This window comes from Tripterygium wilfordii, chromosome 1, assembly GCF_013401445.1.
Source record: "Tripterygium wilfordii isolate XIE 37 chromosome 1, ASM1340144v1, whole genome shotgun sequence".
NCBI lineage: Eukaryota > Viridiplantae > Streptophyta > Magnoliopsida > Celastrales > Celastraceae > Tripterygium > Tripterygium wilfordii.
In genome coordinates, this window is record NC_052232.1 from 8,035,039 (window position 1) to 8,142,882 (window position 107,844).

A 107,844-nucleotide genomic window follows, 5' to 3' on the forward strand; every position below is an offset into this window, starting at 1 on the left:
ATAAAGTTGTGCGAATCAATATGGGTTGGCCCAAAGTGGATAAAGAATTACTAATGTAGAAAGACAGACTGTTACAGTAATAATTTGCTCTCCTAACCGCAGGTTAGCAAAAAGTGACTTATAAATGGAGTGCCTTTACACAACTATGTTTGCAGCATAGAAGAGTTAAGAGCACAAATCTGTGTGAAGGTTTAGATCTTAAAAGCTAGAAGAAGCTGACACATAAGCGAGGCATGAACTTGAGTTTTTCATTTTAAATTTTAGTTTGGGCTGGCCTAGGATTGTGGTCGGGCTTAGGTAGAGCCTCTCTCCCTAATTCGACTCAAAACCCAGTCGAGCGTGCCAATGCAGCCCCCGTATCAAACCATATGGATAGAATATATTAGTTGTCAAACTGTTAGCATCTTCTGCGTCTGGGCAGGAGATTAGTCAGTTCTAGCGCTTGGGGATTGGATTTATGATAAGTAATCCTAACCCGTACAGTTCATTTGTTGGGTTTGGTATACCTAGCCCACAAATGTCGGGGGAGTGTTAACGTAGATAAATAATTAATTTCAGGTCCAAGTTAGAATCTCTGTGTATTCTTTTCTGTTTAGTTTTTGTTATCCAACGTAGACTAGTGGAGTCGTACTCGTTCGAGTCCAGCAATGTCTGACAATGTCCGTTTTAGTGTCTGTGTTTTTTTAATTTGTTATTGTTTTTTTAATCCTCTAAGTTATATTCCATCTTTATGTTAACCTTGAGTGCTCAATTTATTGGATAACTTAATACAATCACATCTATGACCTTTTCTAAAAAAAAAAGAGAGGTCGAGTCAACTACTGGCAAGATTGAGTTGGACATTTTTTTACCATGACATCTATTAAGAGGACCTTATCTCCAGTGCGTAGAGGTGCAAATTATAAGTCACCTTTTACTCCAACCAGCAAAAAACTGATGCTCTGAAATTACCACTTGCATAACTGGTATAGTAATCTGAATGTTATATTAATAACAAGTTTTAGCATAAATAGCTAATCAATCTAATGTGATTTCAGGACCCAAAAAATATTACATACCCTAACAGGACTCAAATGAAAACAAAAGAGGGTCAAACACAACCCAAAATCTCCCCTACAAAACTCTTCTGCAGCAGGCTGGAATTGGATGCTACTAAGGATATTCTTTTTAGTGCTTCGCAATTCCTTCCTTATTGTCATTGCTAAATCACGGACTCTGAATGAATATGAAGCAAAAGTGTAATCTGGTACGTATTTTATGAAGATGCCCCTGCAGCAGCGCGTTTATCATAGTCACCTTGTTCTTCTTTGGCAAACTCTTCAATCAATTCCCGTTGTCTTGGGGTCAAATTCCTGTACCAAAATTCTCCCACCGTCAAATCATTTTGTTATCATATTCTTGCAGCAACATCATTAACCAATCTAGCCAAAATATAGGTGAAAACAACAGTAACATATTCTTAAAAACCAAATGCAAAAGAAACACGGCCCTAATTTTAATGATCCCATGCCCTGCAAAAGTATAATTCCGCAAGATTTATGCTGAAAAGAAACTAAAATTAGTAGTAAAACAATCTACTGAAAAAGAAACTTACGTTGGAATGTTGACAGTGAAGTGCACATATTGATCACCAAATGAATAGGATTTGCGACTTTTTATCCCTGGAAAAACATGCCAGAGAAAATTTTCTTTAGGTGCTTCGGAACATAAGACTGTGAACCTGTACTCAGATAAAATCTATGATCTGCGAGCCTGTACTCAAATAAAATCACTATAGAACTATCACCTTTACCAGACAACACAGAATAGCCTCTAGAACATTTTATATCTTTTAACACCCAAGGGATAAAATCAATTTTAGAAGAAAACAAAATTACGACAGAAGTAGACACATTGCAACTAATGTCTGAGATTCCATAAATGGGTGGCCGTTTGACCATAGCCAAAAAGCTAGCTTCCATCTTGAAGTTCAAAAGTAAGAAAAATGAAATCTTCTTACCTCTAGTTTGTTCTAATTTCAAAAGGAATGTAAATACTTGTTTCCAATATCCAAGGAGTTCAGGGATAAACTGGAAAAAAAAAAAAAAAAACATTTCTATACATGCTAGCACTTGTTGCAGGGGTACACCTACTAAGTAGATAGCTATATATCATTACCTCCAACCACTAGCATAGGGAATACTAAGGACCTAGCTACAAACAGGGACATTTGGACAGGGTACAACTATCTCCAGCTCCAGAATCACTCAACCAAATGCGTTATTTAAAAAAAAAATAGAAATAACTAGAAGCAAAAACCACACAGCTAATATGCAAGGAACTTAGAGAGCCAACCAAATGACTGGTAATTTACCTACTAGTCCCTTCGTATATAGTAAAAAAGACAAATAAGCCCAACAGTCCTTAACAATACAAAGGTTTTAGAGAGCAATAAACAATAATAATACTGAGTAGTTTGACAGGAGAAGGAAATGACTGGTCATCTATCTCTTTTGACACAACTTTAATTGGTATGGAATCAAGAGAATAACATAATTTCTTTCCAACTTTTTGTCTTTTTTCAGCTTGTTCTTTCACTCTTTGGGGACTTTTCATGTCTTTTAGTATCTGAAGAAATTGTGCTAAAACGGAACCGAAATGACTTGAACTAGTGTACTATATAGGTACATGAGAATGAGTTAATAGGAGTGTAATGGTGGAAAGAATTCCCTTGACACCCTTTACAGCCCCCTCATTCCTTCATCCCACCCAAAGAAAAAAAAAATTTCCCCAGTCCGAGGATAAACATTACAACAGTGAGAAGTTACTAGAAGTATGTAAATATTTTTAAGGGAGTCAAAAGTTGTGCTAGAACCATATCATTCCATTCTCCTCAAAAGAAATTGTACCTTATGCAAAATTAACAAAAGCAGATCCAATAAGAATGTTAATACTAATGCAACTTCACACCTTTTTTCTTAAGGACCACCTTTTGACCAGGTTGGGTGCCAGCACGGACCTGCAAAAAGGAAAATGATGACTATCAAACCATGGAAAAAAGATTTTCCAGAAGAACTAACAAATATCAGATTTCATCATCTTTGGAAATTAATCATACATCAGGATTTCAACAAACCTTAAGTACAACATCTCCTGTCAGTGTTGGGACCTGGATAGTTCCCCCTAGGATTGCCTGTAAAATAATAGTCATGAGAGAGCTTTTACAACATGAAACTTCTGAATGCTATGATATAAAAGATTCATTTTTGGGCGGGGTTGGCTGAGGAAGGGGGGGGGGGGGGGTTTGGGGGTAGGAGATGAAAAAAAAAGGCGATACAACAAACAAATTCGGTTATGCTATTTTAAATAGCTTCTTCTTTTTTTTCCAACAGAAACAAACAGAGATTATCTATTTTTAACACAGTGATTCATAAAATGGATCTTTATATAACCAAAAAATCCAAGGGATATGTAAAAAGACTGTTTAAAACCACTGCACTAAGGATAAGAACCTTGTGCTACGCATAGAACACATATCAGAGAACCCACCTGAGTGATGTTTAAAACAGCATCCACATGAATATTGGAATCTTCTCTACGGAAAACAGGGTCTTCTCTGACCTGGAGGGGAAAAAACAGTGACGGCAGATTATAAGTAAATTAAAGAAAAGCACTTTTAAATTGTATAACTATATAAGTAAGAAGGATAAGCAATTACCTTGATGGTGACATAAAGATCACCAGGTTGATTCCCATCAGGATCTGCCCCTCCACTTCTATAAACTCTCATGGTCTCATTGTCATCCACGCCTGCAGACATGTAAATTCAGAAGTCAAGCACCAACAGCAGCAGCAAACTCTAGAATTAAAACAAAAGGAATATAAGAAAAATGCATTGAAAACTATGACTAATAGCTAAAGTCTAAAACACAAGGAATTCAGTAAAACATATGACCCTGGAGAAATTGAAGGTGATTCAGTACCCAAATGTAATATAGCAAATTCATTCAAGAATACATTTGGTTTTACATGAAGCAATAAGGAAAGTAGTGAAACTTGCAATATCATAATATTTATTTACTAATTTCAACTTAAAAAGAGTTCAGATACCTAAATTTCAGTTTTTTATAAGATCCCCCCCCCCCCCAAAACAAAATGAATCATATAGATTCTGAGTCTCATAAATTTTCTCTCGTGGGAAAAGAAGAAAAGAAGCACTGCATATTTGCATGTACCTTGTTGCCTCGAAACTTCCCTTAAAATCCCACATCTTTAACATGCAAAATCTGTGTTAAATTATAAATCCCAGCTTCTATGCAGCCCATAACCAGAGTATCACCAAACAGCAGAAGATAATAAAACAAACACAAAAAAGACACTTGCATATTGAGCACATAACAAGAACGTGCAGAAAATAAAACCCAAAAAAAAAAATTTAAAAGAAACACAATCAGTAAGACATCTACATTCATATGAGATGACTGCATGGGACATTCAGACAAGAGGGACTGTTGTGCATCGAGGCAAAACGGGGTTCATGATGCATTTATGAGTACACGGAGAATGAAAATGAGAATATAAAACGAGAGTATAATGTTGTAAATGACAATGAGGATATACTTTTAACATGAAAAACTTAACAAAAGTATTAACTCACAGATTTTAAGCTTGGAATCTACAGAAAGTACCTGGCATAATGTCCAATTTGACCGATTTTGATCCTTTAATAACCTTACCTCCATTGCAAGATTTGCAAACGCTCTGAGAACAACAACATGAGGAATTAGTTGGAAACATCAAAAAGACTGAAAGGCATATAGGTACATACATACATATACATATAGTAAATCGTGGAGATTCAATTGGAAACGTTGACAGGCAGAGAAGATAAGAATTTTCCAAAGGGAATGCTTCATCTATATAGAAAAGAAAAGAAAGCATCCAAATTCTTTTATACCGATACAGTTTGCCCAATTCCACCACACTGAGGACAGGTGCTCTGAATACTGAAAATACCCTTCTGCGAAAATATCTGTAAACCCAGGCAAATACGTGGTGAACTAGCTTGAAAGATAAATGTTTCAAACGCAAATAAAAATCTACTAGACTTGTGCATAAATCCCTGTAAGACTTACAGTGCCAGAGCCTTTACAGCGTCGACACCTTTCAGGTTTGACACCTGGAGGAACACCTTCTCCACCTACAAAAACAACATAAAACTTACATCAAATACCTTCCCATCATATATTCATAAAAAACAGAACCTCAACCAAGGGTTTATAATATGCAACTAAAGAAGGCCTCAGTTGATTAAGATAGTCTAGTGATATCCAAGTGAAGAGGGTAAGTAAACATACCACAAGCTGAACATGGCACATCAGTTTTAAAATTGATGGTCTTCGTACATCCCTGAACAGCTTCCATGAAGGATATCTCAATGGCAACCTACATGCGAAAATTCAAAAAAAATCATTTACAAGGTTGTTCAATTATAAAGCGTAAAAGAATTCCAATAATGAAGCAAAATTATGGAAACCTTGGCATCTTGGCCACCGAGCTTCTGTTTGAACATATTGCCGAACATCTGTCCCCATCAAAGGAAGCAAAGCATCACAGACAAAAAATATGAGATCAGTTTTCATGGTGGACTTGGATTCTGTGAAGAAATTTTAAAATATGAAAAGAAAAAATAAGTGCACTAGAGAAATTGTTCCACTAAAAACTTTAACATCAACCTATAAGCATTATATGAAATCAAGTGTGTCAATATTCCCGGCTTGGTTCGCGGGAATGAAGGCGAAAGGAAGGGAAGAGACATGGAAAACTTATAATTACTTGTTGCAAAACCAAATTTACCCTTTTTTTGTTCACTCTTACCTTCATGAGAACCATATTGTTTTTTTCTTTAAATAAAAAGAACTTTTTCGAAGCCACCAATAGGATGCCGCTCTGAATTACAAGGCAGAGAGCTAAAACAGACACAATGTTTTTCGCCTCCAAAAGTTTCAAACTTTCAATTATTTTTAAACCAATATTTAAAATTATATCTACAAGCAACCTCTGTATATAGTCATAAACTCAAATAGAAGTACACTAGATCCCTAAGATAAATTTCCATCCACTAAAATTTGGCTTGCTATTTGAGCAATCTTACTCTAAACTGAGTTCTAGACAATGTCGAGTCTCATATTCAGAATAAAGGTAGAAGTAAAAAACTCTCGTGCGCAAAGCTCCTATTTGAGCAATCTTACTCTAAACTGAGTTCTAGACAATGTCGAGTCTCATATTCAGAATAAAGGTAGAAGTAAAAAACTCTCGTGCGCAAAGCTCCCACAGCAGGTGGGGACAAGTAGGATGTACGCAGACCTTCCCCACATAATATGTGGAGAGGTTGTTTCCAAGAATTGAACCTATGACATCTAGGTTGCACCCGTGCAACTCTACCACTGAGCCACATATTTGCTTGCTCAAAATACTCAAGAAAAAAGTCTTTGAAAATAAAGAAACAGATTTGAATGAATTCAATTAAAAACAGTAGTCATCAGTCAGGCAGAAACCAAAATTGATAGAACTAAACAAACGAAAGATACTAGAGGATCATTACATCATCCATTCTGAAGAACTCATCGAATGGATTATGAAATCCCTGACCAGGAAAACCACCGTTGCCATCTTGTTGTTCAAATGCATCATGGCCAACCTACAGACAATGACATCATGAGAGGTGGGAGGAAAAATGCGGAACATATAGAATAATAGTTCTTGTAGTATCTTAACCACTAAAAAATGGTAAGTTGACATGATTAAACTTCTTTTCAGTCAATCTGCCTAAACTTCTAGCCATGCAACTATTGAGGGAATCATAGTTCGAAATGAACTAGAATGCTAGTATTGATCTCGTTCATTAAACTCCACAGTTTTGCATTGCTTTTCAACAAGAAACGATTCCATGAAGCAACTCAAAGACAAACTATGATTAAATTCAAACAGCAACAATCAAGAAAATAAATAAATAAAACTTCTGCTAATCTTTCTTGAGAGTTTAGGTGGCCAACCACATGCTATTTGGGATAAAAGTTTTTATGAATTATGATGATGATAATGAGTAAATTGTGTAAATAAATAAAACTCCAAGTTTCAGAGTTTAAAACATACAGTATTGAAGGTCAATTCTCACCGTCAGTATTACCAAGAGATACTTTGGCACAAACAAAAATATTAAAAAATAAATAAATAAACCCAATGCTTCTACATTACTCCCATTTTATTTTATTTTTTTGGGTGGGGGATGGGAAATCTTCTACAAGGTTTCAAAGTTACATATTTTTCATTAACGTGCATGAGCATACACGCATGATACTCCACCAATTCAAGAGAGGAAAGTATATCACCATGAGAGTAGAAGAAATATCAGCTCATGCTATGAACATCACAGCAATGTTATCCATTATAGAACTTCCATTGTTTCACTTGAGACAGATTTGTAGATGCACCAAGGGTGCACGAAAAGGAACAAAGTTCCTTATATGCACCAAATGTACATAAGGAAAAAAAGAGAGAGAGACTGCTGTCTCAAGGTTTATTCCCCTATTCAACTTGATAGTAACAATACCAATACACTAATACTAAAATATATTTCCACTGTACCAAGTAACCAAAAAAAAAACGTAAAAATGAAATTAACAAAACTATATAACTGAAACAAATTAAATTAGCACCTGATCATATTGTGCACGCTTTTCTTCATCTTTCAAAACCTAGAAAAGAAACTCCTCCTTTAGTAGACTGTGTTGATTTGCAAATAAAGCACTTATTATGGCAAAGAAAGGTCACCTCGTATGCCTTTGATACTTCTTGAAACTTCTTTTCAGCTTCCGGGTCCTCTTTATTCGTATCTGGATGCAGCTTCTTTGCAAGCTAGATTATCATGTAACCAAAAAAATTGAAAGTGGCAAATAAGAAGCTAAGATAAATTCCCCACTTGAATTTTAGGCACAGCAAATCCAGAAAATGAGAAAAGTATAAAAGTAAAATATGTGCCCATCCACACTCAACATTATTAGAAGAGTCGCATAATCTTCCTTTGGATATGCAAATTATGAAAGAGAAAGATAAGAAAGAAGCCTACCCCATAATAAGCTTTCTTTATTTCAGAAGCAGTTGCATTCTTGCTTACACCTAGTGTATCATAATAATCCTTCACAGACACATACGCTGAACCAAAGAAATTAAGAAAAGAGGGTAAAAATGTTACAAAACCAGTAAACATATTTCATATGGTATCAATCAAAACAGCAACACAAATTAAAAAAAAAAATTAATGTCAGAAGAAAATTGGTGATAAATAATGAGAAAACCAGGCTCGAATTGTTATGACATAAACAACTTCCGCAAAAATCTTCCAAGGAATTCTACCATTTTACATTTCATTCCTAGTTTCAAACTATCAAGTGAAAATAATTAATAGGACAAGACATCTCCACTGGACCATTATAATAAGAAAATCAGAATAAGAAAAACATGAAATACATACCAGTGCCATGAATTGACCTTGTTTGGCCCCAACTTCCATTCAGAGCTACAAATGCAATCCAGTTTTTATTGCTCACTGCATTTCCATTCAACCAATTCAACCCATAAACAAGCACGAAACAGAAAGGATTATTACTTAGGCAAGAAGCGAAGAAGCCAATGCAAGAAGCGAACTAGCATATTGTAAACAAAGAAGATATATGATTAATCAAAGATACCATTTGTGGGAATGTAATTCCCAATAACCCGGACTGGATTATGGATTCCGGAACTGAAACTCCTATATCCCCCTCTTAACACGCCCTTACATATCTGCAATAAAAAATGAAGAAATTATCAGAAAAAGCACATTTCAGGATGTAATCAAGAAAAATCACACCAACAGAACCCAAATATTACAATCAATAATCAAAATCTTCCGAGAGAGGGTAAATATCGTACAGAATTCCGGGATTCTTCAAGAAGGTTCCTAGAGAGAGAGCGACGAGCGAGGCAGCGAAAAAACCAAGCGCCATTAGAGCGAACCATTTCGGGGTTTCTCTCCCTCTCTCTGCCTTGGAATTATACGAGGATTTCGTTCGCCTACTTAAATATTTTCGAAATACAGTTTCAAATTTCGGGATTTTGGTTGATTGGCGTTGCTGTCTGAAAAGCTTGGGGCTAAACCCTAGAGAAACCCTAATTCGAGCATCCGAACCGAAGGTTCTAGTAGAGAAAGAGAGGTGGAGGCAGCATTTTTATTCTTTTTTATTTTTATTGTTCAATTTTAATTGGTTTGAGTTTTATGCGACATTTGCCCAATCTTATTGGATCAAACTATTTTTTATTTTTATTAAAAAAATCTTCTTCTTTTTTTCGAAAACTCAAAATATCTCTGACAATTTATTCCATAATCAATCATAACAATATTACGTTATCTAATTAGATTGAATTTCATTATTATGTTGCTTAATTACATTGATTTTCGTTTTTGTTATTACCTTGTCTAATTAGAATTGATGATTTTCGTCAAGGATATATAACATTATCATTTTCTTTTTGTTAACTGTGAACAGACCAAAGTGTTTGTATGTCATCCATAGAACTAGGACATGAAAGGGCCCAAGGGCTAAGAAGTAAAGTGTATACTGCCAATCGTGACCCATGAAAGCATATTGCTTGACCAGAATATTCCAAACTCTTGGGACAATTTTTTCCAACCGCTTCCTTTGTCAACTTACACATATCTTCAGTAAGGACTCAGGACTAACTAATGCCATGCAACATAAACTTTGAAATTTGAAAAGAAATTAAACTTTTAAAAAATAATAATAATAATAGTTTTATCTCTAGTACTTTCTAGCCAAAAAAAAAAAAAAGAACAGTCTTTTGCTTAAATTCCAACTTTAAATAAAGTTCTATGCTTGCCCTCCATTTTTTCCTTCCTAATTAATCTCTGGTTTGCTACTTAGTTCACAGGCAGCTTCTCCATCAAAGCATTCCTTCCTTCACCAAAGCAACTCAGGCCCCAGCAGAGGGAACCTTAAACTGTTCTCTCCTTCTATTTTCTGTGCCTTCCTGAGTACAACTTAATTCTTTGCTTCAAATTTGAGTTTCAGGTTTCTTGTCTCATGATCTTATTATGCTCAAAGATGGTGAAGGGGCTGTTAGTCCATTTATAGAAGTTGATTTCCAAAACCAAAACTGTACCCAAGAACCCAGCTAAACCCTCTAAAGCAATTGTAGAAGCACCCTTGAATTAAAGTTTTACTGTTGCCGTGGTTGAAAGTTCTGTTGATACTGCTGAAGAGCCAAAGAAGGAGATCAAGGACGACCCTGCCAAAGTAAAAGTTGTGACGACCCAACAGATATACAAGCACGAACTTCTGCACCATCCAGGAATATCAATGGAGAAACAATCACCAGGCATCCCATTCAGTGATGATGATGATGAGAATCCTTTGGCGAGCAGGGGGGTCAAGGACAAAAGCACCCATGACGAACTAGACCCCATAAGTATTATGATGTCTTCGGGCTTTAGTATGATTGGCGAGACGCGTGTAAAAGGTGTTGTCCAAGGTGCCAACCTTCCCTGTGACACCCTTCCCTACGACGGCCTTCCAGGTGACGACCTTCTTGACAACGACCTTCTCGACGATGGTTTTCCAGGCAACGACCTTCTTGACACCGACCTTCTCGACGATGGCCTTCCGGGCAACGACCTTCTAGGCGACAGTCTCTCGGGTGACAACCTTCCTGGAGACAGCCTTTTGGACGACGACCTTCCTGGCAACGGCCTCCCGAATGACGACCTTCCCAACGACGGCCTTCCTGGAGACTACCTTCCTGGTGACGACCTTCCCAATGATGGCCTTCCGAATGATGACCTTCCTGGCGACGGCCTTCCAGACGATGACCTTCCAGGAGCCACACTCTCATGAGCTAATCTTCAACCTGAATGGCTTCCCAAATGAATGAGTAATTAGTTAAGGTTGTATAATGTCTTTTACGCTTTTAGGATAGTATATATAAGCATCACTGGGTAGATTTAGGGATATCTAGAAAATAGCATTGAGAAGTGGCCCTATAGCCAAGAAAAACCCAAAAAAGTGGATTCGAAACTTCAAGTGTTCTCGTTTGACTTTCTTGTACTAGGCTTGAACCCTAATCAAAGTTCATGCTTAGATTTCGGTGGTTCATTGAATTCTTTCTTTGAACTACTTGGGCTAGTGAGGGACCCAAACTAAGGTTCTAACCTAGAGATTTTTTTACGGGGCATTTGGTTGCTAATCCAATGAGAATGTGATGCAAGTGTGAGATGAACATTACCATATTTGATATGAAATGAAGAATGAGTGTTAGAATTTTAATTGTACAATTTCCATATTATCCAATTTTTTTTACATAAAAATAAAAATAGATTAATTTAATGGTTGTGATATAATAGTCTTTTGAGTATCAAAACTCATTCTCCTTTGTGAAAATTAGTCAATCTCACCATTTTGGTGAGCTTGGCTAACCTTCATAAGGAGGGAATGAGGGTGGGATGAGTTTAGGATTACACCTCCCAAACTCAACAAAACAAGAGAATGAGTGGCTCTCATCCTCTACTGGCTTCATTCCCCTTTAAAACGCCAACCAAATGCCCCATTAGGGCTTAATTTTGTAAGGTTGCTTTTATCAAATCTATCCTTATTTTCGTGGTTGTTCGCATTTGGAGTGTTTGGTGGTACTTTTGTGTTGTTTGATTTGGGCTTGGTGTTGGATCTGGGAATTGGGTCCTCATCAGAAGACTATTATTTGAAGGATACAAGTACTCAGCTTGGCGAGCGATGGCCAAATGGAGGAGCATATGGAGGAAGAGGATGGATGAGTGGAGAAAGATTCAACAGCACATAATCATATGACCTTGTGGAGCATATGGTCTATCTATTTGTGAGGGTGGTGAAAGCTAAGGATCTTCCCCCAAGCTCCATTACTGGAAGTTGTTATCCTTATGTGGAAGAAAGCTGGGAAACTGCAAGGGAAGAACAAAACATTTTTAGAAGAAAATGAACCCGGAATGGAATCAAGTCACTGCTTCCTCCAAAGATAGAGTGCAGTCATCAGTTCTTGAAGTTTTTCACGAGGACAAAGAAATGGTGGGCAGAGATGATTACCTTGAAAGAGTAGTCTTTGACTTGAATGAGATTCCAACAAGAGTTCCACCTGACAGCCCCTGGCTCCTCAGTGGTACAGACTAGAAGATCGGCGAAGGGAAGCAACCAGCCTGTTCATAGATTTCTGTCTTTGTGCAGCTGTTGTGCTCTGTGAAACCCCGTCAAGAGAGTGGCGGCTCTGGTCTCGGGTTTGTACTATTTGCGGCATCCCACGTTGCAAGCTACCTTCAGTGCCCAGCAATTTCTTCAAGAGGTGGCCTGCTCAAACCGACAACCTACTACATAATGCTAGTACGTCTGTTCATCGTTGCCTGTTCCTTTTGGGCAAGTCTAGAAGCTGTTCCACTCAGTATCTCCTTGTTAATTCTCCTCTTTTTCAGCGATGTCTCCCTGTAGCCATCCATGTGCGAGTTCACAAGGTTCTCTTTCGGTTCTTACAATTCTTAACACCACTACTACCGAGTTTGGACTGAAGGTTGACCTTGGCACACTGATAGAATCACTCCACAATATCAGAGCCACTAATTCAACCCACCAAGACAATGATTTGGGAGAAACAAAAATCCATTTGCATTAGCATTGTCTCAAAATGTCATATAGCTGTTCATAACAAATAAAACCGGAATAGTACATCAACTAAGACAAAGTTCAAGCAAAACCCAAAAAAAATGTAGCAAAAGAAACAACCCTAATTCTTGGCAAGCCTTGATCTAGAAGACGAGCTCGTGAGGTTTCATGCCTGCCTTGAGAGAGAACCTGGCAGCCAAATAAGTCTTCAAGTCTGGAACTCCTTCAACTGCTTTGATCAATGGTGTGTCCACAGCCTTTTGATCGTCCTTCTTCTCCTGAGGGAGCTCATTTTTGTCCTGCAATTTGCATCGTAGGTTAATAAAAAGTCTCCGATGAGAGAAAAACAACCAAAAAATGCAAACATATTTTACAACTGAAAAAAGTGAATTATCAGCTGAAACTGACCTCTTTCTCTGCCTCAAAGAACTCGCCTTCTCCCTTCTTCTTCTTCTCTGTAGCTTTTTTGGCAAAGTACTTGTCATCGAATTTATCCAAGTTGACTCCAGAAATATCAACCTTGGTGGAAGTCCCAATTACATAAGCTTGATTGACACGCCTTAAGGGAACACCATTGACCTTAAACGGTCCTATTGCACAAGTAAAATTGATTTTCAAGTCATTGAAATATTTGGCGAGAGAGCACTATATAAAAAAGAATTCCCCAACAGCCAAAGAGACTTATGTGATAAATTCTAAATACTCAGAATCAGCAACAGATAGCTGTTATCCAGAAGAACTATCAGCCCCTTTTGTTTTTTTCTAGGAAGTCTCATTTCCAGCTATTAACACAAACTCCACCCAATCTCAAGTTTAGTATAGAACCACCAATAATAGAATGATCAAATCTACAACCCAATAATATTTCGAAAAACATCTTAACTGGTTAAGAGCCTCGTCAGGTCCAAGAAAGCAATTGAGGACACATAGCCTCAATAGCATTGCAGAGTATTAACAAACATTTCACAAAAACTTTTGACACTCGTGAAACTATATAACAAACATTGCACAGTATTAACAAACATTTCAGAGCATAAAATCTAAGCATCAGTAGAGCAAGACAATTGAAGGAAACAAACAACCAGCTGCACGAAGCAACTACAGAGACACCATCTTGACACAGAAGAATATGCTACACATGATGTGAGACTCAAATACACAGCAAGTACGAAGAAATAAATGAACAAAAGGAGAGCTCTCATACACACCAGAGATGAGAAGCAACCCAGATGGCAGCTGCTTTAGGAACACCACTCGCTTGCCCTTGAACCTACCAGCAAGGATGACAAGAACGGTACCTGGGGTGATGCTGGACCTACAGAGCAACAAAATAATGAAATAAGATAAGAGACAGGATAACATTACAAGCAATGAGAAAATATCATAGAGATAAACGAACCAAATTAACTAGACAGATGGTTACAATATTCTCGTCACAAACTGTGAACAAGTAATTTGACACACCCCAAGAGAACAGCTACGAATTTATTACTTGAACACAGAATGAGACAGAGAAATCAAAACTAAATAAACTATGAAAACTGAGTAAGCATTGATAAAACCACTAATGTACCACGAATAGATCCATGCTCTTACATTACATTTGCACACTGAGGTACATATATCAACAGTTTCTCAGCAGTATAATTGTATAAAGACAACTATATTTGTAAAATTCTAAAAACCCACATAAGGGCAACCCCATATACTCCTTTAGGTTTAAACACCTCCGTATACATAAACAAAGAACTTATCTTCCAATAATCAGTAGCACAAAAACACAAAAGAATAAATCTGAAAACTACCAAATCAGATACCTGAGCTTAGTGATTCTTGGCTTGTGCTTGTTAACAAGCGGTTTCTTTACATCATCGGCAGGGTAGAACTTGGGCGCTTTTTCTGGAGCGGCGGCAGCCTTAGGCTTTGGGTCATGGTGTGGGAATTTGCCGCCGTTTTTAGCCTTGATTGCCCAGAGACCACGTTTGTGATACATCTGAGATCTGGAGTACTTACCAATACCCCTAATGAGGTCGGGGTTTCTGGATGTATGAGGCTTTCTCTGCTTAGGCGCCATTGTCGAATCCCCTCTGCTCTCTCAGTTGCGCAAATGGGGAGACTCACCTAAAAAACCTAATTTGTTTGCTGTATATATATTGCACACAAACCCTAAAACCTTGAAAACACTATATTCTCGGGTATGGGGCCTATGGGCCAATTTTAAGGGTCCAATGGACATTAGCTGGGCCAATCTGGGCTTTGTTTTAGGAATTATAATTATCATGCCCAAATCAAAATCTCATAAATTAAATTCCAAAAAAAAAAAGAGAAAATATGTTCTTCTAAAATAAAATATGGTGCATTAATTTCTTTGTAAGAAGCAATAATATGCATATCTTACGGAAATTTATTTTCCAAATAATATCTTAAAATTGAGAGAACCACGAGTAACTCAGACGACACTAATATGTAATCCAAAATGATATGTGTCCATAATTTTAGTATCCATAAGTGTCCATAATCTAGGTGGCATAAGGAGAAGTGTGAGGGACCATTTTGTACTAGATCGTCCCCCACACTTCTCCTCATGCCACCTAGATTATGGACACTTATGGACATCAAAATTAGGGACATGTAGTGTTTCCGGTATGTAATATCTCATAAAAATATTGAGTTCGAGGTTCTCATCCTCTTTCCCCGTATTCAAATAATATCTTAAAATTAAAAGGAGAGAAAGACATTTTAAGATCTACATTTTGTTTTCCTTTTCATGATAATTTTTATTGAAAAAAGGGTTACACCCCCTGGACAGATCCCTTATGCACTAGAGAGTAAAGCGGATTCACTAGAGGGTAAATGTCGACTGGGCATTCATGTAACCAAACTCTTTTCACTCTTTCCTCAAAACTAAGTGAAATAAATAAACAGTATTAAAAAGAAAGGGAAAAAAAAGCTAGAATCATGATCCAGTCTTCTTCATTAAAAGATCTATCTATCTAGAAAGATAAGTGTCTTGACATAAACATCATCTGATTGAGCTTTGTCTCCAAATACTCTATCTGTCCATCTAATGCAACTGAGTCTACAATGAATTCAAAGATAGACAGGTCTGGATGTCAATACAAAACATAACACAGAGAAGCAAATTAAAGCTTGAAATTTTACAGCTAAAAAGGATTGGATGGCATTATGCTTGATGTGAAGTTCACATTGTCTGAAAACACTAGGTATTGTAGCATCAGCAATACTATGCCTTGTTTACACGTATTCGCTGCCCCTCCAGTAACTGCAATGAGCAAGAAGAATCAAAGAATCAGCATTTTCTCCATAAATAAATCTTTCAGGCAAGAATCATAAAAGATTTATCATATATTCTTTTTTCTGATATTTGATTAATGGGCAATACTAAGAATATCACTGAAAATTGTTAGATAAGTGAAGACTGCCCACATCCCATAATCCTGTTTTATGGACTAATGCACCAAACCATTCAATAATTTTTCTAAAGTACATATACATGTAGTTAGAGTTAGGCCAAATCAACTATTGTGAATTTGGATGACGATTTTTCTCACCATACAAACAGATACTCTTCCATAGATAGTTGTAAACTGTAATGCTCTAAAGAAAAATTCAGATCACACAAAATTAAAGAAAAAACTAAATGAATGTCACAGTCCATCCTGTACTTTTCTTTTATGTATGTGTGCAGCCATGTGTGTGTGTGCGTTTTTATAAGTTCATTGAATATTTACCAAAATGAAGAGGGATCACTCCCTATAAATTGTTGGCTTCAGCTAACACAAACTCCCGCAACAAATAAACAAAAGCAATGGAACATCAATGCAAATTTCAAGAATAGCCATTGGAGTATACGTATATAGCAGAAAAACATGCGGAAAGTCATATATACAAGTTTCAAGTTTAAGTCCCCATTTTAAAATAGCATCAAAGAACTTACAGAATTGTTAAAAGACGAAATAGCAGCTTCTGCATCCTCCTCTGACGAAAATGTAATGAAACCAAACCGACTGGATTTTGAGGTGCCTGGAATCCGCTGAACCTTTGCGCTAAGAACATTTCCCTTCTCAGAAAAAAACTTTGTAAGAGAATCTGTGGTTACTGTCTTTGCAAGATTTCCCACGTAAACTTTGTGGGGGCTGTCAATGAACTGGGATTCCTCTTCTTTTAGTAGAGGTTTCGTTAAAGGTTTCTCTGTGATGTTTACTTTGATCTCACGTCCTCCAATTTGCTGCGAAAAAAGAAAACTAAATTACTTGCTCCAATAAATTGCCAAACAACAATGCAAACCAGTGAGCATTGGCTAGCATATAATACTGGCATGAAGACCACATGCTGTAAACCACTGATATTATGCCTCACTGTAATACTATTAATGTGGAAGATAACCAGAGCTTACTGTGCCATTTAATTTCTCAGTTGCTGCATTTGCATCCTCAACGGTTTTCATTGTAACAAATGCAAATCGGCGACTCTTCCCAGTGTACTTGTCATACATCACCTATAAAAGAGAATTGAAAGAAGATTATCCCAAATTTCCCAAGCGGGCCTGTATAACAGGATTATACATCAGTGAAAATTTTGATCTATCATTCCCCCTTTCCTTACTTATCAAGAAACCTCATATTGAATTGCCCGATAAGAGATGAAATCAAGGTTTCAATGTGCCAGAACTTCACTGTAAAGGTGAAAGGCATTTTTAAAGAATTTATGGAATGGTTTTAATTTAGGTATTTATCAAATTGCAAATGTTATGCTATTTTCTTAATCTATCTCACACTTGTGTGTGGATGATTATAATTCCAGTGCTCAAGATTTCAGTATTTGGAGTTAAAAAATCAATAAGTTAGTTAAAGATTTTCGAGTTTACCTAGTAATCGAAAATAAAGGCTGCTTTTTCTATTAACTAGTCAAACAAAAAGTAGATTGGTATTTCCATTTTGTTATACTCAGATGCTCAAATTTTGTGTTAAACTCAAACAGATTGCACGCAGTTGGGGACGATGTCGGAACCGAACAAGGTTGAAAAGGAACAATATAACAATTTAGGATGCTACCTTGACGGATCTTGTGGGTAAGATTACAAGCAATAACAATGAATGACCATTCTTAGTTTTTGCTGTGCATCAACAAAAGTAAAATAACAATGCAAAACCAATAACTTCCAAACATTAGGTACATTGAACTCAAGAAACCCACCATATCACATGTTAAATCCTCTGATACATAAGCCTGAAAATCTCTTCTTTTTTAATTTTACAATTACAACAAACCTTCAACCTTTGCAAAGATTCAATACAGGAGTATAAACACTTTCGCTCCTAAATTAACCAATCTTTCATTCACACCATGCTACACCAAATGCAGTTTTCAAACTCTCAGAAAAACAACCTCAACTAAAAAACCAGAAAATTTAGAATTAATCATGTAACATACCTCAGTTTTTTCTAGAGCACCGTGTTCTGCGACAATCTTAGAGAGTTCGTCATTGTTCACAGTCCGCGGTAAGTTGCCAACGTAGAGCCTCCTTGCCGCCACAGATTCTGGGTCTTGTGTCTCCACCGGAGTCTCCTCAGCAACAGCAAGGAGCCTGCCACAGCTTCGGCGGTTGAAACTAAAACCTATGGACGTGGATTTAGCGTCCGCAGAGTATCTCGTCGTTAATTTGAGGAATTGGAAAGTGGGTTTTGATGGGACTGTGAAACGGGGGTTTGGGTTTGCTGAAAATGATAATGGTGGGGTTGGAGATAACATCGTCGCCATTATTTTCACGAGAGAGAGTGAAGAAGCAGAGAAGTTTAGAGGGGGATTGGTTTTTCTCATTATCCGGTTTGTGGGTATTCTTTATTCATCTAGCAAAACGTACAAACATGTGCCGTTTTGGTGGGCTTATCTGTAAATGGCAATACCCGAAAAGTCCAACCCCAACTCATTCCTTCTTCTTCTTCTTCTTCAGTTCTCCCTCCTCTCCGGCTCTCCCTTTCTCGTTCTCTGCGACCCACACTGTAAATAAAACCGTAATCCATGCTCAGTTCAAAGCCACCTCCTTTATGCGTGTCTCATGGCTTTCCATTCATTTTCAGAACTTCAATCGCAGTCCACTCAAGAGGATTAAAGGTTTGTCATTTGAAGAATACAAGACAGGTATGTTATCGTCGTCTTCATTTGGGCCGTTTGTGATTCATAAGTATCGCACGATTTGGTAACTTTTCGAATGCTCTTCATAACTGGCGAGACGAGAATGATCTCGTACGAATTTCACACTTTCACGGTAGGCACGAAATCAAGGGTTTCCGGTGTATGCCTGTGTATTTGATTGAGATACCAAAGTGTTTCCTTATTCAAATGTTGCGGATCAATGGTTATATTGATGGGCAGATATTGTGGATATGAACAGAAATTGTTTGTGCACTGCAAAGTTTTGTTTTCATAGTCTGAGATACATGCTTTGGTTATGACAGTCAGCTTAAGAATTGAAATGAAAAGAAATTTAGAACTTATCTAAGTATTGCCATTCACATTACCTTATGCGATTTGGGTATTCGTCATAATCACAGCTATCAAAGTATCAATATACACTACTTATCATTATCAACCTAAAAAGTAAGGGGAAAATAACAAGAGGAAATAGGGTGCTTGAAATATAAGTTGTACTTCATTCTTCCTAGTTGGTGTATGTTAGTCTCCTATGAGTTTTATCTTTGACATCAATGTAAACAAATAGGCATTCTTGGGACTCAGGCTTCAGTTCATTCTACTTGCAGTTTGGGATTGAGCAGCTTTCAAAAGTTCGGCTGCCAGCATCAAGGACCATCCTCTGTGCTAGTAAGTATCCTAGAAAACATCTCTATGACAAGAAACAAGAGCCTAATCCCCAGAATGTGGATCTTCCGCCCATTTTACCCAAGAAAAAGAAGAAACCCTTTCCAGTTCCCATAAAGCAGATTCTACGGACTGGAAGGGCAGAAAAGAAGCGGGCACTAATGGGTATAGAAAAAAGTCTTGAGCCTCCAAAGAATGGATTACTTGTTCCTGGTTTGGTTCCTGTTGCATATGAAGTACTAGATGCCTGGAAAGTCTTGATTAAAGGCATTGCACAGCTCTTGCATGTTATTCCTGTGCGTGGATGTAGGTAAGTTGTAATTGTATTCATTTCGTTATTTGGAGTTCTAGTAAAATTTAGTAATTTACTATTTTGAAAGGTTCTCCTGGATTTTTAAGCATTATAGTTTTACTCCTACAGTGAGTGCTCAGAAGTTCATGTGGCTCATACTGGTCATCAGATTAAGGATTGCCTCGGCCAAACCAGCAGGAATCGACATAGCTTCCACTCATGGGTGACGGGTTCCATTAACGATATACTTATTCCCATTGAGTCATATCATCTGTATGACCCATTTGGGCAGCGCATCATGCATGAAACTCGGTTCGAATATGACAGGATTCCAGCAATTGTAGAGCTATGCATTCAAGCCGGTGTCGAGATTCCGGAATATCCTTCCCGAAGGAGAACGCTTCCCGTTCGAATGATTGGAAAGAAAGTGATTGACAGAGGTGGACTTGTGGAGGAGCCTAGAACATGGCGGTCGGGAGGTTCATCCGCCATTCTTGATTTTGATACCTATGAAGCTTGTAGGCGGTTCCCACCTGTTCCATTGGCAGATTTACCTAGGCTTGCACAGGAAACAATTGATGCATATGAGGCTGTAAGACAAGGTGTGACTACTTTAATGAAAAAACACACCGTGAAAGCTTGCGGGTATTGTTCAGAAGTTCATGTGGGACCTTGGGGTCACAACGTGAAGCTTTGTGGTGCATTCAAGCACCAATGGAGGGATGGGAAACATGGTTGGCAGGACGCTACCGTGGATGAAGTCTTTCCTTCAAATTACGTGTGGCATGTCAAAGACCCGAAAGGGCCTCCACTGAAAAGTGCACTGAAGCGATTTTATGGTAAGGCTCCGGCTGTTGTTGAATTGTGCGTGCAAGCCGGTGCACAAGTCCCTGAGAAATACAAGCCCATGATGAGGCTTGACATTGTGGTTCCTGAAAGTGATGAGGCACAACTAGTTGCTTAACAGTAGGGCTTACCAGTTATCACCATAGTAAATGCTCCGCTTTGTTGCTTAACCTTGCGAGGTCTGTGGATCTCTTCTCAACTAATTATATTGATACAGTTTGTTCAGAGCTGCCAAAGAAGTAAGTGTCTTTTTAAACACACTGATTATGTTAACTAACTATAACCGGCCTGGATTTTCCTTTTCAAATGACTGTCCTTATACACTTACTTTGTAATTTAGTATGTATAATCTGAATTCTCTGGTGGTTCAAGTTTTAGCTCAACTTTCTATCTTCGTTTGCTTTAATCCGAGATTATGCTATATGTGTAACACAGTGCCTATGGAAAATTGAGGGCAATGACCAACTGTTGGCGAAAGGGAAGCTTCAAGATGACTGCTACGGTCGAAAAAAGCTATGAGTCATGCCAAGACTTTCTGAAGGTCTGCATTGTCTCTTCCCCTGCAGCTTATTACTTACACAATGTACTTAGCAGCAGCCATTGTTGTAAACTCAAGATTAGTAATGCCGAGATAAAACATTTCCTTGTACTTAATCTTGTTATGGGCGCCAAAAGAACATATGAAAGAGAGAATGATTCACTAACTCGCTCTACCAAGTTTTTTTTTTTTTTTTGAGTACAAGTACAAATATAATATACGACAAACCACCAGATCAAGTCTATGAAAGTACAGGTGTTAATAGGTCTCACGCAGGAGGTACAAATCAAGTCCACGCAGGGGCAGACTAAGCCCACACACCTCCTTATAAATATTCGGAGGAGGTGAGATTAGAACCCATGACCTTAGTCAGGGACATGCAAAGTCATTGTCACTCAATCAATGACTCATTTGCGCTCTATCAAGATTTTTATCTGTGGATTCCCTCTCTCCTTTCATATTCATTGAAGCTGTAGAGTGTGGATATTAATCAGCTTCTGTTTTTTTTTTTTTTTTACAGAATAATTGTCCTGTAATAAAGGTTCAACTGCTAGATTACTTTAGAGATCTCGTAACATTGAAGACATAATGGGCTCAGTTGTGTAATGTTGGTTACTTGAGTTTATCAACTCAAAATGTTTGGGAATAGATTTTCAATGTTAAAATCCAATGTGAGATTGCTCTTAGATTCATAATCCGACATTACATGGAGGATATTAACAACGATGTGGTTTATAAGAAAAACTCAAGCTTCTCAATTAACAAATGTATTTTTAGGGCTCGAGAGTCCAAAAGAACAAAGCGCTCTCTTAAAATTTTTAATTATTAACCACATTCTTATTAATATTAGATATTAAACTATGCCTAGTTTTTTAGAAAAGAAATATACTCGATCAAATATACACAAGTTAACAAATGAAACGTGAAAAATTAAAACAATGAAAAACAAGTTAGCATTGGATAATGTATCCCTAGAATTATTTATAGGCGTGAAAATAGTCGGTTTTTGATATAAATTTAATCAATCGTTCAATTGGTTCTTTAAAAAAATATATAATTTTTTTTTGAAAATAACCGATTGATTTAGTTATTCGAATTAATTTTTAATAGTCCTAATTATTTACACACACATTAGTAATTTGAAATTTCATCATATAATTAGAACATTGTAGTGTAGGATTTGTCTATAATTTATTTGATATTAATAATTTGAATTTCGATTTATGAACAAATTATTGTTTGGAGCATAATAAATCCTTTTTTTTAGAAAAAATCTATACATAATTATTATTATTTTTTAAACAAAAGAAAAAGAAAACAAATGGCATCCACCGTAAATATCGTCCACTATGACGCCCATTTATGTGAAATGGGAGAAGAACGGGCCAAAAGTTTCACTGTTTGGCGCTTCTTCTCGTTTCCCGCGCCTCTTCCTTCCCTTGCCAATCTTCCGATACACGACTCCTCCTCAATCTGTCTCTGCTGAATCATCTCCCTCCGTTTCTTTCTTCTCTCTAATTTATATAATTTAAGCAGTAATTCGAAGTACAGCAGGGGCAGGAATGTTCTATTCACAAACCTTTTTGGGCCGAAAGGGGCCGCTGGCGACGGTTTGGTGTGCGGCGCACGTGCAGCACCGTCTCAAGAAGTCCCATTATACCTCCACCGATATTAGCTCCACCGTCGGTATGTCCTTCTCCACTTAATTTTTGGGGAATTTCTGTTATTGTTCTATGTTTTTAAAGGTTTCGTCTTTGCTCATATGTTTCTTTGTCCACCAATCGCAGTTTTGATTATTATGGTTTTTGGTTAGTTCTTCTAACGGGGATCAATTGGGTTTCTTTTTGGACAAAAAAGACATATTCTTGCTATTTTTTCTTTAAGTTTGGGTTGTTGTCCTGCAAGGTTTGTCTTGGGTATGGATTCTGGGGTTTTAGGTTGTATCTGAAGAAGAGCCCAAGTAAAAAGGATTTAACTTTTTTATATTATTAAAGCATTTTTTTTTTGAAAACAACATGTATATGATTGAGTTGTAGGACTTTGATTGATTGTTTTTCTTCAAAATATGCCGCAATTAATCTACGTTGTACACTGTCCAGCTTGATACTGTCTATATCTGTGTGTGATGGTGATTGGGGAACTGTGTAATAGGTTAAGGTAATGTTAAGCTGAAAGTTCTTATATTTGTCTAGTCCATGTTCACTTCAATTTGCTTTTATTTATGTTGAAACACTAAGACAGAAATTGAAGTAATTTTTAAAGGTGTAGATTCCTTCTAGCAACTAAAATTTTGTATGCATAGTGATAAAGATGTGAAAGCACAATAAATTGTTAAAAATGTTCTCAAACTACATAATGTACTACTTGTAGAGAGTGTGTGCTGGTGGAGATAATGCTGTTCTACAATGATATAGAAGGTTCTCAAGAAGGACACGACTTTCATATGTTAAAACGTGCTACTGTAGTTACAATGAGATCTTTGTTTTTTGCTGCTTTTTGTATAAAAAGGAGTTAGTTGATGCCATTGTTTTGGATGGTTGTTTTATAAATATACGAGTAAGTAAAAGGAAATGATACCAGTGTGTGCTGGGGTTGGCCAATGGTGGTATTGGACATTATCTACGTCTGCTCCTTCTCTGTGTGCTGGCAATGTAAAGCCATTGTCTAGCACTAGTATTATTTTGGTGATTGTTCTCATCTTCAACAATGTCTTCATCTGCAGATAATCATATGCAATTAAGCATACAATTTCCATAGTGATAATTGATTGACCATATTTGTTTGAATGTATATTTTAGATAAAATCATGTTCCCGGAAGTCCCTATCGCGCTGAGAATGTCTGGTCACCTTCTTTTTGGTGTTGTTCGCATATATTCAAAGAAAGTTGATTACCTTTACCAGGACTGCAATGTAATTGTGAGTGCGTTGAGAAAGGCCTTCTCTTCCATAGACGTTAATTTGCCAGAGGATGCAAGGCAGGCACCCATTCAGTCCATCACCTTGCCAGATACCTTTGATCTTGATTGTGTGAATTTGGATGATGACATACTTACTGAGGGGTAACCGATACAATTAAACTTGCTACATGCGTTCCACTTCTGAATTTTTTGGTTGAAACCTGAATTTTATTCTCAGGTATCCGGACAGTCATATTAAGAGTCAGGAGGACATCACTCTTATGGATCAAATTCCTGCTGGAATAAATCCTTATATTGTTATTTCTTTTGACGAGGTTATTCTTTGTTAATATTCAATGTCTAAATTTTAACTTCTTTTTCATTTGTTCTTTTCTTACATGTTATTGGATTTGCATCACCAAGTATAACTTCTTGTTCCTTGCAGGATATGATGATGGATGCAACATTTCCGGAAGAGGGTCATACAGGCATTGGCACAACGGAGGGGTATCCAGAAATACGTCCCATTGTGATTTCACATTTTTTTGATTTGAGGATTCTGTATGACTTTTGTTCTCTTTGCATTAACAGGCCCACTTTTTCTCCAGTGAATGGTAGTATGGGATTTCAAGATCTAGATCCAAGGAATCTTTCTAAGGAACATAGCGCTACTCAGGATGTTCAAGACCCTGGTCCAATCAATCAGACTGAAATTCTTAATGCAAGGGTTATTGGTGATGGTTCTCCTCAAAATTTTCCTGATATTGAAGTCCTGCGTGATACTGTCCACAGTTTCGATGGAGAAAGCCTACCTCAAATGTATGCAGACGAAGGAAATGTAGTGGCCATGGAAAACAGATCTTCAGGTGATATCAGAAATGAAAATGAAACTCTCTCTCCAATTATGCATGATATGATACCTTCAAGAGGGCAGTCTTTACCATCTCAGCAGTGTTCGGAACCAACTACATCTGCTGCTTCCCTGCAGGCTCCTGAGATTTTTGAAGCTCACGTTTCAGTTGGTGGGTAATAGCTATGCTTCATTTTGGCTATGCAAGAGTAACCAAGGCCCAATTTCGTCTTCATTAAATTTTGTTTTGTTTTGTGTGTTTTAGGAAACATGCCTGTTGATTTTGCCATTCGATCAACTCCACCTGCTCGACAGCCGCAGCTGAGGCGGAGGAAAAGAAAATTTTTCTTTGATGAGACCATAGTGTTGTCAAATAGGTATTTCAGTCGTATGGTTTATGTGGGGGTATTGTTTGTCATGGTTCCACCTTTTGATGCTGAAAATTACATTGCAGGTTCTTGAAGAAGACGCTTGAAGACTCCAGTGATCTGTTACGGAAGAAGCGGGAAAGCCCTTGCTCTGCTTTGGATATATGGAAGAAGAAGAATATATTGAGAAAAGAAGAAGTTTTCAATGATCCTTTAGTTACTGGTGAGTAAGTATGCCTTTTAAAGATTTTATATAGCTATTGTCTCTTTATGACTGAATCCATAACAACATCTTGTGCCTCTTATTGCATTGTAGGGTTGTGCACAGATATATGCAATATTTTCAGCAAGGAAAATTTTTCTTCGAGGCCCCATTTGCTGCTTGAGGAGGAGACCATCCCAGAGCCTAGTGTCCCAAACTCTCCTGCTCGTGGAGCTGAAGCTACAACAGAGCCAAGGGTTGTGCTATCTGCTGGGCTCGTGACTGAAGCTACCCGAGACCGAGAACCTAGTCCTCCTTTCGTCCCAGAGATGGATAGGGATATTGAGCTTATGCGAGATTTTGATGGCCACATTGGTGGAGACGACCTATTTCCTAAGGATGCATATGTGCCATTTCCTTTTAGAAACGTTGACTCCACTCCCACCCCTTCAAACAATTCGGGATTGGAATCGATGCCCCTGGCCGAAACAATTCCTAGGAGTGGAATGCCTCCCACACCAAGTGTAGCTGCATCCACTGGAAATTATGGCTCCGAGCCTGAAACACCAAGGACATTCGTGGTGGAGGGTCTGGGTGTGGAGAGCACAGGGCTTTCAGATATTCCTGAAACAATGAATTCTGCAGAAGCCAATGTAAGCTCTTACAAAATTAATACACACCTATTTTCACAGTTTACAGCCAGACTATTGATCAGTGTAATCGTCTCAGTTTGACTACAACACAACAAAGCTTTTTATTCCAACCACCTTATCTGCTATGCAAACCCTATTTCACCAAGTAGGCCCCCCTGCTTTAGTTACAATTAGAATCTATTTGCTACTTTATCCTTTTGCATGCTGCCTCATGTTGATTGTGCATGCTCTCGTACTTTTCATAATTCATCTTATATTTCACCTAATTGACATTGAGGTTATCAATTGCATACATTGATGCACTTTATATCTGATTGTTGTATTGTTTTTGGCTTTTATCTTCCTATGCATGCACATATTTTGGACACTGAGTTATCACTTTATCATAAGCTTGAATTACCCAAGGCACAGGACACTTTTATCAGGTTTTTGTCTTCCCTTGTGGTTTGAACTAGTTGAAGACTATATTAGATTCTGATCAATCAACTGCGTTGTTTTAGGAACTTTATTTTCTGGAAGCCGACTACAATATACCACCAGGTAAGCTGCGTTGTGATTGTGGATGCAAGTCTCTTATTCCCTTTCATGAGATTAGAAAGAGATCGAATCTATGATCTTTTGATTCTCTTCATATTCTTACTGTATGCTTGATAATATATTTATGCCTGTGGCAGGGTCCCAAGAAACTCAATTGGGGGATGATTTATTACCGAGGACAAGGTAAATTCTGTCTTCGACACTCTTTAGTAAAATGTAGTAAATTTGCCTTTAGAGTGATCTTTCATTATCTCCAGGGCCAGTTCACCTTTTCTACGTCAGTTCACCTTTTCTACGTTGTTGATGACATGCAGGGCTGTGTTTCAATACCTGGAAAGACATTCACCTAGTAATCCGATGTTGGAAGACACCCCTGGGGATCTCAGTCTGAACAAGATTTTAGAAGGAAGAACCCGAAAGTTGTGTGCTCGAATGTTTTATGAAACGTTGGTAAGCGTTTAAGAGTTTCCATGCCACTATCCTGTTCATGATTTTGGTTCACTTTTTGAATGAACTCAGTCACATGAATTAGCTTGGATGAATATATCATCTTTTCATATTATGAGATTGCTTATGGTTCTTAAATCAAATGCATGTTACGATTCTGGTTTGCTGTTACAAATGAAATTTCTGGTTATATACACACTTTTTGGTGGTCAAATCCAGGTCTTGAAAAATAAGCAAGTTGTTGATGTATTGCAAGAAGAACCTTATGGTGACATTACTTTGACATTAAAATCACCACCGAAGACTGATCCGTGAGATTGCTTATCCGAAAAGTTCTGTACAGTTCTTGTATATATAGGTAAGGATGTAAGTGTAACTATTGAGCATTCAGTCAAAACTCTTACTTAAGCATCTTGTAATTTCCCTTACTTAGCTTTTCATGACCAGTTACAGACCTTCTGTAACCAACTTAGATTGTAGATACCAACTAATTTCTCTTGATTATGATGATTGCATGCGTGTTTTATGTCGGGCTAAATCACTTCTTTTGTCTTCTTTTTTCACAGTTATTTATCTTGGAAGGGGATACATGATGTGAGAGGCAATTGGGTTTGTTCAGTACTTCAGCTAGAGATCTGCTGCTAAAGATGGTGGTCTGAAGCCACTGTAATTTTGGGTTGTTAGAGGTGATATTAATGCTCCATTTGTTTAACGGAAAATCAGCTTTTTAAAAATATTTTCCTCATTTTATGACGCTTGAATAAGAAAAATAAAGATCATAGTCAACTGAAAATTTTATTTAGTCCAAATGTTTTAAATGAAAAACTTTTCAGATTTCTCAGGATGCCAAGCAAATGCTACATATTATGCAGATGATGGTATTGAATTTGAGGTCACTCATCATGCACTTTATATGGACCTTTTGACATCGGTATATACTTATACATCTTGGAGAATGGGAGTTTGGGGTCACATTTTGTACTGAATCATGCAAGGTGTGCTTCATGAGTTCATAGTCTTGAAGACGACCTTTGGCAGCATTGTTCTCCCAACGTATCAGTGTTGGAACTCCAGTGAGCTTGAACCTTGAGTCTGATCTCCAAGAGTGCTGCGGATTTCTCCAGGTTGGCCTGTCCAACGCAAGCTCGGACAAGTGCCACATCATCTACGGATGTTTCGAGCTTCTTGTATATAACAGGCTCAGCCCTCACACAATCTGTAACCAAAAAAGACGAAATAAAATGTGAATTACAAACCTGGAAGTTCACAGAAAATTGCTTTCAAGTGTCAACCCATGGTGTGATCATAATAAGACCAATTCTTGCAGCAGTATTTATGAGTATACAAGAAGAAAATATCAATTGAAGGAATAGTTAAAAACCAAATGCTAATTTCACAAGCTAAATTTAGCCTTTAGGACAATGGAAAATTTGAACACTACCCACAAATATATCTTGAATACATCAACACATCAAAGCAGTGTTGTTTTCAGTTTACTGCTGCCAACTAGCTACCAAAACTTTCATCTTTGGATCAATTAACAGACTGAAGCAAACCCTTCAAAAACTAATTGTAAGATATTAACCATAGCAGAAAAGGAATGGAAAATTGTTCTAAACAACAACTCAAACATGACTTGTAAGATTTAAAATCACACACCTCTCACTCGCCCATAATCTTCTTGTTTCAGTTCTATCTGCTTCTGAGCTTCTCATTTTTGTTTCGTCTCTCTGTACGGCTACATCCAGCACGATTTTGGACATCTCTCGTGTGAAGCACTATTCTCTAATCCAACCTAACTTCGTTTGTACTGACTTTCAGTCACTAGTATCTTCAAACTCGAAGTGATGACCTCTTAGGAGGAGAGGGTAAATGACCTTACCCCTTATGAGATACATTTAAAACTACGATTTCTGTTGGATTTCTGTTTTAGTGATTTTAGTGGTTTTGTTGTTGTATTAAATAATTCAAATGAGCACAGAGGCATGGAGCATTCAAATAAATCTAACTGCTGCACATATGATTGCAGTCAACAGGCAACTGATTGCATTGCATCAGTTCTATAGACTCCCATATCCTACTACCATATGTTAGATAGACAAGAAATCAATGTGCATTCTCCCTGACCACTGACCAGCTCTGGCGACTTGATATTGGAAGCTTTGCCTGCAGAACTCATTAGAAGGCATGAAATGAACGGGTAACAATCGACAACTACTTCAGATACTCATATTCAGACACTGAGTTCTATCAGCTTAATATAAGTGCAGGGATTTTTTTTTGATTAAATTAGCTCATTTTGCATGGTCAAAGATCAATATTAGAGTAATTCAAACAACAAATAAAAGCTTGTTCATGGAGCTAAAGAGTCACAGCAGTATGCCTTACAAAGAGCCGGCAACACTTGTATTGATCATCAATGGTATTGCATTATTTATATAGAATTTACATGTATGGATTTCAGACTCGGAGATGTAGTACAAAGAATGATATTCTGTATCCCAAAAAAAGGGCCTTAAAAGGAAAAATATCCCATAAAGAATCAAAGAATGCTAGAACTTATGTGGTGTTCTGCTTGTATATAAATTGCAAGGAGGCTTGCAGATAGAGGAGCATACTCACCATACTGAGCCTTCAAAATGGCAGTCCAAAGAGACATCACCAGGGCTCATTGTTGTCGAGTTGTTCAAAAATGCTCAGGTTTCCTGAAACTAAGGAATATCAATTGTTCTGATGTGGCAATCTCTTTCGATGTCATCATTGCGGTGCAAACACTTCAGAATTCAATCACAAGACAGAATGACTGCGTGAATTGTTGCACATACATTCTGGGACTGGGTACTTTGTAACATCCCTTCCAGCTTTGCTAGTCCTAAGTTCTAGCTGCCCCAAGGACTCACGGTGTAAGTCCTTTATGATCGTGTTAAACTGGTCCTCGGGGAGAGAAGTATTCAGGAAATGATGGAGCATCTGTCTTTTGTTTGGGGTTATATACTTTTTGTGCCCTGCATAGGCTCTCTGTCCCTGTAGAGCCAGCAAAAAATGTTTTGAGTTTCGAGCATTTGCAGCAGAGAGAGAGGAAAAAGAGGAAAGAGGAAACCGGGGAAAAAAAAGAGGATTGTCTTAGCTTGTCAAGCATTATCTCATACTTGTAAACCTCTACTAATAACTAAAAGAATTGCACAGCAGACACTTCCTTGATAACAATAGTAAAGTATTGACAGGTGAATATAACATTACCTGAAGTGCATGGCCCATATTTCCCCCATGAGATGGCATGAAAACATTGCTGTTCTCGGAAACTATATAATCAATGGCAGCCATAGAGGAAGCGCTGTTTGCAAAAGGTTCGAGTTCACCAGGCAAAGCAATACCTTCTTTATTGTAAAAATGAGGGAATGCCTTGGTTAATGGTTGTAAAGCTTCTTTGCCACCCAATGGTTGCCCTCCAGCCCAGTATATTCTCGCATTTTTTGGAGCTCCTAGAGCTTTAAGGAGCCTGAATCACGAAACAAAGTGATCAGTCCGTTACAAGTAATATATCGGAGAAGCATAGGCATCTAAGCCAGCAATTGCAAGATAAATATTCAGAGTGAATTCGCATATCTTTGATGTTTATTCTTACCTGGTTACTTCCAATGCATTCAAGGGGCAGAGACCAGCAAGCTTCCTGTCATGGTAGGTCATATTCGATCTTGCAGTTAGGAGCTCAGGCCGTTGTTTCCTCTCATCGTTTATCATCTCATCATACTTGTCACCCAAACCAGGAAGGCAACCAGTCCTCACCCACACATCTTTCTCCATCCGTAAGTGAAGAGCAAGGTACGGTCCTTTACTATGCATTCTCTCTGCAAGCTTGTTGCCAAGCTCCAAGATTTTGGGAGCAAATCTCAATGCATGAAAAGCAACCTAATGCAAAACAAAGCAGAAATTAGAATCTACTATATTTACAACTTCACAATAATTCAGAACATAAAAATTAGACCAAAATCTCAGATGCAAAAAAATGTAGGAGATTCACGCACTCTTTACAATATGTCAGATATTAGTTCGACACTCTTTAGAAAAAAGACTGGAGACAATTTGGAAGTAATAATGCAACACTAGAAATTATTCACTTGCAGGACAAAAAAAAAAAACCGCAAAGGGGCAGCTAGATTGCACAGAAAATTTCTAGTATGAGTATATCAATTCGAAAAGGACCAACAACTTTCCAAAAAAAAATCTAACTTCCACATTTTGGAAGACAGAGTCCATTGATATGGCTAACATGAAATTAGAAACCAAAATGATAAATATATGAAGAAAATGAGAAATTAACATCGCCAATACCTTGCATCGTAGCTTTTGAAGATCCGAAGGGAGGTCTGTAGAGAGCCTCGAGTCCAGACCTCGTAAGAGCAGAACACCTTCCCTGTTAAGCTGCAATGCCAAAAATAGACACAATTAATGCCATTGCTCCGCTTGGCATCAACTGTATCAATTCTTCTTGAAGTAGCCAAGTTTGGGTAACTTCCATATAATGAGGAAATAAACATATTAACATGAAGTCCAAAAATGACAATTGGTTGCTTTAAGAATCAGATCCACCATGAATTGGTCATTAGTTTTGAGATAGTAAATTCCACATATAACTAAATATTCCATTCAAACAAAACATCCCATAACAAATTGAAACTTTACTTACGATATTCTAGGCAATTAATCAGACATATAGCACTAAAATTGTGGATATCGACACAATTAGGTAAGACATTGCAAAGATACTTTCTTCAGAGGTTGATATCCTAATGTAGTCTGCATTTCTACATACAAGCAGCAACTAAAAACAAGCCAAAGCAGCTATCTATAGAACAAGTTGAGCACCATGTCTTACCCGCTTAAGATAACGAGCACGAATCCATTGAGGGGAGACATGAAGTGGAGTGCGTTTCTCCTCGACTGGCCGTGTCATTATATATGTAGAAGGCAACGATGAAACTATCCGCACATCATTGGTCAGAACTCTCTTAAAGTGCTCCAAATCAAATATATCAGAAAATTCACTGCAACCACCAAATAAGCAGAAGAAAGAATATTCAATCTTCTGGGGAATGCACTCAAGAATAACCGTACAGATGTCTAACAAACAGAATAAACATACACATCTGCTAAGTCACATAGCATAAACTCATTAAAACAGTGGAATCCAGTACCAATTCACAGCGAAATTTGATTGACGAAGGGAATTGTAAATCAGAAAGTAATCTTTGAACAGAAAGAGGCAAATGGTAGCCGCATCTTCCGTTACCTTTCATCGCCCCAAACGACATTGACTTGCAAGATGGGAACAACCAATGCAGCACCAAGGATCCTAGCAATGACCACGGCATCAACAATCTGATTCCTCTGCTGATTCATTCCTCCAGAAACCACCACCAGTAGATACTTTCTCCTGTCCTTGACAATCCCTTGACTATCTCTCCTATACTCCCTACTGAAATCCAAGCAAGGCTTGTACCCCATCCCATCTGGCTGCCTCCAAAACTCACTCGCTTCATCCTTACCTGACTTTTCCGCATACCTATTTGAGATCAAAGATTTTGAATCACTCTTTCCACTGTCTGGGGCAATACCCACCTCTGATTTCGCAAACCCATTGGAGGTCAAAAACTCCTCTTTCTCACCGTGTTCTGCCCGTGGCTTTGAGTACCCATTTGAATTTGAGACTTGTGATTGGGTTGTGAAACATGGGTATGGAGAAAAAGGGATCAAAGGATCAAGCTTGATCCCACACCTTAGCATACCAAAAAGACCAAAGAAAAAGAGGGTAAAGAACCAAAGTCTTGGGCTTTTGTACGACCCGATGCCAAAAAACTTGTTGTTGCCATTCTTTGATGACTTCTTTGGTGATTCAAGGAGAGATTGAAGGGAAGAAGATGTCAAAGAGTTGATTATCTGAGATGGGACTGAGATATAAGATTGCTGCTTCTTGTATTTCGCCATTATTACTAAATTACTAATTTTTCTTCTTGAGAAAGCTAGAGCTTGTCTTTCACTTTGGATTCTTTTGCTGAAGTTTGAAAGAGAGAGAGAGTATGATATTTAAGTGAAACACGGAGAGAGACAGAGATTAACAGGCGGCGGGAATGCAATTTCTGAGGTCTCGACTCTCCATACGCGTTTATTCAGTGGGAGCGACTTCTTAGTTATTTACCACTCTCCGTCAATGGCTTTGCTTTATTTAAATTCTTTTATTGAAAATAAAAGACAAAAACAAAATTCATATCAGAGTCCATGTGACGTGCCGCCATTGCGCAGTGAGTTCCCCAGACAGGCTGTGCGAATAATTTTCTTGCCAACTGGACTCCACTCATTATCCACGCTGGCACTTTTTCCACATGGCATAAAACGACCTCTCGTCATTTGCCATGTTGACTTATCAGCTTTTGGTGTGCAAGGGGGTCCATCGGAGTCCTCTGTCCGAGGAATGATGCCACGTATGACAAATGTCCAAATCCACTTTCTTGTTCCTTCCCTTGTATGCTACTTCTCCAATTGGAAGCAAAAATCAAAAATCAATTACAGTATTATTGACATGTGGAATAATTCAAGTCTTAGTTTATTAAGGCAGGGTGATCGGATTGGGATAGGGCTGGGGCCATTATGAAGAGTGACTTGTAAACTTGAAACACCCATTGCCCATACAAAAATGTTTTATTGGGTATGTTCCACCAAACAAATTTTTTTTACACTCGAATATGTTATTCACCCGAAAAATTGAGTGGGCATAAATTTCTGAACGCCAAAATAGTTTACACCACGTTGGCAACAAATAAGATTGGGCTAAAGCCTATGAGGGAAGAGGCCTGAAAGAGGGACAAGTCCAAGAACCAAGATTTCACAAAGAAATATTTAAGTTGATTTGAACTCCCGACCTCGGACACTGTATGCATTAAATCTAGAAAGATAACTAACTAAGCTATCGCCGAAAACATTATGTAGAACATTATTAGTTTAATTGGTATTATGAGAATGATGTGTTTTGCTAGTTTTAATTGGGTGTTTCATCAATAAATTGCTTGAAAATGATCAAAATGGATTTTTTTTTAGTGACAAAAAGTAAGGTTTTCAATTATAATTGTAGTTGACTAGTGAGTCCCAACTACAACTACAGCACTCAACTTGGATTTTTTTTCTATATAAAAATTGTATTTACTAATAAAAATTAATAATTTAATTGTTACATAAAAGGTTAAATTAGATTGCATAATTTGAGGCCATCTAAAATATTTTTAGCTGTCTTAAAATTAATGCACGTTATGAAGGCTTTAATCACTATCAAACCCATCTTAACAACTTCATAATTATATATATGTATGTATACACATATAATGTCATATGTATGTATACATATGACATTATGATCTCTTAGGTGCTATTAGTAGGCCATCTCTTAGCCATTACTTGACGTTCATGTCAATCCGAAGACTAATTATTGCTATCTATGTGCAAATAATGCAAGTTGTAATGTGATTCATTTTTTGGCATCATATTAAGTATGATAGTGTGTAAAACCTAACTTTTCACCATATTACCCTTTTGAACATTTGATTTATGAGTTTAAATTTGGGTTGTCAAGTTTGCATATACAGAAATTTCCCACCAGAACATAAAGACAATAATTTATTAAAGCTAACAAGTATTTGCAAATATATATTAATATATATACAATAGAGGAACTAGGGTAGTTAACAATGTCAACAGCTGGGCGATAGCTTGGTTTCTGATGTCGGGAGTTTGAAATCAATTGGGATATTTCTCAGAGGTTCCCTGGTTCCGTGAGCCTTGCAACCCACTTCTAGAGGGCTTCGGCCACCTTATATGCACGGGTTTTGGCTTGATCTAAAGCTTCAATCATTGTAGAGAGGACCGTGACGGTGAAGCCTGAGTTTAAAATGACCCATGGATCACAAAGTGGCCATTGGACGGGGACCTTCCCGGTTAATAAAAAAAGCAGTTAACCTTGTCACATTGAGGAGTTGAAAAATATAAACGAAGAAGGAAACAGAGAGTATATATGACGAATTGATTAATTAACAAAAGGAAAATGCTACATCCTAAAATGTCACCCCAAAATATTCCTAAATTTATATGACATTAAAATAGTCATTGATTAAAAACACATTTATACGGACAGACTTAACATCCAACACCTTACATTAATGGGGAGTTTCGAGCATTTTCCTTTACAAAATGATTTGATGTTAATGCAATTGTCAAATACAAATAACATAAGATAAAACCATATATATACATATATATATAAAAAAAAATACATGCATTTTTTAAAACATGTATATATAATTTTACCGTTAGAGTTTCAGCCTCTCACATGCTGATCCAACTAAATTATAGATTTCGCTTATGATTTTTTCTTTAAAAAAAAGAGTTTCATTTAATGTTTTTACCGTTAAGGGAGATTTAGTAATGCGATAGTTGCAAGTTGCAACCGTTAGTTCTGTCACTAATTACATTAAAAAAAAAATCATTTTGGAGATCTAGATTATATTAATCTAAAACATCTAATAATTAATTGAGTGTCTGACTAAAATTATTGAAAGATAGAACTAATAGGTTTCTTGGTACCAAAAATAACTCAGCATGCGTGCTCCTTGGAGTTGGACAGCCAACTGAGTTTAAATTCGGGCCAGACTAGACATGCGCAAACTTGCCCAATATATTAGTTAGGCGGTGACCCAGCGCAAATCACTTGCATGAAAATATATGCGTCAATTAAAAATCGAACTCCCAATCTCTGCCGTTTCTTTACGTCCTAAATTTAAAGAGATAACCAGTAATTATAGGCTATCGTGAAGGTTTAGAATTAGCAAGTCATGTTACATTATACACACACACAGAGGACCAAAAAAAAAAAAGGGATTGTATCGAATTTGTTGGACAATGTGTGTGTGTGTGTAGATTTGAGAGCTAGGTTTTGTTTTGAGTAATGCCAATGATGAGACAGGTATAGCTGGAAATGTTTGAGCTGGACGTATAATTAAGTTGAGCACCATGAACATGCGAGTGGGTCATCAATTGTTCAACATTTTGCATACACATGGGAAGACCCATGTATAGTAACAAGTACAATACCTTTTGAGAGATTATTTTTAGCCAATTGAAAATTGATAAAGGATATATGTAAAAAAAAGATCGATAAAGACAACAAAGGCCCATGCAATGTTTGTGTCATGTGAGTTATTGTCTGAATCCCATGTGCATTAATTAACTTGTGTCCTCTCAAAATCAATTACGTTAAATTTTGGTAGTTTTTGATCCCTTCAAGTCAAGCAATCCTGTCCTGTCTCTTTGGCTCTTTCAATGTTTTGAGCAACTTGTTTATTTCCCAAAAAAATGTATTTTTTGCATTATTTGTGAAAAAAAAAAAAAAACATCTGGGTCTTGCTTCATATGTCATGAAATCTACATATAAGTGTGTTTAAACACAAATACAGTACTACAAATTAGAATTTTAATGGGATTCCTAAAATTAGCATTTTTTTTTAAATTTTTTGTGGGAAATTAAGACTTTTTCACTCAAGATATATACCATGATACTGTGTTTTGTGTACATTCACAGTCATTATAATTGTTCAGAAAAAGAGAAAGTGACCTCTCTCTCTCTCTCGATGAAATGATCTAGTAATCTAAGCTAAGTAACTTCTCATAATCATTAGCTACTTATGTATATCTAATGGAGGGTGGTCGGTTATGATTAAAGTGGCTTATATCATCACAAGAAAACCATATATAGTAGCTCTCTTCAAACTTAAATGGTAAGATACTTCACACACATACACACAAAGCTAATAGTTGTGATGCATATATATATATAATAATTAGCATGAATAGTGTGATGACTTGGGAGGTTCTGACTTATGAGTTTGATTTTTACTGTGAGCAATATTTTTATGGCCATGCACTAAGTTTTGACATAACTTATCTTGTCGTCAAATGAAAAATTTCTACGTGTGTAGGCTTGATGGTCCACGTTTAGACTCATATCGGATATCTAAAATGCCTCAAATTAAACATCCCATGCATGTTATTTGCTCTTCCTGGGCTCATCATCAATCACCAGCCATGTGTTGGTTGTATGATGAATACCCGCCCACGGATGGGGCCCAATTCTAACATCATAAGTTTGGGTCTAACTCTCTATTGAAAACTCAAGTGACAATAGGAGGTTTGTCATCCCTTATAAGTTAGACTCCAAATCCACCATCTTCCGACAATCCTCATCCTCCTCTTTGGTTGAACGACTTTTTTTTTTTTTTATGCCTTTTTCCTCTTTGGTTGAACGACTTTTTTTTTTTTTATGCCTTTTTCTCTTTTGCAACCCATCCACAATGGATTTGGCCTATTGTCTGCTAACCCAACTCGACAAGGGATGGGCTCTGGGATAGGCCCGCCTTCGATAGTATCAATCCAAGGGCCTGAACGCAGGCAAGTGCACTCTCAATGAAAGCACCAATGATGAGGGCCCATCATTGTATCAAATCTACCTCCCTTATAAGGTAGACTCCAAATCTACCTCCTTCCGATGTGGGATTCTCATCATTGTATCAAGACATGCACATTTTGTTGGAAATTCTAGTATGCAATTCACCCTATTTTGTCTAATTTGTTAATGAGGGCCCATGGGCCATGACGTTTTAGGTTCTTATCCATCTTTTCTAGGCCCAATATCAGGTCCAGGACATGTGACCAAGATGGGCCCATACAGCCAGCTGGCTGGCCGTCAAATCGACTAATCAAGAGTCTCGAGGGAGATTCGAAAACGATATTGGGCTTCACCTTCTTTTTTTGTGTTATTGCCGATTGGACTACTTAAGTTGGTTTGCAGAACTGACCCAATTCTTTACCGGCCCATTTAGGCCCATAATTGCGTTAAAAATAAAAATGAAAAATGACATATTAATACCACTTTTAAAATTATTAGACATCTAGGTTCACTCCAAAAAATTTATCCTTCAAAGGTCCATTTTTATTTTTTATAATATTTAAATCATTTCAATTTTATATAATTATTTTTTACCTTTTTTTTAAAGAGGATTAGATGTAATATGATTTCTCTCAAACAAACGATTCTCATCCACTTGAAAATGAGTTTAAAAGTTTAGAATTCTTCTTTCTAATGGATGATGTCCCCTGTGCATGCCTTTTCTGCTATGCTTTCCCCGATCCACCTTCTTCCTCGGGCGCCCAGCCCAATCAAAAAATGAATGAAAAGAAGAAAGCTACTTGACTAATGAAATCAAGCCCACTTGCGTCAGTAAGATTAATTACATTATTATTAAGGAATGGCTTTACTAGCGCCACTTGCCCCTCTTTTCCTACATTACTTTCTTTATATATTACATCTCTCTCTTATCTCACTACATCTTCTCTCTCTACTGCATCTCTCTCTCATCACAACAACTTTCTCTCTCATATTGCATCTCTCTCTTTACTACATCTTTCTCTCTCTCATCTCTTTTCATGGCTATCATTTTGGTCCAAATATGACTGGACATTATGCTTCTCTATGAGGGGAGTCAAATGGTGATGGTGGTGTTACGAATTATCGTCGAAATCGATAAGATCTGAAGTTTTTTCCAAATAGTAACATTGACCGATCAATGTTGCTGTTTTGAAATAGTAACACTGGCCAATCAATGTTACTATTTTGAAATAGTAACATTGACATATCAATGTTACTGTTTTAAAATGGCCATATTCGGTGGCCATTTTGGACTGTACTTGGTTGGGCATTGTGTGCTTCAATGAGGAGAGTCCAACTGTGATGGTGGTATGGCCAATCACCATCAAAATGGGCTGGATCTGAAGTTTTTTTAAAATAGTAACACTGGCCGACCAATGTTACTGTTTTGAAATAGTAACATTAACCGACCAATGTTACTATTCTAAAACGCCTTATCCAATGGCCCTTTTGGGTTGTACTTGGTTAGGCATTGTGCGTCTCAGTGAAGAGAGTCCAACGGTAGTGATGGTGTAGCGAATCGTCACCAAAATCGACCGGATCTCAGGCTATAAAACCGTGCCAAGTATAAATCCATTTAATAAAGCATGCAGACATCATAATTCATGCATAGAAAATTCCAAACTGAAGAGAGACACAAGAAGAACCACTTTGGTTCACATTATACCTTTGTTGTTGGCACTTGGTAGTGGTGGACTGTTTTTTCTCGATCACACGTGTAAACTTCTGTCTATGTGGGTTTAATGGAGCATATGCAGATATATGTATTGGTGTACGTGTCTTAGTCTGGTACTAATGATGGGGGTGTTTTTGATGATTATTATGATTAATAGTGAAGAAAAGTGAGGTTAAAAGGTCCTGTTAAAAGGAAATATTAAAGTTAAGTGGAAAGATTTAATAGCAATGGTTCAATAAAATTGCTTTCGTGAGGCATTTTGTGTTGTGAATGTGTGGGAGAGGATGAACATCGATTAATTTTGTAAAAAGATGGGGGAGAGAGAGAGAAGAGGAGAAGTATAGGTGTTGTTGGAGAAAAAAGATAAGGATAAGAAAGTAATTAGCATGTTAATGATATTTTAGAGGGATAAAATTTTTTACACTGGACTTAAGTGTCCAAAAGTTTCATCAATGGTACCGGTCTGGAATTTTCCCAAATAAAAACACTCCTTCTAAGAGCGTTTGCAGGGTAGCAAGTTGACAGGACCAACTCTTACAAAATACAAGAGGTCCTAGATTCAACTCTCACGTCCAACAAATCTCTTTGTACCCACCTCCATGAGTCGAAGACCCTGTAATTGTTTGATTCATGTGAGCATGGGGACTCATGTGTCCGAGGTTTCTCATATAGGATGACGTCCAATGTAATCGTGTCTTGGATGAGTTTCTAGTTAAAAAATATATTATATTTCCAAGTGAAAATGGAATGACGGGAGTGTCTTATTAAACAATACAACATACTAACATAGTATAGCAAGACAAAAATATCATCATCTACTCAATCTCTCTCAAGTTACATAGATTCTGAAGTTTATTGTCTAAGAAACTGGCTAAGCCAATAAGCAGAGTCTTTAGGGTATCTCTTCAAATTATTCTTGTGATCAACAAAAGTGAGCCCAGAACGAACTGAATAACCAGCTTCGTATGCAAAATCATCCAAAAACGACCACGTATGGTACCCTTTCACATTCGCACCATCCCTGCCCACCAAAATCAAACAACATTAATTAATTAATTTAATCACCTCTTAATTAATCATAACATTATTGTTAAACTATGAGGATTACATTAATAATTACTTACTTAATTGCTTTTAAAAGGTATGATAGATGGTCATGGTGATATTTTATTCTCAAAGTATCATTCAGAGCTTGTTGAATTGGCCATGAACCACTATCTCCCATTCCTGCATGCCCACATTCAGAATATCCAAATTAAATTTAATTAAATTTAATGATGTTAATTAAGAAACCATAAATTAAATTAATAATTAATAACAAATTGTTTAATTCAGTAATTACCATTCTCAGAGATGTAAATTGGAGGGTTTTTGTAATTTTTCTTAATATATAGCAGAAGGTTCCTGAACCCCTTTGGGTAGTTGTACAACCAGATCATAGAAGTCTGCAAAAAAATCAATTAAAAATTGAAATTAACTATAATTATCAATCCATGTTTGACTAATTAATTATTTCTGATTTATAATTAGGGAGAAAGATAGAGAAAGAGCTTACTGGTGTGCCAATAGGAACTCCATTCTTGTCAACTGTGGCAAAACAATTAAACATGAACAATTTATAATAATAACCATAAATTAACTCAAACTTAATTTAGATTAACAATTAATTAAGGAAAATATATAATTAAACTTACAACTGAAGGCCAATTGTCTATCTGAAGTGAAGCTGGTGTTGACAGGGTTCAACGGAACATATTGCAGATAATTAGTCGTGAAGTAATTGAGACCAAGAAAATCAAATGATCCCTTAACCAACTTTGATTCAGCTTCTGTAAATTTCGGCAGTCGATCTCCGGCGATCGATCGGATACTTTTCGGATAATCACCATACACAACTGGATGCCCAAACCTACGCCAAATTTTGTTAATTAATTACATTTTAGTGTAAAATGTAACATGTTTATAAAAAAAAGTACGGGATCCATCTAACACCATTCATGCACAGACCCTATTACGTGTGGGGGCTATACTTACGCTAAATGAATGATGTTAAATGGATACCGCACTTTTAAATGGATCCCACACTTGAGAATTCTCCATTAAATATGTGTACTTACCATCCAAAGAAGTAATCTAGTCCTCTAGAGGCAGCTTCAATGTCTGATAAAGTATTATTTTTTGGTACAAACCAGTGAGAAAGAATTGTGATTCCAATTTGCCCCTTTTGAGTAGCCTGAAATTGTATCAATTTTAATTAAAAAAATTAATGAAAGTCAAAAAAATTCGTCACAAGCTTCTGAAATATTGAAATTAACCTGGTATTTCTGCTTGTACAATTTCACTGCGGCAGCATGAGAAAGAAGAAGATGATGGCCAGCAATGTAAGGTTCGGTGGCAGAGTTTCCGGTAGAGCAATTTGCGATGTAGCTAGAACATCGACCAGGTGCAAAGCTGCCATCCGCGTAACCATGGTAACTAAATCCAGTTGGGTCATGAACGGTAATCCATTTCTTGACCCGATCGCCGAATGTTTTGAAGCAAAAATCCGCGTAATTTTCAAAATCTTTCCTATAACACATCCGTCAAATTAGATTAAGATTTTGTTTATAATCATCACCAGTCTAGAAATGTTGATTTGTGTTAATTACTTACACAATGTTAGGGCTCAGGAGTCCATCATACTCATCTTCAAGTGCTTGTGGTGTGTCAAAGTAGAGTAAGATAACAAAGGGCTTTATTCCTGCTCATGTTATTAACACATACATACATTCCAAATTAATGCTAAATGAACCCAAATTAAATGCAAATTGAGTTGGGTAAGAGGAGAGAGAGAGTTAGGGATTGAGTACCATTGGCTAGGAGTTCATCAATTAGGTCATTGTAGAATTTCACACCAAGTGGGTTTACTCCTCCACTTATCTTCCCCTCTAAAAATGATCATTCAAAAAATACCAAAAACCAAACTTAATTACCTTTTAATTATGATTAATAAAAGTATAATTTACATATTAAATTAAAAATATTGGTCTTTACTAGGTAATACTCTGGACCAAGAAATGGAGAATTTGAAGGAGTCGACTCCAATTTTCTTCAATAATTTTACATCCTCCTGCAAAAAATATTTCTCAATCATATAATTATTTTTCTATTTTTGTAAATTATGAATTATATTGTGTTGTTAAATACCAAAATTGGTGTACCTTGTAGTGATGATAAAAACCAGCACCCACATCTCCAGTGCTTCGATCCATAACTTTACCTACAATATATAATAATAATAATGATGTCAGATTTCCACATTTAAAATAAAAAAAAATTGATTGTGAAAAATTCAAATATATATTTTTGGGAAATTGAGAAAAATTGGTTGTCAAAAAAATTGGGAAAAAAACAGAACAAATACTACTTGTTCGTTAAGTATTGGCCATCACTTTATCCAGGATAACCTTTGACTTGGGGACAAAAATTATTGGCCCTCAGTTATCCGATAAGATTCTATCCTTAATTACCAGCCAATTCATAATTATGGTGCTATATCAATGATGATTCGAACATGAGAATCAAGAGTAACTAAGATACACTCATGTATGTGATATATCATAGAAATCTCGAGTTTGAGCCTTTACATCTCCTTCCCCTTCAATCAATAATAATAATAATAATAATTTGAACATAACTACATGACCCACAAATAATTATAAATTTCTTTTGATAAAAAAATTGATAAATTTAATAATACAACAAATTTATTTTTTTCCCAAAAGGGTTTAAGGTCACCTCATTCTATAATAACAAATATTACATCTAGCGTCATGTCAGCAATCTAGGAATATGCAAACTTTAGTAGAGGAATTATGAAACCGAAGAACAAACACCGAGATGTACCCGAATAATACAACCAATTTTACTAAGGCAAAGAAACAATTTCCTAAATGACTATTTTTGTGTTTGTTTTTTTTAGGCAAAAACGAGAACGATAGGGAGAGATTAGAGATAGACCTGGGTATTTCCTAACATAAGTGTCACAAATGCTTGGTCCCCTTCCATCTTCATATGCTGCTCCTTCCGACTAATCATTACAAAAAAATTGAAATAAATAAGTAAATGAATTTATATATACGCACATATATGTGTATATATATATATAGGTGTGTGATTCCATTGGCTTAGCTTATTGTATGTTTAATTGAAATTAAAGATGCAAGCTTACCGATGAAGCGGAGATTCCGGTGCCGAAACTGAATCCTGCCGGGAAACTACTGCGGCCGATGGGCTTTGTTCCGGCGGTGCAAACCACCATGCTTAATATTATGGCGACAAGGCATATTTGGAAGGAACCTAATTGAATCGCCATAACTTACTTTACTTTCTTTCACTTCCTGTTCTCGCTTCTCATCACTCATCACACCCAGCCCACCTCTCTCTCTGCGTGTGTGTATATATATATAATATATAATATATATAATAGTCTCATGTAGTGGGAGAATAAAATAAGATTATAAAAATACTATATATTATATCATATTCAGTGTTGAACTTTGAATTGATCGATAGGACATGGAAAATAAAAGCTTCATTGTCTGCCTCATCTTATCTTTGGAGATGGCTAATTATTAATAGTCAACATGAATAAATACAGAAAAAAACGATAGTCAAGACGAAAGGCCACATGCATAGATTTGGAATAGTATACCTAAAATACATAAATGTTTTTTTTTATAAGCCTAAAATACAATCATAGCTAAAGATACACCGAATCCAAAGGACGATCATAGCTAAAGATACACCGAATCCAAATGACGGATAAGGGCATAGAGCCCTGCGGTAGAAGTTACTGCAATGGTCAATTGGCCATCACACACGTCCAATATATTTATAAAATTCAAAAAATTAGATGTTCGTGATTAAAACTGCAATGACTTTACTACAGGACCTTAATCCGCCCATTCAAGAATAATATGACTTGATGTAAGGGCAGATCTTTTATTGGTATTTGATATGTAGGAGTATTGGATATGAGACTCTCTCTAAAAACCTAAACCTCTCAGCTCTCATCTTCAACAATAGTATAGAAGAAGGAGAGACCCGACTCTTCTCCTCCTCCCCACCCATTCCCCCTCCTCTCATGGGTTAAAATTGTCCATTCTTTATCTAGATTTGTTTTTCTTTTATCTTTTATGTTTGTGTGTTGAACAAAGATTTTGCAGGGTTTATCTTCTTCTTGCTCTAGATCTCCTCTATCTATCGCATATTCTTTCATCATTGATGTTTCTGGTGTCCTCCAGTGACATATACTTGGTTTCTAGTAATGAGATTCTCATAACTGATGGAGATTGACCTCTTTTGTTGAAGGGGAAACCAAGATCCTTGATATAGATCCAAGATGTAATTTATGCGTTGTTTTTTTTATTCCGCCTTTGTAACCTGGTGTAAACCAGTGGAGTACAGAATCGTTCGACGATTGTTTGACGATGTCCGGTTGTAATACGGTATCATTCAGGAGTGTCCGAGATGGTTGTCTTTGTGTTTTTCTTGATTTTTTAGTACCGGCCTCAATTATTTAATTTATTAGGTAATTTAATACAATAAGCTATATAACTTTTTGACAAAAATATACATAAAAACAATAGGTTTGATTTTGATATGATTAATGCTCAAGTGCTAATAGAGTTATTATTATTTTATGCTTGTGAAAATATTATATTTAATTTAATACGACAAGTCAACAAAGTTTACTATATTCCAACGCGCTGGGAACTGATCAGTAAAGTCACTGTCTTCAAATTGTCCGAATATGTGCAAAAGACAAAGCAGAATTCTAGAACATGAATACTATTCAGTGAACCAGAAGGCTATATAGCCGCCATTGTTGCCCAAGCTTTTAAGACAAGTTGAGGCCTTAATTGTTTTGAGTTCAATTTTTTTTTATAAAAAAAAACATAAATGTGTGTAGTATTAAACCTAACGAATCCAACGACTTTTTTTTATTCGAAATAAAAGTTGAATTCAACATGAAAAATGTATAACAACTATAGACCGTCAAATATAAACTCAAAACATTTAATATTTCGATCCCGATGAATTTGATTTTCGTTTGAAAAAAAATATCGTTGGATTCGTTAGATCATATATTACAATATTATTTATAATTTTTTTTTACTTATTTAAGATTTGAATACAAAACCAAATAAAATAAAATAGACACAATGAGCAATGATGTTGAAATTAATAAAATTAACATTTCTCGTTTCCCACGAAAAGAAGTTTCAATATTTCTTGGTTTTGATGTCAGCGCTGTTGAATTAATCACAATAGCTTTACATACTTGATATTCTCCAATCTTTTGGGTTTTTTACTTTTAAATACACAATTGATTGTGGCTATTAGAATTCCACGTCGAAAAGATATGTAGATATAATATTTTTTATAAGAACAAGCCCTCCACATTTTACTAACTATATATTTTCTTAGGCTTAGTGAATTGGGCTTAACCCACTTGCTGAATTTTAGAGGAATAAATTAATAAGAATAATATGATGTATCCACGATAATCCAAATCCGAAAAAGGATTTGAAATTATTTTCAAAGTTTGGACATTATATTTGTTGAAAGTAGCTAGGGGGTAGACTAAGAATAAAAGAATTTATGGATGTTAGTTGGAGAAGTTTCCATGGCCCATTTCTTCTTAATCCACCATGGCCCACACCAATAAAAATAAATTAATATTGACAATAGTCAAATTTTAGGGTTTAAAATATATAATCATCAACTTGAAGGTTGTTGACACTTGAAATCTTAAGTCTTATCTAATCAAGTCTGGTCCAAAGCAAAGGCCTCATAACTTAATGAGCCTAGGCTCCAGCCCGCCTGAATACAAAATGGCCCGACACCGCTCACTTTGGCCCATATATTGCTCATCACTTAGTGCCTTTTGGCCCACTTTATTTATCTTGCTCTTGTTAAGGAAATGTTTAATTGAAAATTATAACTATATTATCAAATGAATTAATAAAAACGGTGAATAAATGTTACTTTTGATCACTGAGAGATAACCATGTTACAACTTACAACTTTGTCACTTAATCATAAGAAAAACTGACCGTGGATCGATTCAGTAAACCAGTGATCAATTTGCAACGTTTAAAACGTAAGTGAATGCCTACATGTCAATGACCATAAATAACATTTACTTCAAATGTTGGGATGCCATGAGCCCACAAACCCATTTCGTAATTCCTGCATTTTATTTAGAAACCGGATAATAGGGCTGTTATATCGTTGTACAAGTGGCAGTCACCTATTGGAAGGATATGTAACTTATGAAATCTGTCTAGATTTTTGACACCAATCGTGTGTATTTGAATGCAAGAGATGATGATGAGTGGTGGAGAGAGTGCCAGGTGGAACCAATAACCTACAAAATATCAAGAGCCAATAAGAATTCACATATTGATTGTCTAAGATAAGGACATCTTCTTCTACAACCCATATATATAAACCAAGCCCATTAAGCCCAATCACAGACAACACAAATTCCCACCTTCACTTGCTCTTTAACGCTTGTTTTCAGCCACCCAAAATCATGGCAGCCTCAACAATGGCTCTCTCCTCTCCTTCCTTCGTCGGAAAGGCAGTCCAGCTCGGCCCCTCTTTGCCAGAGCTCTTCGGCAATGGCCGTGTTTCCATGAGGAAAACCACCACCAAAAAGCCTGGCTCATCAGGAAGCCCATGGTACGGCCCAGACAGAGTGAAGTACTTGGGCCCATTCTCTGGTGAGGCCCCATCTTACTTGACTGGAGAGTTCCCTGGTGACTACGGCTGGGACACAGCTGGACTTTCTGCTGACCCAGAAACCTTCGCCAAGAACCGTGAACTCGAAGTGATCCACTCCAGATGGGCCATGCTTGGGGCCCTTGGGTGTGTCTTCCCAGAGCTCTTGGCCCGTAATGGTGTCAAGTTTGGTGAGGCCGTGTGGTTCAAGGCTGGATCACAGATCTTCAGCGAGGGTGGGCTTGACTACTTGGGCAACCCAAGCTTGATCCACGCACAAAGCATTCTTGCTATTTGGGCCTCTCAGGTGGTCTTGATGGGTGCTGTTGAGGGCTACAGAATTGCTGGCGGGCCTCTCGGTGAGGTGACTGACCCAATTTATCCAGGTGGGAGCTTTGACCCATTAGGCCTTGCTGATGACCCAGAGGCTTTTGCTGAACTCAAGGTGAAGGAGCTCAAGAATGGTAGGTTGGCCATGTTTTCCATGTTTGGATTCTTTGTTCAGGCCATTGTGACTGGTAAGGGCCCATTAGAGAACTTGGCGGACCACCTCGCTGATCCCGTTAACAACAATGCTTGGGCTTATGCCACAAACTTTGTACCTGGAAAGTGAGAGTAGGCTTTTCGGTGAGTGAAAGTGAGAGAGAGAGAATTGTCTGTGTATTGTTGTATTTCTGACTGGTGATGTAAAGTTGTCCACCAGTAATGCAGAGTTTAATTGTAATCTCTTGAATTGAAACTGCATTTTTTTTCTTCCAATCTTTCTTCCTTGAAGTGCTGGAACTAGGAAGATTTAAGACTAAAATTATGTGTAAATTGAAGTAATTTGATACCGATCACTCACCCGATTTCCTAGACGGAAGGTGTCCCTGCCTTTTCGGGGTAAGAAGAGGTGGAGAAAATGCCTCGAGCCAATGTTCGAGTACCAGGCACAACGACGCTGAAGTAACCCATGGTATACTCCCAGGAAAAGCTCGAACGACCTTCAACAAAAGGTACCTGGAGGTTTCAAAATAATTGCTTTAAGAAGTACAGTTGATAAAACATGGCCCCGGTTGTCATCCTCTTGAAGGTAAGAGGCGCCTTCACGTCCAACTCATGATAAGGTGACCTGGGGCCCTGCAAAGGCAAATAGGCAGGAAAAGGAGAACAACATATTCAGCAACATACTATATACATAATTTAACATAAAAGAACCAATAAATAAAAAGTAAAAAGAGGGGTTGGTTGCTAACACCTTAACCCTAACAAAAAATGGTAAAATAAAAGAACCGCCTAAGCTAGGCAAGACACTCAGACTTGATGCAAGGGTCTCATCTTCATGCATTCTGCAAGAAGAAACTTATCAGTTATTGATGCGGCCCAGTTCTAAGCAACACTAAATTGCATTACTTCTCAGGTAAGAAACTGGCATAATGAAATAGAGAGATTGGGGATTTTCCTATGTACTTTCTTTTGTTTTTATAAAAGATATGATGGATTAGCAATTCAAACACTGCATAGAAAATAAACCAAAATGCGCACCTATTTAACGCTCCTTTTTTGAAGAAATTCTTGAGTCAGTTTTGCTTAGTTAACACTTCAGAGATGATGCAAAGGATGTGGCCAATGTTCAATGAACAACCACCCATCTCAACCATCATCGAATCCTTTACTAAACAATTTTGGGGTTAACTACGTGGATCCATATGAGCAATTAGTGAACATTCATTCCATGAGTTCCCCTTTGCTCTCATTTCTATCAACTGCAATTTACAACCAACTCCAACTATAAAAAGGAAAGTTCGTTAACTGGATTGTTTCTAAATTCACGGGTTATAGCCATAAAAAATTCAATAGCCAGTTCTAAAGTAAAATAAGAAAATTTCAGGAAACTAACATTTCAACCATGCACGTGTAGGAAGAATAATTCAGTTATATTGAAGTTTCTCTAATAAACTCACCTACCCGCGGTCTAGTAAAACAACATCTGTAGAGTGGAAACGCCACTCAATTGTCCAAGAGATAAATTTCTTCCTGAAAAAGTAATAGGAACCAACTTTTTAGAACATAGATGAAGGCATGTTCAAAGTAATCAAACCCACAATCTCCAAATCAACAGCTTACAGGAACCCAAATACCCCCCTGCACCTAAGAAGTAATAATATCGAGCACAGAATGCATCATAATTCAGTAGCAGTGGCTGCAAAATCAGAATTCCAAATGCAGACATCACACAATAGTCAAGCGACAGCCTTTCTTCACTAACCAAATCAACATTTAATGGCAACAATGCTTATTAGAAAACTACATGATGCATAGAGTTGCATAATAGAAGAAACAAAGAAAGGGATATCTAAGTAAACAAACATGAGAGTAAACAACAAAGGTATAAAATAATTAAATAAGGCAAGCACGAGCAAACGGAACTTCTTTCAGGTCTCTCACCAGATCTTGACATACAAATAAGTTAGTTAACTATGGTTGAAAAAAATCGTCCAGTGCAAGTTTATGACTCTAAAGAGAGAGATAGAGGGTATAAATATAAAAAATTGGAATATTCAAAAATCAAAATCCATCAAATGATACAGTGCAGATGATAATAATCCCATCTTAATTCCACAAAAGGGTTTTAAAAATAAAATAACCTTTGCTCATAGTGAGATTGATTCTTCTCCCTCTTTGACATTCCACTAGGGAGAATTAGGAACTTTGTTCTTCGACTTGCAGCAGCACTTCGAAGGTTTCAAAGATAATATGGCAGCTTAAAGTGAGGATAAGCACGCAATTTGATTCTAGTTCTTTGAGCAGATTCAGCAACCCTATTCACTTCCTCCAACAAATTATAATCTAAACAAATAATTTTTGAAAACAGGAAGATGAATTGAAAAGTAAAAAACTTCATTGAGTGGACAACAAGCTGCCGATGGAGAATTTCTCAACCGAGAATAGAAAAGATATAGAAGCAAATGACAAGCCGTATTCCAGAAAATGCTTAAAATGCAAAATAAGAACATCTAGAATTCAGTAACAATTACGTTCTTCGCTTAAAATCCTTGTGCGTGCAACTACTTATCCAAAAAGAATCCAAACAAACAGCAAAAAGGGTATTGAAAATCTTCCTCAAGCAAAGCAGAAGCAGAATCTATCATGAAACCAAAAGTGGGAATTAAAATCACCATGAAAGACGATGAAATTCACGAACTCTACAAAAGAGAAAAAAATAAAAGTACGAAGAAACTCGCAACAGTACCATCCAATTCAACCTGTAACTAAAAAAAATGACTAATCAAAGACAGAGACAGAGAGGAAAAGTTACCAGAGATGAGGAGATTATCGTCAAATTGAGAGAGAGGAACAAATTGGGTCTGGTCGCGCTTGCCGCTGCATCCAATACGTTGTTTATAGGCTTTCGCACAAGGTAGGCTACAGGAGCGAGGAGAGCATCCGGGTCTGGGGCACCTGTACTCTGTTTTGGAGACTAAACAAGGCACTGGCATTTTCCTTGTAAGAATAAGAATAATTGGTACGCTAAGCTGGTTTATTGATCAAATCAACATTTGACACGTGGTAATCAACCGCAAGAAACTAAATAGTAATTGTATACTCGAGCGTACCCGAATCTATCTCACGGGATTTCTAGCAGCCAAGTCACGTTCACGTCCTCTTCCTCCTCCAACGCACTCTGTTTGCATATGTTCTGCGCCTGCTTGCAGGCTTTTTCCTTGTTTCGCTCTCTAAAACCTTCTCTCTCTCTCTTTCCAATATGCACTGATTTCTTCTATTGAGAAATCAAGATTCTATACTACTTGGATTTTGCGCGTATTGATCCATATCTGGACAGGACGGCTTCATTTACATCCTTTAGATTCTCGTTACCTTCTTTAACACGCTCATTAATCAGTCGGTCAATCGAATCGATTAGTCTCTCGATCGGATCATCACTGGTAAAGTTACTTCTTTTCCCTTGGAAGTTTTATTTTAGTGTGAATGTTATTTTTTTTATTGATCTGTTGAGCTCGAATGCTTGTTTTATCGTGTTATTGTGTACGTTTACGGCAGAGGAAATGAAATGTAGGAAACAAAATAAATAATGGGTAATTGATTTCGTTAGCGATTTTGTCGAATTAGAGCTTAAGATCTCGATTTTTAAGTTCGATGGTTGCATCGTGTAGATTTGACGGCATGACGCTCTGATTTCATCTGATTGAGATCTTGAATTTGTTACTGCAGATCCATTGCTTGTTGATTATCTTCGGATTACTTCTAATTAACTTCTGTCTCTAAATTTCTTTATTACCAGATCTAATGTAATTGGTTAAACTTGGGTTTTTTTGTGTCTGGAAGAAAGATAAAGACTAGCATTGAGTATATTTTTTTAAAGGATTTTGTTGTGATTGTTTAGTTTTCAGAACTTGCTATATTAGGATAATATCCTGCTTCTTTTCAGTTCTTAATTTTTCCTTGATCTTTGAAAAGCATTTTTCTTTTGGATTTAATGTGTAATTTTTTCATTGCCATCAATGATTCTTAATGTAGTTGGGTTTGTACTCAATTCTTTTAGTAATTTTTTTTATGGCTTGTGTGGTGTTTCAGCTGTCTTCACTGAAATAACCATGTGGAGGTTCAAACCATTCATGCAAAAAGAACCAACAGGGCTTGAAGGTCGCTGCATTGATGTTGGAAATCTTAAAATTCATGTCCAAAAAGCCTTTGCTGAGGGAGGGTTCTCATGTGTTTACTTTGCTCGGGATGCTGTACAGCCATCGAAACAGTATGCTTTGAAGCACATGGTATGCAATGATGAGGAGTCACTTGAACTTGTGATGAAGGAGATCTCTGTGATGAAATCGCTTAGAGGCCACCCCAATATTGTCACACTTCATGCACATTCTATCTTTGACATGGGCAGAACAAAGGAAGCTCTCCTTGTGATGGAATTTTGTGAGAAGTCTCTGGTCAATGTCCTTGAAAGCAGAGGAGCTGCATATTTTGATGAGAAACAAGTCATTTCAATTTTCCGAGATATTTGTAATGCAGTTTTTGCAATGCACTGCCAGTCACCACCTATAGCTCACAGGTTAAGCTACTAGACCCCATGTTAAATGGTTTACTCATTTTCCTTAATGAAAGGTTTCTTTCATTAGCAAACAACACCCGTGCAGAAGGCTCCCGCAGTGGGCGGGGTCGAGGACACCCAAGATATACGTAGACCTTACCCCACATAATATGTGGAGGGACCATTTCCAATTAAACACGTGACCTTTAGAGTTTAGCCCTGCAACTCTACTATTAGGTCACATGTTGCAGAACTTAAAAATATAAGGATTTCGTGATTGCTCTGGGAGTATACTTTTTCTAGTTGGGCATGAATGATACTGTCAGTGGGTGTTTATTATTTGATACAGTCTCTCCAGAAGGTGCATTGTTAGCTACATTTTTATTCCTCAGTATGCAAATCATTGTTGGTCAGTTGTACCAACAATTATTGTTGAGTTGAATTGTATCACTACAGTTTACACTGTTTTATAATCCACACTGTTTGGACTCACAATGCAGGGCATTAAATATTCCCTGATTTCGATGGTGTTCATTGAGTTAAACTATGTTTCAATATTTTCCTTTCAAGGTGTCTTGACTTCTGTGTGAGGCAATAGAAAGAGGAATGTAATCAAACCTCATAACATGGCTGTTATTTGCAACTTCACTAAATTATTAGATGGGTTTTCTTTTGTGTTTTAACAAGAAATTGCGTGTGGCTATTTTCTTTTTTATTTGGATACCAGGGACCTTAAAGCTGAGAATCTTTTATTGGGGCACGATGGATTATGGAAGTTGTGCGATTTTGGTAGCACTTCTACCAATCACAAGATCTTTGAGAAGCCTGAGGAAATGGGAATTGAAGAGGACAACATACGGAAGCACACTACACCTGCCTATAGAGCCCCTGAGGTAATATTATACTTTTCAAAGAGTGAATTGGTGATATAATGTGGTTTAAGTGTTTAATTATGTTTTTGTTTTTGCTGAGATAGATGTGGGATCTGTTCCGGAGAGATCTTATAAATGAGAAAGTCGACATATGGGTAAGTTGAGTGAACCTCACGATTCTTCAAAAACCTGAAACAGTTAAATGTTATCCTTCAACTTACATGGTAACTAAAGTGACTGTGAATCCACAGGCTCTAGGATGTCTTCTTTTTCGTATTTGCTACTTCAAAAATGCATTTGATGGAGAATCCAAGCTGCAAGTCTTAAATGGGAACTACCGGATACCAGAGTTACCCAAATACAGCTCGTCTGTTACCGTCCTAATTAGAGACATGCTTCAAGCTTCGCCACATGACAGACCAGATATCACGCAGGCAAGCGCTTTGCTTGATTGGCCATTCATCTCCATGAACTTAGGTTAGTTTTAGATTGCCTGTGTAAAAGCAATGTAGAAGCAGAGAATCTAACATTCTGCTTACTGATGCTGGGATCCACCTCCCATGTTGACAGGTGTGGTTTCGTGTCAATGAGCAATTGCCTGCTAATATGCAAAAGTCATTACCTGATAGGCCTCCTGAAATGAAGTCTACTGGCATTCATGAAGGTGAGGACATTACCATATCTTTGTACATGCTACAGCCATTGGGATGTCTGTATAAGTATTTATTTGTTTCCTGAATAAATCATTATGTTTTTTGATTTTCTTCCAAGATCCAACTGGAACCTGCTTGAGTTTGAGTGAAAACATTAAAGCTCGACAAAATCTCGGATATTAAATAAATAAAAAATGTCAGTAGTGCAAATGAGGTAGAATTAAAAAGTGTAGATATGCTTGGGATTTTACCGTTGCTTTCAATTGAAGAGATGTTGATGCTTTGAGGCAATTTGATTCAGCAGGTATTTCCAAGCCTACTGATAGGTCGCCTTCCATGCCGCAAAGAAGCCCACCACCCCCGCCATCATCTGGAGAGTCATCCAGAACTACGTCTTCTGGGATGGGGAGTGGTGGAGGGCTTGGTGCCTTTTGGTCCACTCAGCATGCAAAAGATTCTCGTGTTTCTGAAAACACGAGCAACCCTAAATTTGATGAAGAACCAACTAGCCATAATACATTAAAACTTGATAAAAGCCGACCAGAAAATCATCCTTTACCTAAGAACACCAGCCATGCAAGAGATGACGATGCACACTCTCATGCTACACGTAGACATTCGCTTGGTAAATCCCATAAGCCTGTGGATGGTCCTTCAAAGGACTTTGAAAGAACATTTTTGCAGAAAGACATCGAGCGTGGTACAGAGAAGCCAGGATCATTGAAGAGCGATGGGGCTACTGTTTTTCAAGACGAGGCTTTTAACACATTTGTCTCTGAATTCAATGCAAGTAATGTCAACCTTGGAATGAGTAACAACAGACCAGGAAATGAAGAAGCATTGGAGGCTGAAATAGAGAGTCTGAGAGATCAGCTGAAGCAGGTAAACTTAGAAAAGGCTGAAATAACATCCAAATTTGATAAGCTATCTGCCATTTGCCGATCTCAAAGGCATGAGATACAAGAGCTGAAGCAAGCTCTTGCTGCCAGAACTCCATCGCCAAATAAAGACGCTTCAAAAAATCAAACCTCAACTGGAGTTCGACCATATTCAACTCCCCAGGTATTGTTTCTACCTAATGTCATTACAGATCACACACGAATCATATTATCTATTGATAATGACAATATATACTTCATTTACAACAGAGGGAGAGTGATGGATGGAATTCCCCAAATCCTGTGCCGTGGAAAGCTTTTGCTGATGATCCAAAACCATTGCAGCAACCTCTTTCCCAGGACAACTCACCTCATTCTGTCAGGACCAGAAATGGTCACTCTGATAAGCAGACTGCTCAAGTAGCTTCGAATTTTGATACATGGGGTTTTGGAACTGACAATTTTGCTGCTAACCCCACAGCCAGCTCCCAGGGACTGAGACCTAATAACGAACGAAATACTTTTCAGGGCATTGGTGAGTCAAAGATTACGGAGAGCCAACCAACTACTCAACCTGCTGGATGGGCTGGTTTCTAACACTATTTGGGAGGTGACGAGGATTTTGGTGAGACATGATTAATTACTTGGGGCTCTTGGTTGAACTGATGAGGATAAGGAGAGCTAAAATTGCATGGTGTTTTGATTTTGGATTTCGGCTGTCTATTTCTGTAAATCCATTGAAGCAATAGAGGATATGAACATGTTATGGACCAGCCATCTATGATCGTATACTTTGTTGGCTGTCTCAATTGTTGGATAAATATATTGATCTTTTTTATTTTGGTGTGTTTCCTTGGTTTCTGCTATGAGGAAGAATAATGGCGGCTGGTGTTCGCAATAAGAAGCAATTGATCTTTAGCAAACTTAGATTTTGCATGACTGACCAGCTCTAAATGGTAAATATTACCATTGTTGATGTAAGGAGCCTATTACCTTAATTTCTTATTCTGGATCAACCAATCTTTTGTTGGCTGAGCAAACTTGAACAGCTTGTGCAGTTTATTGCATTTCCACAGTTTTTGACTGGACAGTTCAACACTTTGAATTAACTTGCTCAAATTATTGTTTATGATGTTGGTAGTTTGTAAATGCAAAAGTAAATCTGGTCAGTTCCTGACGATATCTGCTCGGAAATGAATGGTGATTTGGGAACTGGCACCTGTGGATTCAATAGCTTATGTAGTAAAGATGCTAATCAGAGGCTTGACTGTGAATGCTGGGTTTTCCTTGTCTCGATCAACTAACAAGTTTAGTGGCTGCAAGCAAGACAGAATGCTGAACTGTGATGAAGGCAGTTGAAAGCCAGAGGACTTGTATGAACAGAACTGCAATGTATCTGGCCTCTATGATTGCAACCGTTTAGTTGCTGTCATCAAAGACGAATCAGTTGGAAGAAGAAGCTACCTCTCTCGAAGGAAGGCAGGACTACAAGTTCAAATTGCTTGGATATTGTGACGAAAACAGACACAACCTCTTGGTGTATGAGTTTATGAGCAATGGCACATTAGCTAGCTTTCTCTTTGGAATTTCAAGACCTGACTGGAACAAAAGAGTCAAAATTGCACTTGGAATGGCAAGAGGGTTTACGTACTTGCACGAAAAATTCAGCGCACAGATCATCCATTGCGATATCAAGCCTCAAAACATACTCCTAAATGAATCATTCACAGCAAGGATATCAGCTTTCGGTTTGGCAAAGCTCCTGATGAGTGATCAAACTCGAACTCAAACTGTCATTAGAGGGAGTAGGGGATATGTTGCACCTGAATGGTTCAGAAACAAACCAATTACAGCAAAAGTATACGTCTATAGTTACGGAGTCACATTGTTGGTGATCATATGCTGCAGAAAGAGTCTTGCAATGGAAATGGAGAATGAAGAGGCCGTAACCCTACTGGACAAGTGCCCTCACTTATCGTCCCGAGGTACTTTTGGGATGTCAAAAGTATGGCCATACTGTTATAAGCTTATGTTTGGTTTCATATATATGTATGTATAGGCGCCTATAGAAACAGGCACACTGCGAAACCATGCAAAATCTATGTGCTGATTTTCCTCTTTGACTATGTCTTTTATTTTTTAATTTCTCTGTATCTCTATGTTTCAAGTTTCAACACGTAAAATTGTTGAATGTTTCTCTCTGACTATTTCTCTCTGTATCTCTATGTTATATTTACAATTATCTTGTTCCATGTAAAGTCTCCATGACATGCAAAATGACTGTTTTTCTTTTACAATTATAATTTTGGATGCTGACCGTGTTGTTCTGTTTTGTGTAGTTTTATAAATATGAATTTTCCTCTGAAAAAACATGAAGAAGGTTACACAAGGAACTTGCTTAGAAAAAGAGTTTCATGTTTTGGTGATCAGAATGGTCAACCACCATTAAAATGCTAGTTTACTCGGCAAGAGTTTCAAAAGATTTGCACTTCTTACTGATTCGGAGAAATATATAGTCTGATCATTATATATAACTTTGGTTATGAGCAAAAGAAAGAAACTTGTACTAAAAGCAAATAATGGCTTCTTCAACTCTTCTTGTCCTCAACTCTCTCCTGCTTCTGCTTCTTCTTCCAACTGCTTCTGCTGCCATTAACTGTGGTGTACAAAAGCACTCCTCTTTATCTTCACTTGATACAAATTCTTTCTGGGCTTCACCTTCTGGTGAATTTGCTTTCGGATTTCGTGAACTCCCTGGGAAGAATGGGAGTCTCTTCTTGCTTTCCATTTGGTTCAACAAAATCCCAGATGAAACTATTGTTTGGTCAGCAAATGGAAATAATCCTGCACCAAAAGGGTCATCAGTCAATCTGACAGAAACTGGTGAGCTTGTACTCTTTGACCCTCAAGGCGCAGAGTTATGGAACGCAACAACAAATGGTGTCGCAGTAGCAGCAGCTACATGTGCTGCGATGCTGGATGTGGGGAACTTTGTGCTCCTAAATGGAGATTCTGATCCAATATGGCAAAGCTTCAAATTGCCTACTGACACAATCTTGCCGGGGCAGATATTTGACACGCCGACCAACCTTTCCTCTCGAGAATCACCTGCAAGTTATGCTGATGGGAGATTCCTTTTAAGTTTACAAGGTGATGGAAATCTGGTACTTTACCCTTTGTCAAGGCCATCACTACACAAGTTTGCAGCCTATTGGTCCAGTGGAACAGTTGGTGGAAATTCCACCTTAATCTTTGATGAGGCTGGATATATATACATCAAAGAAGGTACCCAGAAAATCTACAACCTAACAAGAAAAAACTTGGGTGGTTCAAAAGAAGATTTCTACCAGTTAGCCAGGATTGGTCATGATGGAGTCTTCAGACAATACTATCACCCAAGGAAGGCAGGCTGCGATAACTTGACATGGGAAGTGTTACAAAGTATTCCCGAAGATATTTGCCTGGCAATCACGGGGGATCTTGGTAGTGGGGCTTGTGGATATAACAGCTATTGTGCTGTAACAAACAGTGAACCCAATTGCTTCTGTCCAGAAGGGTATTCATTCTTGGACCAGTCGAATAAGTACAAAGGTTGTAAACCAGATTTCCCACTTCCCAGTTGCCAGGCTAATGGATGGGAAGCAAGGCATGAACTGATAGAATTTAAAGAGCTTCTCAACACAAATTGGCCGTTGACGGACTATGACTTGCAGGTTGGTAGTGGAGTGGACGAGGAGACATGTAAGCAATTGTGCCGTGAAGACTGTTTCTGCGCGACGATCATTTTTGATGGGAAGGAGAGTTGTTGGAAGAAGAAGCATCCTCTGTCCAATGGAAGGAAAGATGCAAGTGTGGCTGGAAAAGCTCTGATTAAGGTACCAAAAGTTAATGTCACACATATGTTGCTCAATGAAAATTGCCCCTCGAAAAAAGACCAGTCCACTGTGATTCTCATCATTTCTGTACTATTGGGGAGCTCCGCATTTATCAATCTGCTTCTAATATTAGCCATCTCTTTAGCTATATTCTTCTTGTATAGACAAAAACAACTCAATCTTTCATCAGTTTCAAGCATGACAAGTTCAAGTGTAAGGAGTTACACATACAAAGAGCTCGAGGAAGCAACCGGGGGCTTCAAGCAAAAATTGGGTAAAGGTGCTTTTGGCACAGTTTATAAAGGGGTCTTAAAATCAGATCCCGGAAGATTCCTCGCTGTCAAGAAGCTGGATAAGGTAGTGCAAGAAGGTGAGAAAGAATTCAAAACAGAAGTGAATGCTATTGGACAAACTCATCACAGGAATCTAGTTCGGTTGTTTGGCTATTGCGATGAGGGGGAGAACCGGCTTTTGGTTTACGAGTACATGAGCAATGGATCTTTAGCCAGCTTGTTGTTTGGTATTTCCAGGCCAGACTGGAATCAAAGAGTGCAAATTGCATTGGGGATTGCTAGAGGCCTAATGTACTTGCATGAAGAGTGCAGCAACCAAATCATCCATTGTGACATAAAACCACAAAACATACTCATGGATGAGTACCTTGTTCCTAGGATTTCTGACTTTGGATTGGCAAAGCTTCTGTTGGTTGATCAAACGAGAGTAACTCGCACGGGAGTACGTGGGACTATTGGATACTTTGCTCCTGAATGGTTCAGGAGAGGATCAATCACTGTCAAAGTTGATGTCTATGGCTTTGGAGTGATGCTGATTGAGATCATCTGCTGCAAATCTAGTGTTGCATTTGCAGTGGGTTGTAATCAAGAGGAGGCACTCATTGATTGGGCTTATCATTGTTATACCCAAAGAAAAATGGAGAAGATGGTGGAAAATGATGAGGAGGCAAGAAATGACTTGAAATGACTTGAAGATGGTGGCAATTTGGTGTATTCAAGAGGATCCTTCGCTTCGACCGACCATGAGAAAGGTCACATGCATGCTTGAGGGAGTCATAGATGTCTCTGTGCCTCCATGCCCTTCAAATTTCATCTCATTTTGAACTATTTTACTGTTCTACATTACCACATGTATGTTTCTGAACATGTCAATGCCTTTGTCTGTGTATTTTTTGTATCCATATGAATAAGGACGAACTGGGGTGATGTTGCCTTTGTCCATTTTGAATAAAATCTAAGAGGTTTGAAAAGTAAGTTTGATGTCATTGTTCCAGGTAGTTTCTTGTCAACTTTGGCTGTTTTATTTTCCAGAGTTGTTTATACCCTGCAATATTTGTCAAATTGTCTAGTTTCATTATTGTCACAGATGAATGAAAGTGATTTTGTGTATTTACTTTAGAATCGAAATGAATGGCTGAAATAAGTACACAGTGGATTCTTGTTGATATTCTGATGTAGTCAACCCTAAAATTTTGGGATAAAGGCTCAGAGGATAATGAAGATGACGACTTCAGAATTGAAATGTTATGAATCACAAGAAAACACATTCAAGGATTAAGATCTCTATGCAAATGTAACATCAACTTAGATTGTTGACTTTTTCGATCTTCATTCCAATTTGAATAATCTAAGAAAAGTTTGTGAAGTAAGTTTCTTGTCAAGGTTGGATGTTGAAGCGATTAATCGATCCGCAAAATAGTCCATGTTTAAATTGTAGACTAACAAAAAATGAATTGTTAGAAAATATATCAAACAGAAATTAACTGATAACAGGGTTGCTGTTACATGACTTTTAATTTGCTAGCTTAGGCAGACAGTAGTATGAACTATAATTTGAAGGGCATGGTGCTATACCCGAACTCCCGTTAAAATTGTTTGAATAGATCAAAATGCATCAACCCACCCCATCATCACTTCCCGGCTCCGCCCGTGCAAACAAGTGACGTTCCTCATGATAGAAGGGCCCTCTTGATAAGCCTAATCAATGAGTGCCTTGTCTTGAGTTCTCTCAGCTGCAAATGCAATTCACTTGACTTGCAGTAGAAGAGCTCTAGCAGCATTACTCCAAAGCTATACAAATTAATTTTAACAGTGATTGATACTTTGCTCCTGAATCATTCGGGAGCAAAGTATCCATTAGTCCCTCTAATTCCTGGGTGTGCCGCTTTAGTTTGCTCAGCTAATAGAAGCTTTGCCAATCCAAATTAGGCAATAAGCTCTTCAAGTTCTTTCGGTCCCCTTCCGTAAATTTCTGGCTCCATCATTGCTTATCAAACTTGAAACTGATGAGAGATAGGAACAAAATACAGCTAAAGAGATGGCTAATATCAGAATAATATTAATGAATGCAGAACTACATGGTAGTACTCTGAAACGACAGTATCTCTCCTCTCAATTCGAAAATCCACTCACAACTAATAAATGTCAACTCATTACACATGAATATACGTATATGGATTTACCCAATATTAGATGAAAGGGGACGCCATTGAGATTGTGTCAGCGCTTCTACTAGAGGAGATTCATGTTTAGCTCCCTACAACATGCTCTTAAAGAATGTAATAGAGTTACGAATGTTTTAGCATCCTTGGATTGTATATCTAAGGGTGCATTTGATAGAGCGGTGACATTGATAAATATTTTATTTATAAAGAAAGATTCTGATGCGGGATCATACACTATAAATAAAATACGGGATTCATCTAATAACATTTACTCGGTATAAGTGCAACCCTCCACACGTGATGGGGCATGCGCGTTTCCTATGATATTTGACACATTTTTGGTGCAGGGAAACTGCTTTATTAATGTAAGTGTGCATATCAATAAATAAAAAAGTGATGTTAAATATTTATAGACAAAAAAACTGCGGTAAAAAACATGACAACCAATCAGGGATTCCAAAATGGGCTTCCCCATACAGCCCCACTCCTCCCAATAAGCGGACGGAACTCAAAACAATAATAAATTCATTACACAAAACGCTTTAATAAACAATTCGAGTCCGTGTATTTTCATTCCTTATTTTGTTTAATGTTTTTTAATTTTTAACAAAAATTATTAATTTTGTGCTCCTTCACTCTCTGTCTCCCGAGCTTCCCAGAGAAAAAATGTCAGTGCCAGTGCAGCCCACTCGATTCGAGCTCTAATTGATCAGTTCTGTTGTGATAGCTGAAGTTGAAACGACCAGGATTTGTCTCGCTTGTGGTGATTGGCAAATCGCATCGAAATCTCTCCGTCCGGACTGGTTTTTGTGTTGAATATCTGGGTTGCTATCGAATTTTAGGGCTCTTGTGGTTTCCGTTCTTGGTTTCCAGTGGTATTTCCTTTAGGACACGCTGGCTATGGACTACGAGCCCTACGACAGTAGCGGTGAGTTCCTTCTCAAAAACTGAATCTTAATAGCGTTTCTGGATCAAGTTGGGTTTTTTTTTAACTGGGTTGTTTGTGGGAATTGTTGAAATCTATCTAATTTCTTTCGTGGGAATTGAAAGCGGAATCAGTGTCTCGGGTTTCAGTTATTAAGATGCGAAATTTAGGGTTTTAAGTTGTAATTTTCTTAAAGTAGAGTTGAATTCCTGTTCTGCTTGTAAATTTAGGTTTGTGTGGTTTGTAGGGGATAAAGTGAGGGTTTTAAGCTGTAAATTTCTATAGTATAGTGGAATTCTTGTTTTTTCTTGTAAATTTAGTTTTGTGTGGTTTGTAGAGGATAAATTTAGGGTTTAAAGCTGCTTTTCTCCCAAAGATTCATCAAGTTCTTTATGATTGAAATTTATGCCTTTCTGAAATTTATCATGGAAGACTTCTCAAAATATATCAGATTATGTTGGATGGCTTAGTCACTGTCGGAAGTATTCAGTATAACCAAGGAAAAAGACAAGATATGAAGTCATTTGAAGTCTTGGATGTCTTTCAAACAAGAGACGGAGGAGGAATATGTGGGCCCTCTGTGTAGAACTCTTCAAGTCCTGGGTGACTCTCTGTGGCGACATTCTGTTGGGCATAATATAATTGCTGTAAAAAATTATTGGGTTCACACGTTGTGTTTTCATCCTACAATGAGCACTTGTTTCAGTAATATGTAGCAACTAATCACTAATGGAAGATAGGAATGGTTCTTGCTTTTGAAATTCATCTGCTCAATTGAGCAACATTTTGACGAAGACATCGATGGTATGGACTTCGTATCTAGATGTGAAAATCATGCAAACTGGTACAACCATTTACTTATTGGGAGACTTGTATACACTGGAGTTCTAGAGATAGCATAACGGTCGCTCGGAGTTTGAGAATGACGTGAGATATATGCATATAGCCTCAAGGGTTAGTCACATTAGGTGTCTCCTACAGCAGGAAGCATTCTTGCCCAAATTTGCACAATAACTGAGTTCTAAACTTATGTTTGTTCTCCTGAAACAAACCAGAAATACTTTTCCTTTACTGTATGATGTTGTAAACGGTGAGTGACTTTCAGTTTTCATTTCTGTTTTTAATCTCTTTGAAATCATTGCAGGTACTGATGATGATCTTCCTCCATCACATCAGAACAGAATGTCTAGAGGGGGACGAATAGCGGCTAATGGAAGATCTATAGCAGGTTCTGTGCCTTACCCGAGGATGTATGGTGAAACTGATATGGAGACCCAAATCCACCAACTTGAGCAAGAAGCATATAGTTCAGTTCTAAGAGCCTTTAAAGCTCAAGCTGATGCCATTACTTGGGTACCTTTTGTTTTATAAATTTTGCAGATCTAATCTCTTCAAATTTGTTTGATCAGGTTTATATGACGCTACATGACTGTATTTTCTTCAGGAGAAGGAAAGTTTGATAACTGAACTTCGAAAAGAGTTGAGATTGTCAAATGAGGAGCACAGAGAGCTTCTAGCCCGAGTAAATGCTGATGACACAATACGAAGGATAAGGTCTGATAACATCTGTTTGTCTGAATTTCTGCCGTTTTGGTATCTCTTGTCTTCTTATTGGTCCTATAATGGGTAATACCTTCAGGGAGTGGAGGCAAGCAGGTGGGCATCAACCTGGCATGCTTAGTACTGGTCAAGCAGTTCATGATTCAATGCCTACTTCGACTGTCTCTGCATCTCGCAAGAAACAGAAGTTTGCACAGTCAGTTCAACCACAATCGTTTGGTGGACCATCTCCAGCATTTCATGCACAAGCTGTTGCTGCTTCTCACCAACCATCATCATCAGCTGCTAAGAGAGGATCTATCTCTGGTTTGAAGGGGAAGAAGCAAAAACCGGTGAGCAAAATCTTATATTTATTGTATAGAACATGATGCAAGTGTATTAATCATATGTGCTACCTTAATTCTTACTGTTCTACTCTATCTCACAGGGTATGCCCGGTGCATCTTCGAAGTCTATTTCTTATACTCCCTCTGGTCCAAGTGGTAGGGGTCAAGTTACTCGAGTATCTTCAGGAGCTGCTCCTGAAGGAACTGGTTTTGACCCGTTGATTGGCAGGAAAGTGAAAACTCGTTGGCCCGATGACAATAACTTTTATGAAGCTGTTATAACCGACTACAATCCAGTTGAGGTATTTGTGGCTCTTGATAGAAGTTTGATGTCTTTTTCCAATTTCCTTTGTTAAAGAATCAGCATTTCACTCTTCCTATTTTTTAGGGACGGCATGCTTTGGTCTATGATATGCATACTCAAAAGGAGACATGGGAATGGGTTAATCTCTCAGAGGTATATTTGTTGCCTTGTTTCCATTACTTAGAAGTCTTACTTATTCTTGTCAACAAATGATGCTATGAGCTGCCATTTAAGTGCTCATAAACCTTTTTTTTTTCTGAACTATTTTTAGTATGATATGTTTTTGTTAGAGGTATTTAAGGAGCAATGATGGATGTGCTTACTAAAATTTAAAGGATGCATATTCTTGTTGCGATCAACTATTCACATAGTTATGTTTTGTTAGTTATATTACAGTTGACACTTCTATAATTTTTTCTTTGAGTGCTGAGTTTTGAAGAGGTCTTAGCTTAGGTTCTGATAATCCCATTTAAGGTTTATGAGTTACTGTGAGTTTCCTACTTCTCTCTGTTTCTTATGATTAAACTTCTAATACTGATTATTGGAAGAATGAAAACGATGAGCAAGTGACAAGTCTTGGTCCGGTGATGCAGGCGTAATTTTGTGTCACCGGCATATTGATGATACTTGTGTTTTCAATGCTTGCAGTACTGATTACTGCTACTATAATAGTGGTTTATTTGCTTGCATTTAATGTTAATCAGTTGGGTATTATCGTGATGCAAAAGAATGATATAATATTAGCTATTCAAAATGCAAAGTAGTGTGTAGTTTATGCAACTTTTGCTATAGTTGAATTATCCCTAGGAAATGGGGCATGGCGTATTTGACTTCTTCTATTTTATAATCCCTAGAAGGATGTCATGCTGGGTTTTGAGAGTCAGAAGTTGTCTAGTTGCATGAGAAAATTATGCAGCTATGCTACTCGTCCTAACAGACTACGAAATCTCAGACTTCACCACCTAGCAATTCAAACTAAAACACGTCACCTGTTTTCTAGCTTCAGAATCAACTGCTTCTCCTGAAATAATTAGTTTTTTTTTTTATTTATTTTACTTGAATGATGTATTTGTTTCGTTTCCTATCACAGATATCTCCTGATGATATACAGTGGGTGGGTGAGGACCCTGGAATATCTCGTCGTGGTTATGGTGGACCAGGTCATGGGATGAATAGGGGTATAGGCCGTGATGGAGTTCCAGGGTCAGGAAGAGGTAGAGGTGTCCCAAAAGGTCATTCCAGAAAAGATTTATTGCCATCGCAGAATGGTGTTGGAAAGAAAGCACCGGATGATATACGAATTCTTCACACAGAGACTCTGATCAAGGAGGTAATTGAATGTATATGTTTTCAGATCAACAACTATGAGCTGTTTACATTGTTGTAAATTCCTTTTTCTTGAGGTTATCAGCCTTCTTTCCTTGTCACTCTCCTTTAATAAATTCTATTTTCCATTTACTGAAAAAAGAGTGGTTTACTTATGCATTCATTTTCTGTTGTTTTTGGCAGGTGGAGAGGGTATTTTGTGCCAGACCCCCGGATCCTGTTGAAGTTGAGAAAGCGAAGAAAGTGCTGAAGGTCGTACGAGTAACCAAGCTAAAGTTTTCTTATTCTTATATCAGTATTTCTATCATTCTCGAAATTCTGCACAACTGAACAAGTTATTTTACAAAATAGGAGCATGAGCAAGCACTTATCGATGCGATTTCAAGGCTTACAGATCTATCTGATGGTGAAAGTGGTATGTTTCCTTACCTTTTTTTCCAGGCGCCAGAGTTTGTTCTCTTTATCTTTTATTTAGATGGGCTAGTGTATACCATGAGCTGTTTGAGCAACATATGAATATGCCACCGGTCTACTTTGTGTGCTTTGGCATTTTCACGACATAAATGTAGCTATATTAAGAATAATAACACTAAAATAAACTCATGTTATGAATGCAGTGGCATGTGCAATGCACATCCCATGTGGATTTTATACGTGTTCAAAATACTATTAGGAATAAATAATTTGAAAGCATCCTTGTCAAATTTACTTGGCAATGCAAGCAAGTTTTCCACGGTCAAGGTTATCTTCTGCTTATGGATTCCTAACCAATTGCTTTTGAACTTCCGTTGTATTCACCCAACATATAACTTTGGATTTTTTAAGATAGTTCGTTGCTTTTTTACATTGAAAATGCTTACATCTACATATTTTTCCTTTGGGCTTGCTAATGTTGTTTTATACAAACCAAAAAGTTGTAACTACCATTCAATTCTAATTGCACTATATAATTGGTTGAGATTAGCAAAAGAAACCCGTTACCCTTGCTGTCACTCAATCCTGATCTGGAAGTTGAAATTTGTAATGTTTTACCTGGATTGGTCCCATCTAAACACTGCAAGCTTTTCCTTTGGTTTCAAACAGATGAGGGTGGTCCTCAGTATTCGCGTGGGCATTCCATGGGTTGAGGATGACAGAAACAGTTTCTGATAGTAGACAGCATAACTTCACACTTTTGTTGCTAAAGTGGTTTTAGCTTGCTACTTTTGCTATGCCAACGAGGTTAATGGAGGGAGATTCTTGAGCCATCGGAGAGATCTGATTTTGAAGTTACTTTCATGTCTGCTGCCATCCCACAAAAAAGCATCTCCCAACATGGGATGACTATGGGTTCGGGTTTCTGAATTAGTTCCTACTGTAGGAAGGAAATTGTTGCAGGTCATTTGATTTCTTTGTTAACGTCTGCAGATTCACAAGTGAAAGGCCAATGCTTTCTAGGGTTATAAAAAAAGAGAGGCTAATGCTTTTGTAACATTATTATCTGATTAGCAATTTGCTTAGTACTTAATGTGTTCGTGTATAAAGCGTGTCTTGTGCTACCTCAATGGTACCCCCTCTCTGTATGTTTTTCTTTTTGGTCAATATGATGAAGCTGGGGATCAGTTCGTGCCGCTAGGTCTTCAAGTTCAACTCTCTATTAATATTGTACAACTTATCAGGCACCTGGGGAGAGTTGGGGCGATACAAGTATCTGGAGTTTACCATGGTTTCTCGTCATAAAAAAAAACAAAAAAAAAAGAAACTTCTTCAATGACGAAGCTTGTGCTTTTGGATTTAATTGTCTGTGTTTGTTGGCTATACGTATTGGAGAAATGCTACAAAAATGAAAGCACAACTAACTCCTATGCTTCTAATGAGGAAATGACTGATTGATGTTCTAAACCTGAATCTAAAAGACAATGAAACTTGATACAACAGTACCCTTACAAAAGACGTATTAAAACTTGCCCTAGCGGCAAGCCCAGACCCTTGCCCTACCCCATGACCAAGAGGAAATGGGTTCAAAAGAACAAACCAAAAGGTCAATTAGTAAAAATAATCACTGGTGATCACCAACCTAACATAATTTAATTTACACGGAGCCATTCATTACCTCCTGGATCTTTTTGCAGGTCGCTTCGTTTCCGCCACCCCATTTCCATCACTTTCCCTCCTCCGTCTCCCGGTGACTGTGGACACCTCCGCTGTTTTCTTTGGTGGCCTCCCAATGCTCCGCTTTGATGGACTGCCCTCATCCTTTGTTTGTTTTCTCTCACTGAGAGTCCTCGTCATCCTGTCCTTGCCTTTGTCTTTCTTGTCACTAATACTCTTCTTCTGCTCTCCACCACCACCACTACTGTTATTATTACTACCTTTACTGACACTCCTCTTCGACCCTTCCTGCGGAGAATTCTTCTTTATCCTCTTCAAGAAATCTGCTGCGGCTTTCTTCTTCTCCAATGCCAATGCCTCAGCTTTCTTCTTATCACTTTTATGAGTTTCCACCTTGTCATTTGAAGCTGCTTTAGAACCTGGGAGTATTGTGCTTTGCTTCCTGTTAGGAGTGGCACTGCTGGCGCTGAGGAGTTTGCTGCCTCTTCTAGTGCTTCTTGTACCAGTTTTAGGCTTGGAGTCTGGTTTGATGTTCAGTAAACTCTGTTGTTCAACAACAATTGGCTCTGTATCGATAGCTGGTTTTTTGTTGTTGTCGTCATCCTCATTGTCATCTCGGCTTTCTTGTGGATCAACCTTCTTCGCAAAGCTAGATGAGAGAGAAGACTTCGATGAGATTGAACTACGCTTGCGACAAACTACAATGGGTGCTGAAGATTTTTGTCTCGCGAGCAATGAATCGGACTTCTCAAGTTCAGGCTTGGGTTGAGAGGGAACACTGGCTGTTTTCTGCGTAGAATCAGATTTCTGGGTTTCCTTTCTCATTTCAGCTGAAACAAGGGTGAGCAGTTCGCAAGCGGCAAGCCATTCTTGGGAGGATTTGGGGAAGAAAACAATGGCATTGTTGAAGAGAAGTAAAAGATCTCTGTAGAATGAAAGAGTGCAAAATTTGTAAGAGCCTTGGTCCAGTCTAGCTTGTATTGTTCCCAGATCCATATGCTGCTTAACCATATTCCTGTATTCCTCAGTTTCCTGCACATTTATATGTATATATTACATCAGTGTATCTCTCTTTGTTCAAATAAATCAAACAGAAAATGTACATGATGCTTAATTTGTAAGCAGAAACACACTGAAACCACTAATTAGAGTGATAAAAATGGTGTGTATCATCACCCATAATTTTGTAAGCAGGAAAAAGGCCAAAGGAAATTAAACAAATACATATTTTGTTAGATAAGGAAACATAATTAGTAATTGCTTTGAAAGAAAATAAGTTATCCAAAACTTTATTTCTCATTCAAAGACGGAATATTTTTGACCAAAAGACCATACACCACGAACGGTTGCATTCCCGCTATTAAAGTCTTTCTTTAATTTTCGTAATTTACACTTTAGTTTTAGTTATAAAATTTAAAAATAGTTTTTATTCAATTTCTTTTCAATTAAAATAATTATTAGACAGAATTTCTTTTCCATTAAAATAATTAATAGATATAATTTATTTTCTATCATCCTCTTATGGAGGGGTGACAAAAAATCGATTTTGGAACAAACAACACGTGTTTACGAAATATTTACATGTCCGGACGTATTTAATTGACCAAACCCAGATTGATTTAAATCCAAACAAATAAACCGGACAACAATCTAATGCAGGTTAGGGTCCAAACAAGTAAACCGAATAAAATTTATGTATTTAGATTTTGAACCCTGACCCGTTTTTAAATTGGACAAGAATTTTGTATTTAAACTTATATTTCAAACATAAAACTTATGTTCAGACTTGGTTTAATCGGAGTCGAAAAATTCGATCATTCACACAAGACAAAATTTTGTTACCCCTACTCTTATGTCTGCTTGGACAAATAAGGAAATGCATAGGATGTTTTTTGAAAAATGAAAAAACAATGGGTCTGATCGGACGGCTATGATAGATTGTAGGGTTAGATCATAGATACACCTGCCACGTATATCCCACACACGTAGTTAGGTTAGTCATTTGCTTTGTTACAAGACAAGAAAAGACTAATTTATTGAAATTAAACCACAAAATATGAATAAATCTAAAAAATGAGAATTACTAACAAAAAATTCATTAATAAAAATATAATTTTTTCTTATTGAGAAAAAAATTTTAAATTTTTTTTTACAAGAAATAAAAAAGAAAAAGAATTGTACCTGGCTTTCGAGGCGGCAATCAAACAGAGGACCGTGTTGAGATGACCTGATCGAATCCAGAACCTGGATCAACGGCTGTGATTTAACAGGCACTTGTTTGACGCTATCACCGGAAACGGCCCTTCTCTTCCTCACCTTCCGCTTCCTCTTACTTCCTAAACTCGCCGAGCTCTGCACGTCACTGCTCATCTGCGTTACCGAGTCATCTTCTCCATCCGGTTTCGAGTTCGAACCGCTCAAAACCGGTCGCGGCTCATCTCCACCGGTTTGAACCGGTTCGGGTTCGGACTTGACCATTTCCTTTTCGATTGCTTTCCTGTTCGAACCGGTGGAATTGGATCCGTTAACAGACCGGTTTTCCCGGTCGGAATCCTCGCCTGGAATCAACTTCCGGTTCTCAACTTTCACCGGCATCTCCAGTCGCTCTCCACCTTTATCGTCGCCTCGTTTGTCGTTTTCTGATCTCTCTTCTTCCAGATCTGGTTTCTCTCGTATGTTTCCGTTCTCTTCTCGCAATCCTCGCTCTCGTTCTCGCTCTTCCTCCAGTCTCTTCACTCTCGACTGCAAAGACCTAGAATCACAGATCAAACTCCGGGTCAGATCCAGTAAATTTTTAAAAAAATAATTCAAAAATCGGAAGAAAAAAATTACGAGGAGATTTACAAGATGGAGACATCGTATCGTTGGACCTCTTGTTTCAGCTCGGCAACGCGGATCTTCCTCAGCTCTTCGAGCCAAGGCACGTCGTCAACTTTGTCACCTTCCGCCACCTGTTCGCCATCGGGCTTGGCCGCTGGTGTGGTGAATCTTCGCTTGAGGTCGTGGTACTTGAGTTTACAGTGGTGAGCGGTGGTAAGGATGTGGGGGAGAGAGGTCCGGGTCTGAATCTCCATGGAGACGGAGTCCCAGTCCTTGTAACCGTGTCTCTTGACGGCGCACGCTAGCAGCAGCTCCTCCCAGGTACTCCATGTTTGGTTTTGGTTTTGGTTTTGGTTTTGGTTTTCCATGATGAAGATGATGATTGGGTGCGTTGGTTGTGTAATTCTATTCCCGTCCCTCCATTTTCGTATTGCTTTTGAAAAACAAAATTTTTTACAAAAATTAGGGTTTTATTTTATGTTACTGTTTAAATTTATATTTATATATGTTTTTTTGGCTCGTTTTCCACACAAATCCGATATATCTTGGTTTTCGAATGATTTATTATGTTATTCTTTGTGAATTGCTCCTATATTATGGAAATTCCAATGCTTGTCCGTGCTGGATTTCTGTCCGTTGACGAAAATACCCCTTAATTTTGTTGACTTTTCTTGTTCAATTAGGGGTAAAAAGGGAACTTTGACCCGTTTAGGGGTAAAAGTAAAACAAAAAAGCACAGGCTGCCTAAAGGTGGATGTTTGGGTGTGTATTATTATGTTCAGATTAGATAAATTAATTTTAACACTTTATGTTTGGTCGAAATTCAGAACAATCGATTCCCAATTATATATGAAATCCAAAGTCCATTACTTTTTCTATAACCGACACCATACAAATTTATCTTTTAGATATTCGATACTAATCTAAACTCAAATACGGCATGGGAGCAGAGGAATTGTAAGGTTGGATTCTATACTCCGCAATTTATTAAAAAGACTTAATTTTGCAAAAAGTGATATATTTATAGATAACGCATCTCTCTATGGTATTGGGAACTAATTCTCATTTTGATTTGATTCGTCTAAGATTAGGTAAGACTGTAAGAGAAAATATTCTCACTTATTGATATGAATTATTTTAATTCAGATAAGCCAGCCAAAAGTTTTTTTTTTTTTTTTTTTATGAGCTTTGGACAAGTAGACAACACATTATTTGAGTGTATTGGATTGTAATTGGAGATGGCCAACTAGCCAAGGAAAATGCAACCCATGTTAGTATGTTTGGCTCGAAATTTAAGTTATAAAAAGGATAATTGAATTTGATTCATTGCTTTTATTTCAGTTTAAAATCTAATTAAAATAATAAAAACCAATGGATTTTGATTTGAGTGTTGGTTACCTAAACTAAACTAAACTAAAACCAAACCATGACAAGATACTATCAAAAATGACAAAAGATATGAACAATCAACACTAAAGTTGTCGAGAAGGCTAAATATTTTATACACAGTGCTTAATAAAAGGATAATTGTTTTAAGTGTAAAAATACTTGGAGTTCGAGGTGCAAAGTGCAAACAAGGGGGGTGGATGTAGTTTTTTGGAAGTAGTTGAATGGACCCAATTGACAAAGATAGATTCTTGTGGTCCAATTTCGTAATAACCGACTATTCGAAGGAAAAGTCAATTTAGCCCTATAGCTGATTAATAAGTGCCAACTCCAAGAGAGGGGCCACATATGGAAGTAATTAAAGACAAATAAATTTCTTAAAAAATCATTTTTTTTTTATAATAAAGTCACCTATTCCGACCCAAATAATCATCAAATATAAAAAATCCAAAACTCTTCAAATATCTTTAATCAAACTTCTTTCATAGCCTAATTTTCATTTTGCATTTTCGATTTTCACTCTCCTCCGAGATCAGATTTTGCATCCGAGAGAGATGATCGTCATTTTCTGTTGCCTTATTTGTTACTGCATCATGGGAGGCCTAATTTTATGATTTGGTAGAGCAAAATGATTCGTTAGATCATTTTATTATCTATTAGCATCAGTTTTTCTCTATCCCGTTGGAGATGCCCTAACGTGATAACAATGGTCTATCGCCTGGCCTACCCCTAATGAGTTGATACCCCTAATGAATTGATAGATGAATCATGAAAGTCAATAAAGCTCATGTCATGATGGGTCCAGTCTATTAGATTCATTCAATGTTCCATGACTGATTTTCTATTGGGTGGGCTGGATTTCAGCCAAAGGAAGGCCCACTTGGCCAACGTTCCTCTTGAACGTGACTGTAAAAATAACGGTTAAATCAATTTTTGATCACGGAAATATACTCAAAATTTAACTTTGATCACCCAAAAATAAAATATTTCAAATTGATCATCCAAAGATTATTTTTGATACAATTTGATCACTCAGGCAGATTTGGATGAAATTTAGGACAATCAAATACTGATTTGACTGTTCTTTTGCGTGGCATGACGATTCAGTTCACAGTAACGCTGATGTGGCAAAAAATATTTTTAATTATTATTATTTTTTAATAAATTGTTAATATGCGAATTTGTCTGGGTTTGTAAGCTAAGAGATGGATTAGTAAGCTGAGAGATCTCGGGGATTTTTCTATTTTTTTTTAAAAATTTTTGTGATTTTTTTTCTATTTTATGTAATTATTTACTATTCAATTGAAATTTTGAGAATTTTTGACGTCGTCATGCCAATTACGCGATATCAAATGATGCTTTAACAGTCCAAATGCCACATCATCATTTGACTACCCTAAATTTCATCAAATCTACCCGAGTAATCAAACTGTATCAAAAAAAAACTTTAGACGACCAACTTGGAACGTTTTATCTTTGGGTGATCAAAATGAAATTTTGAGTATCTTTCAGTGGCTAAAAGTTTGACTTAACCCGTAAAAATACTCACATGTTGTGTTCAATTTGAGCCATAACTACTGTCCAAATTGCAAGTCTCTCACCACAACCCCAACAGAGTATCAACTGACAAATGAGTCGTTCCCCACAAGTGCCTATGAGGGGTAAAGTTCTCTCAATCCATGCACAAAAAAAAGGGCAGATCTTACATTTTATGAACCTCCAACCCGGAACCCTTTAGAGGCACAACCTATTATACGACTAGCCCTATTGACGGATGAAGTCAAAATTTTGGTGGATTGACACTACCTAACGTGCTAAAGTTTCAAGGTAATCCAGAACTACGAGTTCAAATCGTACCTTATTTCAACCAGATGAGGTGAATACATTCATACAAGACCCCATGCAACCAGCAAAAATATCGCCGTCTATGGATGAACAAGAAATCAAGCAAATGGATCTTAATTCTAACCAATACACAATGCTTTCTGGTGTACATACCCTTGCGGAATATCTTGCAATGGTAAGCACATTTTCCAGCCTCCATCATCTGTTCTCCCAAAAACACGCGGCTGTCTCCTTGGGAATGTCTCACGCCAGTCTGGGTGTTTAATCAAATAGTCCCATTGCCTGCAACAGAAAGATTTTTACTCTGTCAAATATCGCCGTACAAGACAGCCTTGAAAAGTAGCCTATAAAATGTTACTCCACAAATGTTCCAGTTTTGATTTGCCCAACTTCTTTTCCCTCTTTTGGAAAGAGCTACTTCGCCCCGACTTAAAGAAAGCTAAGCAGAGAAAACTTCAAACTAGTATAAGATGCGTAAACTAAGGCCAACTGACGTAACAAAAGCAATAATCTGAAACTAATACTATCAGATATAATCACTGTTGCAAGATTCACATCATTTTACAAGTGAAGTACAAAAGGGTAATAACGATTTGAATTTATGCTCATAATTAAGAAGGAATAAATATATTATTTTCTTTTGAATTTATGCTCATATATAATTAAGATGGCCATCAAACGATAGTGACAAGGTGTCGGAAATGTGATGCTACTAAAAACCAAACATCAAAGTCAGAAATTCCATTTATGTAAGGAAGAGAAAAGTAAAAGACATAACTTCGGCTTATACCACGCATTTTGCATTAAGTTGTCCCCGTTAACTCACTCCCCTCAACTTCAAATGAATATAGGAAATATTACAACACATTGATATTATTATATAAGTTCTAGAAAATAAACTGTAAATGGCAATATTCAGAAAGTTAAAAAGAATAAATCTAAGTACCATAAACAATTCAGAGCAGCAGAAGTCAAGGCTTTTCTTTCGAACTATGCTTACCTCCTTCCATTATCCACAAAATCTGGACCTTCCGCAGAAGGTGAAGTGGAACATGAGTGGAGGATTTCCGCATCAGAAAGTTCTTGAAGTACTGAAGCAATACGTACATAGTGTCCAGACCTGCATTAGTAACAAAAAGGAGGAAAACATGTTAACAACATGGAAAAAGAGACAAGGCTTTTCGAATCTAAATTTCCAAAGTATAGAACTAGTAATTCATCGAAGTAAATATTCACAATAGCACAGGCTGAAAAATAGCCATTCCAAAAAAAGACGCAAATATTGAGGGCTATTTCATAAAAATGTACATCTAAAGAATAACACAGGTCGGAGAGATAAATCCAGTGGTAATATACCAAGAGCATGGTGCAATCATAAAACGATCAGTTTGTGTATCATATGTCTCCAACAATTTTTCACGCAAACTAGGATCTTTAAATGATGCAGACACTCGAATTCTCCTCACAATTTCATCCGGACATCTTGAGCTTTTATCGAAACTGGCGGGGGTGATGGATCCAGAGTTAGTTTCCACCTGGAAAAGTATGGCAAATATAAGGGACAGCTTCAACACATCAAGGAATCCATGATAAATAAAGGTGCAATTGTTCTCGTCCCTGCACCAAAATAACAACACATTTTCTTCATTCGCAGACAAGTACGAAAACGTTATTGATTATTAAGAACTATTTCAACAAAAAGAAGTAACTTCACATCTAAAACCCAACTACTTTTGCATATTAAGTAATAAAATCAATGACGATTCAAAACACCCTACTGTGACTAAAATCTTACAAACTTACTATCTAAAAACTTAAGGTGTAGAATAAAATTGAAAACAGAGAATTTCAATAAAGAAACAAGCATAATGTTAAAAAAAAAAAAGAAAAAAAGAAAAACAAATAAGAAATAAGACAAAAACCTAGGCCCACGGCCGAGGTGAATTGTTAATACAATTCACATAGTAGTTATCTTGATAATAACAGATTTCCTAAATACTTAGTAGGAAGACGCTAAGATGGAAGCAGGCCAACCAGAAATTATGTCATTATTTTTACACTCTTCACATAATTTAAACTTCTTCACATTTAACTACCCAAAGACAACTAAAAAGAGATAAAAAAGATTGTTGCAGCAGACCAGGAGTCCATTGAAAATGGGGTATGAGTTTTCCTGAGAATCCCTCCTTGTGTTATGTGCAAGAACAAAGAGAGTATGAATGTGAAACTTTTCCTGTCTGTTCTGCAAAGTTTCAACGATTTTGGCACATATAGGAACGGAATAACCATCTGATTGTGCACTGCTTTCTGACAGTTGGCTACCATAAGCATGCTGCACAAAAAGGTCAACATTATATTTTTACTTTAATCATTTGGCCACTGGGCATGTAATTACATCTCTCGAAATACAATAACTTATTAGTAGAAGATCCAGGGCCAGACTTCAGTAGAAACATCTTCAAAAGCACCAAGCAAATGCACCTGCATTTTATAGGAAGTGTGAGGTTTCAACCACGAAAAGAATCCATAGTTTATCCAGGAGTTCATAAACAGAGGTTTGAAACATAAAAAGAAGAAGTGAATACATCCAATCCAGATTCATCTTTGCAGTCAAGCAGTGACAACATCTCATTGAGGCCATTTTCCACAGATTGTGGGAAATCCATATGGGCAATCGACGTCCTGAAAGAAGCACAATAAAAAATCACAAAATGTAGATTCAATACTAAAACAACTTTGTAGAAAAGTCAGACTATATCTTAATTGATACATGTCCGTAATGAAATGGATTCTTACATTCCACTTTTCCGGTTCCGTATAACAAGGCCCACACAAGTCGTTGCTTCATCAGTACCAACGAACTTTCATCCAGAAAAATAAAAGAGATACAGATGTTCAAGTTGCAGAAAGCAAAACAATTAACCAAAAAGTGAGGTTTACAAAGAGAAAATGTATAAAGAACACAGCAGCACTTATCATCAGAGCCACCATGCAATTCGCAACACAAGCACTAAATTATGTGAAATTGTGAATAATCATCAGTAAACAGACTACACACAGCTATTTAATTATCAACATGTTGTATGATTCTGATAGAGTCGTGCCCATACACGCTCAGCACTCAAGGCCCAACCGACACCCACCCATATGGGCCGGCTGTACCCAAGGCCTCCCAGCCCATACTAGAAAACCTTGGGTACTAAGGGAGGCCCATACCTCCCCCTATAAACAACATCTTAGTCGTGCCCATACACGCTCAGCACTCAAGGCCCAACCGACACCCACCCATATGGGCCGGCTGTACCCAAGGCCTCCCAGCCCATACTAGAAAACCTTGGGTACTAAGGGAGGCCCATACCTCCCCCTATAAACAACATCTTAGCTCCCACATCTTTCGATGTGGGACAATCCTATCAATACCCTCCCCTTCAAGACCAACGCCCACGTTGGTCGAGCACCATGGCCGACCACTCCGGCAGGCGCACCCCCGTTGGTCGAGCACCATGGCTGGCCACTCCGCAGGCACGGTCCCAAGTTGAAGGCACGATGTGGGACAATCCTATCAATACCCTCCCATTCAAGAGCAACGCCCACGTTGGTCGAGCACCATGGCCGACCACTGCGGCAGGCGCACCCCCGTTGGTCGAGCACCATGGCTGGCCACTCCGCAGGCACGGTCCCAAGTTGAAGGCACAACAGGATCATGCTTCGATACCATTGATAGAGTCGTGCCCATACACGCTCAGCACTCAAGGCCCAACCGACACCCACCCATATGGGCCGGCTGTACCCAAGGCCTCCCAGCCCATACTAGAAAACCTTGGGTACTAAGGGAGGCCCATACCTCCCCCTATAAACAACATCTTAGCTCCCACATCTTTCGATGTGGGACAATCCTATCAGATTCCAACATTTACCATGCACTTAGAACCTCAATCAAAAATGGAAATCAGGGTTTCAATCATGAGCCTAAAACCCCAAGGGATATGACAACACAATGATATACCATTTGCTGACTAAAAAATAAGTACATCACATCCATTTATGTTTATGGTATAAGATCATAGATTAGAATTGATAAAAAATCGTTTATGCTGGCGAGAATGCCAAAGTTTATAGCTCTGTAAAGATCGAGCAGATTTCTAATCAAGCAGCATTTTTCAAGGGTTACTTTTTCTAAAACATGAGGCAACTCCACGTCCAGGACCTAGTATAATACGTAGACTATTTACACCATTAGTATTCGTCCATAAAATTATCACAATTCACACATATAGCACTTGTGTTTTTTCTGCCCCTTTTCTGGTTTCTCAGTGTTGCTTTAGGAACCCAACTAACAATAAAAGAACAAATTTGTAAAAGATGACCACCCAGCGATAGCAGTAATTGATAAGAAAACCAAATAGCTACATAAGAATCAGAAATAGAGTGGAAAAAAAAACAAAAAAAAAAAACAGAAAATCATACATCCACACGTGCAGGGTCAACAGTCGCATATTCTCTTTGGAAGACGTACACCCATTTCTTCTGTGCCGAAGCAGAGAACTTTGTTTCCCTGGTAGACTTGAAGGCATGAGCAACAGACACCAAAGTTGGGTGCTCCATCAAAGCAAGTAGGGTATCTCTTCCCTATTCATATGCACAATTTTCTTGATCAGTTAAGGAGTTTTCCAATAATCCAATCATCAAGTATTACTAGCATGATTTATTAACTGCAACCAAACTCTCTGATTCTTAATTAACAGTGACTAGCTCAACATCATCGATACCAATTTCTTTCCTTTTTCTTGCGTTTTCTCACGGACCAAACAAGTTTGGGCAAGTGGGTTTCAGAAAAATTAATTTCCTTATGATTTAGCAAATCGATTGTCTATTAAATTTTACAATACTGATTATTGAAATAAAACGAAAAATTACCGGAGATGGAGATGAAAACGATGAAGAACGTGCCGGAAACGGGGCTCCATCTACAAAGATCATGACTTTATCGCAACCCAGAAAGATTTCTTGTATTGTTAAATTCTCTTCACTCTTCAGTCGCAGCGAGAGAGCAAGCAAGCAAGAACACGAACAGTATTTGACGGGGTCGTTACATTTTCTACTGATGTTGGCCAATGGGAAGAGAGAAAGTAGTAAGAATATGGTGCACCGCGCCACATTGTAATACTCCCACCTACTCGCACGCTTAACACGTGTATAAAAATCAGTAACAAATACTAACAAACTTTTCCTAATTAATTTTGAGACTGACACTCTCCTCCTTTCTTCTTCTCCGATGAATTCAAAAACCATAAGCCCACCAAAAATCCCGGCTACCACAACCACAGCCGCCATGGCCTCTACCCCTGCCAGTACCACCACCACCATGACCTCTGTGCCTGCCGGTACTGCCGCGCGCACACTCACTACAGCAACAGCCGCAGCTCCATCTCCGCAATTGCAATCAAGATCCCATCCTCCTCTTTCTCATCCCCACCCATACCAAATTCAACAACACCAACATCAACCTACATACGCAGCAACCCAAATTAGAACCACCCAAAACCCTAACCAGACCCAGCAAGTCCCCAATTCATCAACTGCGACTTGTCAGGGTGTCCTCTACCCTGTGGCTTCGTCGGGACGCGGCTTTATTTCTAACCCCAACAGGCCTCCACTTCTTCAGAAACACGCGGTTACTGTTGCGAATCCTGGTGGGTACCCACTTCTTCCCGTCGGGTACCCGAGGGTGCATCCAGTTGGGGCCGTTTCGCCACAATTTGATGGCGCCGTGAACTTGCACCACATGGTTAGGCACCCTAGTCCCCACTTGCAGCAACAGCACCAGTACCGCCAGCCTGTTGGGTATGCAGCTGCTGCTGGTGGTGGTGTGATCAAGGGGGTTCCAGTCTCTGGGCAACAAAAGGTTTTCTTTTTCTCTGCTAAACTATTTCTGAGTGCTTTTTTAATTATAATTTTTGTCTTGGATGGTCTTAAACTGATGTTGGATTGAATGAATGGGTTTGGTTTGTTCGATCTATTCTTCCTTACCATTTGTGTGAATGGAAGTTGCATAATCTGGGATTTATTGTCAGCATGTTATCATTTAAATTATCCATCGCGAAGACTGCAATTCTGCTATTGCAATGAAAGCTAGGTGCCAAATTGAAGGAGTATGTTTCACAACTTGACATAGGGTGTATTGGTTATTTGATACTTAAAAAGGTTTGACCTTCAAAAAGTTCTTAGAGGCACAATCTATAGCATCAGTTCTGCTTCGATGAGTTTGAAATGGTTAAGGATATAGCTTCTTAGGTCAACAAAATACAAGTTAACTGCTGTGCAACACACAGAGTTCTATTAGCCTCTGTCAAATTTGGCTTTTTCATATGATTTATCTTGTATTTTTGGTTGCTTACTAATGGCAGTCTTGAAGCATAAAGTGCTTCCATAGGTGTTTTGGCTTTGGATCCTTAGTACTGGTTTAATATCGCTCTGATAGGCTATGAAGATTGAGTGTGGATTGAATGCTTCTCTAGCGAGGAATCTTATGAAGTTTGTTGATATATAGGTAGACTTTGCAAGTACTAATTTGTTTCTCTACTTCAAAATGAGGAATATAATTATTTCATGATTTCTTATCTGGAAGTGAAGCTATAAAAGGCTTTCGCTTGATCTATATCTATTTTAGAAGTCATAGGTGTTCGGCTATTGTTGCAGCTCATGTGTGGCATTGTGGGTTGGATACGAAAAACAGGATGAGGTTGATTTAGAATTCAAGCTTTGAGAATCAGTTCAGCTTTGTTATCGATCAAGTTTAATCGGTTTATTATGTTTAACTTATATGCTTACATGAATTATCAAAGTCTCTTGTTTATCTTTTATTTTCTGCACTGATATTGATAACCGATGTTGATTAAAGAGTTCTAGTTATCTTGTTGATTTCTTTCCTGGAAGCTTAGAATTCACAACTCTTACAATCATTTTTACCTGCAAATTCTATTTTCTTTCACTGATGCTCTATGCTATGTTCATTATATTTCTCATCATTTGGTGGATTTATCTATATATTGTTCTTGTTTTAGGTTGCTCCATCTCCATCTCCTGTCTCTGATTCTAATGGCCATAAAAAAACGAGGTAATGCTGAATGATAAAATATGTGTTTTTCTTATTACGTTATGATTAAGTATGTGTTGATAAAAACGTAAACAACACCCGTGCACAAGGCTCCCGCAGTGGGCGGGGTCGGGGACAAACAAGATATACGCATACCTTACCCCGACATAATACAGGCAAACATGTGCTATGCGTTGATGTATTGTTAGTATTTATTGTGTTTTATATTGTGTAGGGATAGAAGCAGAGATGATACTACCATAATTAGAGATCGAAAAGTAAGCTAAACATTATCCTTCTTTCTTTTTTAAATTTTTCACTCTATGATTCACTGTACTCATTCAGCCTAGTTTTATCAAAATATAAATAACTGCTAGGACTGCGGCATTTTTGCTCTTTGTTAGGTTTTCTTGGACTTCTAGTGTCATTGACCCAGGGATTTATGTTTCTAGGTTAAAATATCAGATGGATCTTCTCTTTATGCTCTTTGCCGATCATGGTTGAGAAATGGGGTTCCTGAAGAAAGTCAGGTTACGACCTTTCAAATTTTTCTCCCAACTGATTTCTTAAGTTAGGTTTTCATTTGATTACATTTGAGAATATCATTGTCCCATAACACTTTGCTATCACTTATCAGTTTCAAGAATGTAGCCTGAGCAAGCAATTGAAGTTTCTTTTCATGCCTTTCTCAAGCTTCATTAATTCTTACTTTATGTAGCCACAATATGGAGATGGTTTAGTGTCTCTTCCAAGACCTTTGCCAATACCTCCAGCTGAAGCTCATAGGCCAGCAAAAAAGGATGGCAGCGAAGAAGTAGAGGAAGATGCAGTGGTTTGTTTCTCTGAATTTCAGTTTCCTATTGATGCTTGTTTTAGATTTTATGTCAGTGGTTATAAGTAAGCAAGTCAAATGTATTGCCACACACTTGTGTCAACTATGCAGGAAAAAAAATAGGAAGAAACAAATTTTAAAGGACAGCAGTTCCCCTTTCTGTCACTCTTACGGGGAGCTGAACTGTCTTTACTTTATTGAATTTTAGGCTTGAATGTATTTGTCCAACAGACAGTAATCTCCCTCTCAATTCTTCAAGTGTTTTCGTTGTTTACATTATAACTTCATTGGTAGCTGCTATCTACTTACATTGCATGGCAAAAATTTAGTGGGAAATAGGTAGAAAAGAGTATTGACATGAAGGATACGTTCTTGTCCTCCCCCCAAAAAAAGTTTATGGGGATGATGCTACTTTTCTGTGCTTAATCTTACTGTATAGAAAGAAATTTGATTGATTTTCCTTGTTGGTTTTTTTCCTTTTTAATGATTTTCCTTGTTGGTTGAGTCTGCTTTTCATGTTTTCAGGATGAGGAATCTGTTGATCATCTTTCGACGGATGATATATTAAAAAGACACATCAAGCGTGCTAAAAAGGTTCGATCAAGGTAATGTTTACATTTACTATCGCATTGATTTTATTAATTTGTGCTCCCATTGCCCAAGCCTTACGCGTGGTAGTTGAAGAAAATAGGAGGTTTATCAGAAGCTGGAAAGCTTTTGAATTCCGGATCATTTTCCTCGACTGTATTAGGGTACCAGAATATGAGCTCCTTTTTTTAGGGCCTTGAAAAGCCATTCTGAGTAGCAAGGACAGTCGAGGAAGTTGAGTCTAGGATTCTTGATCCGAATGAGGTCAAAAGTGAATTTGTAGATGTAGAGAGATCGTTCAAGCAGAACTTTTTGCCAATGAATATCTCTAGATCAATTGGAGGAGTTGGCTAAAGTCATAATGTAGTAGGCCAGAAGCACTCTTTTCTCCTAAAAGATGGCAGAGGCCCTGGCGATTGAGAATCTGGCAATCATTATTCATTCCTCCTATGGTTGTCACTTGTGGCAACTGTGTCATACACGAGTACTTGATATTATGAAATTCCAAAGTTTTTATACTATGATGACTTAGTCAACTGGACTCTTCTTTGATCAATAAATCTTTTTTCTTGTTTCACTTGTAGGTTAAGAGAAGAAAGATTAAAACGAATAGCCAGGTACAAAACCAGGCTAGCTCTTCTACTTCCACCACTCATAGAACAGTTCAGAAATGATACAAATGCAGGAAACTGAACCCTACTGGCATATCAAGACATCATCAATGTGCCCGAACTGATCAGTGTGCCCTCATCCGTTCATGCCACCCCGATAAACACATGGAGACTGGAGAGTGGGAAGAGTAGAATGCTGATCCCATAGTTGATTAAAATCTTGCAAGCTTTTTTTGTGAGTGTTCATGAACTTGTTAGCTTCCCTGTATTGCATTAGATCTTCCTAATTATTAACAAATTCATAGTTGGAGACTGAATTTTCTTTTTCCAGAAGAAGGGTGAGAAAACTGCCATTTTATTATCTTCCTGTAGTGTTCCTAGGTTGGTGAGGAGTTATAGGAATTTCCCCCTGTTTTTTTTTCCTTGTCTGTTTGTTCAGTTTCTACTTTTGAGTTTTGACCAGAGTTTGATAGACAGACTGCATGGAAAGTTAAATTTATCCTTCTTTTTGAAAAGCAGTAGAAGTTGATGGCCTTTATTTAATATTTATCCAATTCTACGGAAAACAAAAATAAAGAAAAAGAATAATTTATTATAGAATGTAGATGATGTTAATTAGAGGAGGGCCCAACATTATTGCCTAGTGGGCCTTCATGGGCCTAAACAATACTTTTCAAAGTTGCAAATCCATTTAGTAAAAGCTACTTTTTGGTCAAATGTGTATGTATATTCCATAGACTTATGTTAGTGCTTTGTTAATTGTTGAAAACAGTTTAAAATAATGACTTAATGAGTCATAAAGTAATCTGAAATTCAGGATTAGGTTGGGATGTTTGTTTCTTGTAGGGTATAAATAAATATAAAGTGGAGTATATTATACTGGTTTTTATGATTGCTTACCCCTCTAAAAATTGTTGATTACTTAATAAACAAGTATTAGTTTGATTAATCAATTTTAAAGCAAATTTATCTTATGACATATACTATTTTATTGTCAACTCAGAAGCTGCCAACATACCAAATCCACAAAAAAACATACCAAATCCAAAAAGTCAATCAAGTTTAAAACAACTTTTTTTATATTAAAAAAAAGTTCAATATTTTGGACTCTTTGTGGACTATTTCAGAATATATATATATATAAGAATTCTCTTATGAGATTCTAAAATAAGATTTTAAAATGAAGTCCTAACATTTAGGGTTCAAATCTTTTTTAAAAAAAATTTTAAAATATATATTTGTATTTTGATCGGTCTTTTTTGTTCGAAACAAGAATCAAATTCAACATGAAAAGTATTATGGATCATTAGATATAAAACAAAAAACATTTCATATACTTTTCAGGTTGCGTATGATTTTTGCTTCAAACAAAAAAATATTGTTGGATTCATAAAATCGATCAAAATACAAATATATTTTTTTCAAATTTAAAAAAAATATTTTCAACCCCAAAAATGAAGCCTAGAAATTAGGATTCTTTATATATATCTCAAGAAGAAAGAAGTGAAATGTGTTGGGAATGGTGGATGGAAGAATCAAATTAAAGTTTGGTAAAAAGTCATTGATGGCTTAGACTTCCATTGAAATCAAGCACCACCCAACAAAATTCTTATTCAACATTTTCAAGTCTTTTTCATGATAATCATCGTCATAATTATCATGATTAAAATAATTATTTAGTAATCATATCCACGTAGAAACAAATGACACAATCTCCAACTACTCCCATTTAATTAGATTCAAGAGATAAGGAGGAGTGTTTGAAAGGATATGTTGAGAGTCAATAGAAACATTATTTTTTTCCCCAAAATTTCAAGGCCTAGAATTCTCAATCTATCTCTCTTGCCTTTCAATTCTCTTATCATTGCATTTTCTGTGTGGAAGAGGTAGGCCTACCAAACCCAAATTTGTTAGCCTCTACCCATGTTTTTTTTTGCCCCGCAAAATGTAATATACCTAATTGTATTAAATTACCTAACAAATTAGATAATTGAGACCCGTAAGCACACAGACCATTATAAAAATCGAGTACGACCACCGGACATGGCCAGACGATTGTTGAATGATGTTGTATATTGTAAATCCACACCCCCATACACACCAACAATATTGTCCGCTTTGAGTTGTCTAGTTTCAAAGGATACATCGAGTCCGCACTGCTTTGTTCTTCCCAAACCCAATTGCTAAAGGCCGAAGCCACAAACTCACTGGGAAAACCCAGCTACTAATGGGTTAAAGCCTCACTCACTAGACTTGAGAAAAGGTCTTGTTGTGTGTAGGGAGTGGTGGGCTTGGCACATATACCACTCGGTTGGGAGTTAGCCAACCAATGTAGGACAATGGTTTTAACACCATACTCCACCGGTCTACGCTGTGTAACAAAGACTGAATAGAAAAAACAACACACATATTACAACTTGGATCTATTGCAATGATCTTGGCTTCCCCTTCAACAAGAGAGACAGATCTCTCTTATATATGAAAATCTCAACACCATAAAATTGAATTTATGTCGCCAGAGCACACCATAAATGCCGATGATCGAAGATCTAACAAATGGAGGAGATCTATAGCTAGGAAGAGAAATCCTACAAAATCCTTGATCAACATAAAAATAATTAAATAGATCTAGATTGAGAAAGGGCAGATCAATCCCATGGGAGGAGGAGTAGAAGGGGTGGAGAGGAGGAGAAGAGTAGGATCTCTCCTCCTCCCCAATCGGTTTTGAAGATGAGATGAGAGTTAAGAGTTTTTTTTTTTAGAGAGAGAGGGAGAAGGAGGCCTCTACACTTGTTTAATTATACAATTCAATTTAATTTTTTTTGATAAGCCAATTCAAGTTAATTTTCTTTATAGAGTAATCAAGTAGCATCCACAAAGCCTTACCCCTAAATATTTTTGAAATGATTTGCATTACTATTTTGTTCAAAATTGTCATTATACTAATACAAAAAGGTTTGATCTTGACTGTAGAGGTGAGTTTTGAATCCATAATTTGTACGTCCTAAAGTTGTTATGTGAAATGTCATATTTAATCAACTTAATACTTTGCTTGGATTGAAAAAATAAAGAGTTAATTGGGATTAAGAGAGGGAGAGTTATGGGAGGTGATCATCTTTATTCACTCGAGGGGAAATGATAATAAAAAAATACCGAGTCATTTACAGGTTTATTTATTTACACTTGTCCCTAATCTAAGTTTTAAAAACAAAAGGGACAAATATGAAATAGAATAATTGTTATTTTCTCTCTAAACATAATTAAAAAAAATAATCATCCGCCACAACCTTGTTATTCAAGGTATAATTAAAAAAATTAGTTTCCGCAGCCTTTTCAGACCCTGGTATAAACCGTTTAAGTGTAGCTACTGAGGATTCTTGTGAAACTTCTTGAATCAAATAATATATAAATTAATATTGTTTTACGTCCTACAATTGTGTTAAAAATTTGATAGAAGCCACTGTCATGTTTACGGTTTTCAAAAATAAAATAAAAAAGTCAAAACTCTTTTTTTTAGTACCCCGCAAGTATTTAATTATTTATATTATTATTTTTTATATTATAAAATAACATTATATGCACCACAAATTTAACTAAATACACCTCAATCTTAAAACATCTCAGTTAAAAACATAACATTATTGAGTATACCCTATTTTCAATTTTTTCAAAAAACTCAATCTACACCCTTCTTCAAACCCTAAATCTACAATTATACCTCCTCTCTTCTTGGTTCCTCATTCTTCAATTCACTTCATTCCTCAGTCGAACACCAGCACTACAAACTCACCCATAAGGATTGGTTGTCACCAATCAAGTTTTGAAAATCCTAGAAACCCTGCACGACCCACAATCTGTGATTTCATTCTTGAGAAACAAACCCAATGAAAAAGGTGGAAGAGGCAATTTATCAAACACTTGATGAGCAACATCAAAGGACACAATCACCAGCTTCTCATGAACCCAGACAAACCCCACTCTCTCTCTAATGTTTCACAAATCTCTTTGTCTTGGGTATAGATTTGATGGGAGGGATATTGTGATTGTGGTCTCTAGTTATCGGCCTAGACGAAAGTAGTTGGGTAAGGGTTGGTGGAATCAGATCTGGTGATGGGTTTCGGTGGAGGAGGCAACGACGGCAGCAAGAACAATACGTGCTTTAGCTGATGCCCGGGCTGAGAAGAACTACGGAGGTTTTGGAAGTAGAAGATGAATAGAGAAGAAGGATGAAAGAGTTTTGGGTTAATGATGTGGTAGGGACAGTGAGGTGTTCTAAGATTATGCATGTTTGGTGAGATTTTGGGGTACGCTTAGTAAAACGTGGAATGCATATATAGTGCTCATCATATATATATATATATGTCAATGTATTCCAAGGTTTACTTCAAGCTACAATGATTTTGTATACAATTACAACCAACTCGACTATCTGTGAATATGAAACCAATATTCCAACGGATTCAACTTTGATGTTTATGTGATTAAACTTTGACAAAAAAAATTATCTTCATGGTCAGCCTTTGAGAGTCCTCTAATTTGTTTTTTGTTTTTGGTAACCGACATCATACAAATTTGTCCTTTGAACATTCGATATGAGTCTAAATTCAAGTCGTTAAGGTCACGTACACATAAATTTTCCACTTGATGATAGAGTAAATTAGATCAAAACTCAACTTGTAGCCTTACAAATATTATTCTTGGTGGGGTCCTCTAATTTGGTGGTGTTGTTGTTGTTCATCCATCTCTTATCGGTTGCAACAAATGTGATATGTCATGACTTTTAAGACGGATTGTGTTGGGAAAAAAAGCACTTAAATTTGTTATTATTGGCCATGCATGCAATATTATCTTCTCTCTATGTATATATATACTACACACACATGTATATATATGTTGTTGGAACTTGGGATTCGTTGAGTTTTCAAGTTGTAATGGGCATCTAATAATCGCACAAGGATCAAAGAATATATGATCATGCATGCAACCTTAACCTTATCCATGGAAAAAGAAAGGGCATGAGTGGGTGACTAGACAAATAGTCAAAAGGAGAAGAGTAATAGGTCTAATAGAGACGGATTAATCGTGGAAGGAGAGCTAGCTAGCTAATTAAAAAGAAACTTTTGAACAATATTGACAATGACTCAACTCTCAAAAAGACGAACTTAATCGAATCTTTATGGGTTTCTAATTTGTATACACCTACATGGATTAGGGCATAGGAGAAGAGGATGAAGGAGACTCGAACTCGAGACCTCCATAAGACACCATACATATGAATGTCATCTGAGCTATTGGTGATTTTGATTAGGGCACAATTTAAGATAATAAAAATGATTAACGTGGATTACGGGAGGAACTAAACAAAAGCACACAATTAAGGCCAAAGTGCGTTAATGGATTTTTTTTTTCCTTCTAAATTGTTAATGATTCATAAGAAACTTAGCTTTTTAATTTCTACGATAAAGATCTAGATATACACAACCATATCTAGTATAGGAAAATCCATCATGTGATACATGACATATTCAGTGATGAAAAAGGAGTTCAATCAAGAAATAATATCGAAATTTGATTTTAGGTCAAATCACCATTCTTTGGACCCCATAAGATAAGTAATACAATTTGGGTTTCTCTTCCCATCTATTTTACTGGCTTGTGCTCATATTTGTGTCTATATATATATATATATATATATATATACATATATATATATATATATGCGCATACACATAAGATTAATTAATGTAGTGTTTGTTTAATTGACTCAAGTATATCCGGACATAGCTTATAGTCTGGAGTATTCTAATGTAGTACGGTATAATCAGGAAAGTCCAATGTTTGTAAATTCTAACACTGTTTTCATGACGCTAGATTTAATATTTGTTATCTAGAAATGCAAGAGTTTCAACCCTTTAAAAAGAAAATTTAATCAATGGTGCTTTCTTTCACGATCATGTCCTTGGCGGGGAACACGACACAGACCCCACAATGACTAAGTCGTTGGTTGTTGTTCTTTAATTTCTTACTAGTTTGTTTCCCACGTGACTTTTACGGTTAGGTGAGAAACTAGTCACAAGTGTTTTTGTTTTTTTTTCAAAATCTCAATTAATTAATTGTCAATTCACAATCTTTGAAATTAAAGGTTGAAAGAGGTGTAAATATCTACCACCCCACCACTAAATGCGTCTTCGACTAGGAAATCTCAACCATAAAAAAAAAGAAGAAGATTAAAAAACCCTAATAAATATTTTGTTGGTAGAGTGTACAATAATTCGAATCTCCTTAAAGATAAGCCAAGAATATTTTGATGCACTACTTATCAACATAACGAAGAGCTCGAATTTTCTTGAAGAGATCGAGATATTTGTACCTCAATCTATTAAGGTCTAATTTCTTATTCATTGTAATTTTGACATTATCGTACACTATGCACTAACTCTTAGAAATTATTGGATTGGGTTCGCCTAACATGGGGAACCAAATTATAAAGGCCTAATATATTGAATGGATAGAGATAAAATCATATCCAAGTTAGGATATGGATTAAAGTTTGTATAATTGAGGATAGTAGTCTAACCTAATTGAAGGATTGAGACTATATCCTAGATAAACTAGAAGTCTAGTAGCATTCTTACTCCTCTATTTGTACAGAGAAAGAATCCGAACACGAACACGAACACTCTAGACTCTAGAGCTCTCCCTCCTTCCTACCCTACTTTTTGGTGAGGTTTGAGGTCAAAGAAGCTTTCTTGTTTGAATCTAAGTAGGTTTTTTTGTGCTGTGAAATAGTTGAATCTAGTTTAGTACTAAATTCACGACCTAAGTAAGTGATCAATTCCGCCTTTGATTCTCTTCCCGCGCACTCCTCAAGACTTGGTGATCAAGAAAGGTAAAGTTCAAATTGGTTTTACTTTTCTGTCTTTTTTTAATCTTTTCAAACATATACCAATAAGTGAGATAGACATAAAAAAATGCAGCATCAAATCATTGGATGCAAATAATAATGGTGGTTGAACTTTCCATTTAAGTGATTAGGTCATATGTGATGTACACCTTCTTTTACCTTATTATTCCCAATCAAAATAGACTTACAAGTAGCTAGAAGGGTCCATGGTCGGCTACGTACATATTTATTATTCATAATTTCATCTCACCAAGCTCCTGTGTTGTGGCACTTTCAATGCCACACAAAACAATATTAGAGGAGCCACCCATGCCAAGCATGAATCATCATATCATATAATATACACACACACAAACATAGATATATATATATATTATCATGTTCTTTTTCATGTCTTTTCATTATTTGTATTATTGCAATATATGGGTTTCTATAACAAGATAAGGGTTTATGTATATATATGCAAAGGACTTGAGGATTACAAAAGAAGACATAAAGAATGATAATTAATTATAAAGAAGTCGCATCCTTTTCATTTATTGTAGGCTAAGCTAGGCCTCAAGAATATTAAAACGATAGATTATGCCTTTGTTGGGGTCTGTCAGTTTTGGTTATGTTCCTTGGGGCTGGCAACGGAGTGGCGCATTCCCTTGCTAGATTTTCTAAGGATTTTGATGGCTTAATTACGAGTTATATTATGATCAAAATTATATGGGCCTCATTAATTAATTAGAGGAATATATGCATATTATATATATATTGAAAAAATAAATTATTTCAATGACTATGATCGTACTAATTACTTTATATTATAAATAAAGATGAATAATCAAAGACCGATAATATTTCTTTGAAACATTTGACTTGACATCACAAGACGAGTACTTGGAAGAATGTAAGACATAATTAGTGAAAACATGAAGTGCATTTCATGTGCACAATAACACAAAATGTCTATTATTATACATTTTTGTTTCATTAATATTAGCAAATCTAAGCTCAAATTTCAAAAGTTCCCTCAAATATTCAATAATTGACATCATTCCACTGTAAACATTTCTTTTCATGGATGTCTTCATTATTAGGTCATATAGAACTCACTCAAAAACAAAAATCTACATACAACAACATACATAATATACTATGAAAGGAGATCATGAAACTTGAGTTCCAGGAAACAAATCCATACAAATTAAAAAAAGAAAGCAAATTACACTAGTAAATTAAAGAGCACATGCATTACTTCCAGTGAATTCGTGCCTTGGAAACCCTAAAGACTAGACATACATATATATATATATATGATGAGAGACCACATATATGATATATTGTACTTTCTTTCCCCTCGTGTGAACTAATAATTGGGAGTCTCTATAAAGTATAAAGTACTTTTCAAGGGAACATAGTTCATCAATTTGACATTCATGTCCCTTCCCTTAACAACAACACTAACAATTAACTCTAATTAATAATAATTATTGTTATGATAAAAAGTAGCACAATAATATCTATCTATCTTCTTCCCCTACTGTGTTAAAGCATGCGTTCACCACAACGGCCAAATCAACACACATTTATCATTATTAATTACTTCAACACATAAACCAGACAAATCATTAATTAATATCCAATAATAAATAAACAAAAAAATGAAACTTTTCCTTGTGTTTTTCATTCCAAGATACAAACTTTTTTCCCAGAAAATGAAGGAAAATAAGGGACAATTTTCCCTCTTCCTGTTTTCCGTCTGGTTCCTCTCACCACAAAATCTTGAAAGAAATCAGAGAAACTGAAATTCCCCAAAAGAAGATTAAACAAACCCATGAAGAAAAACCCTATATTTACACATCAAAATTAAAACAAATTAATCCCGATCACCAGCAGCATCAACTATGATTCTATGAAGGATTATTGGTACTATTTGGTTTGTGAGAGAATGGGAACAAACTGGGTCTGGTGGTGGTGGTGGTGGTGGTGGTTGTGGTGGAGGTGGTGGGTCTGGTGGCGGCGGTGGTGGTGGCTACTTTTTCACAAGAAGGGCACATGGTGAGAGTAGTAGCAGGAAGTTGCATATAAAAAGGGTTTGTAGAGTTCAAGGCTCTTAATTCTTGAAGCTCCTTGTGTAGCCTTCTGTTCTCTTCACTCAACGTTTCACAACACCTCTTCAAGCACTCATAATCCACCTCCGTTTGCTTAAATTTAGTCCTAATTAGGGAACAAACCAATAAAATCATAAACACCAAATACACTTAATTAATTAATTTTGATCCATAAAAATTAATTAATTCATGATTGTATTAGTTACCTTGCTCTTCTGTTCTGGAACCAAACTTCCACTTGTCTTGGTCTTAGATTAAGTTGCTTTGCAAGTGCCAATTTTTGCTTCTAATAAATCATCAACAAAATTACAAACAAATTTATGAGAAAAGAGAAGGTTTTCTAAAATGATAAAAATCACAACAATTGGTACGTATCACACAGTCATCTCATCTCAACTGTTGAGTTGGATAGACGGGATCCTACTAAATTCGTGAGTTCCACGATATGATATGCACATGAAATTCTGTTCGTACAACTAAGCGGTTAGGATAACTGGGATTCCGGCTACTATTGATCTCTGTAATTGTGAAGAATTAATAGATGTATGTATAGAGGGGCTTACAGGATTGAGAGTATTGTGTTCTTTGAAACTTTCTTCAAGAAAAGCAGATTGGTCTTTGGAGAGTCTGAGTTTCTTTCTGGTGTTGCCGTTCTCATCTTCACCACTGTTGGGTGGAGATGAGGACACTCTAGCCGCCCCATCCTCCGCCGCCGCGGCCGACACAGATGGGAACCTGTTCACATCAAACCCTCTAGAAGAAGAAGAACCCACTTCAGTACCAACACCACTTCCTGTGTTCAACAACAATAAAATTAGAAATCAAAACAAATTAAGAGAAAAAGGAGGAAAAACATATATATATATAGATGGGTATTTGGTTTCTTTAATTTATTACCATAACGAGGAACAGGAGTGTTTGGTAAGAGTTGAAGCTGTTGAACAGGATGATCTTGTTCTTCTACATGATTTGATGGAGAGATGGACAAGGCCATGCATAACCTTAAGCCTTTGTTGCTGATGTTGTTGTTGTGGTGGTTGTTGGCGGTGGCGGTGGCGTTGGCGGCGGCTCCAAATGGGTTTGTGGCGTCTCCTAAGCTTAGACCAAGCTCCATTTTCTCTTACTAGATTGAAAGAGAGAGAGAGGGGACTAAAAAGAGCAATATAAAGCAGAAGTCTTTATAGACGACCATTCTCCCTTTTTTTTCAACGCCTCTCTCTCATATTTTTTGTTATCCTATCCATCCCAAACAACTCCACGTCTCCACCAACCTGAATGGTTCTTCCACTTAAAAAAATTTAACAAAATGATAAAAATTTCTAACAGTTTTTCTGGTTATCCATGTGTTAAGTTGTATGATGCTAGTGAATTCATGAATTCCACATGTTTCGTATAATTCATATGAAATCTTATTTGTCATATTCAATAATCAGGATAATTGAGATATCAATTAACTGTTGAAATCTCTATCATAAATAAAAAAATTATGAGAATGGGAGGTAGCCTAGTTGGTCAGATTATCTGCCTATGACCTTAAGATTTAGGGTTCTATTCTAGTCCAGAAGATTGAGATTTGGGTAGTTTTCATCCTCTATGGTGACCTTTATGCTCTTCGAACATAACTTAACGTGTGCGTGGCATATGAATCTTTTAAAAAAAATATTTATTTATTTTGTAGGAAGAAGCAGTTTTTGACCGACAATTCAAGGTTGACAATTACACGTGTATTTCACGCCTTTGTACACTTTTTAAAAAAACAGATAGATCCCCTCCCTCCATAATCCCACCACTTCTTCCACCATTTTCCTTCCATGCGCGTGAAGTTCACGTCATCCAGAAACGTATGCATGTGTATTTTGAAATATTGATCTTCTAGAGTGGATGCTAAAACTAAAAACTTATTCAAATAAAAAAAAAATTCGGGATAAGTATAAATTATTTAATTATATGATATGTTCGAGACAATATATTAATTATCAATTTATCGAATTCAAGATTGTCGTCTATTATATATATATATAATGATGAAGCCAGCAGTATTTCGATTTGAATGTTTGTATTCCATTAATTAGTGCCATAACTAAACTGTGGATTACGGAATAATTATATAATGTTATGTTTATTAAACATTGCTGTATGGAGCGATATTATTCTTTAAAATATTCTTATTTTAATTGGTCTCATGCATGCAAGTTGACCTTTTTTTTCTTTATTGAATTCGAAGCTGAGATCAGTTTAGGTTAGAAAAACACTTAAAACACACACATGACATATGACATATACATATATGGGAGAATTCTCCTATACGGACGCCGATGGATTTGACCAATAACTGAGATCGTTTTGAGTTGCCCAGTCTTGTCCACTGAAACTCTTTTAATTCGAGTCTGAGTTTTAGCCTGAAAGTAAGGTAATCTTCGTTTGGAGATGTTGGAACTTGATAATATTGATAGCTGTTGAGGTTGGGGAACTGAATATGAAGCCGAGAATGCAATAAACTAGTAAATGATGGAACTAAGTGAAGATCAAGTAGCCGAGAAGGAGTTTCTTCACTCGATTGACTAATATGAGTAGTGCCATAAACCAGATCTAAGGGATGGGGCTTTGGGTAAGATATGATATGATTGGGATAGAGGAACTTGCCTTCTTCGTAAGCGTTTGAGACTATCTAGGTATTGGCCAGGAAGAAGAACCCTGGGTGAGGGATTTGCAGACGTCGCAGAAATAAGATCACGAAGCAGAAAGAAGATGGCCTTCTGTGATTATACCACCTTTTTTATTCCATTTTTAATCTCATCCGTTAATCAGATCCAATGGTTGATGTTCGGAGAACTCCTCTATATGTGTGTGTTTGTTTGTGTATATATATATATATTATATTTCGTCTTGACATAATCCGTCCAATAAATTGATGCTGTATATCATAATTAAGTGAATTATATATTAATCAAGTTGTTGTATGCATGTTTGAACAAAACATAAAGTACCTTATATGTGTGTGTGTGTGTATACACACGCATTATAATTATATATGAAAGAATTCGTGATCACTTAAGGTCATCATATACATAAACTTTCTTGGAATAGTGAAACATTATTAATCATGCATGTTGGTTTAGGCTTTTGATGGGTACGTACTTTTAGCCTAATTATCTTCATAATTAATTCTTCATGCATATATATACACATACATACATACACATCAAGAAAAAGGGAGTTATTGAATATAATTAAGCATCATTTGAAATAATTCCATCACCTTATAAGGCTTTTAACTCCGAGAAGAGTTTTTAAAGGCCACAAGCTTTTAACAAAAGAATGAAAGAATATAATATGAGAAGCATAATAAACAAGGAATTGGACCAATTATTTCACATTTTTTTAAAAAAAATTTCAAAGTATAATTTAATAATTGATCTTAATTGTTAGGATTGTTCAAAAAAAAAAAGTGCAAACCGATCGTTTGATCAGTTATTGTCAAATGTATGTTAGTGAGTACCGACCGAAAAATCGAAAAAACCACCAACAACTGATTGAACGAATGGTTAAATTTATGTCAAAAAAACTGACAAAAACCAACCGAAATCAATCGTGGAAACTCCTATTAATTGGATTGATGCATGCATATATATGTTAATTATTACTCACACTCATTAATTAGAGAGAAAAGATAGATGAATAGAAAACTTAAAGGCACACTTAAGTCTTAACCATTCAAAATAATTAATCTTAAGGAGGGAAGAGTCTTTTGAATTAATGTGAATGTGTGTAGATATGTACCAACATTTGTCATGCTTTTGTGATCATTGGAATTATTAAGGTCATGCATCTAAGATTGTAAAGTGAGAAAGAGGTGACTTCCAATTAGTTTAATGATTAAATTTGTTTTTATTAAAGGTTTTAAGATATGAAGAGAAGAAATAAAGAAATATGAGTGCATGCAAATTCTGACAATGCATGCATGGCCCTCTAATCATGCAATTTTTTTCTTCATTGTCAGATATAACGTTCTTAATTTAATTAACCTTCGAAAAAAAAAAGGTAGTGGTAATTGATTACTTCTACAAATGAGTGTAATGAAAGTTCTAAATTCAAGTATCTTTTTCCCTTTCTTGGTATCATTTTTTGAATGTTTCAATAAGTATTAGCCACTTTAAATTAAAGTTGATATGAATATATATACAATACATGATTGCTGGTTGAGGATTGTATTAATTTATTTTATCTAAATAAGATAAGATTGAACATGTATAACATGCGTATATGTGTACTTTATATCAATAACACTTCATTAATAAAAGAAGGAAGAAAGAGAACTACGAGTATTTCATATGACACTCATGTGCATGATATCTTATAGAGGTATCGAATTTGAGCCTTCCACATTCCCTTTCCCTGTAATCAAAAGAAGGAAGAAATAAACTTGCCCAAAGGAAGATATAATTCCATGAAGAATGTAATGATTTCAAGTTTTTTTTTTTGTATATATAAAAAAAATAGAGGAGCTCAATTGATTTTTGAATCAAGTGGAGGAGGATGAAGAACTCAATGATTTCTCTTAAGCTTAATTCCTATTACCCCTCTTTGGTGAAGCGTGCCGCAAACCCCATACCGTTGGATGTTATCGCCCGCAAAACAGGACGGTTAGTTAGTTTTTTTAAAAATTTTGTTTAATGTGGGACCCACGTGGATCCCACTTGCTTAAAGTTAAAACTTTTAAATTTTGTATTTAAAAATGATGGGACCATCTACTTTACATTTAAATAATATTTTTATGAATTAAATTAAATTCTTAACAAACTACAAAATGTACTGTATTTAATTCTTAATAAATATTAAAGTAAATTAATAACAATAATAAATTATTAATTATGCTTATAAATTAATGATAAATTAGTAATTCTTATAGTAAATTAATTAATAGTAATTTATATTTGCCCATTTATAATTATTATAATTGATATTTATAATAAATTATATTTATTCATTTTATACTAATTAATTTTGTTTTATTCATTTAAATATATTTTAAAATTTTATATTATACATATTAAATTACTATTTAAATATAATTTAATAATAAAACAAACAAAATTAGATTTTACACAACTTAACCGCTAACAATCATTAACAGCTTTACCAAATACCTCACAGCTTGCTTCACAACTTTAAGCTCATTTTTTTTAACACAGCCTAACAATTAGCGTTGAAAATAAACACAATCGCTCTGTCAAACACACATTATCAGGCAATGGGGCGGTGAGGAGCAAACTCAATGGGGCGCGTGAGAGGAGAAGGTTAGAAAAAGTTAAGATCTCAAAAGTATCTCCATCTTGTGTGTCTTTTGATGGAGATACGAGGTCAATAGCGTAATTTCACTGCAAGATGATATATGATGTCAGAGCATGCGTTGACAAAGAGACTCCAAGAAATTGACCCACCTGGAGATAAGTTTTAGTGAAAATTGATTTATTCTTTTTAAAAAATAAGACTTTTCTACTTTCAATTTGATTTTTTATTAAATAAAGTTATAAATTAATCCAACATGTTAAAATTTAAATTTAAATATCAATATTTTTTTTGACAGAAATTAAAGCATAAAATCTGGCACAAATGTGTGTACATGTCGGGGGAAGGTAGAGGAGGTCACGTGACCCAACGACAATTCTCAAAACAAAAAATGTAAATCCAACTTTGTAAGTTTTGTTTATTTTTCAAATCATAGATACAGTGGCGGGGCGGGAATGACAGAGGAGGCCCCAAAGCCTCAAGGTCCCAAAATTTTCTTAAAAATATTAATTTTATAGTAGCCTAAATATAAAAAACCAACTACAAAATTAACATTTCCCCACATATTTTAACTAAAAAATCAATAAAGAAAAAAAATTACTCTTAGATTTTAAAATAAATAAAAAAGAAAACATTGATCTTTTTTAGAGTTTGTCCGGAACCCTCGTAGACTTACATATAGCATTACATAGATGAGGCGAGTCATCATTTTTATTGTGATTTATTACAATCATTATATTTAGTATTCACATTTTTTGTTCATATTTTGACTCACATGTGTGAGAAAAATATCATAACCTAATATATTAAAAATGAATATTATTTGCATCATATTTTTTATTAAATACACCCCATTAACCTTTTAAAAACAAATTACAATAAAATAGATTTAATAAAAAATAAGATGCAAATAATGTTCATTTATATTAAATTGGGGTTTCATAGGGGAACATATATCATAGGGAGATCATCATCGATGGTGTATGAGGCTGTATCGTATCAGATGAGAATCCAATCGGACGGTGGGAGACAGAATGTTGCGTGGGGCCCAGAGTCACCGTGTGAAGGAGACAAGTCCTAACACTAGCAATCATTAGTACGGCTACTGCCTCTTCACAAAGTGCAATTATTAGGGTATTGATTGAATATGGTATTGGTGGGTGCTTGAGTGGTCTTCCTTTTGCTTTTGCCTTGTTTGGATCCCTTGAAATAATAAAAATAATTCCAAACTTTTTTTTTTTGTTGCATGCTCATCAATTTCTACACTTCTAATTTCCCATTACTTTAAGTAATGAATTCATAAAAAAAGAGAATAGAGAAAACCCAATTAGAAGTTTTACGAATCGCAGTATTTATGAATTACATGAGGTTCACGATTTCACACATATCATGTACGTCTAAACTCAGCAGTTGAGATTTAGTTTATTTAGGACTAAAAACACTAGTATGCTTAACATTTTTTAAACCCAATTAGAAGTTTTACCAATCGTAGTATTTTATGGATCATGTGAGCTAGGCTTGTGATCTTACACAGATCATGTGTGTCTAACTCAACAGTTGAGATTTTATATACTTAACACTAGTATGCTTAACATTTCTTAAACCCAATTGCAAGCCCAAAAAAATACAGATACTGCTACAGCATGCATGCACAGTAGTACAGTACTACTGCAGCATAGGTAGAACAGTTAAAGCAGGTGAGGTTAGGCATTTACTTAAAGAGAAAATCTTCAAGTGTATTTTCTCTGTGATTTTGTCTGATTGAAGAAGATTAAAGTTCTTGGGCAACTCAAATCAATGTTAAGAGTGTGGGGGACCATGGAGGGTATATTGGGAGGGGCTTTGGTTGCAGCAGAAATAGGCAATAGATCCAGAAAAAAAAAAGAAAAAGAAAAAGAAATAGGCAATAGATAGAGAGGTGGACCTGTAAAGGGGAGCCTGTGAATGGCAGGGGCAAGGACAGGCCCTCCCAAAATGTCATATCAGCTGTTATATTTTTGCATGCAACTTGACAGTTCAGTCAATCTCATCATTGCATCTCTGAATTTCTCTTTCTCTCTCTCCATATCTTTTCTTCATTTTAGTCTGATCATAACTTGAGACCATAATCACCTACTGTGCTAAGGTTCTTCTACAGTGCTGCATTCATATCCAGTCAACAGAGAAGCTAATAGCTCATGTGCTCATGAGTAGTCTCAACCAAAATACAAATCACAGTGGAAGGATTAAAGATGTTGAGGCTTGGAGGGGTAAAGTCAGCAGGCCCAGCCCAGTCCAGTCCAAAGTCTGGGCCGGCCCGCTCATTTGAGATTCACGGGCCGACTCATGAATCTCAAAAGCCCAAGCCCTGGCCCGCTTATAAATGTGGAACACAGGAAGCCTAGTATCCCACACTTTCTACTTTCTAGGAAGGTTTTATATGCATATGTAAACAATATAACCAGCAGTAAAGGTGAAAGTAAATATTCATTATGCACAAACAAGTGATCAACATGTTGTAACAGAAACATTGCCATTAAATTACACCCATATATAAATTGACACCCAGGAGGAATTGAATCCCACATTCAAAGAAAAGAATTGTTTTGTAGATTGTGGCCTATCATGCAGTTAGCAAGTAATGTATACATGAACAATAATACAATATAACCAGCAGAAAAAGAAAAAAGTCTCCTTCCAGCCATCATTCTGTTATATCACTGAAAAAAGCAGTTCATTCACTTACCAGTTATATGGCCCAATCTTGGTGTTATGGGAACGCTTTCCCGGAAGGTGTAAGTATGCTCCATAAAAGAAGAAAAACATCCACAATTCTTGAAGAAAAGAAAGCTCCAATGTGCAGTGACAGAGTCAACAATCTCTACATCTGTCACGGATTAGTGTGGTGATTTGTAGGGTGAGATGATGGTTGCTCCCAATGTTGGCACCCATCACATGGATTGACAACATGTGCTTCAACGTTGGACACTGGATTCCCACATTAGATTGAAACGTCTGTATCAATTAATCTTTGCTTCTGGAGCTACATTTATTCAGTCCTTCTCCTTCTAGGTTCATGGGAAACTCCACCATCCATATCTGAAAGTCCTGCTTCAGTTCTTCTCCTTGAAGATGAAGGTGCAAAATTGGAACTAATTCTCATTGCGTTTTCCATATCTGAAACTGTCAGTAAATCAGTTTGTATAATGGAAGGTGAAGAAGATGGGAAATTTGAATGGACTCTTATTGCATTCTTTAGACCTGAGGTTGCCAGAATATGAGTTTGTATCCTGGAAGATGAAGACATTGCAGCACTTCCATTGATTTCTACGGTGTTTGTTGCATGGTTGTCCACAACAATGTGTGCAGCAGTAGCAGCAGCCACTGGGCTTGACGTATACGAAGCAGAAGGGGGAACTGTAGAGCCAATTTCATCAGCTGTTTCACGAGTTCTTTCACCAGGGACATGTTCGCCAATAAGATCCTCTTGTTGATGAATTCGTTCCTGCACTGCATCAACAATATTTTCTTCCTGGACCGTTAGCTCCACTTGAGCAGAAAATGTGCCCCGACTGATAAGTTGCTTCCTCAAAGCCTCAGCCCTGTTGGCACAAGGCCTAGGAGGGACCATGAAGCCTGACTCCGCCAACTTGGAACTGGAGGTATCATCACCATTCCCATTTCCATAAATAGGAGTAACGCCAGTGTCTGTCACCTCTCCATTACATGCAGGGCATTCCTTCACATTTGAGTAAGCATATGACAACTGATAGAAGCACGGCCAACAAAACAAATGCCCACAACATGTCAGTATAGGATCTTTTGGAATGTCCAAGCATATATTACAATCAAAAAATCCACTGCCATCATTTTCTGCCTTCCTATCATCCATATCTGTAGCCAATGCCTTAGCTATCAAAAAAGTAGTGCCATAATGTTTTCCATTTCTTCCATTTGTAACCATTCTTTCTTGAACAAAGGCACTGTCCTCTGCAGTAATTGGTCCATTACCATCCCGAACTTCAGGTGCAGCAGAGACCACAGGAATGTCCACTACTTGATCAGTACTTTCTGGTTGTCTCCGCGTCTGGTGCCCCCTAGTGCTGGAGGTGACCGCTTCAAGTCGTCTGATACGTTCATCAATGCGCCCATGAGCAGTTTCTAGTTCATTAATGAAAGAACCTAACCCTAACATTGAACCCTGCGAAGGCTCCAAAGATTCTTGGTTCAAATCAAGATCCATTGTCTCTTCCTCACCTATCCCCGCAAAAAAATCACCCAAATCCAAATCCAAATCATCTTTTTGAAAAAATATCCCCAAGAAAAATCTGGAGATGTTTCACATACCAAAAATTGCAAAAATAACCCCTTCCCTGCCAAAAAAAAAAATCTAAAATTCAAAAAACTGTGCATACAGAACAGCAAGTAAATTTTCTTTAGTCATTTTGCAATCTGCACTTTCTTTTGGGCACTTCATAATATTAACGTTTCAATTCCATTACTTGCATAAATAGCATATTATTCTTTACTATTGAAATCTTAACTTCTTAATGGAAAAAATATATATCAAGGCATCTATATTGTCTTTTACTGCATAATTCCATCAGTTACAGAAATTTTCACTAGAGAAACCAACTTCCAAGCAGACGCTAATTAATGATAAAACATCTCATACTCAGACATGAAACTGCAATTTCCATTGACGATCAACACATTTTCTCACAAGGGAGGCTGACTATTAGGGTTTTGGGGAAAATTGAGATTAAGCCACAATCACAAATTAAAGCATATAGAAAATAGCACTGAATAAATTGAAATTGGGAATCCGATACTGAAGTATATATTACTTTCTCGATGATTTTCAATGATGCCCAGACGAAAATCATCAACACTGATGCCCAGAATCTAAACGCGCACAAGTTACAATCTTTTTCATTCAGAAAGTACACGATCATACATAGCAGCAACAAACACATATAAAAAAAGATTATAAACAAAAGAAGAACAATAACCTGTGTAGAGAGATGATATTTGGATCCGAGCTAGAACTACAATTCGATTTCGCGTTTCAGAGAGAGAGAGCCAGCCAGCCAGCCAGGCGCGAAGCTGTTAAAAAAAACAGAGGAGTAATAAATTTAGCCATTTAGGTGATATAAGGCTAAGCCAAGATATTAGGTTCTCTCTTCAGTTTCTTGGCTTGTGCGATTATAATACACGACGTCGTTCCGTACGTCCTAGCTTTTATTTATTTATTTTATTTTTCTCCCCTCTTCTTTGTTTTTGCCTTTTTGGTAGGGATGTAGGAAAATTATCCGAAAAACCGAACCGAACCGAATGATTAACCAATTGAGTGGTCATTCAAAAATATTTAGTGAGAACCGATCAAAAATCGACCGAATAACCGAAATAACCTCTGATAATCGATCGGTCGGTTAAATTATTGTCAAAAAATCGGAAAAAATTATTGAAACCAACCGTTTACACCCATAGTTTTTGACAATTTTTTTTTATTTTCACAATTAAAAACTTATTGTTGGTTGTTACCATTGAGGGGTGGGAGAATCACCCCAATTATGTTTATTTTTTTAACATATTGTCAATTTTTTTGGGTAATAAATTGTCAATGGAAATAAAAAATTCAAGTGCTATGAAACCCATTTTGTGATTTTTGCCGACCTTAATTAAAGAAGAACAATCAACACAAATCAGAATCCCACATGTATAATTGCATATAGAACAGAAGCAGTGATTTACTGATTTATTTTGAAGGCCTATCATGATAAGAATTACATGTAAACTAATAAAAGCTGATTGAACATTCCTCATTCCTTGTTATTGGCTGCAGCAACTGTCGTAAATTCCCAACTCACTCACACCAACAATATTATTCGTTTAGGATTTATCGGTTCCCATGGATATATCGGACATTTGCTTTGGACTTATCGGTCCCCGTGGATATATCGAACTCGCACGGCTTTGTTTTCTCCATGAGGCCTTCTCACTTTGTGGTAATAGGGAGGTGAGAATGTGAGTTGGAGCTGGTGTTGGTGGGCTACTGGGCTTGATGGGTGACCAACAAAGGCATACTTTCACATTGTGTGTGAAGCTTAATGTTGCAGGCTCCATAATGGTAGGAGAACCCATTACCTTGTTTTCCACAAGCATTACAGCAGAAGAAGCCTTGTGGATATATAGTGCTTGAAAGGAGGGAAAGGACATGCATGGTGGTTTTGGTCAAATGGGTGTGTGATTTTCTGTGACATTTTTAAGTAGGAAATGGATGAACACTATTTGCATCCCGTTTTTAATAAAGCGCACTCCAATCTAAATAAACCTTAGATAAAAACATAACAATATCAAGTATTCTCTAGATTGTATTTTTTGTGTTTTTTTTCGAATCCATTCCAGCCATGCACTTCTGCTCCACCACCAGGGCCTCAACCACCTCCTCCACTACCACTGTCACTGGATAGTCCGGTAGGATAGTCCGGTATTTTCTAACCCAGACCAACCTTTTTTTCAAATCTTGTAGACAAAAGAAGCTTCCCTGTGTGAGGAATTTTGGGGTATTTACAAACAAATGGGATAAACTCTGCGAACCATTCTAACATTATTGGAACACATTGAACAGTTAGGAGTATGGACATCAATCTTCACGCCAATTAATCATAGCCAGTTTGACCTTGGAAACAAGCAAGGAATTCGGCCAGAATGCCATCTTGAGTCTTGACTATTCAGCCTAAAATTCTTAAACCACAACTCAAAATCCTCTGCCCCAATTACATTGCTGCAAACTATAGAGTTACTTCCAGTAAAATTCCTCAACGAAACTATAACAACAATAATAGCAATCTAATTGCTCTACAAACAGCACAAACCCAACAACAATCCCTATAATTTACCTAAGTTCAGCCAGCTCCAGCCTGCTTCAACTAAACCACCACTGTCATTGCCGGATAGTTCGGTTTTCCCAAACCCATACCAGCCTTTCTTCCCTTAAGTCCCAGCTGGGCCTACCCCATATTAGACCCAACAATCATCCCCACCGTCAGGTAAGAGATGGAGAGGAGGAGGGAAAGGATTTGGGGAATATTTTAGGGCAGAATGGTAAGATCAAGTGGGATTGTTGATAGATTAGATTTTTTACAAGGTTAACGGGGTTACTTAGTAAAATGAGGGGTGCAAATAGTGTTTATCCAAGAAATATGGAGGAAGAAGTTGGCGATTATTATGATGCCGAAAGTTAAAAAGAGTTGTTTGCCCAACCCATCCAAAACAAAAATGTAAGGAATAAGGGTATCTCAATGGGCCATAGCTTGGATACCAAGTTTTCATTGCTTTGATCTCATTTAAGGATTTCTGCTTGTTTTACCCCGATGCATGACTTGATTAAACTAAGATAAAAGTTAATTAAATGCAGCTGTCATGCATTGGGAGATACATGCATGCGCGTGCACATATATATATATATATATATATATTATTAATTTGGAAGATTTTCCAAAGCAACTTCTAGAAGAAAAATATAGGAAAATGCTGTTGTCGTTTCACATTTGAAACATTTTTAGGTTTGATGTCGTTTTATAATAATTGTGTCCGATTGATCTGTGGTTGGTGGTCCTAAACAGATTTTAAATTGAGATGTTCAACAAAATCTGAGAGATTGATCAGCTTATCACCCTAAGTAACAGAAGCTGATTGATTCCTTGAGACTTTAAGCACATTCTTTTAGTTCCATGCATGCATCTTATCTCCTGTGGAATTATTTTTGTTGACATTTGAGTTTACATTTTCGAGAGTTCCTTCAAGTGATTAATTTTCTTTAATTTTTCATATCAATTCATTCAAGTGATGATGTTGATTTTTTACAGTCACTAGTTATGGGGTCGCCGTATCTCTGTGCTTTTTTGCATTAATTGTGAAATCGATTGCACACTACGGTTAAAATTCAGACCAGGCAAATTGTGACATATTCGAGACAAATTCATGTTAATCAAACATTTCGATACAATTTCAAAGACATTTTAATGAAGAAACCCATGAATTATATGGCAATATCAAATTGGATAAACTGGGTGCATCAACATTCAACAGTACTGATGATTCATTCATCACACACCCATCAGTATTTACATACAGCTAGAACTAGTTAACATTAGAAGAATTGAAATCATCTAGCTCACACATATTGCATATATCAGATAATTCATAGAAAATAAATTCTTCTAGTCCTGCCAGGACCATAGAGGAGGGAACTGTTCTTCATGAGTAGGCTCCGAATCACCAACAGAGCTCATCATCAATGGATAATCCATCTCTGAAGGCTGTGGTTGGAGCTTATTATCAAGATGATGATGATGATGATGATGATCAATCATTTCCAACTGCATTTCTTGCCAGAAATCAGGTCCAAACTCACTACTATGATCTACATTTGGCATGGCAGAAGAATTCACTAAATGCAAGGCTACTTGTGCCTCCGGCAGCTGATGATTTTCTGTTGAGCTGGAATTTCCAGCTTCAAAATCACTACTACTCTTCAACAAACAATTTGTTCTCGCATTCTCCAACTCTTCTTGTATAGTTGGCTTTCCCTTGTATTTAATCTTACAAAGTCTCCATTCCTGACAAAAACATCAAAAGAAGAATTAACTAAAACCCACACTAAATTAAAGCTTAACCTCGTAATTAAGGTTTTAGGTTAAGATGGTTATCCAAACACTTTATTTTTTTGTAACCGAGACAGACATCATACAAGTTTAGATACCCTTTGGACATCTGATATGGACGTAAACTCGGACCGTCGTCAAGCCCGCACTCACAAAAGTTCCTCACCTGACGATATGGTAAGTTAGGCCAAAACCTATCACATAGCCACAAGAGCATTGCTCCCAGTGAGAATCGAACTTATGACTTTCCGAGTCCATCCGGCCAGTTTAGTACTAGAGAGAGATTCACCACTAGGATATCACCCAAGTGGTTTGGTTATCCAGACACACTTTTGAGACAACAAATATATTAATGAAGGTGGGCACAAACCTTTGCATTAGAATCGAGTGTATACTCATGCATAATCCAATTAGTCTTGATGGCATTTTCTCGATTTCTTTGGTTCATAGCTCGAAACCTATGAAATGTCAAGGGCCTCTTGTAACCCACGAGAACCTCCTCCTCGTAAATTTTCTTGACATGGCTTGTAGCTTTCCACCACCCTCGACCAGATACTTCGCGAGACTCGCTCTCTCTCTTACAGAAATAGTACCTCTCATTCTTGTTTACAGTAACCACCGGATTCCCTGCATGAATGCACTCAACAAAATTGAATTATATAGAAGAAGATGGAGTATACTGCATTATATAAAATCTCTAGCTAGCTAGCTAGATCATAAACCGTGGCTAATAGTTTTTTTGGTAACTGAGAATGATATATTTTGGACAGTTAAGGTAATCTTAAACTCGGGCCGAATAGCCTGCACGCACAATTTGTCGACATATAAATTGCACCGAGGCCCAAAGTGAAACCGAACTGGGATAGATTCGACTGGATATCAAAGATGCAAAGATGATGAAAAGGAGGATTACTAACATTGAAGATGTTGTGGTTCATGCTTGTAAACATCAGCTTCAACAATGAAATGCAAGTGAATTAGTTCTTCCCCCAACACTTTACTCTTCAAGATTTGTATCAGCTCCTCATCAGTTGGATTGAACCTGAACCCACGTGGGAGCATTTTTTCAAAATATATTTTCTTGCTTTGGAAAGATCTTACCTTGATTTGGTTTTGATGAAGATGACATATATATATATATATATATATATATATATATATACACATATATATGTAGAGAGAGAGAGACAGGCATGTAAAACACTAAGTAGAGAAATTAAGTTAAGAGTTGACTATCTAGTGAAAAAAACAAAAAGAGAAGAGAGTTGGAGTTGCTGACAATTATATTCATTTAGATCATATGGGGTACTATAAAAGATTTGCATGGGGCAGCTCCTAATGTTGAGGTCAGCGTTCAAGTCTCCTCTTTATTAAAATTTTTTTAAAAAATTATATGGTTTGTCTATTGTGATCTGCTACTAATGTAATTTAACTGGAAAATCTTTTTTTCGAGGGTATTTTTTTTAATCCAAATTTGTGTCACGAGCTCACACGGATTTATTCTCCCTAAGTCGTCTCTATAGTACTTAGACTCAGAAAACGCTTTTCTTGTGTAAGAGGTGCTTGGATGTTGTTTATATGTCACTCGGTTGAATTATACCAATATTACGTGAGATTAAAAGGTTTGACACGAGATAACACCAAAATAAGCTAAGGTATGATTGCATGTCAATAGGGAATATTTCTTGGATTTGATATTTTGTAGTTTTTTATCCAAAAATAAGAAGAGAGAGGTAGAGACAATATATCTTAAATAATAATTACATGTCGAATATCAGGCTGATATATACATACATACATACATATATATATATATGTGTGTGTATCTATAATGATTCATGGGATTCTATATAGGATCTAAGGAGGATTGCGTCATGGATTATGTGGTCCTACGTATAATATAACTAAGCATTCATGTCATCAAGATTCAAAAGGAAGAGTTTTTCATTACCAAATAATATCAATTCATTATTTCAACCTACAAAATCTTCAAATTAAGGAAGCAAATTTGTTGGATGTAGACATTCCGAATCACCCACCATCTTGACAAGCTGGAAGAAACATAATGTCTTGTTGTGTTAGGATTCCATCAAACAAGATTTCTTGTAGTGACTTTTCCCAGCAACCTTTGGGACTTTATTCCTCAAATCTAATAATAGTAATTGTCCGATAGTTCTAGTCCTAATTATTAAAGATCAGGTCAAGATTTCTATTTGATTCTTTGCAGATTTAGGAAATCTTGATAAAATCTACAAGATTTAGC

General features: G+C 36.9%; 19 protein-coding genes across 27 annotated transcripts; 8 read left to right on the forward strand and 11 right to left on the reverse strand.

Annotated features, from left to right (window-relative positions):
• Positions 1-937: 937 nt before the first annotated feature.
• On the reverse strand, positions 938-9,252 carry LOC119995322 (chaperone protein dnaJ GFA2, mitochondrial-like). Of its 2 annotated transcripts, none has more exons than XM_038841896.1 (18): positions 8,953-9,252; positions 8,730-8,814; positions 8,513-8,587; positions 8,108-8,193; positions 7,813-7,896; positions 7,698-7,736; positions 6,584-6,679; positions 5,516-5,563; positions 5,337-5,424; positions 5,115-5,179; positions 4,937-5,011; positions 4,668-4,740; positions 3,698-3,789; positions 3,529-3,600; positions 3,116-3,172; positions 2,950-2,998; positions 1,595-1,661; positions 938-1,352 (listed from the first exon to the last, which is right to left on the reverse strand). In XM_038841896.1, exons 1-18 carry the CDS (start codon positions 9,037-9,039, stop codon positions 1,256-1,258), a joined length of 1,335 nt encoding a protein of 444 aa, XP_038697824.1. In that variant the 5' UTR covers positions 9,040-9,252; the 3' UTR covers positions 938-1,255. The 2 variants fall into 2 exon arrangements, with proteins under 2 accessions (XP_038697824.1, XP_038697755.1); XM_038841827.1 differs by having other exon boundaries at positions 8,730-8,823.
• A 3,443-nt stretch (positions 9,253-12,695) lies between these two features.
• Positions 12,696-14,847, reverse strand: LOC119996930 (60S ribosomal protein L6-like). Its single transcript, XM_038843730.1, has 4 exons — positions 14,534-14,847; positions 13,925-14,031; positions 13,125-13,306; positions 12,696-13,015 (listed from the first exon to the last, which is right to left on the reverse strand). The coding sequence occupies exons 1-4, from the start codon at positions 14,788-14,790 to the stop codon at positions 12,860-12,862; spliced, it is 702 nt and encodes a 233-aa protein (XP_038699658.1). The 5' UTR covers positions 14,791-14,847; the 3' UTR covers positions 12,696-12,859.
• Positions 14,848-15,661: 814 nt separating this feature from the next.
• Positions 15,662-18,550, reverse strand: LOC120001530 (30S ribosomal protein 2, chloroplastic). Its single transcript, XM_038849909.1, has 4 exons — positions 18,171-18,550; positions 17,134-17,235; positions 16,675-16,965; positions 15,662-15,999 (listed from the first exon to the last, which is right to left on the reverse strand). The coding sequence occupies exons 1-4, from the start codon at positions 18,495-18,497 to the stop codon at positions 15,961-15,963; spliced, it is 759 nt and encodes a 252-aa protein (XP_038705837.1). The 5' UTR covers positions 18,498-18,550; the 3' UTR covers positions 15,662-15,960.
• A 107-nt stretch (positions 18,551-18,657) lies between these two features.
• LOC120001519 (APO protein 1, chloroplastic-like) lies at positions 18,658-21,412 on the forward strand. Of its 2 annotated transcripts, XR_005468898.1 has the most exons (4): positions 18,658-18,878; positions 19,499-19,866; positions 19,978-20,933; positions 21,130-21,412. XR_005468898.1 is itself a non-coding variant. In XM_038849896.1 (3 exons), exons 1-3 carry the CDS (start codon positions 18,759-18,761, stop codon positions 20,810-20,812), a joined length of 1,323 nt encoding a protein of 440 aa, XP_038705824.1. In that variant the 5' UTR covers positions 18,658-18,758; the 3' UTR covers positions 20,813-21,071. The 2 variants fall into 2 exon arrangements, 1 of the variants encoding a protein (XP_038705824.1); XM_038849896.1 differs by lacking the exon at positions 21,130-21,412 and having other exon boundaries at positions 19,978-21,071.
• Positions 21,413-22,639: 1,227 nt separating this feature from the next.
• On the forward strand, positions 22,640-28,516 carry LOC120000197 (sister chromatid cohesion 1 protein 3-like). 2 transcript variants are annotated; one of them, XR_005468588.1, is made up of 14 exons: positions 22,640-22,918; positions 24,031-24,292; positions 24,369-24,465; positions 24,576-24,637; positions 24,722-25,152; positions 25,246-25,357; positions 25,435-25,571; positions 25,665-26,203; positions 26,704-26,743; positions 26,878-26,923; positions 27,055-27,190; positions 27,407-27,545; positions 27,754-27,873; positions 28,021-28,516. XR_005468588.1 is itself a non-coding variant. In XM_038848150.1 (13 exons), exons 1-12 carry the CDS (start codon positions 22,795-22,797, stop codon positions 27,500-27,502), a joined length of 2,082 nt encoding a protein of 693 aa, XP_038704078.1. In that variant the 5' UTR covers positions 22,640-22,794; the 3' UTR covers positions 27,503-27,545; positions 27,754-28,516. The 2 variants fall into 2 exon arrangements, 1 of the variants encoding a protein (XP_038704078.1); XM_038848150.1 differs by having other exon boundaries at positions 27,754-28,516.
• Positions 28,517-29,543: 1,027 nt separating this feature from the next.
• Positions 29,544-33,360, reverse strand: LOC120000209 (O-fucosyltransferase 20-like). Its single transcript, XM_038848165.1, has 6 exons — positions 32,478-33,360; positions 32,064-32,232; positions 31,520-31,609; positions 30,813-31,096; positions 30,428-30,686; positions 29,544-30,211 (listed from the first exon to the last, which is right to left on the reverse strand). Exons 1-6 carry the CDS (start codon positions 33,170-33,172, stop codon positions 29,975-29,977), a joined length of 1,734 nt encoding a protein of 577 aa, XP_038704093.1. The 5' UTR covers positions 33,173-33,360; the 3' UTR covers positions 29,544-29,974.
• Positions 33,361-40,092: 6,732 nt separating this feature from the next.
• LOC119999795 (beta-glucosidase 12-like) lies at positions 40,093-43,819 on the reverse strand. The gene is made up of 13 exons (XM_038847550.1): positions 43,598-43,819; positions 43,387-43,456; positions 42,588-42,646; positions 42,421-42,496; positions 42,237-42,314; positions 42,040-42,127; positions 41,703-41,955; positions 41,505-41,620; positions 41,082-41,296; positions 40,943-40,974; positions 40,730-40,832; positions 40,512-40,614; positions 40,093-40,408 (listed from the first exon to the last, which is right to left on the reverse strand). Exons 1-13 carry the CDS (start codon positions 43,739-43,741, stop codon positions 40,240-40,242), a joined length of 1,506 nt encoding a protein of 501 aa, XP_038703478.1. The 5' UTR covers positions 43,742-43,819; the 3' UTR covers positions 40,093-40,239.
• Positions 43,820-46,794: 2,975 nt separating this feature from the next.
• LOC119999803 (chlorophyll a-b binding protein of LHCII type 1) lies at positions 46,795-47,916 on the forward strand. Its single transcript, XM_038847562.1, has one exon. It carries the CDS (start codon positions 46,970-46,972, stop codon positions 47,768-47,770), a length of 801 nt encoding a protein of 266 aa, XP_038703490.1. The 5' UTR covers positions 46,795-46,969; the 3' UTR covers positions 47,771-47,916.
• LOC119999820 lies at positions 47,618-50,630 on the reverse strand. Of its 2 annotated transcripts, none has more exons than XM_038847581.1 (6): positions 50,456-50,630; positions 49,785-49,880; positions 49,105-49,173; positions 48,395-48,485; positions 48,002-48,276; positions 47,618-47,759 (listed from the first exon to the last, which is right to left on the reverse strand). In XM_038847581.1, the coding sequence occupies exons 2-5, from the start codon at positions 49,823-49,825 to the stop codon at positions 48,166-48,168; spliced, it is 312 nt and encodes a 103-aa protein (XP_038703509.1). In that variant the 5' UTR covers positions 49,826-49,880; positions 50,456-50,630; the 3' UTR covers positions 47,618-47,759; positions 48,002-48,165. The 2 variants fall into 2 exon arrangements, with proteins under 2 accessions (XP_038703509.1, XP_038703518.1); XM_038847590.1 differs by having other exon boundaries at positions 49,785-49,958.
• A 200-nt stretch (positions 50,631-50,830) lies between these two features.
• LOC119999780 (probable serine/threonine-protein kinase DDB_G0280111) lies at positions 50,831-55,446 on the forward strand. 2 transcript variants are annotated; one of them, XM_038847532.1, is made up of 8 exons: positions 50,831-51,083; positions 51,733-52,216; positions 52,923-53,088; positions 53,172-53,222; positions 53,319-53,501; positions 53,638-53,731; positions 54,022-54,782; positions 54,869-55,446. In XM_038847532.1, exons 2-8 carry the CDS (start codon positions 51,753-51,755, stop codon positions 55,193-55,195), a joined length of 2,046 nt encoding a protein of 681 aa, XP_038703460.1. In that variant the 5' UTR covers positions 50,831-51,083; positions 51,733-51,752; the 3' UTR covers positions 55,196-55,446. The 2 variants fall into 2 exon arrangements, with proteins under 2 accessions (XP_038703460.1, XP_038703467.1); XM_038847539.1 differs by having other exon boundaries at positions 50,832-51,083; positions 54,025-54,782.
• Positions 55,447-55,645: 199 nt separating this feature from the next.
• Positions 55,646-56,927, forward strand: LOC119999812 (G-type lectin S-receptor-like serine/threonine-protein kinase LECRK1). Its single transcript, XM_038847570.1, has one exon. The coding sequence runs from the start codon at positions 56,148-56,150 to the stop codon at positions 56,655-56,657; it is 510 nt and encodes a 169-aa protein (XP_038703498.1). The 5' UTR covers positions 55,646-56,147; the 3' UTR covers positions 56,658-56,927.
• Positions 56,928-56,943: 16 nt separating this feature from the next.
• Positions 56,944-59,839, forward strand: LOC119999775 (G-type lectin S-receptor-like serine/threonine-protein kinase LECRK2). Its single transcript, XM_038847522.1, has one exon. The coding sequence runs from the start codon at positions 57,178-57,180 to the stop codon at positions 59,452-59,454; it is 2,277 nt and encodes a 758-aa protein (XP_038703450.1). The 5' UTR covers positions 56,944-57,177; the 3' UTR covers positions 59,455-59,839.
• Positions 59,840-61,541: 1,702 nt separating this feature from the next.
• On the forward strand, positions 61,542-66,916 carry LOC119996789 (protein EMSY-LIKE 3-like). Its single transcript, XM_038843589.1, has 10 exons — positions 61,542-61,859; positions 63,001-63,209; positions 63,301-63,410; positions 63,496-63,748; positions 63,844-64,044; positions 64,131-64,199; positions 65,137-65,376; positions 65,556-65,624; positions 65,724-65,787; positions 66,456-66,916. Exons 1-10 carry the CDS (start codon positions 61,832-61,834, stop codon positions 66,497-66,499), a joined length of 1,287 nt encoding a protein of 428 aa, XP_038699517.1. The 5' UTR covers positions 61,542-61,831; the 3' UTR covers positions 66,500-66,916.
• A 279-nt stretch (positions 66,917-67,195) lies between these two features.
• LOC119996781 (ABC transporter F family member 4-like) lies at positions 67,196-70,816 on the reverse strand. Its single transcript, XM_038843577.1, has 3 exons — positions 70,308-70,816; positions 69,645-70,215; positions 67,196-68,495 (listed from the first exon to the last, which is right to left on the reverse strand). The coding sequence occupies exons 1-3, from the start codon at positions 70,649-70,651 to the stop codon at positions 67,461-67,463; spliced, it is 1,950 nt and encodes a 649-aa protein (XP_038699505.1). The 5' UTR covers positions 70,652-70,816; the 3' UTR covers positions 67,196-67,460.
• A 2,692-nt stretch (positions 70,817-73,508) lies between these two features.
• LOC119998473 (protein N-terminal asparagine amidohydrolase) lies at positions 73,509-78,912 on the reverse strand. Its single transcript, XM_038845815.1, has 9 exons — positions 78,432-78,912; positions 77,982-78,143; positions 76,311-76,375; positions 76,100-76,196; positions 75,957-75,995; positions 75,655-75,846; positions 74,871-75,049; positions 74,515-74,634; positions 73,509-73,796 (listed from the first exon to the last, which is right to left on the reverse strand). The coding sequence occupies exons 1-9, from the start codon at positions 78,879-78,881 to the stop codon at positions 73,634-73,636; spliced, it is 1,467 nt and encodes a 488-aa protein (XP_038701743.1). The 5' UTR covers positions 78,882-78,912; the 3' UTR covers positions 73,509-73,633.
• LOC119998479 lies at positions 78,861-83,156 on the forward strand. Its single transcript, XM_038845824.1, has 7 exons — positions 78,861-79,419; positions 80,579-80,631; positions 80,846-80,888; positions 81,063-81,140; positions 81,329-81,442; positions 81,968-82,047; positions 82,615-83,156. The coding sequence occupies exons 1-7, from the start codon at positions 78,880-78,882 to the stop codon at positions 82,721-82,723; spliced, it is 1,017 nt and encodes a 338-aa protein (XP_038701752.1). The 5' UTR covers positions 78,861-78,879; the 3' UTR covers positions 82,724-83,156.
• Positions 83,157-91,145: 7,989 nt separating this feature from the next.
• LOC119981501 (homeobox-leucine zipper protein HOX11-like) lies at positions 91,146-92,809 on the reverse strand. The gene is made up of 4 exons (XM_038824676.1): positions 92,542-92,809; positions 92,208-92,437; positions 91,851-91,930; positions 91,146-91,750 (listed from the first exon to the last, which is right to left on the reverse strand). The coding sequence occupies exons 1-4, from the start codon at positions 92,756-92,758 to the stop codon at positions 91,444-91,446; spliced, it is 834 nt and encodes a 277-aa protein (XP_038680604.1). The 5' UTR covers positions 92,759-92,809; the 3' UTR covers positions 91,146-91,443.
• Positions 92,810-99,426: 6,617 nt separating this feature from the next.
• On the reverse strand, positions 99,427-102,060 carry LOC120000275. Of its 4 annotated transcripts, none has more exons than XM_038848292.1 (3): positions 101,925-102,060; positions 100,174-101,285; positions 99,427-100,089 (listed from the first exon to the last, which is right to left on the reverse strand). In XM_038848292.1, the coding sequence occupies exons 2-3, from the start codon at positions 101,153-101,155 to the stop codon at positions 99,962-99,964; spliced, it is 1,110 nt and encodes a 369-aa protein (XP_038704220.1). In that variant the 5' UTR covers positions 101,156-101,285; positions 101,925-102,060; the 3' UTR covers positions 99,427-99,961. The 4 variants fall into 4 exon arrangements, with proteins under 4 accessions (XP_038704220.1, XP_038704210.1, XP_038704191.1 ...); XM_038848282.1 differs by having other exon boundaries at positions 99,427-100,095; XM_038848263.1 differs by having other exon boundaries at positions 99,427-101,285.
• Positions 102,061-105,037: 2,977 nt separating this feature from the next.
• LOC119996406 (NAC domain-containing protein 55-like) lies at positions 105,038-106,643 on the reverse strand. Its single transcript, XM_038843030.1, has 3 exons — positions 106,499-106,643; positions 105,952-106,208; positions 105,038-105,536 (listed from the first exon to the last, which is right to left on the reverse strand). The coding sequence occupies exons 1-3, from the start codon at positions 106,641-106,643 to the stop codon at positions 105,138-105,140; spliced, it is 801 nt and encodes a 266-aa protein (XP_038698958.1). The 3' UTR covers positions 105,038-105,137.
• Between the last annotated feature and the right edge of the window lie 1,201 nt (positions 106,644-107,844).

Bases quoted from the DNA above. Each gene is read 5' to 3' on its own strand.
- LOC119981501 (XM_038824676.1), bottom strand. From the start codon at position 92,758: ATGGAGCTTGGTCTAAGCTTAGGAGACGCCACAAACCCATTTGGAGCC. The intron at 92,438-92,541 runs GTAATAAATTAA...TGTTGAACACAG, and splicing joins CACTCCTGTTCCTCGTTATG to GAAGTGGTGTTGGTACTGAA. The intron at 91,751-91,850 runs GTAACTAATACA...TTCCCTAATTAG, and splicing joins TTCCAGAACAGAAGAGCAAG to GACTAAATTTAAGCAAACGG.
- LOC120000275 (XM_038848263.1), bottom strand. From the start codon at position 101,155: ATGGATCTTGATTTGAACCAAGAATCTTTGGAGCCTTCGCAGGGTTCA.
- LOC120000209 (XM_038848165.1), bottom strand. From the start codon at position 33,172: ATGGCGAAATACAAGAAGCAGCAATCTTATATCTCAGTCCCATCTCAG. The intron at 31,610-32,063 runs GTAAGACATGGT...TTGGCATTGCAG, and splicing joins GTGCTCGTTATCTTAAGCGG to CTTAACAGGGAAGGTGTTCT. The intron at 30,212-30,427 runs GTAATGTTATAT...CTGGCTCTACAG, and splicing joins ATATGGGCCATGCACTTCAG to GGACAGAGAGCCTATGCAGG.
- LOC119998479 (XM_038845824.1), top strand. From the start codon at position 78,880: ATGACCTCTGTGCCTGCCGGTACTGCCGCGCGCACACTCACTACAGCA. The intron at 79,420-80,578 runs GTTTTCTTTTTC...TTCTTGTTTTAG, and splicing joins CAGTCTCTGGGCAACAAAAG to GTTGCTCCATCTCCATCTCC. The intron at 80,889-81,062 runs GTAAGCTAAACA...TTATGTTTCTAG, and splicing joins CCATAATTAGAGATCGAAAA to GTTAAAATATCAGATGGATC.
- LOC119999780 (XM_038847532.1), top strand. From the start codon at position 51,753: ATGTGGAGGTTCAAACCATTCATGCAAAAAGAACCAACAGGGCTTGAA. The intron at 52,217-52,922 runs GTTAAGCTACTA...TTTGGATACCAG, and splicing joins TCACCACCTATAGCTCACAG to GGACCTTAAAGCTGAGAATC. The intron at 53,223-53,318 runs GTAAGTTGAGTG...GTGAATCCACAG, and splicing joins ATGAGAAAGTCGACATATGG to GCTCTAGGATGTCTTCTTTT.
- LOC120001519 (XM_038849896.1), top strand. From the start codon at position 18,759: ATGCTCAGTTCAAAGCCACCTCCTTTATGCGTGTCTCATGGCTTTCCA. The intron at 18,879-19,498 runs GTATGTTATCGT...TTCTACTTGCAG, and splicing joins ATTTGAAGAATACAAGACAG to TTTGGGATTGAGCAGCTTTC. The intron at 19,867-19,977 runs GTAAGTTGTAAT...TTACTCCTACAG, and splicing joins ATTCCTGTGCGTGGATGTAG to TGAGTGCTCAGAAGTTCATG.
- LOC120001530 (XM_038849909.1), bottom strand. From the start codon at position 18,497: ATGGCGACGATGTTATCTCCAACCCCACCATTATCATTTTCAGCAAAC. The intron at 17,236-18,170 runs GTATGTTACATG...TCTCTTTTATAG, and splicing joins GTGCTCTAGAAAAAACTGAG to GTGATGTATGACAAGTACAC. The intron at 16,966-17,133 runs GTAAGCTCTGGT...CTTTTTTCGCAG, and splicing joins CTGAGAAATTAAATGGCACA to CAAATTGGAGGACGTGAGAT.
- LOC119999820 (XM_038847581.1), bottom strand. From the start codon at position 49,825: ATGTCAAAGAGGGAGAAGAATCAATCTCACTATGAGCAAAG. The intron at 49,174-49,784 runs GTTATTTTATTT...TTACTTTTTCAG, and splicing joins CAATCTCACTATGAGCAAAG to GAAGAAATTTATCTCTTGGA. The intron at 48,277-48,394 runs GTGTTAGCAACC...TTGCCTTTGCAG, and splicing joins CATTTTTTGTTAGGGTTAAG to GGCCCCAGGTCACCTTATCA.
- LOC120000197 (XM_038848150.1), top strand. From the start codon at position 22,795: ATGTTCTATTCACAAACCTTTTTGGGCCGAAAGGGGCCGCTGGCGACG. The intron at 24,638-24,721 runs GTATCCAGAAAT...TTGCATTAACAG, and splicing joins GGCATTGGCACAACGGAGGG to GCCCACTTTTTCTCCAGTGA. The intron at 26,204-26,703 runs GTAAGCTCTTAC...GCGTTGTTTTAG, and splicing joins TGAATTCTGCAGAAGCCAAT to GAACTTTATTTTCTGGAAGC.
- LOC119996406 (XM_038843030.1), bottom strand. From the start codon at position 106,643: ATGCTCCCACGTGGGTTCAGGTTCAATCCAACTGATGAGGAGCTGATA. The intron at 106,209-106,498 runs GTTAGTAATCCT...GCATTCATGCAG, and splicing joins TGAACCACAACATCTTCAAT to GGAATCCGGTGGTTACTGTA. The intron at 105,537-105,951 runs GTTTGTGCCCAC...TGTTTTTGTCAG, and splicing joins CACTCGATTCTAATGCAAAG to GAATGGAGACTTTGTAAGAT.
- LOC119999775 (XM_038847522.1), top strand. From the start codon at position 57,178: ATGGCTTCTTCAACTCTTCTTGTCCTCAACTCTCTCCTGCTTCTGCTT.
- LOC119999812 (XM_038847570.1), top strand. From the start codon at position 56,148: ATGAGCAATGGCACATTAGCTAGCTTTCTCTTTGGAATTTCAAGACCT.
- LOC119999795 (XM_038847550.1), bottom strand. From the start codon at position 43,741: ATGGCGATTCAATTAGGTTCCTTCCAAATATGCCTTGTCGCCATAATA. The intron at 41,956-42,039 runs GTAAGTAATTAA...GATGTGTTATAG, and splicing joins CTCCTGAGCCCTAACATTGT to GAAAGATTTTGAAAATTACG. The intron at 41,621-41,702 runs GTTAATTTCAAT...ATACAATTTCAG, and splicing joins TGTACAAGCAGAAATACCAG to GCTACTCAAAAGGGGCAAAT.
- LOC119995322 (XM_038841827.1), bottom strand. From the start codon at position 9,039: ATGGTTCGCTCTAATGGCGCTTGGTTTTTTCGCTGCCTCGCTCGTCGC. The intron at 5,012-5,114 runs GTAAGTCTTACA...CTGGGTTTACAG, and splicing joins GCTGTAAAGGCTCTGGCACT to ATATTTTCGCAGAAGGGTAT. The intron at 4,741-4,936 runs GTATAAAAGAAT...TGTTGTTCTCAG, and splicing joins GAATTGGGCAAACTGTATCG to AGCGTTTGCAAATCTTGCAA.
- LOC119996781 (XM_038843577.1), bottom strand. From the start codon at position 70,651: ATGGAAAACCAAAACCAAAACCAAAACCAAAACCAAACATGGAGTACC. The intron at 70,216-70,307 runs GTAAATCTCCTC...CTGTGATTCTAG, and splicing joins CGATACGATGTCTCCATCTT to GTCTTTGCAGTCGAGAGTGA. The intron at 68,496-69,644 runs GTACAATTCTTT...ATAAATGTGCAG, and splicing joins ATTGCCGCCTCGAAAGCCAG to GAAACTGAGGAATACAGGAA.
- LOC119996930 (XM_038843730.1), bottom strand. From the start codon at position 14,790: ATGGCGCCTAAGCAGAGAAAGCCTCATACATCCAGAAACCCCGACCTC. The intron at 14,032-14,533 runs GTATCTGATTTG...GTTGCTCTGTAG, and splicing joins CCAAGAATCACTAAGCTCAG to GTCCAGCATCACCCCAGGTA. The intron at 13,016-13,124 runs GTCAGTTTCAGC...TGCAAATTGCAG, and splicing joins TCTTTGAGGCAGAGAAAGAG to GACAAAAATGAGCTCCCTCA.
- LOC119998473 (XM_038845815.1), bottom strand. From the start codon at position 78,881: ATGGTGGTGGTGGTACTGGCAGGGGTAGAGGCCATGGCGGCTGTGGTT. The intron at 76,197-76,310 runs GTAAGAATCCAT...TGCTTCTTTCAG, and splicing joins CGGAACCGGAAAAGTGGAAT to GACGTCGATTGCCCATATGG. The intron at 75,847-75,956 runs GTCTGGCCCTGG...CTTTTTGTGCAG, and splicing joins TTGAAGATGTTTCTACTGAA to CATGCTTATGGTAGCCAACT.
- LOC119996789 (XM_038843589.1), top strand. From the start codon at position 61,832: ATGGACTACGAGCCCTACGACAGTAGCG. The intron at 63,749-63,843 runs GTGAGCAAAATC...TCTATCTCACAG, and splicing joins AGGGGAAGAAGCAAAAACCG to GGTATGCCCGGTGCATCTTC. The intron at 65,625-65,723 runs GTCGTACGAGTA...TTTACAAAATAG, and splicing joins AAGCGAAGAAAGTGCTGAAG to GAGCATGAGCAAGCACTTAT.
- LOC119999803 (XM_038847562.1), top strand. From the start codon at position 46,970: ATGGCAGCCTCAACAATGGCTCTCTCCTCTCCTTCCTTCGTCGGAAAG.